A 144,179-nucleotide genomic window follows, 5' to 3' on the forward strand; every position below is an offset into this window, starting at 1 on the left:
GTCTATAAAAAATGACAGGCACAGGAAATTTGTTCACAGACGCAACCTTGAGCAGGTAAAAATGTTGCACTTGTGTGACATAAAATACACCCGGGGTCTTTACATTAATTTTTTTCTACCATTATTTCGGTTGTGAAACGAACATCAAAAGGCTTTTGTTTCACTAAAATAGACTATGATGTGATACAAGTGGTGTTATAATAAATATAGACAAAATAAATATAATAATAACTTTATAATATAAAATATAAACTTTATATACATATATATTTTTTAATGTTCATTGTCAATGGACTGTCTTGTCTTTATTTTCTCAGAGAAATTGCTACATCTAGTGGACAAACACAGACACTATAGGCACTAGGCCTACTGGATAATCAGACTGTTGCATTGGTACCAGGTCAGAAGGACTAAATCACGTATAAAAAACACAAGTATTTTTACACAAATAAAATATCTGTAAGCATCCAGGAAGCCACTGCATTTAAAAAACAAATATTGGACTTGAAGATCAAAAAAGGTCACATAATATTTACTTCTGTCATTAGAACTGCAGTCTTTGTACGATGCAAAAGGCCTCCAACTCTTAACCCTCTTATTGCATTCGGGTCCATTTTGACCCGGAAGAGGTACAGAAGTTTTTTTTTTTTTTTTTTTAAATTAAGCTTAATTATTTTTACTTAAAATTTTACAAAAGATGAGTTTTGTAAATGTGTTAATGCTGTCAAAATGCACATCATTATTTATTTTTCTAGACTTTTTTGACAAAAATTTAAGAGATTTAAAGAAGTAGTTCACTTTTAAAAAAAACTTTTGCTGATAATTTACTCACCCCCATGTCATCCAAGATGTCCATGTCTTTCTTTCTTCAGTCGAAAAGAAATTAAGGTTTTTGATTAAAACATTCCAGGATTTTTCTCCATTTAATGGACATCAATGGGAACCAAATGGTTCAAGGTCCAAAAGACACTTTCATTTCAAACTGCAAACTGTTCAACGGGCTTTAAACGATTCCAGACGATGATTAAGGGTCTTATCAAGCGAAACGATCGCTCGTTTAATAAAATAATAAAAAATTTAATAATAAAAAACAAGATTTGTTCATTTTGATAAACGAGTTCGAATAGGAGAGTCCCAAACGTGCATCACAGAACAGAGCAGGCCGATCATTTGTGCTTATAAAACTGAAACTTTGTTGTTGTTTTTTTTGTTTTTTTAAATGAGCGATCGTTTCGCTTGATAAGACCCTTATTCATCGTCTGGAATCGTTTAAAGCCCTTTGAACAGTTTTCAGTTTGCACTGAAACGGTCTTTTGGACCTTGAACCGTTTGATTCCCAATGAAGTCCATTATATGGAGAAAAATGCTGGAATGTTTTCATGAAAAACCTTAATTTATTTTCGACTGAAGAAAGAAAGACATGGATATCTTGGATGACATGGGGGTGAGTAAATTATTAGCAAAGTTTTTTTTTTTTTAAAGTGAACTACTAACCATTTAAACTAAATTGTTACACTTTTTGCGTTTGGGTCCATTTTGACCCGAAAGTTCCATAGAGTGACAGCTTTATACAAGAAAGTATGCTGCTGTTTTATTATGGATCAATTTGTTAGATTTGTCAACCACAAATTTTATTTATTTTGTCATTTATACGCCAAAATTTGTTTTTGCGTCCATATGCATCGTAAACCCCTTGGGTATAGGATTAGGGGTGCGGAGTGCGTGCGTATTACACGCCATGAAGTGCGTATCATATGCACGCAAAAACTGCGTATCATATGCACGCAAAAATAAATTGTGACGTATAAATAGCACGATAAATAAAATTCGTTGTATACATACGCACCTTCATGAGACATGGCTCTATTCACACACACATTTGTTTCCTTTCCCCTGGGGCTGCAGTTTGTTATGCTCGCGCAAACACACACAATAATTCTGAAATTAAAATAAAATGACAAACAAATTAAGGTCTTAATGTGTTTTAAACAAATGTTCATAGATCAAATAGTCTAAATTTGAAAAAAGGAAAGCGTTTTAGTCTACATTTCACTTTTCTGTTAACTATTGATGAACCATTGCAGCATGAAGAGCAGATTCAAACTGTTTATCTTTTTTTTATGAAAGTAAACCTTTATGCAAGTAAAATTTAAATATTTAGTTTGAGAACATTACGATGTTGTTTTGTTTGAAAAAAATAATACGTATAGGTTTCATAAATTTAGACTGTTTTGAGCAGTCATGAGTTTTACGTTTGAAATGAATTTCATAAAAAAAAATCTGATATATTTTAAAAACATTTCTCTTTTATTGCATCACCCCCTTTTGCCACAGTTCCTGAAATATTTGAAGTTTCAAAGAATGGTTATACTTTATTTTAAGGTGATGTAGCCTATAGTTACATTGCTTACATAAGAGCTGAGTAATATTAATAAGCTAGAGTTACGGTCCGGGTTAGGTTAATGGTTAGTTACTTGTAATTCTGCATAATTTACTGTTATTACTATGATAATGTTGTAATGTGTAACTACGGCACTTTAAAATAAAGTGTTTCCTAATTAATTTCTCAGCGTTTTTAATTAATAAAAACAGGGTAAATGAAGTAATAGCATGGTCAAATAAATACAAAAAAATAAAACTTTTTAAATTTTGTGCATTCACTTGTTGATGAGATGTTACTGATTATATAGTTTTAGTTTATATAAATATTTAGTTCTGACTTTTATAAGCTTATAAAGCATATGGAAAAGACTTTGTTTAATCTATAATGAATTATGTTTCATTAAAATGAGTTTTTAGGGTCAGTGAGAGGCAATTATTCAGTAAATGGTCCCTTTTCCTCCCAGGCTCATTAAATAACTTGAAGTGTTACATGAATAAATGCAATAAAAGCTTCTTTTTTAGACCTCCCTGCTCATAATCACAGTGGATTCAATGGACTGAAGAGTCAGAACAACTTGGCGTGAGGATCTTTTGAGTTTCAACCAAGATGAAGTGAAACTGTGAAATACCCTCTCGGCTCACAAGTCAGTTTTGTGCCACAGAAAGATCTGTTATCAAGCTAATGTTTGAAAAACAAAGAGATGGAAATGGACTGTGAAATGACTGCTAATTGTGACATGGGTGTACAGTAATGGGAAACACTTTGTTGGTGCCAAACAATGCCACAGTTAAGCAAGCAAAACAAGGACGAAGCCAACCAATCAAGCAATGTTTTAAAGCTCTCATACACCATTTCACACTGGTGGAGTCAAACTTGGAGGGTAAGGACAATTACTAAAGGGCCTGGTTGATGTAGATCCCGGCATTCACAATCAGTTAAGGCTCAAAGTCAAATCACGATACAAAGCCAAGGGTATTTTTAAAAGGGTAGACCAAGCGACCAGGGGACATGCTAAGACACGGTTGGTGTCTATGGAAAATAAGCAGTTGTGTTCAATCACTCCGGCTCAGGGACTTTGACTGAAGGGGGCTATTATATTGGGCTATTTTTACTGTGATACCCCACATGTAATTACACCAGTAGAAGATTATAGATTATTTCATGGAAAGTCAGCGATACAACAAAGCCAATTAATCCATCATAAATTACATGCAACATTGAATTTCTTAGAAATGCATCAGGTCGATACATTCCTTCGCAGCGCACACAGAGATTTACGAACTTCAAGAGTTGCACGGCTAACCCAGTGTTTTAGTGCGTCATGTAATGACACCGTTTAATTAACTTTCCTGGGACCACCAGCATGAAGAAAGATCCAGAGGTCAAGCAGCATTTCCACTGATTACGAGCACAGACGCTTAAAACAAGCCTCTTTTCAGCAGCTCAATTTAAAAAGCATTAGCAAATCATGCGACTTGAAGCGCGAGCTGATCTCCTAAAACAAAAAAGGTTTAATCTTAGTAGTTTTCCCTCTAAAATTTCCAATTAGCAAATGAAAAAATACACAGGCCTATTGGTGTCACTCTAAATCAGCTCAAATCAAGTGTAAAATAGGTTACATTTGCTTCTCAGAAACATTTGAATTGAGATTCATTACACAAAAATACTTTATTCTAAGGCTATGTGGTGAAATCATTCATATATCTGACTTTTTCTTTAGTGTGACTCACTATATTTTAATGCAAAACACGACATCCTAAAATGCCCATTTTGTGACACTTTAAAATCGGACAACTCAAGCCTGCAAGTCTGCGTTTCAGTTGATCATTGTGGTTTCCAAAGTAGATTAATGTAAAATAGAAATCCGGTGCATTTATAAAACCTAATGACAAGCCCTGTTGATGCGTCAAACCTACTAATGTCAGTCCGCCGGATAAACCAGAAGTGTTTCCGCAAATAATATGGTTGTATGAGATCCTCTAGACTGGCTCCACAGAGTAGCCGTCTTTGGACAGAGGACACATAGTGTAACCCATCGGTGTGGAGTATATTCCTACAGGTGCGAAGGGCAGCATGTGTCTGCTGAAAGGGAAAGACTGTCCACACAATAGAGCTGCAGTCTGGGCTTGCGTACAGAGAGGGAACGGTAGAGTGAGGCCAGGATGCAGGATGGGTTTGCTGGTCATTTTGAGCCTCTCCAGCTCTGCCTCCTGCAGTCGCTTAGCCTTCGCTCTTCGGTTCTGGAACCAGATCTTCACCTGTGTCTCGGTCAGGCTGAGAGAGGTGGAAAATTCAGCGCGTTCTGCGATGGACAGGTATTGCTTCTGGCGAAACTTCCGCTCGAGGGCCAAGAGCTGCGTAGTGGTGAAAGGGGTTCGGGGTTTACGGTTTGTCTTGTGCTTTCTCAGAGCGCATGCCGAGGGACTCGGTGGACCTGTAAAATAAGTTCATATATTAGCTTGTAAAAGACTTGGTAATAAACAGCTCTGGCAGATGACTAATGTGCTTTAACACAGGGCAAACTACAGGGTGTACCAGATCAACTCGACTGAACACGATGTCTGAATGCGTAATTTGAAAATCAGACATTAAAGCTTGTAAATAATGACTTTTTTTTTGGTCTTGGTCATATAACACTGTGAAATCGAATTAGTTAGGCTTACTGTAAAAATGGATAAGATCAATAAGATAAATAGCTTGAATGCATCAAAATGAGTTAAGCAATTTTCAACTTTTTTATGTGTTATACAAGATTTTACTTTTTTAAGTCAGTTTAATGTAAGTTTAAATGACTTAAACATCCAAGTTGATTGTACTTATAATTTTAAGGCAGCAATTTTTTTAAAAGTATGGTGTATTGACAATGTAAATAAGTAAATAAGGCATAGGTGATAAAGTACAGATTGCTATAGCCTGTAGATTCTTACAATTAAGTAAAGTACAGATTGCTAGTCTATAGATTCTTACAATTAAGTAAAGTTATCTAACAGAACAACTGTTGGATTTTACAGTCTATTGATCAATTTTTGCTGGGAACTGTTCCATTTCCTATTATATCTGTTTTTTAAATTATTTTAATGATAAAACAAAACAATTTATAATAAAGGAATGTGGTTAAACTGCTAGTCAAAAAATCACACACACACACACACACACACACACACCAGCTGATTTAAAAAAAAATGTCTCAGAAAAGTTCTGAGAATGGCTCAACTTTGTTTACGTTGTATAGCCTAGCCAATCCTAATTCCATTCACACACTATAATGCTATAACTTAGTGTCAAAATATTATTTGTCTAACCTGGTGACTTACGTGGTGATGTTGATCTGTGTTTATTGATCCACGAAGAGTCCTCTTTGACAGATTCACAACGTTTGGAGGAATATATCACGGATCGATCATCCTGATTCATTATGCATGGCATCTGACTCAGTTCCTGTGAAGTTGATTGACTCCTTCCCTTCTTCGACATGAGGGCTTCGACGCTGAACGGGAGACTTTGCGTGCGAATCAAACGCTCCGGCGGAGATGACCGTGAACCTTGGTCATCCTCATCTTCATCGGAGGACACTTTACCTTTATAATTAGCTGAAATCATTCCGCGTAAAATAGCGATATCTATATTCCACATGGAAATATGAGAACGACGCATTAACCTGTAGACTCGCTCTTAGTTGGTTAACTTTTACATGACTAATAATAACTTGACAAAAGTTACAAGACTATCCAAAGTTTGAACCAATCAGCGTCCAGTCAGAGGCAGCGTCTAAACCCCAGAGAGCCGCCTACCTAGACTTCATGGTCATCCTGAGAAGACACAGAATGAGTGTTTGTATAGGGAGATGAAGCGTGATTGCCTCATCAAGAGAGATCCTTCCTTAGCCGTTAATGATACTCGGATACAGGTTATATTTAGACCATAATGTGGTGTTTATAGTGGGAGAATATAAAAGCTAAAATTAGGCTTTACCTTTTTCTTCAAATTACTCTCGCAGCGATAATTTGTAGGATAAATCAAACTTGTCACATATAAAGTCAGCAAAATTTGGACACTTGTTTGGGAAATGTGTAAGTAAATCTATTCTACCAACACTATAATGTCCTTCGAATATGTTTTTTGAAGGAATATGGGTGAACATTTTTAAAAATCCATTTAATCTACAGCTGTATTCATGTGCCAGTTTGCAAGAACTGTTTTAAAACAATACATCTTTTAAGAATTAGGACTGACTCTAGTTGTAATAGTTTTAATATTTTATTTAAAAAAAAAACAATTTATTAAAACCTAAAGCAAAAGCAAAACCTGATAACTGTAACATTTGTGACATACGTTTGGAGGGGACCAAATGTTTCAGGCTAGCATGTAAATTACAGTAATTATATTGTTGTTGCTATTAACACCTTGTAATTAGGCTCACGGAATCCGGTTCTTTTTCACCAGGATTTAACCGTAATAGCTGAAAATTGCTACCCTCTCAAGGTGTATGGCGCCCACTCATATACGAGTCTGTCAATTTAAAGGCTATGAACTTTGTTCTGCTTTGTCACAGCTCACAAGTTAAATGCCGTGGCATGCACTGCAAATCAAATAGAAGTAACGATGATGAAAGGTTTGAAAAATTTGCATTTAACGTCAGCATCTTTGCACAATCAAATCAAAGCAAAACAAACTTAACATGCAACTCCTTTTTTTCCCCACTGCAGAAGTTGCACTCACTGTGGTAATTATTTGATTCCTAGAGAATGCAGAAGTACAAGTCAGTCCTGTCAAAACTAACACTTAAGTGTCTCCACCAAGTCTGGGCTCCTGCACCATTATTACAGCTCTCCAGAAGAGTCATACTCTGTAATCGTGACAGGTTTAATTCTGTGGCAAAGGCCTTGGCTTATGGCTTCATTAAGCTTTATGAATCACTGTGTTCGCATCACTTGTGTTCTATACTTAACTGCTTTGGGAATCATTTTAGCATTCACCTTTACATACTCCCCTCTGTAATAGCAGTGATTAGGGTGCACTCAGGGGTTAAAATCAGGCTAATTTGTGTTCTTTTAAGTCACTTACAATGTTTAACTAGAGAATTAAGTGGAAGAAAAAAGTAATTTAGACTAGCAGGAACAGCATATTGTGCTCATTAGTGGAAAAAGAGAAATGTCAAGAAGTTCACTCCTGCCAATACTGTCACATAAGATGTAATATGTACAGGGTCAACACTGGAGGGAATTGAACAGATAATCCTCGACAGGATTTGGCTGCTGTGGCCTGTGGCGCTGTAGACAAGGCAGATTGTTATACAGAGTCCGCCAAAAGGAATGATTGTTACAGAATTGCTGCATGGGAACGCACACCAGGAGGATTGGAACAACTGGTCAGACTATGATTATGATTTGATTAAAGACCTAATTACATTTTTCTGTGAAAAAGGAAAAAGAACATGCCGTCAACAATAAGCAGTCAAAATTGTTCAAACAACATGTTTTTTTTCATTTGAAAGCGACGCTCACACAGTTTGGTCTTCATTAGTTTAGTATAAGCGTGGCATGAACAAAACTGCAATGCCGAATAAATGTTAAACACAACACAAGTGTGTTAAATGTGTAGTACTGGCACTGCTCGCTTATTTACAACATGCTTTACAGTGAAATTACTTTTTTAATTGTTTGGCCCAGATTGCTTTTCAGGGTCAGTGAGCAAATGATCGTAAACAAAGTCTACTTCTATTTCAGTAACAAATCCATGTTAGAGATTGCACATACTGATATAATCACTTTACCCATCAGTTTCTTTGCTTGCTTTGGCTTGTAATTCAACAGCGGACCCCAATTGACACTGGACACAAAGCAAACTACATCATTTTAAGTATCGATTCAGATGGATTGAGAAAATACTGTCATTTCATACCAATAACGGTTAAAGGAAGTTCGGAATATTTTTCACAATTTTACACAATAAATGAACACAAAATGAATCCTGTTAGCTGTACTGATTAAACCATGTAGCCCTCAAACCGTATTCACTTTATAGCCCTTAATCCTGTAATTGTGGACAAATGTGGACACAGAGGACTCTGTGAAATTTTTATTTATTATAAATGTTATATCACTGTCTTCGATAAAGTTTTGTCTATCCATTTATGGTGTTTTTTTTATTTATTTACTTCAAAAAGTGCCATATTTTCTATGTAAATTACTTTGTATTTCAATGTAAATTAATTACTATGTAGTTTTATTTTTTTATTTTTTTAACTACATTAAAATATCATTCCAATAAGTTCTTAGAGCTAAAACCTAAAGATGAAGTGACTTTGCCGTCACCTGGCGTCTTATTTTAGAAAGCTCTAAATTACAGTTTTCCCATTCATTTCTATGGGTGCCCATTTTTGACCCAAATACAAGATTAAGGAGTTTTTTTTTCACCCACTTAACATTGTAGAATTGAGTCCAAAAAAATTGTGTGTGTTCAGGAGGCAAACTTAGGAAACGTAGCCAAGTCTTGTACCGCTTAAATCAAGGGAAGTATTTTTACAAAACTATTTTGCCCACATTTGTCCAGAATACGGTTTTAGGGTTGTACCAGACTGTTGAATTATAATTGTTTGGGAACATAATTTGCACATGATATTTACTTGCATTCATTTCATCTCCACAAATGACAATTTCTTAAAAAAAAAGTGAAATTATGTAAATATACAAACTTCCTCATTACAATTTCGCTGTTCAGTGTCTTTAAACCTCAAGTTCTTCTCATTAAGCTACAGTGAAATGTAAGCGGAGCATCATGTCCCTAGAGACGGAATATTTCATGAGGCAGACAACCCCACGTTTAGGGGTGAGCTCCACTACGGGAACATTCAGTTCATAAATGCAGCACAATATCAAAGTTGACCCCATTTTTCAGATTATAGAAAGAAAAACACCAGATGAGGCTCTTCACATGGCTAGTAAGAATGACGTTCAGCACAATTGCGCGCGGCTAGCTTTCGTTTGATAGCTCTTTCCATTAGACCCCATATGGAGAAATATGCAGTGCTGTCAGGAAGGTGGCCACTGCGCTATGACTGAACTGCTGTTAAGTGCGAGCTCACACACCAATAGAGCATGCACAGTGATCCAGGTTCTTATGAAACCCTCATAAGACACCCTCATCAGTGTAAAGCGCCTGAAGGCTTATTCCTGACACCATTATATTTCCTCAAGGCAATATGCAATTATACCTCTGTGCTAAAAGTTAAGGTGACAAAACCATTTCAGGGGAAAGTAAGACGTGATTTTGATCATTTCCCCGAGAATCATTTTGGTTTGGCTCCTGAGTATTAGATTTTGAGGAATTTTTCTCGGCTGTCACACAAGCAACTGCACTCTGTGGTTGCCCCTAGGACTTTTTTACAGCATGTTTTATAATTCAAGAGGTAAAGGCCATTTTAGTGCTCTCTGTCACATAGTGAATTAAAAGCCATAAAGCACTGGTTAATGAGATAGACATCAGCCATGGTCAGTGGTTCACATCCATTTTATGAAGCCTTATTGTCTGTGCTGTATTATTCGCAATCAGGAATTTGGTCATGTTAAGCTTGGCCTCAACAAAGCACAGACAAGACCACATCGCAGGAATTACATGTCCTGCGTCTCTGAGTGCAATACAAATTTACAGGTACACTCCAGCACCAGTCAACTGTTATTGGTGGTAATAACGCTGTTCGAGCAGCATCTACAAAGTGCCTATGCTTTCACAATATCTCCTCCCATGTGCCTCAAACAAAGAGCCTGCTAATTCCAGCTATTCACAGGGCGACATTTCATTAATTATGGATGCTGTCGTTAAAAGGAAATAAGCTGTGAGGCAAAGGATGTGCAAATGTATCTAGTATTAGGTGTGTGTGGCGGTGTAAAAGCGAGTTATTGTCTTTGAGCTGCTTTGTGTGCATCCTACCACATCAAGCCTGCGCAAAGTTGAGAGTAAAGACCGAGGAGTAAAGAGATTTGTCTACTGGAGCTCATTTATGACATAATGTGTCATTAAACGTTAAAAGTGGGGGGAAAAAAGAAGACCAAAAGATTTATTGTGATGAAAAGGAAAAACTGTACTGTTTTGAAGTTCAATGAGCCCTTTGAAGAAGCTAAATTCAAAAGGAGACTAAAGCATACTAATCTGCTGCCCAGGCAAAATTAGACATAAATATAAACTGAATAAAACAGTTGTAATTGTCAAACAGCGTTTGGAAATTGTGTACATTGACGCAGTGTGGTCCAATATCACCATCCCATCCTGCGAGAGATAATTTGTGTTTTCCCTGCTTATCCGCACATCATTACAAAAAATGACATTAAGTGAGCCCTGCTTGTGGCTAAGGACTCATAAACAGTGCTAAAGAGAAGGTGTGGCTCCAGTTGTTTTGCATGTTTCAACACATGAACTTAAATGAACCTGGTGGTGAAAATAATTACAGCTTAATTCAGTGTTGGAATCCATATCAAATGTTGAAGGCCCCAATGTCACGCAGCTCATTGTTCTGGGCTTTCTCATTTAACACTTTATGGCAGTTTGATTCATATTTATTCAATTGATTCATCGTGAGAAATTCAATTCTAAGAACCAAACAGAAAGTAATGTGAAATGCATGCTGGTTATTGTGAGAGATCTAAACATCCCTGAACTATTCCTTTTCTTACCCGAGTTCTATCATTTATCCCTAATCCACAACAAACATTTACAGTAGTTGCATTTAACCTGCATTTAATCTTAGAGATCTACCCACTGCCATTTAGCTGATGCTCAAGGAAAACACATAATCATCACAGGCGCCCAGGAAAGGGGCCTAAACTATATGCATCATTGTCTGTAATCAAGCCTTGGGTTTATTGCCCCATTATACAGACTTGACTTGACAACTCGATTAGTATATCTCAATTTAAATATCTACGGTCATGTTCTCGACAATAGCTTCTCTGATGACTTTTTCCACAAACCCGCAACCTGCAGAAGCAGGTTAAGATGTAGATGTGGAGCTCTTTTTACACTGGAAATGTAATGCAATTTTATTGTGGGTAAAACATTTACTGATGATTGGTTTCACTAAATTATAAGTCTAAAATAACTTTTGTTGTGTTTAAAGCTGCTGTTGGTAACTTTTGAAAATTGTGTTTGTTAAAAATGTCATTATGTCCTGACAGTAGAATGAGACAGATAATCTGTAAAAAAATAAATAAAAATCAAGCTCCTCCCAATGGTCCTATTGTCATTTGCAGAAATACACCGCTCCCGGTCAGAAACAACCAATCAGAGCCAGGAGGAATGCCTTAGCAGTGTCAATCACGCTCATGTATGTGCTGATGTACCTCTCTCTTGCACAGCGAGTGCCGTCGTTCAAACTCAAGATTGCCAGCGTGCCGCAGCTGTGCTAATGGTGGAGAACCAACCTAAACTGCTAATTTCTCGAGTGGCACCTGCTCATAAAACAAAGACGGGTAAAAGCATAAAGGAGGAGCGACGACAGCGAAGATCGAGAGAGTAACAGGCCTGATTTCATGTTCTGATTTGTGTGCCAGCACAGTCGTCCATGAGGGGCTGCTGGCTTATTCTTTCACTTTGTATTTGTTTATTTATTTATTATTAACTTGTTGAACGTTCGTTGGTTCCGCCTCTTTCTTCCCATAACAACTGAACAATGTTACAAAAGTAGCGAACCTTATCTAGCATTAGGCCTACATTTCGCTAGAATAGTTATAAACTGTTACATTAGTTACCGTTATATTATCTTACTAGCTATTTATAACTTATAGAAATGGTGCAACATTATAAAGTTAAACTACATGTATTGCAAATACGTAATGATATGAGGACCAAGTTTGTAGTCAAAGTATGAGCAGACCTAAGTCAATGGGCTATATGCACGCATAAATTCCGCATTTGACGCAAGGATGCTCGTCCATTTCCGGTTGTGGAGATTAAAGCGGAGGAAAACCGAGGAAAACTGGATTATGGCAGAGTCTTCAAAATTTACTGTCCTCCAGTCTTTGAAATGAAACGTACATACGTTTAGATGTAATTTTATATATAGTTATATTTATTTAATATAATTTTAAAAAGAAGCATAAACACAACGAGGGGTGTCTGTTTTATCTGTTTTTGTGACTAACGTTTCTTTAGTATAACCATGGACTGGAGTATAAAATTGAATATAAATTCTCGGTATTGCATTGGACTCTACGATCGGCGGAAGTTATCGAGCATCCCTAATGCTTCACTGGAAATACCGCCGTGCATAGAGCCCATGTTAAGCATATTGTTAAAATTCCATCCCTACTAGTAGAGTTTGGGTACTCAAACTTGGACTTGAGTCCAATTTTGAATAAACTCGGACTTGTAACGCCTTCAGATGAATTTGTACTCGGACTTGACACAGACTCTGACATTTTAGGCCCTGTCCATACTACTGCATTTCCGTTTAAAAACGGAGACCTTTTGCTACGTTTGCGCCTGACTCCAGACTAAAACGGGAAAAACGAAGACCTAAAACGGAGAGGTTTAGAAACGCTGCAGGTACACTCTGTTTTGCGTTTTGACTCTCCAGAGTTTGTTTTAGTGAAGATGGAACAAAACGGAGGACTTTAGAAACGATGACGCAAAAGGCTGACGCTCGGCTCTATAGGCTTGTTTGAGATGAGCAAAATCTGCGCAGAATCAATCACCGGTTATCAGCGCGAGATGCATGCCGGTTAGAAATGTGTCCGAGAGCGCACCGCCTGGCTCTAATGTCATGCCGACGTATGTCAAAAAACTCTCGCGAGCGCAAGGCGCACCTGTCGGATTCTGCAGTCGCACGCAGTTGCTCTCCACCGACTGCGCTGATCAGAAGCATGATGGGAAACGACTTGCTGACGACACAGCTTAAAGCTCATTGGTTTAAACAACAGTGATGAAGGTAAATTCGATATTCTATTATATATAAATATTTTTTTTTTTTTTTTCAAATTGAAACTGATATATATTGTGAGTCTCTTAAACGGGTTAAAAATAAGAAAGCTATGTCAGTAACTCAAATACTAGGCTTACTCTAAAATGTTCAAGTGAAAATTAGGAAAATATCTCTCATTTTATAGATGATGAAGTGTTTGTAAGTCTGTCTATTTAAGCTAAGCTTATTTTGATTTAATAATTTTTTATTATTAATTTTATTCTGATGTTTATTTATTTGTCTCTGTATAATAGGCCTATTTGTTTCACGAATTGTGGCACTTGTAGGTATGTTTGTAACTTGCATTCTAATAAAAATAAAATAAAAGAACAACAGTGAATTGTTCTCTTTTAAAATGTTTGATTTTAAAACTGATATCATGTTTTATGTGTATACATATGGGTGAATAAACTCTCTGACAGTGCCATATGGGTTATATGTCATTTTTGTTAAAACAATATATAAAACACGTCTGTATTTAAGAAAAAATTAATGATAAACATACAGTATTCGGAATGTAATTAAATAACAAGTACTTTGGGTGTCTTGTTCATTATATTTATTTTTATATAAACGCAACAGAACTTAAATCACATCCAGTTTATTAGCAACACGTGCACAAGCGTGAATCCCGTTAATCTCGCGATATCCGCCTTTGATTTTTATCTCACAGGTGTCTGATTCACTGCGAGAACTGTAATGGTTGTGAGGAAAAATCCTCCAGCTCCGGCACATTCTTTGCTTTTCCAGCATCTTCTGCATATTTGACTCCTTATTAGCAGTGACAGTGAGATCAATCTATTCACACTGGTGACAAGTGAGGGACTCATACACAATCATTAAAACCCTGCAAATATTTAGTGATGTTCAAGAAGGAAACATCCGTTAAGGATGGAACTAGATGTAAATTGGTGTAAATTGTTCAAAAATTAATTAATTAGTTTAGTCCTGTCCTTCAGAGGCTAAAAAAGATATCAGCAAGTAAAACAAAATAATAAAAATTTAAACATCACCATCATCTTGCTCAAAAGTGTACCCCTGGCTCTTAATGCATCATGTTGCATTCTTGAGCATTAAATACCTTTTTCTCTTTGCTCCTCAATATATTTTTCACTGTGTGAGTACATGTGGAGTGAGAGCGGAATAGCTTGTCGGACGTAGCAACAGTAACTAAGAGGCCGGATCTTTGTGAAAGGTCAATTTCAAATAATTTAAATCTTTGTGGACTCAACCGGACTCGACTCGGGCTCGGATGTTAAGGACTCGAACTCAAGTCCGACTCGGCCCTCTTTGGACTCGGACTTGGACTCGATTGTTAAGGACTTGGACTCGAGTCGGACACGACGGACCCAACACTACCTACTAGTGAATGTGCCGTAACTGTTTATCCTTCATTGGTGGCCCTGCTTACTAGCCAGCGCGTTCACAGTGGGAGGAGCTGTGGAAGGAGGAGCTGTAGCACGGCAGAGAGCAAGGGGGTGGGACCTTTAAGTGTCCTTGTTCAAATTTTCAGGTTAAGTCAATGTTTTCTTAAAACTCCCTACTGTAGCTTTAACCCCCAGTAAAAACATTATGAAAGTTTTTTTTCAACTAAAGACTTGACGTGCAATAATGCTGTCACTATAAGGCTTAACAAACATTCACACTACAGCAAGGCAACAAACAAGTGGGGAGTGAAACAATGTTTTAGTGATTAACAAAGACATTTAAGGTTAATTTACAAACCTATATGTACATTACTGGCATGAATGAACACTGTGTTAACAAAAACACATTAGAAGGTCATTCTCTTATAAATAAATATTTAAAAACAAACAACAGCTAGTAAATATAATTATAATTCAAAGTGTGGAGGTGGGAGCCTCACTGCAGTTTATGTAGCTGCTATTAATTTAGGAAATATCACCATCTAGTGGTCATCTGTAGGTCATACTCATTTCCTCTTCTTCAATATATTAGCTCTGATAATTTAGATTTAAAACTTTTATAACTTATTAGGCAATATAACTATTTATGAAAAATCATATGAAAAGGTGGACAAATAAAAGCTCATCCTATTGCCCTCTAGTCTCACTAACAAATGATTTTTCCATGTGAACAGCATTCTTTTCTCTTTAAAATTGCATGTAGTACCATCTGAAATTAAAACCAGATGAAAATCAGCTGTAAATCATACTTGACACTCAAGAATGTTGACATGTTGACAACACAAACAAGGTCTAAAACTTTCATTTTGTATATACAAAGGATTTTAGAAACCATCAGGCTCTTTTAAATGCCATTAACAGTTTACCTTAAAGGGTTAGTTCACCCAAAAATAAAAATTCTGTCAGTAAAACTCACCCTCATGTTTTTCCAACCACGTAAGACCTTCGTTCATCTTTCATCACAAATGAAGATATTTTTGATTAAATCTAAGAGCTTTCGCACTCCTCCATTGGCTCCTATGTTATTGAAACTTGCCGGCCCAGAAGGTTATTAAAGACATCGTTAAAAATAGTCCAAGTGACTCCAGTGGCTCGACCTTAAGTTTATCAAGTGTCGAGAATACTTTTTGTGCGCAAAAAACAAACAAAAATAGCGACTTTATTCAACTACTCATTTTCTTCTGTGTGGGCCTCGTAGTGTAACAGTGCAGCACTTCTGTGTTGTTCGTAGGCTCACTATTGGCCAGCATCACACGCATCACATACATGACCAGCGTCGGCCAATAGTTGAAAAGTAATAAAAACGAAAGTCTTACGGGGTTGGAACTTGGAACAATGTAAAGGTGAATAATTACTAACCGAATTTTCTTTTTTTGGGTGAACTATCCCTTTAAGTAAAAAATTATGTCATTATTAATTCTCCTTAATGTTCTTCACACAGCTCTTTCTCAACCTAATTCAGTTTTTCCTAACACTAAAGAAAGCTTATATAGCCTTAGCCTAATGCAGTCACAGTGCAGACTCAAGCGGTGTCCCAATTCAGAGGCTGCATCTTTCGAAGGTTTCCAAATGCATCCTTCATTTCCTGTGCAATGCAGGATACAACAGATGGATCCTTCGTGGCCTTGCCTACCCCAGAATTTATTGTGCCCCAGTGACGACAGGATTTTTTAATTTTTTTTTTTTTGGAGAAATTGCCAAATTACACTTTTAAACACAAGTATTGGGTTTAAGCTTATTCAAATATCTGATACAAAATGTAAAAAAAGAAAAAAAAAACTTAAAAGCTGTTCAAATACTGACATATCTTACTAAGATGCAATTATATTGATACACTTTATTACAGAAATGGACATAGTGAACACATATTTAGACAGTTTGTGAACCTTGTTTTGTTTTCAGACAGTTTAATATAACTTTCAAAAAAAGTCTAGTACAAATGCTGCGTTCAAGTCATCTCGTATAGATCGTAATTACGCACCACAGCACTTGAACGGCACCACAATGTCGTAAATACCAGTGGGGAGCTGGGGATTTTCTTTAAGCCCCGATCTGTACGAGTTGGGGGGCGTGTCAGTGAGAAACATGGGGGAATAATGGATGCAACATCTGTAGTTGACGATAAATTTTAATTGAATTTCAAAGTTTACTCATTGACTTGTAAGGCTTTTTCATTTATAAAGCAAACTCTCTGCACAAAATATGATATCATTGTAATATAAAAATTATACTTAATGATAGAGTTTACAATGGCTTCATAAGCTAATAAAAAACATAAAAAGAAAAACACATCTGATGCGCATTCTTTGTTCTTCGTTTTTTTTATTAGCAAGTTAACTTGCTGTATTTTCGTGTAATTCATTAAAAGAAAGTACACCGCCATTTTGCTTCGATGAAACTGACTTGAACCCACCTCACGTCGTAAACACGACTTCCCACCTCGTACGTACGAACTTCCCAAGAGGACTTGAACGCAGCAAAACATTACTGCCACTTATCACAGTCAAAGTTGCTAGAGGACAAGAACAATCCTCAGACCATCCCATTTAACAGCACTTGGTCTGACCTTCCGGCCTTCACACGCATGGTCAATATGAACTGTCGTTCATGAAGATTCTTTTGAAACAATTCTTCTTTCCCAAAAATCATATCAGTATGGGTATCATGAGGGTGAGTAAATAAGCTGTGTCCAAATTCAGAGGCTGGATCCTTTGAAGGCCACAACGGTAAGACCAATCGTTGTTAAATGGGACGGTCTAGTCTTAGCAACTTGTGACAGCTGCCGATAGTAACGTTTGTACGGGACTCTTTTGCTACATTAAACTGTCTGAAAACAAATCGTATTCACAAAATGGCTCACCATGGTCAATTTCTGCATAAAATAGTTTAAACTATCATTTCACAGGAAACTAAAGATGCAGTTGAAGGAGCCTTCGAACTGGGACGTCTATAGAGAGCTATAGAGAGACAGCACTTTAAACTTAGGAACTATTGTTATCCCTTTAAATGCAGACAATGGGCAAACCTCATTTGCTTCGGCTCTGCTGCAAGGTGAGTAACCGCTCTCTGATGACCCTGTTCTCCTCCAACATTTTCTTGATTGTGCTCAATACATCCTGTTTTGTTTGGGACTGACATAGAAAACAACACCACCACATTGTCAAAAATATTAAAATAAAATGCTATAAAATTATGAAAATATACCAAACCCACCATATTTGCTGCTTGAGGATCAGGATCTCTTGCTGGGAATCCAAAAGTATCAGACGAGGGCCCTTTTCACACACACACACACACACACACACACACACACACACACACACACACACAGAGAGAGAGAGAGAGAGAGAGAGAGAGAGAGAAAGAGAGAACACGCAACTGTATTCATTCTGCTACAGAGTGATATCAAAACTGTGCGTTTTATAAATGACTGCTTGAGTGGTCCACACGCACCTCCACGAGGGTCACGTTTAGCGCGCTGTGATTTCCCGCCTTCTGGTGCCCTCAGATTAACTGTAGATTTCTTATACGTCCTTATATTCGAGTAAAACCTCAAAAGTTGGTTTGTTTTCATCTTTCTTGTGAAACATGGCGTTATTTCTGGACTTTTGAAGTGGAGCGAGGGTGAGGGAGTAGTCTCTTGAGTCAACCTGTTCCAATTTCTACTCAGTTTATGGTGTTTGCTATTTTCACCTGTAAATCCCGGTTTCTTGAAAATTTGTGGCGACTGAGAGCTGAAGCTCGGTGTGTAGAGTAATTTACAGTAAGTTGCCATTGTTAACGACGAAACCACACTTTACGAACTAATAAATAACCGAGCGTAATGTGAAACTCGAGTTCATCAACAGTCACTTCAGGTTTGAAATGGAGGGAGGCTCAATCACAAGCGCTGTGTAAAGCAGCACAATGTGCTCTTAAAGGAACAGTTACAGAAGAGTTCATTAAAAAAATAAATAATAATAATAATAATAAAATAAAAATCACATCTTGTTTTGTGTTCCAAGCCCGTATTCCTTAGTCATTTTAATACAATTCAATTAAAATAGCTTATTTTGTGTTTTGAGGACCAACCAAACTTGTGCATGATCGAATCGATTTAAAATATTAAGCCGCGCTTTCAAATAAAATATGGCGCCTATGACAACATGCGGACGAATAAATTATGACAAAATGTTTTCCATTACACTCACCACTGTTGGCCTTGAGATGCACAGTAAATGCTTCAGATGACTGTTCCAGTATTGCCTGCCTTAGAAAAAAAAAGTAAGTAAGTAATATATAATAGCTACGTAAAGTTAGAAATTGTCTGAGATGAATGGATGCCTAAACAAGTATATAAATCCATATTATAATCAATACCATAGTGGATTTCCATTTATAAACAGTCTACTTGTTGTGTGGTATTGATTGAAGACCCGCCAGATGGCGCTGTTTGTGGGCTTCTGCTGCAGTGATCATGTGTGGGCGGCCTCTGAATCAGACTGTGTGTGTGTGTGTGTACCGTGTTCAGACCTAAAAAAATAATGTACACTAGTAGATGATTTGCATATAATAATATGAATTGCAGCATGAAATCTAATTAATGAGAATAGTCCATACAGTTTAGATGTTCTTCTGAGCATTAATCATGATGATGAGGCATGCCCTAGCTCTCACCAGCTCCATTAATACACCTTCAAGATGTTGTAAAAACAGTAATAAATCTTAATAACTCCATAAAAGTTCTCACGCTGACATGCTCCTTGTAATCATAATACTGTCTTTTAGGCAACACGCGCTGTATCAGACAAGCTAAAAATAGATTTGTTTGACCCCATTCGGAGTCAGTAGTGTGCCAGAAGCTTTCTGCATTTCCTCTCTGTTAAAATAACTAACACTTTGATTTGATGTACAGTTGGTTGACTTAAATTAAACACAACCTGAATTACAGAGGCAACTTCCAAAGGTTTCATTGATAACTTTCATGCATGGTTAAGACAAGACAGTCGGCATTTCCTGCAATCAAGTTTATTCATTCAACATTTCACATTACAAATACTTTAAGCATTCTGTTATAAATATTTAACCGCAAATAATCAAGACTCAACTACCAAAGCACATGTATGTCTAAATGATACTTTTTTTCTTTACATAACTCCATGTGGATGTAAAATATAAAAATTAAAACTTTTAAATGACATAGCAAAAAAATTGTTCCTCTTATAAAAATCTATTGATAAATACACCTTCCCATACAGTTATAAACTATGTAAATTTAAATAAGCAGTTACATAGACAATTTTCTGATATTTTTTTCTTATCCTTCTGTAGGCATGAAGCACAATATAGTGATTATTAAAACTAGAAAATCTAATAAGTGTACTGATCAAAAACTATAATCAAAATGACAATTATTACATTCCAATTAAAAATATATCAGTAAATGGTTGAAACATTATTCACTTAGTATTTACATTGTCACAGTAGCATGAACTCAAGTAGGAAAATATGTGAATACGTAAAAGTAAAAACACCTATAATTTCAGTGGTATTTTTTTTTTTTTTACTGTATAAATCAGAGAATAATAAAGGTTATAACAGCTGAAGGAGAGTTTGTGAGGTGATGCATGTTGAAAGTGGTGGATTCGCACATAAGTAGTTATATTAGAAATACAAGGTAAAGGTCTCTGGGAAAACGTATTGCACAGATTTCACTGTCAATATTCTGAAAGTGTATTCAAGTAAGCCCTGAATCAATTTATGACTAAATCACCCTCTTGTATGCTTCATTTTGTCAACAAGTAAAAACGGAGTATGCACGGTTTGTTTAGGTACATAACTCAGAGTGGTTTCCCCCGGGAAAAGGTTGAAAAAAAAAACCCACTATTAAAGAAAAAGAAAATAATTAAACCTTAACTTCTTAAATTTAGCTCATGCATACCTAATGAATAAATTAACCTTGCTGCCTCTCAGAATTATACATAACAGTAAACATTGATATTTCAATATGGAACATTCATCATTGTGATACACATTGCATCCTAATATTTCTCTAATTTACATGGTTAATTATTTTCTTTTTTACAGCCAATAATGAGGGCGGTATCATCATTCTCATAACCGATAGAGGGCAGGTACTAGATAGGTATATATTTATACATGTACCACACATTTTAAGGAATTTGTGTCATGCTAGATTCAATATTTACTTTGTCCATTAAGATAGAAAAGAACACTGTTTGCATTTTGCAAATATTAGATATTAGTTTGAACAATACAGTCACCTAAATATATATTTATATATGTGTGTGTGTGTGTGACAATCTAGGGATTTTATAACCTAAACAAAATTATATTAGCTTTTTTCTTTTCCTGCATCATAACCAGATCTCATAGTAACAAAAAGTACAAAATCTATATTCAACAAGTGAAAAAAAAAAAAAAGTTATCACAAAAGGACTTTCCATTTGTGGAAAAAAGTGACTTGAAAAACAATATTTAGAAAAGTAGTGCATAATGGTTTTACGTCCATGACAAAATAATCAGCTATAAAACACAGTACAAAAATCAGCAGACCATGTAAAAAATAATATTTGTTTTTTCAAATTCTTTGAAATGTGCTCAGCTACTGCAATGCTCAGTTTGAACACCAATTAACCCATGGCAAAACCCATGCAGTAAAACACTATCAATGCAAAACATGGTAATTCCTCATTAGCAAATACTACAACATTGAGTTAGCTTTTAGCACAAAATCCCTGACAAATGAGCCTAAGTTACTGCCATAACCATTACAAGAATCATAAACACTTAAGTGAGTAATTCATTATTTTCTTAAATCCATTAAACCAATTATGCATTTTAAGCTTTCTAGTCATTGTATCATAGACAGTAGGACATCTCTAAGGCTCATCTTTGGTTTGCCTGACCAAAAACCTGTGCATCAAGCACAACAAACTGAATTATCATCGCATCTCTGCTGTTCTTAGTTGTTGCCCTTTAGCCTTATGCTTGATTTGATTAAGTAATAGGTAACGTGGATGTAGTTTAATAGTAATCTTTACAGAATGGGTTACTCTAAAGGATTTTAATAACTACAACATCTTTTTCTTTTTTTTTCTTTTTTGGCTAAATCACAAAGATTTGCCTTACACATGAGAACCAGTCCATATAATCCATTTCAGAATAGGTTGCGGCCTCTTGTTAGTTGTTACTGTGCATTTGAAAGGAGTAACTATGATTCCACATTTGCCATGCAACCTGTTAAGATTAGTCAGTGAAATAGCAAACCTCAACATTAAATCATTAGTCATATAAATGAGGCTTGAACCCTTACATTGTTAGCCTCTGTGTGTTTAGCCTTCAACAGATTCAAGCGAAAATGTGACCCATTACAAACAGAAGATGACGCTCCAAGAGAATAAAGATAGAAGAGTAATTCAAGTCAGGCTAAACAACTATATATATAGATATATATATATATTTCTTTTTTAAATCTAATGCATTCAAGTCTTCATGCGCACCAATGTAGCTTTTCAACAAAAAAAAAAATCAGGATTACACCATTTTCTTTTAGCATTCTCTTCTGCAAAAAAAAAATAATAATAATTAAAAACTTAAGAATAAATACAATTTTAGACTTAAAAAAGAACTCGAAATAAAAAGGACTTAGCAAAATGAAAAGTGCATGTATACGAATAGCACAGCCTTGGCCTCCCAGATCAGTTCCAGCGGAAGGAGATGTGGCGAGGCCGGTCTCCTCCCTCCTTCACTAGAGGCTTGTGAAACTCCCGTCCGGCACGCGAGTGAATGGCTGCCCAGCAGTATTCACAGTAGTACTGAAGACAAGTGACATTAGCGCAGAAGAACGGAGCAAACTTGCCTCCACAACGCGTGCCCTGACACTCATCACACAGCTGGTCATCCAGTACATATGGCTTCACTTCCACCTGGGAAAGGTAGACACTTTTAGCTCAGCACATGTCATGGCAGGCTGGCCTTGACCATGAAGAACAAAAGAATTAGGATAATAAGCCATTTAAACAAACAAGGCAAAGAGCCCGACATTATTGTAGTATGCAGTAGATCAGATCTCCATTTTCTTTTAGAGGCTTATTTTCATTACGAAGCTTAAATGTGTTTATTTAAAAAATAAACAGTCATTTGACTGGCTAAAGAACTAAGGGCCAGATTTACCAACAGCTTGCGCCAGCGCAAACCCTCTTTTGGCTTAAAAAAAAAAAAATACTGTCAGAATTTACTAAAGACACGCAGTGAAAAATTTGCTCTGAAAAGGCATGGGCACAGTTATACTTATTGCATATTTCCTTTTCAGGCTCAAAATTTATGCGAGGACAGTATTTAAATAAATCATGCAAGGTGATTTACTAAGGTTTGCGCTTGTCAAATTACTGACTTACTGGTGTTTGCACCATTATTAAATGTAAAGAGTTTTCTCTCTTAAAAACTGTTTAGCGTATACCGCTAGTTCTGGGGGCTAGTTTAAAAATCGCTAGTTTATACCACTAACAAGGCTCAAAATAGCCCCACAGTAACATAATGAGGGTCCCTACATGCAAACTGAAGCATTGAGAACTTTGTAAGTGTACAGACCTTTTAATAAGTAGATACTTTAAAGGGATACTCCACTTTTTTTTTTGGAAATATGCTCATTTTACAACTCCCCCAGAGTTAAACTGCTGAGTTTTACCTTTTTTGAATCCATTCAGCCGATCTCCGGTTCTGGCGGTACCACTTTTAGCATAGCTTAGCATACATCATTGAAGTGGACAAGACCATTAGCATTTCTCCCAAAAATATTACCAAAGTGTTTCAATATTTTTCCTTTAAAACTTGAACTTTTTTCATTTAAAACTTGACTCTTCTGTAGTTACATCGTGCACTAAGACAGGGGTTTTCAAACTTTGTGCGTGTGTGGACCACTATTTGTAATCAAGAATTTTCACGGACCACCTCATAATACACATATTATGATATTACATATTATATTTAGGTTCATTTGAACAACAGGCTTATTTCCATAGCAATGGAGTATCAAATCTATACAGTAATAAGTATACAGTAAGTTTTAGGGGATTATTAACGTTAATCTTCAGAGTTCTACAAGTCCTCAAAAAGTAGGCTTGAGTTTGTCCACTTAACAGCACATCCGCAAAACATTTCAGAAACACGAGATCAAGAAACTAACGTTAACTGGAAATTAAAATAATAACAGGCCTTATTCATTCCATTTATAAACATTTCGTTTTATAAAAGGCCTAAACTGCCTATAAAAAAACATCCTATGCATGTGCTTTGATAATGAAAACATATTTGCTTCTGCCCTATAACATTACACATTTAAAGAAAACACAGTAGGCCTAACGTTATTCCAGGTTAAAAATAAAGTTGTCAATAAAAGCCATTGGAGTCTATTTGCCAGCCCGATATGAACGTAATATCCTCCTTTGTCACCCTCCACATCTTTCCCTTCCTCTTTGTATCGTCTGTCTAATATAGACATACATTAAAAACAAACAACTAAATAAATGCTCACCTAACCTGTTGCTATCCACCGATCCGGTGTTGTGGTTCTGACGACAAGGAGCTTGAACGTCAAGGCCGAGCGCCACTAGCCTATTTTAGTAATCACACAATAGCTTGACAATTTAATTTACATTTTATATAAATATAGGCCTACATATTCTTTTTACTTTTTTTTAATGGGAATTTCTTGTTAAAATATTTTAGATTTTATTTTGCCTTTTCACGGACCACCTGCAGTACCCTCACGGACCACTAGTGGTCCGCAGACCACAGTTTGGGAATTGCTGCACTAAGACTAAGACACACGGAAAATGTAAAGTTGCGATTTTCTAGGCTGATATGACTAGGAACTATACTCTCATTCCTGCGTAATAATCAGGAAACTTCACTGCCGTACCATGAGTGCAGCAGGCGCGATGACTACACAAACTTAGTCCCGGTCACGTTGGAAGCTGGGCACTATTTTCAGGCGCTGCGTAATAACATTACGCAGTTTCCTGTTTATTACGCAGGAATGAGAGTATAGTTCCTAGTCATATCAGCCTAGAAAATCACAACTTTACATTTTCCGTCGGTCTTAGTGCAGATGTAACTACAGAAGAGTCAAGCTTTAAATAGGAAAAATATCGAAACACTGGTAATTTTTTTGGGAGAAATGCTAATGGTCTTGTCCACTTCAATAATGTATGCTAAGCTATGCTAAAAGTGGTACCGCCAGAACCGGAGATCGGCTGAATGGATTAAAAAAAGGTAAAACAACAGTTTAACTCTGGGGAAGTTGTAAAATGAGCCAATTTCCAAAAAAAGTGGAGTATCCCTTTTAAGACAGTTTACTTCGTGTATACAGACAGGAGCCATCTTAAAAAATAGTCTCGATAAGTCAAACCACGAACGTCGTGCTGAGTGAGCTGAACTGTATGAAGTTCAACGAACTTCTGAACGGCGTTTGGGGATCGTCTATTTTCTAAGATGGCTCCCGTCTGTATACACGAAGTGAACTGTTTTTATAAGTGTACAGACCGTTTAATAAGTAGATACTTTATAAAGTCTGTACACTTCTGAAGCACTTTGACTCGGCGCAGTAATATCATCACTAGTGAAAAGTCCTCTCCCCTCTCACTCTCCAGAGTGATGATATTACTGCGTCGAATCCATAGATAAATATGCGCCGAGTCGAAGTGCTCCCAAACACTTGCTGTGGTGTTCCACCATAGAATTTAGTGAACCAATTTACACACTTAGAAAAGCGCAACGTCTTATTTTGTTTTACCGTACTAGGTTGAGTTACACTGCACAAGTAACTGTATTTAAATAGGGGAAACGTGGAGGTGTTTGGTCACTTCTCTGCTTGACCCTTATTGAATGAACTGGGCTAGTTAAGTGATGCACGCACTGAGACGAGAGAGGTATGCATCAACTCGTCTTAGTTAAGGGAATAACAGTTTAATATGAAAAACGGTGGAGTATCCCTTTAAATGTCAACCATTTTGCGCTCTCTACAAAAAAAAAAAAAATGACTGCCGGCCTGCAGGTGAAGAGCCCTGCCCTACATGGCACTGACATTTGATATATGGAAGAGCTAAAGAACGAGCTTGACTGTATCACTTTACATATACATTATCTAAAGCTCCATCCCCCACTCACCCGTTTATCGATCTCTCCGTGTTGCAGTTGCACAAAGCGAGCGCTGATAGCAGCAATGTAGCTCTGTTGATTGGAGAAGGCCACCCGTCCAGCTCCTTTAGGATACTTCAGCTCAGGGTCAGTGTCAATGCCAGCATAACACACCCCACCGTACAGTCGGTCCATTATCATTGCGAGCTCCACTGTCATGGAGTAAACCATCAATTTAAAAATAATTTAAAAAAGGACTAATAATGCAATCAAGTCTGAGTAATGGCTCGTTTCCACTGAGTGGTACGGTACAGTAATTTCGGTTCGGTACGCAATTATTTGCGTTTCCACTGTCAAAAGTTGTGAATGGTACCAAAAAGCCGAACCGTACCGTACCACTTTTTGGGTACCCTTCCGTTGGGGTACCTAGCACAATGAAAGGGTACTAAAAGGTGGAGCTAGACTCACTGCAGAACGGTGATTGGTGGACAGAGTATCGTCACTCGCGCATGCTACAAGGGCATTAGAAGCATACAGTTGAAATATAATACTACTGTTATTGTGTCACGAAATGTAGTTTTAAGAGTTTTTCAGGCGAGAACGTAGTTTTTTAAAGCTGAAATCTGTGGTTTATTTATAGATTTATGATAATTTGACTGAGATCCGTTCCAATCAATCAATCACCTTGAACAGCCTTTCCTCGGCTAGTCGTTCTGATGTTTGCCGCTGACTCGGACGTCAGATATAGTTCGTCTTGTATAAACCTAACAGGTGATCTTTGGTCTCGTGAATCTATAATTCGTTCCCTGGCCAATAGTTTTGGCAGAAGGCTACGTGAAGTTTCATATCTTTGAGCGCTGAATTATATTTGACTGACTGAATTGTTTCTTGATGTTATTTAAGCTTTACTGTATATCTTTTTGTACCTTTTACTTATACTTTTATAATGGCTATTATTGATAAAACTAAAATTCGACAAAAAGAGAAAGATTTGTCATTTTATTACAATATCATCTGTAATGTTGTTTATTGCAACATTTGTACCAATGCGATATCCTATGCAATACATTACATATCGCCGGGAATGTGTTTAATATTTTTAAATTTAAACGAAAAGAGGCAGGGTTGTTTTATATTTAGTTTTGTTATAAATATACGTTACAGGCTACATGCAGTGAATATAATCAATAGGCTATGCATTGCCTGAACCACATTTGTGTGCTTTAGAATGTTTACAAAGTATTGAAATAAAATCGAAAAGAAGCAGAGTGGTGTTTTATAACATTTTTCGTTTTATTGTTGCCTAAAATGAACATACAGAGATAACCGGAGTCGCAGAGTCCGAGCGAGCTGAGTGCCGTGTTCAAGAACGCGCTGTTCCATTAACAAAATTACTGGACTCGCGTCCTCAGGATCATTCTCCTGAGTCTGACTTTGCGTTGGCTTCTTGGAAACGCCTAATGCCAGCGCTTGTTTCTAGTGACAAACATGCCGAGAAGCAAGAACAAGATCTGCTTTCTGTCATCCGTCGTTGTTTACTATGTCGCTTTCTTCGCCTCGAAAATGACGTCGATCGCTTCTTTCCAGCATACCACGCCCATCAAGTAAGGGTACTGTTGGCGGTGGAAACGCAAGCCTGATCATGGTGTACCCGACCCGACCCGTACCGTACCCCTCAGTAGAAACGAGCCATTAGAGTAAAACCTGTTCTAGATGATTCTAACAACACACTGTAAATAATCTACAAAACCCTTATTGTATTTACTGTGATGACTATTACTGTGATGACACTGATAATTTATGGGATCATCTGAAAACCAAACAAACCGGCTCGTAGAGGTCGTGGAACTCCCCCGACAAAGATAGTTTTCCTGGGGTCAAGGGGCTGAGAGCCATCCATCACAAAGTCACTGTCGTTCAAATTCCAGGGTCGTATCTGGACCTAATGATACACAATGAACATGACAGAATCATTGACTTGTCATTTGCAATACGGCGTTTCTACGAAATTCCACTGGTATAGTTAACAGTGCTGAGCAGGTTACAACATTCAGGTTTATAATTAACTTTAAAATGCTCTGCTAATTTCTCATGACTTGCATACGAGCTTAAGAACAAAACCACACAGGAACAGCAGACATACAGCCTTCTCATGAGTTCGCCTGCCCATCCAGTCCTGATGGCTAATGGTAAACAAACTTGGCTTGCGGTCTTCAAAGGAAGCTCGAACCCGAGGCTCGAGCTCTGAGCTAAACCTCCAATAATGATACTATGTAGAAGAATGAGAGAAATAGAGGAGGAGAAGGGATGCCGGAAGAATTGTTGTTAGAAAGGCACAATGACGGCTGCTTACGTTTGCTTGTAATGATGATTGACAGGACTGAATGATTAGGCTCCTCATGAACCTACATTAGGAAATTCATTTAATATCTTACTGGTTTGTCTTTGATCGTAGGGCTAGAGACACAGAGATAGAGCTTCCCATCCTCTTCCATACAGGCGTCAATCAGTGCTTGGACTGAGCTCTCGTCTTGAAACAGGAGGAAAGCATAACCTGGAAGACAACAGGTTCACTGATGGCATGCATGCAAGAAGCAACTAGCACTTTCAGTAACCTTGACCTGCAACCTTTGCTATCCATCTTAAAGAAGTAGTTCATTTTTGTGTAATTTACTCACCCCCATGTCATCCAAGATGTCCATGTCTTTCTTTCTTCAGTCGAAAAGAAATTAAAATTTCTCCATATAATGGACTTCAGTGGGAACCAAACAGTTCAAGGTCCAAAAGACAGTTTCATTGCGAACTGTTCAAAGGGCTTTAAATGATTCCAGACGATGAATAAGGGACAATGATATCAAGCGAAACGATCACTCATTTAATAAATAAATAACAAAGTTTAAGTTTTATAAGCTCAAATGCTCGCCTTGCTCTGTTCTGTGATACGCGTTCGTGACTCCTGTTCGAACTCGTTTATCAAAATGAACGAATCTTTATCTGAGTCATTTGGTTTATTCAACAAACGAAACGAACTAATTGACTCGGAAAAAGATTTGTTCATTTTGATGAAAGAGTTCGAACAGGAGAGTCACGAAAAACCATCGTAGTACAGAGCAAGGCGACCATTTGAACTTATAAAACGTTCTTATAAAAATCTTATAATTTTTTTTTTTTTAAATGAGCGATCGTTTCGTTTGATAAGACCCTTATTCCTCGTCTGGAATTGTTTAAAGCCCTTTGAACAGTTTGCAGCTTGCACTGAAACTGTCTTTTGGACCTTGAACAGTTTGGTTCACACTGAAGTCCATTATATGGAGAAAAATCCTGGAATGTTCTCATCAAAAACCTTAATTTCTTTTCGACTGAAGAAAGAAAGACATCGACATCTTGGATGACATGGGGGTGAGTAAATTATCAGCACAAGGTTTTTGAAAAGTGAACTACTCCTTTAAGCTTGGCTTTAAGCTTGACCCAAAAATGAAAATGTCGTCATTAATGACTCACATGTTGTCCCAAGCCCGTAAGACCTCTGTTCATCTTCGGAACACAGTTTAAGATATTTTAAATTTAGTCCGAGAGATATCTGTCCCTCCATTGAAAATACGTGTAGGGTTTACTGTCCTTGTCCAGAAAGTAAATAAAGACAAAGTAGTCCATGACATCAGTGGGTTAGTTAGAATGTTTTGAAGCATCGAAAATACATTTTGGTCCAAAAATAACAAAAACTACGACTTTATTCAGCATTGTATTGTCTTCCGATTCTGTTGTCGACAGAACCGTGAGATTTCACGTAGTGATATTGCGCAAAGCTTCTGTGTTGCACGTCACATGTAGGCTCGGTCATGTGTGATGCGTGTGACGTACAACCTAAAAGCTTAGCTAAATGCGTAGTTTCATTACGTGAAATCTCAAGGCCAACAGAGAAGGAAATGAATAGTTGAATAAAGTCGATATTTTTGTTCGTTTTTGCACACAAAAAGTATTCTCGTCGCTTGATAAACTTAAGATTGAGCCACTGTAGTCACTCGGACTATTTTAGCAATGTCTTTAATAACATTCTGGGCCGGGCCAGTTTAGGTCCCTTAAGAAGTCTATGGAGGAGTGATCCAGCTCTCAGATTTAATCAAAAATATCTTTGTGTTCCGAAGATGAACGAAAGTCTTATTGGAAAGTCTAACAACATGAGGGAGAGTAATTACTGACAGAATTTTCATTTTTGGGTGAACTAACCCTTTAAACAAAGGTTTGCATCTAAGCTCCCTCGTAGAATTACAGAATTAATCGGCTAAAATGAGAGAAGCTGATCTCTGCATGACTCAGTCTTAAATGCTTAAATGTAGAGTTCTTGCACTCTGAAACTAACCTTTCGGTGGAAAATAAGATTTGCTTTCTGCTTTGTGTGGCCAGTCCACAAACAAATGTCCAAAGCGTCGGAAACTGGCAGTGATTTCATCTGAAATTGTATACATGACATGTTAGATGTGCTCATTTTACTAAAACCTGGAGAGCGACCCTTCTTATCCCTTAGTACCTTCATCTATGTCTGGAGGTAGACCACCAACAAAGACCTTGCGGGAATAACGCTCAATGCGTTCACCGTTCTGGTGTGGGAAACTGTGCGGTGAGCCCAGTCCACTCAGACTCTGATCAGACCTCTCATCCTCTCCGTAACTCCGCTCATCCTCCATGGGAAACAACGATGAGTGACCTGTCACACAAGAGTCCCAAAAGCAATTTAGTGGAACTAATTATGAAGCCACCTAACAAACCTTTATAAGTTTATAAAAGCTGCTGTAGCAATTAACAGAGTTCCTACTCAGTTTGGAAAAGTATAGAAGAAAAAAAAATGGCACATGGAAAAATATTTGTTTCCCTTTTTCAGTTTTCTGAAATATAAAATTACGTATTTTTAGAAAATAAATGTATAACACAAGCAGTATAATTTCATGGCAAAAGTTTAATGGCTGTTTAATGAATTCAAGCCGGACATTTTGATTGAGCAAATTTTTTTGGCTTTACCATGAGCAAGTCTCTTTTGAATTTTGAATTTCACAAGTGAATGCGCATGTGCCATTTGAACCAGCAACAGATAAAGGGGCAAAATTTAAATAAGAATATACTATGCTGTTTGGTTATTCAACATCAAACCATGATTACAATATCAAACTGATGTAGCAGTGTTGGGTTTCTCCATATTTATATGGATTTCTGCATTTTCCGACCAAAAAAAGTGTGACCTACGTGAATTAAAAATCACGAAGAGACCTTAAACAATTACTAAATAAATGTAAAATGTATTTCATGCACAGATTGCTTCTGACAGTGCTGCATGCTGGGTTTAAAGTGCCAAATGGGATTTAAAAACAAACGGTAACTGCTCGGTAACTGAATTTTGACAATGCATGGTTGTGAGAATGTGTTATTTCTGAGTGTGATCATCAAATCTCAAAGGTTGTAATGTAAATATATGCGCTATATGTTTCAGAGCAAAGCCAAAGCGCAGAACTGTGTTCATTTCCAGTTTCAATTTAAAGTAAATACCCTGCGAGTGCTGTGTGTTTGAGTAATTAAGAATTTGCATTTGGCAACACATGCGCAAACCATCAATCCAAATTCGTAATGTCAACAAAGCTTTAAGGTCTCCCTGCGGGTTTCCTCCAAAATAAAAACTCAATGGTTTAACAAACGAAAAAAAAATTATGACAACCATAAATGTTACTATTGTAATTTTACTGTTGTTTTGTAAAATAAAATAAACAAATGGTCATCCCAATTAATAAAAAACTACTACAAATAATAATAATTACAACAACAACAACAATTCAATTAAAATGTTTAAAACAGTCTATTATAATATTGTTTTGTTACTATGATTATTACCAAATATTTGATTTAAATTTTATAGTAGTTTAATTTTGCAACAGTAAGATATTTGTTTAGGATTCTAATCAAATATATGACGCTGATAATAATAATAATGATGTATAATACCATTATTTTAAATATAGTCAAAGTTGGGAAATTTGAGTATGAAAAGAATGGAATCTAGAAATGGAAAATGTGTAGGAAGCCTGAATTAACATCCATCTTCATTTGAATACAATGAGATGACAGTTTCTAAACAACAGAGCACAGAAATCTTGACTGGCAACCAACACAATTTAACACAAAGGCTGCATGCTGTAACTTGAAATTAAATGACATCAACCAACAGACAAAATTTATATACGCTTCCTCTAAGATCTTTACCTCGTCGCCTCCCGTAATTCCTTGCTGCATGTGAAATAAGACAGAATAAACTTGAGCAAAGACATTGCACTCAGATGCTATCGGTCTAAAACACTGTTGATAAAAATGGAAGATGTGTATTAAATGCACACAATAGCACATACAGTTAGTAGACATAAGTGCACAGGTATTGGAATTAAGCAAACACTGAACTATCATTTGGTTTAACACACTCATGCTTTTCAAATATATAATTCATTAAATCCTATATTTGTTAGAATTATTAATGTTACACTTCACCTCAATATTTTATTTTTTTTAAAACAAGTACCATTGTGAATAAAACAATGGTCTTCATCTTTTGGTCAGTCTAGCTTCTCCTTCAGAGGGGCTACACTATGGAATTCTCTCCCAATTGGACTCAAACTGCAGAGGAATATTAACATCTTTACCAGAGACCTTAAACAGTGGCTGAAATTGGGCCAAAGTTGTTCCCATGTGTAAATGATCTTTGTCTTGTTTTATAATGCGTTTTTATCTGTAGTAAAAGCCCCTATGGACAGGTGTTGAAAATTAGCACATGTGCTATTACACTTTAAACAATGCATCTGGTTCGTCCAATGTTATTGCTATGTCCATATTAAATAAAATAAAAATAAATAAAAAATAAACCAGTTCTGTGCAAAAACTACATATTAAACTCTCCAGTGTTTGTCCTAGGTAAGCCTTCAAGATCCGGAAGGGATCTCCATGTCCCTTCATTCAATATATTCTGTGGCTGTGCTTTCTGAAACACTCATCCTATGGCAACAATAAATCACAAATCCCTAACAGATTCCAAAACTAAACTTAGAACTGGGTTGTGTATGTGGGTTACTTGAACGCAGGAAAATGTTAGTATGGGGGACAGTTTATATTTGTCATATCGGTTATGACAAGAATGGAAATAACATGAGTTATATATTTTTGACTTTAGTTTGGGAATAAAAACGGGGAGTTTTGGAGAAATCAAGCGTTGTAATACAGCAGATGAGAAAAAAAGATCAAAAGGTGCATTAAAAAAAAAACAGCATGCATGATGCTGCAAATATAAGCATCAAAGCCAAGTAAACTAAGGCTATATTTGGTTATTTTGAGAAATAATATATAAAATACATTTAAATTCATAATCATGCATTTGAATATGCTATATTACGTGTTTGCAATGAATAACACTGAATCATAAACGTATAAATTGTCTGGCCTAAAAATTCCACATGATTAATCATCAAATTTAGTGATTTTTACTTGGAAAAGATCAACACACAAACACTCATGCGAGGCAGGATCTGTAACGGCACGGCAGCGAGTAAAGTACCTTTCAAGGAATCCTGCTCGGCTCTCATGATGTCGATCAGAGAGTTCTCTAGAGAGTGCATGCTGAAACCATCAAAGGACCGACTGCGCTCCTGCAAAAAAAACGACAAGGGAGATGTGATTAGGCCCCGTCATTCGGTCTGAAAAGTAATAAATGGATTTTATAAAATAATGCAGAGGAAGTTCTATTTAAGTGAAATCAACAGTTTCTGAAACGCATCCCGCTGGCACATTCACATAATTTTGTTTTGAAAAATGCAGATATATCTCATGCCACCCATGCAAACATGCAGCTAAGGCCCACATTAACACACAGAGACTGACACAGTTGGGCATTTGATGTGTACACCAATAGTGCCATTAGATAAAGAATACATTCCTAAGGCTATAGAGCAAGAAAATAAGTAATTCTCTGTGTACCAAGTCTGGTTGCTTGCAAAAGAACCCATGTTGTTTCCCATGGCGTCTGTAGTCACCTGATTCAGCCTGGATTGACTACAAACACTTATTTTGATGAAATGCACTATAACCCTTGGGTGTTTTAGCACAACAATCCTGTGCTCACCAACAGGAAAAGCCTTACAAACAATACAAGGTTTGTTCTTGGTATTAGGCTGCAAACTGAGCAGGGAGGACACACTGAGCATGTGAAACAGTGAGTTTTCACAGTTCCTGTGGTTGGAACAACAACATACAGTACAGACTCACTGCTAACAGGTCAATCATAAAAAAAAATATCAATTTTGTTCTAAAACAAGTAGAATTCAAATCATCTGTTGGTCTTCCAGTTACTAAATCTATGACAGATATGAAAAGAATAGCCAAATAGAATAGAAACCCTGATAATTGTCTTGACATAAGTGGATTAATGAGTGTCAGAGTTTCCAGTTCCCCTCATGTTGCCTGTGCTGTGTGCCATCCCCTGATCTTGACTCACTCAACCATGTCTTTTTATATCGTTGACAATCACAGCTTGCAGAAGTGGAGCGACAGCGCTGCATTGCTCATGTGAGCTTTGATCCATCGCATTTATCTTACAAACAGGCCACATGACTGCTTTGTCACTATCAGATTAGATTAACCCAAAGGGAGCAAATGCAGAAAGAAAAAAAAATGTAATCCTCGATACACGCATCTTTGCATGTGCTTACACCATATCACCATAAATCAACAAAAGCTAAAAATTAAGAGAGACTGGGCTTTGGTTACCTGAAATGGAAAGAGGCTATCGTTGCGATTTATGGTATCCTCCATCCAGGGTTTAGTGTTGAAGCCGGAATTGTTGCGGGGATACTTTTGAGTTGGTGTCTGGTTATTTGGGAAAGACTTCTTTAAAGGCGAAATCGAATTGAGGGGATTGACCCCTCCATTCAGGCCTCTTCGATACTCCCGTCCCTGAGAGCTTCCCCAGCCTCCGTACCCTCCACCGGGGCTCCATGAAGTTGAAGATGGAGTGGAAGAAGGGCTCTGATAGCTTCCCCAAGGTGATGGGGGCTTGCTCAGGTTATTCCCTAAATGGGGCAACTGGTTGAAAGCAGCACTGCGGTGGGAAAAGGGAGGCGGATGGGGGCTGGGTGAGGACCTGCGGTGCTGATTATGAGGGTGCTGGAAGTGGGGATGATGAGATGGATGGTGCTGAGATAGAGGCCCTATCTGGTGGGAGAAATTCCCCCCGAAACCTGTATTGGTGTGATGAGAGAAACTCTGAAATAGCAGCGGAGGAGGAGCATTGTTAGTAGTAGCGGCCTGGTTGAAAAAGCCAACCTCTTCAATCAAGGTGGAGGGGTTAGGCGGCATAGCAGTGGACCAGCTGCTGAAGCCAGTGAGGGACGAGGAAGAGGAGCTACTGGACTGTGCTAAAGTACCAATACCGGACGTCTCATGATAGTCAAAGCCTGATAACACAGGAGACTCGAGCCGCAGCGCCTCTTTTCCGTTAGCATTCTCCATGGTCCCTTTCTCCAGCTGATTCTCCTCCGGCATGGCGTTGTCCAAATCTGATATTATTCCTGGTGCTTCTTGGTGACCTGGTGGAGAGAGTGCTTGCTTGTCTTGTCCATCCTGACTTTCCAGTTGCGGCTGCGAAGCCTTGGACGTCTCAGACTCCAAAATATCATCTTGCATGTTAGAGTGGGTCGTCACAGCTGGGAAAAGCCAAGCGGATCCAACACTTCCACCATTGGTAGTAGTGTTGTTGTTGTTGCTGATGAAAGCTGGAGGGCTTGGAGGAGCGGTCTGGTGGTGGACCGTATGCTGCAGGTGTGGATGTATTCTTACTGGAAAAACTGATTTGTTAGCAGCGTTGTTTTTAACCAGAAAGCCGTAATCCCCCATTTATGTAGCTTAATCGAGTAAATCTTCACTTGTGCGTAATTCCCTCAGTTTCTCTTAATACCCTTGTGTGAGAGAGAGAGAGAGAGATGACTTTTTTTTTTTTTGAATACTAAACAGCTAATGAATCATGCATCCAACCATTATACAATACATTCAAATATGCAGTTTCTATTACTGTTTTACACTAACGACCTTTGCCGCCATTCACAGACACGCACAGTAGGCTACTGATCTATCATGGTTTTAATGATGGAATGGAATTTAATCTTAAATGAAATCAAGAGTAAGAGACAATGCAGCGAGAAACGCCATGGGGAGTGCATCGTTGATTTAATCGACATTTCTTAATCTAAGCCAAACGGGGTCGCCTTTAAACACATCACGACATGTCATCATGACACAAGGCCACCTTATCTAATAAATCCACACGCCCGCTAATGGAGGATTTTCACGTAACGTTACGCATTTAAGCAATGTCATCGCAAATGTTTCAAGATAATGCAAATGACCTACCGGCGTTCTTCCTTATTTCAGCAATGACCTCCTCTCGCTCAGCCATTTAAATACAGGAAAATGTTGATGACGTTTCAGTCTATGTGCTATAGACCGGGGCAGTGTCCCCCACAGTCCAAATTTTACCTTACAAATACTCGAATTTACATTGACGCGTCGATTAAATCCCACGGATGTGATGCCAAACGCTACTCGGCGAATTTCTAGTACATTTGCTTCATAAGCAACGCTAAATTACTTCAGATCCCGCACTGCAAACGACAACGTTCGTGTTCTGGTTTCTTAATGACACCGTGCATCGCAGTCGGCGTTATAATAAAGACAGCGGTTAAAAACGTCCACGCGTCTTCGTCGGGCAACCATTTACACTCGACACATTTTGGCTGTTTTTGCTAAGGATTTTTTTTTTCAGAATCTACACTGAGAAAGATACAGGTTTTCTTACGTTTCCAAGTTGCAAGGACGTGCTGCAGATGACCATGGTTTGTGAGTGTTGCAAACAACCGACCAATCCAGTTGAACTTCCGTCTTTAACCCCGCCCTTGTATAGCAGAATCTCCGCCCTGGTTTGAGTAAACGCGCAATTTGATTGGACCCGAGAATCCCAACCACACCTCTTTCTCAACCAGTTACCTTCTATCACCGAAAGCAGGATGACAGTACCTGCCCTGAATGTAAATACCCCATAGAACCGGCTTTGAAATGTTTAAATATTTGCTGTCTAGACAGTGTTTAAGGTCTATAAATGAAAGAATAGCTTCTATAATTATGTGTTGTCACATTGTCTGAATATCAAAACCAGTTGAGAGAGAAATATGAGATGTTTATATAAACGTTATCATTTTCTTGGTCTGGAAAATGTCAAGCATGCCTCGGGCATGCTTGACCAGATGAATAATTTATTTTTTTTCTTATCAGATTTGAAGGAGAAATATTGGACGAGGGAAGATAGATTCCTGCCTCGTTTTTATTCACATTCATTCAGTTCTGCACACTGCTTTTGCTAATGGGCAGACACAGTCTATATCTTTTTAATGATTGGGTTTAGAGGCTCAAGGATGCCTTCAGTAGGCCAGTTCTAGTGCTCACTGCAGCCTGCAATCCCATTAAAGTAAGCTGCTACTATTTTCAGCCTCTAATCGAGTTTTAGCGCTTGACTATTCATGCCTGGACCAGATCAAATTCAATCCATTTCTCTGCAGCAGCAAATAAATAAAAATTGGATGAATCTGTCTCAAGTAGGCTAATTCATTTTTTTGTGTAAGCTTTATGTCAAGTTTAGTGTTTGTACAGTTTATATGTCTGCACACCGACAGGATTTATGTGAGGAGAACTGAACTGACACCTTTGGAGTGTGAAACGGGGATAGATCAAATCAACGTTTTGAGCGTTGTCTAAATTTAAACATGTTAACTTAAATAAAAAAAAGAACCAGACGCAGAGATTGAGACTTTCTATATGATTTAGGCTACTTTAAGTACGAATAAATTACCTTAACATTTACGGAATTTAGCCTACATTCTCTAATAAATAGCACATGCAGATATTTTGATGAAATATATAATTGTATATGTTCTCCAAAAATAGAGCAATTACAATGCAACAAATCTGAGAATATAATAGGCCCTAACACTTCCCTAATCACACTGCATATTAAAAAAATAAATAAAAATTGCTGCCAATTAACTACAAACAACTTGAATGTTGAAGTCATTTGAACATTAATCTGACTCCAAATCAAATTAGTTGAATCTTGTATAACTAGAAAATCTTATTATGATGAGTCAAAGCAATGTAAAAACATATGTTGTCATATCTTGATCCTATTTTTTACAGTGACAAATTAATCGGCCGTGTTTAAAATGCACCCATCATTGACATCACTCACTTCTGTTTCCCAGAAAACAGGCAGAGCTGGGACCTGAATAACCATTTGTGGTCTTTGCTTTCATCAGTCTGTCTGCGGGTCTGTCACAAGATACTGTGCACAAGGGCATCTTGCAGAAGGACAAGAGCGAGGGGGCTGCTCAGAGGATTGAAAACCCAGCTATGTTCACCATAGCTCACAATGTTGTTCTGTCTGCCACATCTGCGTCGTAGTTGCTTGATAGACTTCGCCCCAGGTGATGCAATCAGTTTGGTGTTATTTCGCTGTTCAATGATTCAAGAAGAGGATATAGGTCCTTAGTTCTAGCTTTAACGCAAATTATAAATATTTGCAAGCTTGATGTGGCATTAAAAACTACCAAGATACATTCCCTTCAGCTGCTATTGTAATGTTGCATATCTCAACGCTTGCCGGCGTGGATGTTTCTGAAATAAAGCAATTAATTCAATCTCTCCATGGCAACAGTATGACTGACAATGGTTTGAAATAGGCTGCAGCAAATAGCACACTGTATGTAGCCCTCAAGGTTAAAGATGTGAAGGGCATGATTTCACGAATCAAGAATGCTTAAAACGCAAGCCTTTGGAAAGCAAAAAAAATGATCTGTGCTTGGTAGAAGAGAGTAAGTTGCATCATTAGGGTAGTCTGACTAAATCAGAGTCTTGTCAGCTCTTCAACCCAAATTCCAAAGTTCCCATCGACAGATCCCATCCTCAGCAGATCTTTGCCACATTTTCGGCCCATGATGGTTAAACAGTGAGCCATGTTAGAAGAGGGATTGAGGTACACTTACTGCAGTGTCATAAACCATGTGCAAACACTGCAACAGCTGGGAAAGGACCCCTCCCTCTTGTTCCTCCAATGTTACACTGACAAAACACACACACACGTGCACACTCACGTATTCACACACACTCCTCCCTTTCCATCTTTCCTGATGCGAGGCTTTAAGCTAAGCCCATGTCAGCGCATGCAGAGGGGGGACAGCTGGGAAGATGACCATGCAATTCAGCAGCATACAGCCAGTCTGCCTCTCTCTCTCTCTCTCTCTCTGACCTTCCTCAGTTTCTCACATTGATTCCCCTGCGGTCCTTTTTCAGGTTCTCGGTTTCAATGCAAATCTTCAAGCTCTTTTCCTCAGGCCTCTGTCTCTCTCACCGGTTCTTTTTCAAACTGTCCTTTATCTGCGTTAAAGGGGTGAAGCTTTAGTGTTGGTGTGCATTGACTGCTAGCGGTATGTGGCACATGCCCAGGCCATGTGACTAAGGGCTTTGGCCATGTGAGAACTTCTGCTTTGGCCTGGCAGCGGAGAGGAGAGTCACAGTGCAAGAGGATAAACAATAACACACATAGACACTCACACACACCAAGCGCAATGCAACAAGACAGGAGTACAATGACACTTTTGTTCTTGCACTGAATAGGCTATCCACGTCACGAGTCATGCACAGAGCAACAAAGCTCTGCGCAAGACAAAATCTTTAAATTGATATGCTTTGTATGAGTCCACCATATATTGTATTTACTGGAATGCACAGGTCATGATAGATTCATTTGGTTTTACTGTTGGTTATCTTTCAGCTCATGAATCATTGAAAATATGTCTTTCCAAAAAATCTCTTGCTGTGACTGAATATCCTCAAAGCCTCATTTGCATTTGTGTCAAATTAAATGTACTGTAGCATCTCCAAGTTTACAGATCCCTTGAACACTATCAGATTCTCTGCACTCAAATGATAGAGCAAATCAGATAATTCGATCAGAAAATGATAGACAGCATTTATGGGACTTGTCTTGTGGCCATAAAAAATCAATTTAGAACTTGGATGGGTCAGCGTAGAATTTATTGAGCACCGATTCGCTTGAGAGCATGCAACCTTTTTTAAACTAATGTAATGAAACAATTTGTTATCTAAATGTTGGCTTCCCATTGGTTGGTTCATTATGAAACTAACATTCCTTTCCAAAATAAATACTTAATTGTTTACTTGTATGCAATACAAATAAATAGCTAATTATATCAAAGCTACCTGGAGCACTTCACTGTCCCTGTTGAATCCGAGCACTCATTTCCTCTAGTCTAGATGGTCTAATCAATGGAGACGGGCCATTTCTCTATTCTTTACACCTGAGTGGGTTTCCCAGACCCCAGGCTCAAAGCTAACACAGCAGTATTGTACATCTAAGTTCACGTTAAGCCAGGGCAGAGTATTAAACCTTGCAGAGAGCGTATGTTGAGTCAAAGTTAGATGAGACATCATGTTGAAAAAGCGATAATCCATCTGTCTGTGTGAATGTTTTATGGAAGTAAAAAAGGAAAGTGAGAGATGTGTTGTACTGTTTCAGCCTGCCTCCGAAAGTGCTGATATTGTCTAATTTCATTCAAGAGGAAAGCAATGATTTCTGTGAGTGTTAGCCACACACCTAAGCCCGAGGCTCCCAAACTGGCTTGCATTCCCATGGTTTTCCTGTCTTGCTTCGACTAGAGTGTGCTTGTGGCCTCCTTTTACTTTTAGTAAGAAGTAACTGCGAGAAACTTGAGTTTGAATACATGCACACTCGGCACATTTTGGGTTGAAAGGTAACATGCACATGATACTGATATGATATATGTTTTTTTTTAAAACATGAAATATGGCAGCATTTTCTGAACTCAGATTTGCCGTTTTATCAATCAAAAGTCATTATAGTTTTTTTTAACATTATAATGTTTATTATTTTTCATTCATTGATGCACATAGTTTTCTTGGCTGACTACTAAATGCAGACTAAAGGAGCATAAGCCAGACAGCGTGTGCTGTATTATCAGGGTTGAGTGCGCGAACACAACAGAAATAGCTCAACGGAAGCACTGCTGTCTGCTTGCTTTAGTCTACAGATTACACCTGCAGGAGCACTCGTGTGGTGTGAGAACTGATTACACACGCGCTAATGGACTGCATATAGTGCAGAATTATGGCACATGTATGGCCATGTAGATTTATGACTGCAAACAAAAAAACAACAATTGCAAATCAAGATCCTATAAACCTGGACTTCAAACTCAGATTTGAGTCTATGGCCCAAGAAATGTCTACTATTTTGCATGAGTGTTTGTGCATAATCTATTGTGTTTAAGTGGTTGGCTTGGTCAAAGGTCTTGAATTGATCTTGTCAAGAACTGGTTTTGCCAAGAACCTGGCAAGGTCTGGGCTGGGATATTTAATAATGAAAGGGTGGGAATTCTGCATGCACAAAATTAAAATAAATAGTAAGTAAGCACAAACAATTAGCTTGCGTATTTCTGAACCTTTGACCCTCAGATCCGAGAACAATGGGATTTCAGCTGCTGTCAGCTTTATCTCTAAACCACCTTCATTATTCATCAGACTTTCGTAATCACTTATTCATGGCCCACATAGATCCTGGGAGCTTTAATTTCTCTCTCTGAAAGGCCTTTGATTTATAACGTGTGTCCTTACCTCTGTTTGTTTTACTTAAAGAAAACTATGTTTCGCTGTGTCAGGATGTTTGTTTTCATACACTCCTTATTCATGTGGGATCTTATGTTGAGATCTTCTGTAAATAGTAGAGTGCAGATGACAAACGTCAAATCCTCTTTCATAAAAATATTGTCACAACAACACTAGAATATATGAATATAACAAATAACAAACTAGGAGTAGGGAATTTAAGATAATTAAGGAAAATTTATAGGAAAATGTTGAGTTGATAACATATTTACCCTTAACCGCATACCTCGGGTCTTCATTGTCCCGAGACATAATTCACTAACCCTCCTGTCACGTTGGTTTGGGTTTTGGTTTGTTCATGTTTCATATCTTTTATTTTGTAATTTAGCCTAGTCATGATTTCCTGGTTTGTCATGTGATTCCTTTCCCTCATGTGATCTTGTCACGTGCTTCCCTAGTTTCATGTGTCATGTTCTGATTGGTTCCCTTGTCTATGTGTCATGTTCTCATTAGTTCCTTGTTGATTATTCACAGGTATATATTGTTCAGTAATTAGTCTTAGTGCATTAACAGCCCTCATGTTTTGTAATGTTAAATTCATGTTTATTTTCACTAGTGATGGGAAGTTTGGATCATTTAATTTAGTAGCTCAAACAGTACAGTGTAGGTGCTTGCAATGCCAAGGTCATGGGTTCGATTCCCATGGAAAGCCAGAACTGATAAAAATGTAAATGTGTACCTTGAAATGCAATGTTAGTCACTTTGGATAAAAGCGTCTTCCATTATGCATGAAAGTAAATGTAGAATGAACCTAGCACTTCGCCTCCATCAAGGTAACCATCCTATGTCTTAAGCTTTGCTATGTGCCTGGCCACGTCATGGCCACTACAGCATAATTTCCCAACTTAATTTTTGGGGGGGTATAATACTCCTGGCCACAGAGGCTGGTCCTATGCTGACTGTGGCCAACATGCCAATGTGGTCCCTGCCACTGCCGTCTGCGCTGCCTGTAATGGAAGTCGCCATCTGGTGTGTGTGGGCCACATGCACTCTTCCCGAGGTGGTGGCGAAAGCTACAGCTCCTCCTGAGGCAGCAGCGATGGCTGATAAACTCTGCCGCCCTATTCCACCACTGCACCACGGCCCAAGTCTGCCATTACCCCATGACCCGCCACTGCTCAAACGTTCATGCCTGCCACTGCTCTACTGTACATGCCCGCCACTTCTCCACCGCCCAGGCCCGCCACTGCTCCACTGTCCAGACCTGCAACTGCTCCCTCGTCCAGGCCTGCTACTGCTCCACCTTCCAGGCCCACCACTGCTCCACCTTCCAGGCCCACCACTGCTCCATTGTCCAGGCCCACCACTGCTCTACTGTCCAGACCTGCAACTACTCCACCGTTCAGGCCTGCCACTGCTACACCTTCCAGGCCCGCCACTGCTCTACTGTCCAGACCTGCAACTACTCCACCGTCCAGGCCTGCAACTACTCCACCGCCCAGACCTGCAACTACTCCACCGTTCAGGCCTGCCGCTGCTCCACCTTCCAGGCCCGCCACTGCTCTACAGTCCAGACCTGCAACTACTCCACCGTCCAGGCCTGCAACTACTCCACCGTCCAGGCTTGCCAGGTCCTATGCTGACTGTGGCCAACATGCCAATGTGGTCCCTGCCACTGCCGTCTGCGCTGCCTGTAATGGAAGTCGCCATCTGGTGTGTGTGGGCCACATGCACTCTTCCCGAGGTGGTGGCGAAAGCTACAGCTCCTCCTGAGGCAGCAGCGACCGCTGATAAACTCTGCCGCCCTATTCCACCACTGCACCACGGCCCAAGTCTGCCATTACCCCATGACCCGCCACTGCTCAAACGTTCATGCCTGCCACTGCTCTACTGTACATGCCCGCCACTTCTCCACCGTCCAGACCTGCAACTGCTCCCTCGTCCAGGCCCGCCACTACTCCATCGTCCAGGCCTGCTACTGCTCCACTGTCCAGGCTTGCTACTGCTCCACCTTCCAGGCCCACCACTGCTCCACCTTCCAGGTCCGCCACTGCTCCATTGTCCAGGCCCACCACTGCTCTACTGTCCAGACCTGCAACTACTCCACCGTCCAGGCCTGCAACTACTCCACCGTCCAGACCTGCAACTACTCCACCGTTCAGGCCTGCCGCTGCTCCACCTTCCAGGCCCGCCACTGCTCCACTGTCCAGACCTGCAACTACTCCACCGTTCAGGCCTGCCACTGCTCTACTGTCCAGACCTGCAACTACTCCACCTTCCAGGCCCACCACTGCTCTACTGTCCAGACCTGCAACTACTCCACCGTTCAGGCCTGCCACTGCTCCACCTTCCAGGCCTGCAACTACTCCACCGTCCAGACCTGCAACTACTCCACCGTTCAGGCCTGCCACTGCTCCACCTTCCAGGCCTGCAACTACTCCACCGTCCAGGCCTGCAACTACTCCACCGTCCAGGCCTGCAACTACTCCACCGTCCAGGCCTGCAACTACTCCACCGTCCAGGCCTGCAACTACTCCACCGTCCAGACCTGCAACTACTCCACCGTTCAGGCCTGCAACTACTCCACCGTTCAGGCCTGCAACTACTCCACCGTCCAGGCCTGCAACTACTCCACCGTTCAGGCCTGCCACTGCTCCACCGTCCAGGCCTGCAACTACTCCACCGTTCAGGCCTGCAACTACTCCACCGTCCAGGCCTGCAACTACTCCACCGTTCAGGCCTGCCACTGCTCCACCGTTCAGGCCTGCAACTACTCCACCGTTCAGGCCTGCCACTGCTCCACCTTCCAGGCCTGCAATTACTCCACCATTCAGGCCCGCCACTGCTCTACTGTCCAGAACTGCAACTACTCCACCGTCCAGGCCTGCTACTGCTCCACTGTCCAGGCTTGCTACTGCTTCACCGTCCAGGCCCACCACTGCTCTATGATCCTGTTTCAGTTCCCCTTCACAGGCCTGACCCTGCAGGTGTGTAACAGTCTAAGCATTTATTTTTTCCTGCACAGCAATAATTGAATCTTTGATGACTAAATAAGTGCAATTCACCTTTATTTCACAAGGTGGCAATGTCTGAAATACAATGATGAAGTGACGTCTCACTCAGTGCCACAGCAGACAGAAAACAAAACAATAGGAAGTATCATCAGCTAAAATTGAATCGGTTCAGCGATTTACTGCAGAGCAAGAACTGAACACGATCAAGTATTGTCACTGCTGTCACTTGATGGTGGACCTGGTGAAGAAGCTGCCAGCAATCAAAATATTGATGAAAACTGATGCTGAATGTACTGGAAAATGAGTTCTGACAAGGACAGTGATGATGGTATAAACCATCTGCTCAAACTGATCCCTTGGACGATACAAAACGTTAACAAAATATGGTATCTAATATCAGGAGAGTTTTGTATTATAGAGTAGTATACCCTAACCCTTATTCTATTTACCCGGACCCCTTATTCTACTAACCTTAACCTAACAGTCTTCTACAGTCAACTAATTCTCCAATGAGAGGCATGAAGTTGTAAGGTTATAGTTGTATACTGTGTAATATGGACTTTTAATATAAAGTATAACCATTTTTTTTTTTCAAATAAAAGACAAAGAGAAAAAAAAATAGAAACTTGTATGGCAAGATGTACAGTTTGCTTGGAAACCCTGGCATGTTTATTTTTGTTAACCTGGTCTGCTATCTTCAAGCTCAGTCACATACACATGTAGAATAATGAATTATATTGTATTTAGAATGACACAGATGTTTAACCTGAAGCATAAATGAAGATATATTTTGAGCAAATCAGGGCAACCATAAGCTTCTCTTGCAGGGAACATCTGTACTCTAAAATAGTAGGCTATCCCCTGTGAATAGCTTTACACAGACGTACACTAGGGAGAGCTGTGCTTTGGAAAGCATGTTTTATTTCACAACTTCTGAAAGCACAGTTACTCTGGAGAAATGGACTTAACAGTTTAAGATGGACCAGTATCACTTCATTTATTTGGGTAGAAAACGCTCAAATAATAAAACAGTTAATACCCATGTCTCTCTAAAACACATCAACTAGGAATATACCTGAATTTATCGTTTTCAGACAAATCACAACCACATTTCATTTTAAAATGTATACAATCTCACAACCTGTATCAGAACTGTGAATCTGTCATGCCTGATGGGACTGTGGCTGCCATAGCAACAGTGTCCAATCGTATCAGGAATAGCGACTGGAGACCAAGACTGATAACCAACCATGCAGCACACAAGCCCTCCCTGCAGCCTCAGCATCTGTCACTTTCCTGTTCACCTTACACTGCTAAGAAATACTCTTGTACAAATAGCCGCTAATGAATAGTGCTCGACTCATGGAAACAACATCAACATTTATTTCCATCAAGAGGTGCTTCAGTTTTTGGTCGAGATCTTGTATTGACAATGCAAGAGTCCAGCACTCTGTAAAGTCTCCTCCAGCACATCCCAAATACATTAACTGAATTAGAGGTGCCAATTCATGAAAATGTGAAAATGATTCTTCATGCTTTCTCTAATTATTAAAAAAATGCCATTATGTTATACGAAAAAGTTAATAATTGTATTTTATTAAGAAAATATTTTGGTTTGACTTTTTTTTTTTTATTATTATTAGATCAGATAGCATTTTAAGCTGTTACATGGTGATGTTATAATGTGCCCCTCACGTGTTACAATGTACCCCACCTATGGGGCATGTTGTCACTTTTCACTTCCATTCTTTCAGGGTAAATCAAGAAAAGTGTATACAGATACACTGTATTAATAAAACAAAACCACATAATTGTTCTAGACATGTGGGAAATTAATGTGGGGAAAAAAATACTCTAAAGCCTAAGTAGACAAATTGACAAAGTCAAAAAGTGTTACATAGTGCCTCGCTCTCTAAGGCTATTAATGTTATAGGCTATATGATATAATATATATTAAATAATAACATTACAATATTTTTTTTCATAAAAGTAATATAAAATATGTCTTAAAAGAGGCTCACAGATTTAATAAATGTTTTGATGTAAATGTAAATTCATGATCAGGCTACGACATGAAACAATGCGTCATATCTGAATCACTGTTAAAACTGCAACACAAAAGGCTTTTTCACACTGTAGGCTATTGTGAGTAATGATGTTCAATATAGCATGTCTAATATATGCAGCTCATTTACATTCTCTCTCTCTGACACTTGTTTAGAGATAATATCAGGGGAAGTTAGCCTTAGTAACTGTAAAAAAAAAAAAAAGAAAAAAAAAAGAAAAAGAAAAAAACTCTTGCAGGTCGTGGGAAATGGCGAAAAAATGTGTACTGAAGTTAAATTGCACACTGTTGCTAATTTTTCTGAGCAGAATATCAGCAGGAAAGCACTTATGTAGAGTCTTGAAGGCTGAAGGCTATTATCATTAATACTTAAAACTCGAACGATTCAGCAGCTGCACAAAAATACAATGCTTTCCCGACTGAGATTATTTTAGGTAGGCCCTAGCCTAATTTAAGAGATAGCTCAGCTGGTATAAAAGACACTGCATAATCTATGAAACACAATTGTGCCTAAACACACAATCAATGAACTATCATTTCATAATAAACCCGAAGCTCAAAAGGCTTAGATTACTAACATAACATACCATACGCCATTTCCTGAGATCTGTCCGATTCTATTGAATTTCCAATAGCACACTACCATACTACATTTACGATTTGAAGTAAGACAGCATCCTCTAGTGGTACACAATATTATTACATTGTGGGATTTTGACAGTCTTTATAAAAAAAATAATAAAAAACTATGAAAGTCATTTGAATCATCATTTAGTCCTTTTAAAAATATTGTTGGGGCAACTCAAAATGGAAATAGTTGGCTAATAAAAGCATCAAATTTTGTGATATATGCAGAATGCCTGAAGTAAACTGTTTTATCCAAGGGTATGGATTTGTACCAAGTAAATGTACTATGATTTGTTTCAAAGGTTTTGCAAAGTGAGTTTGCAATAAAAGCTCAAATTATGATGAAGATTCATTTAATAATAATAATAATAAAAATTTATGTTTGTAGTGTAGCTTCACTCTAAAAAATGCTGGGTTGATTTAACCCAATTTTGGGTAAAATATGGACAAACCCAGCCATTGGGTTACATTTTTAAATTCAATTTTTTAACCCAATGGCTGGGTATGTCCATATTTTACCCAAAATTGGGTTAAAACAACCCAGCATTTTTTAGAGTGTTCAAGCATACTCCACAATATATATATTTGTTTGACTAAAATAAATTGACAGGAAATAAGCTTTTTTATTGCTCTTCTAAAATAATCTTGCTAATTAAGAAGCTTTTTTTTAAGAAGTTTTTTTAAGAAGTTTATTTTAAAGTATACTTTATAGTAAGTAGTAATAATGTACTTGTAATAGTATACGTAAGTGCACTTCAATACTATTTGAGACTAAATTATCCCACTTTTTTTGTCAAAGTCTACGTCTAGAGCAGATTCAAAACAGACGGAGTAGATCGAGCTCAACTCCCCCAAAGTTTCCCAGTCCTATCCATAGACAGTAAAACAAATGAACAGAGAGCGAACCCATTGATTTAAAGAAGACAGCAAGAAGACTGAAGACTGATTGTACTTCCTGTCTGATGTCTGAACGACTGTGCAGGCCCAAACTGAGCGTGACGACAGTCTGACAGTTAAAAATCTTCTAGTAGCTGTGCCAAACAAATCTGAATCACCTAACTCCTCAAAAACATTGAAATATTTCGTCCCGTTGCCTTTATGGACTCTCTATTTATGGGTTTACACCATGGTTTCCACCTTGACTTTATGCCTCCATGTCCCCGATTGCCTCACAGACAGTAAAAGATTGCCAACGAGCTTCTCCTCCTGTCTATACGGTAATGCATCTATTGTGCAACAGAGAATCGCGTGGTTATGACGCAATCTTTAGCCTATTTTTACAAAAACGGCTACGGGGCAGTAACGTAAGATACAAAGTAATGGAGCATTTTATACATTGTTGTGTTTCTTTAGAAATAAATAATGGACAAATGAAGTCTTTGGACGCCTCAGATGTAAAGTTATTCGCTGTCGAAGTGACACCAAAATGAATGGGAGTCAATGGGATGCTAACAGCAGGTGAAGTTCTGCTACAATGGCAGCCCCCGCAAGGGTTCAACTTCCGGCTGATGGATTACCTCCTTGGTCCAATCCCTATCCGCAGTCTTTTTGGTGTAGACGATTCAGGGCTGAGCATGCGCATTCTTTTATGTACGAATGGCTCGGGCGGAGGCCGTGGCTGGGAGCTTCGAGCAGACGGCTGTTTTGGGCGACCTGTTGCGAAGCTAGAGTGCTTTGGTAAGAAGTGCTTCATAGCCTGTTACGTCTTCTGAACCTCAGCGAATCTATCTGCGAAATCTTTGACGTATGATTCAAAGAGGCCAGCTGGAGAGATGGGCGTTATAGCGCCCCCATTTTAGTGTTCGGCATCTCAGATAACGTCAGCCGTAGGTGTCTCTCAGCAACGGTGAGAGAAGCCATATTCCACCGAATGGCCTGTGCAGTGGATTTCGCGGCACGAAGAGCCAGGTCCGTAGCACTCCTCATATCGAGCACGCTGATAGCTTCCGGTCCTTCCTCATCCAGTTTTCGGAGAAAGTCGGCTTGGAAGATCTGCAGTACGGCCATCGAGTGTAATGTTGATATGTAATGCCCAGCGGCAGTGTAAGTGTGTAGTGTGGCAAGCTTTAGAAAGTAGCACCGTCCAAAAGGTTAGAAGGTTAGCTCACTGTCCAGCAGAGGGCGGGCAAAGATGGGCCGCTACAGCTTCTTCTACTGGAGGAAGAGAGTGGTATCTTCTGTCTTTATCACCGTCCACCTCTGAGAATGCTGCTGGGACAGAGGATCACACTCTGGCTGGGAAGGGGGCGTTCCAAGACTTCACGACTTCTTCGTGAAGCTCAGAAGGAAAAGGCCCCTAGAAGGCAGTGAAACGCGGTCCCTTTGCAGGAAACATCCAGAGTCCGTTGTGCGCGGGCCCTGCCCACTCAAGGCTGAGACTCGCCACGGTCAGCTCGGATTCGATACCGCCCCGTTTTCCTGACGACTCAACGGCAGAGAGGGGGGGAGGTCCACAGAGCTCGCCCAATTCTCACTGTCCGACGCCAGGATAGAGCAGCTGGCCTCCTCTACAGATGCAGCTATCTCGTCGTCACTAATGGAGGAAGCGACGGCGGACGGTGGCTGCTGTCCGTCGGTGAGCAACTCGTGTGAAGCTGGCGAGCGAACCGGCGAGCTTTCACAGGCTGGAGAAGGCGAGGGGACCGGCGCAGCACTATAGCGGATGGAAGTGTCCTCAGAGTCACCATGGGCAATAGCTCACAATGATGGCAGCAATGATGAAATTGTGGTCCCCGTCGCTGAGTGTGGCTCAGGATGAGCCACAGGAACGAGGGATCTTTAAAAAGACACACACTCGGCAGAGTAAAAGGATATAACCACCGATCGTGACTCTCCTGTTCAAACTCTTTCTTAAAAATGAACGAATCTTTTCCTGAGTCGTTTGGTTTATTCAACGAACGAAAGGAACAAATTGACTCAGAAAAAGATTTGTTCATTTTGATGAACGAGTTCGAACAGGAGAGTCACGAACGTGCATCGCAGTACAGACCATTTGAGCTTATAAAACTTCAACTTTGTTATTTTTTTTTTTTAAATGAGCGATCGTTTCGCTTGATACGACCCTTATTCATCGTCTGGAATCATTTAAAGCCCTTTGAACAGTTTGCAGTTTGCACTGAAAGTGTCTTTTGGACCTTGAAACGTTTGGTTCCCACTGAAGTCCATTATATGGAGAAAAATGCTGGAATGTTTTCATCAAAAACCTTAATTTCTTTTCGACTGAAGAAAAAATGACATAACAGAAAAAAAAATATTTTAGTCATGTTGTTTGTTTATCAAAAGATGAACAAAAAATGAGAGGCAGTGGCTCAGTGCTTCATGTAGATTGTCTACAAACCGGAAGGCTGGTGGTTCAATCCCCGGTTCTGACCAAGTGTCGAGGTGTCCATGAGCAAGACACCTGACCCCAGCTGCTCCCGACGAGTTGGGTGGCGCCTTGCATGGCTAACACCGCTGTCAGTGTGTGAATGAGTGTGTGAATGAATGGGTGAATGTGAGGCAAAATGTAAAGTGCTTTGGTGGCCATTGGGTCTGTGCAAGCGCTATATAAATGCAGTCCATTTATCTCAGTAGTGTCACTAAAACCACACTATGATCGTTTTAGTGTGTGTTCTGTTATACAAGCCAGTATGAAGACAGTTGGAAAAATGAGTTGGCACAGTGTAAGTTTTATGAATTGCCAGTAAACCATGCAGTAAACCACTCCTGTGCAGACTGATTGATTGTATGTGTGTTTGTGTATGTGTGGTTTTGTGCCATCGTCTGCTCAAGCTGGAGCAACTGTGTGTGAACGTAGAGGATCGTGTTGCCGTTTATGTCATATCCAATAAATGTGGGTTTGCACAATAATGACCTCATCATCTTCTGTTTGCAGTTCCCAATGCCACAAAGACCACGCAGGAGGCGTACAATGGCAAAGTCCACCTGACCTATCCGACAGTAATTGCCCCCGTTATAATGTACTGCTGTAGACCTAGTCCAGACAGGCCATTTACCATGCTTTACTTGTTTCCATGCAATTTGAGTTAACCAAGAAATGAGGTAACGGCATTGCTAATGGGGGTAAATGATGAGCATTGTAAGTAGGCTTGTCTAGAAGGTCTGATTACCACATTTGACTATAGATTATTCATAAGGAGACAAAAGAAGGCTTGGAGAGAGCACTGGACTTTGAGCACGTCTCTGTTTTGGGTCCCGAACTGCCCTGCAGTGCCACACAGGGCATTGTTAACCACAACCCACTCTGTGTGTGTGGACGTTAAGTCCTTGGCACTTTTATTTGAGTTCCTGTCCAAAGTTCTAGTGCTGTGGGTGACGCCAGCCTCTCCTCGGTCACACGGGTGTTCATGAGTTGCTCATTTACCCTCTTTGTGAAAAATTATACTGGACTGATAACATCAAGACTTGACTTGGTGGGGTTTAGCCTGCATTATAAACTTATTCTCGAGTAGTTGGACAAAAAATTTGTTAAAATAGCAGTAAACATGAAAAATCATGAAAAAATGGTAGATACCTCAGTTTGTTTTCATGCCAAAAGTTCAAAAGATAGAATCCATTCAATTATTTTGGAAAAAAAAAGGTCTGAAAAGTTTGAAATATCAAGAAAAAAATAGTAAATTCACCATTTGTGACGTGGCAGCTAGCTATAACTTACATGCGTGTTCTTTGTATGTGTTTCTTAGAGGTTCAATTCATATCAAAATCTGCCAAACTTCCCATGCTACTTCTGAATAGGATCTCTACTTCAGAAAATAATGGTTCATATCACTCAAAACACGAATGGAAATGCAGGCGCCCTTATATGGGCAGTAATGGAGTCTGATTGTGCCCTAGTGAAAAAGTTTGGTACTGCGCTCAAACAAAATCTTACTGAAAGCTCATTTTTTGAGATATCAACCTAAAATTTGAAACACAACTTGTTCAGATTTTTGGCTTTGATCTTTCTGACATTTTAGAGTAGCCCAGGTTTTGAAAATATATATTTTATGTAAAATATGAATAATTAATATTTTTACATTGTACATTTCCATAAACTCAAACTTCTATAACTTTTTTTCTGTTTCACTTTCTTAATTTATTTCACTTCTACAAAAATCTGCCAAATGTCTTCTTTAAAACAAGACCAATCATATGTCTATATTCCAAAGCATTCTTGAATTACAACCATTTAAGTTCGAAATGTGCATTTTCATGTCTATTCAAAAAAGGGGGGGTGACAGTTAACAGGTTAATGTATCAACTCAAGAAATACTTTTGCTTTAACTGTTTAATATACATTATTCAGATGAATTCCATTGTTTGGGGGCATCTCCTGCTTCTCACAAAATGTGTTTTGATTTTGGAGAATGAAATAATTCATTTTCATTTTAATATATATATATATATATATATATATTGAACACAAAGCTAGATAGATAGATAGACAGATGACAGACACGAACTCTGACCTGCCCTTTGCCTATTCTCATCTGACTTTTTATGTCACGCAATTCTGACTTTATAAGAAAAAGTCAAAAAGAGTTACAAGAATTGGGAGAAAAAAGTCAGAATTGCGAGATATCAACCTGAAATTGTGAGAAAAGAGACTTTGTGAGACTTTATATCATGCAATTGTGAGTTTATATCTCGCAATTTTGAATTTATATCATGCAATTACAAGTTTATATCAAGCAATTCTGATCTTTTCTAGCAATTATTTTTTCTTACCAATTAAGAGTTTATATTATGCAATTCTGACTTTATGACTCACAACTGCGAGTTAGTATTGTCTATTTTGATTATTGATACATAAAAGACCAAAACAAACTCAAGGTGGTGATGACGTCAGTAACCCGCGACCACATGCAGAATCATTCTTTAACTGTAAAAATGAAACATTTCTTTAACTTAATGAAATCCTCAAAAACATGCAGTTTAGTCAAATAAGTTTTCCAAATATCTCCTCTCTAAAAAATGATTCACTGCAGACCCAGAGCCCTTGTGGACACACAACCTGTGCCCATGCACCGCAGACCTGGTGCCAGAGCTGATAACCACAGCTTGCTTCCTTCAGCTCTGTCCGCCTCTACCTTCTGCCTTCCCTTGGTTCTAGGTCTCACCAACTCTGCCCCAGTCCACACGCACCCTGGCTCCAGCTCTGCTGCCTGTCAAAGAAACATTCCTGTCCCAAAATGTAGTCCTTACCCAATCCCTACCCCTATAACCTAACCCTTCCCATAACTTTTCCCTAAAATCAGAGGGTAATGAAAGGTGAATAACACTGATGTTTAAGTATCTCACCCTGGTTCTAAGCTTAAACTTGACACAAACTGTAAACTTGTCCCTCAAATCTGATTGGTTGATTAGAAAGTTGATCCAGGATCAACAAAGATGTTGATCCAGGAACATGTGATACTTGGTGAAATCAGGTTCACAAAATGTAGTAATGACCTTAAGAAATTAAACGAGGTAATGGCTCTAAGTATACACTTGGTAAATTATTCCAATCTGAAGGAGCTTTAAATTTGAATGGCCGACGACCTTCTTTATTCATTTTAGGAACGGGAAAATATAATTGATCGGTGTGCGTTAAATTATGTGAAGAGCAAAATGGAATTAGATATTGTTTTAGATACAAAGGATAATTTAAAGTAATGATATTTAAAAATAAACTGAAACCAGTGAAAATGCCTTCTTGACATTAAAGATGGCCAATTTAATAATTCAAACATTTGGCAATGGTGCATTTTATTTGGACACCTAAGTACAAATCTACTTATTATAAACAACATTAAGAGGATGAAGATTTGTTACGGAGTTGTTTTGGTAAATAGTCAAGGATTGGAAGTATTGACTGGGTAATAATTATTTTTCTAACCTGACGGGTAAAGCAATTAATAGAGAAATAAAGTATTAAGTCAATATGATATTTTCTTAATAACCAAGTCAATATGTGACCTAAATGACAATTGAGAATCAAGCAGAAGACCTAAATATTTAAACACATCAACTTTTAACACTGCGGTTCCATCTAAAAAATTAAATAAGTAGTCAGTTTGTGGCGAGATTTGTTTTGTGTTAAACAACATATAATAAGACTTCTTTTTATTTATCAAAAGTTTGTTATAGGAAAACCAATTTTGAACTACGTCAAAGTCAGACTGAATTGATCGCTGAATATAAGAAATATCTGAGCTAGAGAAGTAAATAACTGTATCATCCGCATATAACTGAATTTGACAATTAGAACCAACTTGAGGAAGATTATTTTATAAAAATAGAAATTATAGAATTAAATCATTTTAATTGGGTCTGCAGTGAATCATTTTTAGAGAGGAGATATTAATTAATTGCATCATGCATGTTTTGCACCTAAGCAATTTAAAGGTAATTGAAGTGACTGTGATTGAAGGAATTGTTATTTATGAATTTGTCAGGCAGTGGAACAGGCAACTGAAAAGGCAACAGAAGACAGACCTGGAGATGGGGAAGTGTGGCTGACATACACATAAATACACACTTACAAAAGATATATAGACCAAAAGTATAAAAAATAAATAAAATAAAGATATATAAACCAAAACTTACTGTTGTGTAATTCTGTTTTTTTCCGAATGTTTTGAAATGTTTTGTTTGATGTTTTGGCAACATATTTAACTTTCATGGCAATAAAGCCCCGGTAACACTTTACAATAAGGTTCATTAGTTAACATTAGTAAATGCATTAACTAACATGAACTAATGATGAGCAATGCATTAGTTACAGTGTTTATTAATCTTTGTTAATGTTAGTTAATATAAATACAGCTGTTCATTCTGCGTTCATGTTAGTTCACAGTCCATTAACTAATGTTAACTAATACAACCTTTGATTTTAATAACATATTAGTAAATGTTGGAATTAATATTAACTAAGATTAATAAATGCTGAAGAAGTATTGTTCACATATTGTACATGTTAACTAATGTAGTTAACTAATGTTAACTAATGAACCTTATTGTAAAGTGTTACCAAAGCCCCTTTGAATTTACAGCCCATTCTCACCCCCAAGGTGTCACTTAACTGACTCAGTTAGATGACGCCCTAGGATCGCGTGTACCCTACCCCCACCCCACACCTAAACCTAACCGCGTCCTCGAACAGACGCTTTCCTTTAGCGTCAGTTAGATGACGCCGTAGGATCGCGTCATGTAAGTGACGCTAAAGGGCGCCTAAAACGTCAAATATTGAAGCATGGTCAAAGGTGACGCCTTGGGGTGAGAATGCGTTGGAATTTAATTCAATTGGATTTCTCTTTATGTTTTATGAACACATAACATTTATTATGCCTGAATAACGTACATGGCTTATTCTGCAGACCAAGAACTAGTTCATAAACTTTGCAAGTCACAGTAAAATAAGTCCACTGCAGACCGACAGTAACAACATATACCATTCTTCACCTAGATTAAAAGGCTAACTTCTGTGACATTCAAAACCGTTTCTAATTTGAGCATCTTCTGGAACACAGCTTAAAATTGTTTAAAATTCAATTATAAGTCTTTACCTTGGCCATAACAAAAGATGCCATTTGTAAGAGACATCATATTTGTGACTGTATTTCAAAATATGAATTGCACCCTACTAGACATTGAGAATGTCTTGCATATGATTTATTTTATTATTTAAACACTTGATGGTATTCAAGATGCTGCAAAGGATCCTGTTACTGGGAATAGACTAAAAATGGACCAAAAAAAGAACATTCTAGATCCCTTAAAGGTTCTACAAAGTTCCTAATGTTAATAAATGTTACTTTAACATTCTAGGTTCTAGTTCCCCTAAATGTTCCTGTATTGTTATACTAAAGGTTCTGCAAATGTTCGGTAAACATGATGGAAAGACCTTGATAGGACAAAAAACATAATATTCTAAGTTGGTCCCTAAAAGTTCTGCAGGACGTTCTCAGAATGTTTTGGAAACATTGGATTTATGAATTAAATATGGTCTTCTAAACGTTCCCAGAACGTCCTGAATGTTCCCTGAAGGTCCTCCAAATAACGTCCCCAAACCCTTTACAGTAAATCTTGTCCTCTAAACATTCCCAGAACATCCTGAATGTTCCCTGAAGGTCAGACAGACAGACAGACAGACAGACAGACAGATAGATAGATAGATAGATACATTTAGACATATATTTTTCTTTAAGTGAGAAAACAGATTGTAATGTTGTGTGGTGACTGATTGTGCCAAAACAACCAGTATTAAGCATCCTAAATTCATTTGGCTAATAATAAACACTGAGGCTGACAGTAAGCAAGTGTGAGGTGAGTGTTGTGGAGTCACCTCAGTTTTGGGGTAGCACGTCCAGTACAGTAAAGTGTTGACCTCGCAGGGAGCCACAGGGGAGCTAGTGTCCCTGGATCCAGCACTTCTCCCTAATGCAGCCTGACAGCATGAGAGCAGGGCTTGTGCTCCCAGTGCCGAACTTTCTAATTGCCACTGCAACAGAAGGGGCAGCACAGAGTGCGTCTGTGTTCCCAGCAGGTCAGGCATGCTGGAGACGCTCTGTCGAAGACAGAACCATCACTCAGGTGGTGCAGGCCAGGCCTAGGCCGCATTCAACGGCCCCACATAGAGCACAGCATTCATCAACTCTTGGCTTCTGTGGAGGAGGAGTAAGAGGAGGAGACCCAATGTAACGCCTGTACGTCGAAAGCCAGAATGCACCAAACAGACTTTTGAGTGTACTGAGGTTGCAAGTGCAACCACAGTGTTCTTAATCATTGAAGAAAGTGCGTTTAACACTTTCTTCAGTGCTTAGATTGTGAGAGCAATAGGGCATCAGAGGCACGTGCCCTGTCAGATTGGACCAAGTGGATTTTTAAATACATCTTCCAAATCAAATGTTTAAATATTTGACAATTAAGCATGAGTATTGTATAGGTAAAAAGTGTTTATTTAATACTCTGTGGCAGAAATCACACGTTCACATTTCTAAATTTATAACTCAAGTCGAGTCCACAGATTTGCTCAATTTATCATTTGCTCAATTTGTCAATTTATCAGATTTGCTCAATTTACGTATTCTCTCCCTCGTGTCACAACAAATTCACTTTTTAACCTTTCAAATAAAGAAAATACAGAGATACTTGTGAACAAAAAGCATGGGAAAAAAAACTAAAATATAGACTGAAATTTCTACAAGGAATATAGAATCATAATTAATCAACTTGAAACAATTAGCTGTTAACATTTTAATTTGTGGTAAAGAATTTCGGTTTAAAGTTACTGTTTAATACTTATTTTAAAAGAAAATAATATGAACACTGTTGTGTAAGTACTACTAAAAAAAGTCTAAGCGCTGTTAAAAAATACATGGTAACACTTTATAATAACTGCACGCAATTAATCATTTGTTAAGCATGAGTAAACAGTTCATTCATCATTTATAAAGCATTAATAGACATTAATAAGCAGTTTATAAATACAGCTACAAATGCTAATCTATAATGCGTTTAATAATTGTATTTTCATACTTTGTTAATGATCAATTAATAATTTGTAAATTAAGTATAGCATTATTTACAAACCAGTTGTCAGTCATTCATAAGATCACTTAGAAAGTGTAAGTAAATGTAGTAAATGCAGGTAGTAATAAAGCATTTAGTGGTCAGTTAACTATGTTTGTAAGCTCATAAAGTGAGGACTATTCATGCCTTGTAAAGCATTTATAAAGGAGATTTAAAGGTGCATCAATCTTCTAAACAGTCAAATGTAACAAACACAACACCGTGATACAGAACATAGAAATATTTAACAGCCTTTAAATCTCCTTTATAAATGCTTTACAAGGCATGCCCTCGAACATAGTTAACTGACCACTACTAAATGCTTTATAACTACCCGAATTAACCCATAATTACAGCATAAATACATGTTAATAAAGCATTTATTAACACACTGAGTAACCATCACTATATGTCTGAATAATAAGATGTATGAATGTACATTTAAATAGTTTATTAATCATTTACTTACACGTTCTAAGTAATCTCATGAACCGCTGAAAACTTACATAACTGGTTTATAACAATGCAATTCTTCATTTAGAAACGATTAATTGATCATTAACAAAGGATGAAAATGCAATTATTAAACAAATTATATTAAACAAAGAAAGCATTTATAGCTGTATTTATAAACTGCTTATTAATGTCTATTAATGCTTTATTAATAATGAATTAACTGTTTACTCATGTTTAACTAATGATTATTTGCGTGTAGTTATTATAAAGTGTTATCAAATACAGTGGTAAGTGATAATATTGTCTCAGGGCAGAGAACAGAGACATATCCTTAGGCAAAAAAAAAAAAAAAAAACCTAATTATTCTCTGGTGAAAAAAAAAAAGTATTGTGAAGACTATTTTGATGTGCGTATACATTGTAACTTATATAAATTGACAAACTGGACTTCACTGAACTTGAAGAGGAAATATCATATGAAGAGTTCAGATGCAAAAGCCTCTAAATGCCATTTGAAATTTTGTTCATTAATGATGATTTTTTATCAAACTTGTATATTTAAGTTCAGTAATTTCACTTAAATGGCAATTAATAGGTAATTATCATTGCCATTTAAGTGAAATTAGTGAACTTAAATATACAAGTTTGATAAAAATCATCATTCTAGAAGAAAATTTCAAATGGCATTTAGAGGCTTTTGCATCTGAACTCTTCATATGTTAATCTTTATTTTAAAAGCTTCACGGGGTAAATTACCATTGTATATCTAGTTTATTGACTTATTGTACTAGTAATTATAATACTAGATCAACAGCCAAACTTTTACTTAAAATTCCAAATTTCCATACAGAGTTAGGTAGATCAGCCTTTTCTAATTATGCTCCTTATGTATGAAATGAACAACAGGCAGTGTTGGGAGTAACGCATTACAAAAGTAATACATTACAGTAACATATTTCTTTTTGCTGTAACGCAGTAGTGTAAGGCATTACTAATCAATTTTCAGTAATATTTTACTCGTTACATGTTCAGTGAGGCTTGTATTACAGTGTATTGTCTGCTTTTACTTCTTAAAGGCAACAGACTATGTGAAAGTTTTAAAGCAGTCTTTTAGTGCCAGTTCAGAGCGGTCGCGTCTGTAACATTGTTTTTTCCTCATAAATGCGAACACGAAAACTAAAATAAAATGAATATTTTAAGTTCTATGGAGACTGGAGAGCCAACCCTTCCTAATTCGATTTGCGCAGTGTAATTCACATAATTACAAAAAATGTATTTTGCCTCCTATTTTTTGTCACACATGAATGTGTGTCTTTTCCCTAATATTAAAAATAAAACATAGACTGATATTTGTCTAATGTCTTGAGTCCTTTAAGGAAGTAGCCTATATACGTTTCAATACATGTATTTTCTGAGAATTTTTATTTCACGTTGACTGCAAATGTCATGTCCATAATGCTGGACTTCCCCAATTTTAAATAATTTATCCTCAACTAGTTTTGTGGTGTAGGTCTACGTATTTTATAATGTTAACTTCAAATAATACTAATAGCCTAATTTAAAGATAAGGCAGCATTGGATATGGACGTAAGGAGAATAACGCTGGAGTTGGAAGAGGTGTGTCGCGATTCTGTAGGTTCGTGGATTTGAGTCGTGTGGCGAATCGCGATTTCGGTTTCATATTGCATATCGTTACAGCCCAAAAGTTAAGTTCTACTTAGTTATTTTGGCCAAAGTAACTCAAAAGTAATACATGAGTAATGTAACGCATTACAATTCTGAGACAGTAATATTGTAAGGTAATGAATTACTTTTAAATAACAGTAACAAGTAATACCTAATGTATTACAGTTTGGAAGTAACTTGCACAACACTGACAACAGGGTATATCAAATATGAAATGTCTACCATCTTTAGCTTCATTTAAAAGCCTTTTAAAGTCTGTTTTTATTGAACGGTGTAAATGTTTTAACAGTTGATTAGGATTAATTTTGCCTTTCAGATATGTGATATCTTGTTTTTTTTAATTATTATTATTTACGTTGTGTCTTATTACTTTGTATTCTTGTTTGTGCTAATCTTGACCAGGACTCCCTGGTAGAAGAGATATTGTATCTCAATGGGACCTTCCTGGTAAAATAAAATAAAAAACATAAAAATAAAATTAAATTTTAAGATATAAGGTACAAACTACTGTGATAGACTGGTCATCCCACATCCCTGTGACCCTAGGACAAGCGGTTTGGAGAATGAATGGACGGACCATAGAGGTATACTGAGGGTAATTTGTATACTATGTAAACATAGTTGTTTTGGGCCCCGTAGTTGGTGGTTTCCCCCCTGATTTGAGGCATTGGGTGGTCTGTAATTTTTGTTTTACTGTTAAAGTGGTTCACCACCTGAAAAAGATTGAGAACCACTGCACTTCACTGCAGAACACATCCATGTGTGTTTTTGTGTCATAGTGATCTTTATGTTCCAGGACAGAAGGGAACAGAGTGCGCTGGGCCCATGGCAAAAGGTGTCCTCCAAATCCTCCAAGTTATGAAATCCTCTGCTTCTGCCAGGGTGTAAAATCTCTCCCGTCGACAGACGGACAACGCATTCCTCTGGCCTGAGCTGCGTGCCACCCCAGTGTTTGGAGGAGAGGCATGCGTTTTTGCACATACATGCCTCATTTCTGTGAGTGGCCACTGAACACGTACACCTACTTAAGGGCCGTTTCGCTTCCAGAGGCAGAGCACAGACTTCACTGCTGCGAGTGGAGAATCAGGCTTGGCTATGTGAAATATGCCCAGCAGGGACAAGGATTGATTGCTGCAGGCTGAAGGGTGTTGGATCCTCACCTTTCTGCCATACGCAACATTCTCTACTGCCAAGTGAGTGAAATGCCAGCCTGACAGCGCTGATCCCGTACTGGCCTCAGAGTGACCAGTTGTTCATTCGCTAACTAGGTCATACACACTGACATAATGTTTAATTACACTGCCAAACTTAAATGATTTACATCACAGAGATAAAGTTCAGTAGAGATGGCAATAAGTAGAGAATTTCAAGAAAACGATCTGTTCAATTTTGATAAAGACAAAAAGAAAAGAAAAAAACATACAACGCAGCATGGAAAATGTCTTGCATTCAAAGTCATCTACAATTTGTCACAGGAACTTTTTTACCCCAGATCTGTCGCTGTCTGTGTTTCCATCGCGGGCTAAAGTACCATGAAGATTAGGCAAATTCATTTTGATTTGGTCAATGATTTGGTCGTCTAAAAGCTCAATAAAGCCTCGACTTTGAAAAAGTTTTTCCTCACGAGCAGGGACTTTCTGAGGGGGACATTTTTACCCTGAACCTCATTTAGACCTTAAAGAGCAAATTCAACAGGTTGAATTTATTTCTCAATTAATACTTTAAATTGTCTGCAGAGGTCTTTTAAAAACACGTAGAAATTATTAATGAAATCTCATTTGATGTAGAGATTTTGATGAAAATGCACTAGGCTCTCCTTGCCTTTCCCGCTAACAACGCGTCATACTGTATGACGTAGGCCGAGGCAAATAAAAGAGCTCGCGGTCCGCTTTCTCATTGTTGGGTGTTGTAGTTAGAGCAGTAGTGAGAGACAGAGAGTTTTAGAGAGGCCATAATGGTAAATTATTGTGTTTGTGCTGGTTGCATGAATTCCAGCCTGTCAGGACATCGTGTCCATAATTTTCCTTCTAGGAAAAACAAGGCTTTTCAGTCTTGGGTGCGTTTTGTGCAGGTGAAAAGAGCAGACTTCACTGTCGCGTCTGTTACCACCATAGATTACCACACACTCGGTCGTTTGTGGCGCACATTTAACTCGCTTTAAATGGTATCACTAATTGCAGTTGAAAAGCAAACCGAGCCAAACCAAGCCGAGTCATACCACGCAGTGTAAAAGCGAAGCGAGCCGAACCGTACCGAGCGCCGACCAAGCTGTGCCATGCAGTGGAAAAGCGACTAGACTGTTGTTATTGTAGCTTAGGTATTGTCATTGTTTATTTGTTGTTATGGCATGGTCATTAGTCAATGTAGATAGTGCTAACCAGCTTGCATGGACTGTATAATTACTGTCAGCGTACAATATGAGAAGACAAAACGTTGCTGGCTTAAATTAAGACAATCTAAATGGATGTTTAATCAAGAACAAGGTCGAACGTATGTTTGCTAAAGCAGATTTGTTACAAAACACCAAGGTACTATAGCCATACAGTAGATGAACTAGCCACGGTGCTAGCTAACTTACATTAACTCACCAAGTCACTTGCCCTATTCGCCACTGGTTTTCTTTACACCACAACTCTAACGTTACTTATCTCCTCTGCCTATTGTTCCTCCCCCGATCTCCCCCTGGCTTCTATCTCGCTTAGGAGGCTCATAATTATAGGCCCGTGGACCATCATAGGCATCTTCGTCAACATTGGAGAACTCAGTTTCTTCATTCGCATCCATTGTAAATTGAACTTGAACAGACTCCCTCGCCGATCGTCACTTCCGGTTAGTGCTTCATTGTTATTTTCTCACATTTTTTCTCAAAATATCGTTAATGGCTAAATATATATTACTCCAGTTCAGAAAATCTAGTTGTTTATCATCAACATACTTTATGCTATATAGACCATTTCACAAGATGTAAACAACACTGGTCCAGAAGCACTTCCTGTTTGAGTTTTTTAACACTACATAAAAGCTGGGATAAAATACAACCAACAGAACATGTAAAACTGAATCAAAAAGTTAAATAAACATCTTTAAGATGTTTTCTTTATTTCACATGTATTTCAACTTTTTGATTCAGTTTTACATGTTCTGTTAGTTGTATTTTATCCCAGCTTTTATGTAGTGTTAAAAAACTGAAACAGGAAGTGTTTCTGGAGCAGTGTTGTTTACATCTTGCAAAATGGTCTATAGGGGTGTCCAACTCCAACCTGCATGTTGCTCTTTAATCCCTGCGGTCAAAACACACCGAGTACCACCCCAAAGTCCATAGTTCCTAGGGGAAAGTTCCTGCGGTGGAAACACGGCTTAAGTTGTTCGATGTTTTCTAGTGCAATAATTGAACAAAGGCCTGACCCCAGCTAATAAATGTTTATGCTACACTCTAAAAATTGCCATTGGGTCACATTTTTTAATTACATTTTTAACCCAACGTTATTTGGGTTTGTCCATATTCAGTGTTGTGCAAGTTACTTCCAAACTGTAATACATTAGGTATTACTTGTTACTGTTATTTAAAAGTAATTCATTACCTTACAATATTACTGTCTCAGAATTGTAATGCGTTACATTACTCATGTATTACTTTTGAGTTACTTTCGCCAAAATAACTAAGTAGAACTTAACTTTTGGGCTGTAACGATATGCAATATGAAACCGAAATCGCGATTCGCCACACGACTCAAATCCACGAACCTACAGAATCGCGACACACCTCTTCCAACTCCAGCGTTATTCTCCTTACGTCCAGATCCAATGCTGCCTTATCTTTAAATTAGGCTATTAGTATTATTTGAAGTTAACATTATAAAATACGTAGACCTACACCACAAAACTAGTTGAGGATAAATTATTTAAAATTGGGGAAGTCCAGCATTATGGACATGACATTTGCAGTCAACGTGAAATAAAAATTCTCAGAAAATACATGTATTGAAACGTATATAGGCTACTTCCTTAAAGGACTCAAGACATTAGACAAATATCAGTCTATGTTTTATTTTTAATATTAGGGAAAAGACACACATTCATGTGTGACAAAAAATAGGAGGCAAAATACATTTTTTGTAATTCTGTGAATTACACTGCGCAAATCGAATTAGGAAGGGTTGGCTCTCCAGTCTCCATAGAACTTAAAATATTCATTTTATTTTAGTTTTCGTGTTCGCATTTATGAGGAAAAAACAATGTTACAGACGCGACCGCTCTGAACTGGCACTAAAAGACTGCTTTAAAACTTTCACATAGTCTGTTGCCTTTAAGAAGTAAAAGCAGACAATACACTGTAATACAAGCCTCACTGAACATGTAACGAGTAAAATATTACTGAAAATTGATTAGTAATGCCTTACACTACTGCGTTACAGCAAAAAGAAATATGTTACTGTAATGTATTACTTTTGTAATGCGTTACTCCCAACACTGTCCATATTTGACCCAAAGTTGGGTTAAAACAACCCAGCATTTTTAGAGTACAAACAATGCTGGTTTGTTTGAACCCAAATTTGGGTAAATTATGGACAAACCAAATGTTGGGTTAAAAAGGTAATTTCAAATGTAATTTTTTTAAGTGCATTTTTAACCCAACATTTGGGTTTGTCCATATTTGACCCAAATTTGAGTTGAAACGGTAACACTTTACAATAAGGTTCGTTAGTTAACATCAGTTAACTGCATTAGTTAATATGAACTAATAATGAATAGCACATATACAGCATTTGTTAATCTTTGTTAATGTTATTTTCAACATTTACTAATACTTGATTAAAATCTTGTTAACATTAGTTAATGCACTTTGAACTAACATGAACAAACAATGAACAGCTGTATTTTCATGAACTAACATTAACAAAGATGAACAAATGCCGTAACAAATGTATTGCTCATGGTTAGTGCATGTTAGTAAATACATTAACTAATGTTAACTAATGAACCTTATTGTAAAGTGTTACCGTTGAAACAAACCAGCATTTTTCATTTTTTCAGACATCTTTTTTTCACATTTAATTAAATATTTATATTTTTTACCTATTTTTAAATATATATATATATATATATATATATATATATATTAAATGGATTTATGTATATTTAATTTGGCGGTGGTGGGGGGGGGGGGGGGCAAAACATTTTTAATGCAATGCAATACAATGATGATTGAGAGATGAACAGATAAACGTTCATCAAAAGCCTCTTGTATCACATTTGATAGTAGCATTTTAACTTGCTTTTTCTAAATAATTATTGTAGAGACAGTCCGCTGAGAGGCTAAGTAGTGGGAATGAATCCATGACGCAATCCATTTCGATGCAAATAACACAGGAGGTTTTATTTAGAATGTTGAAAAGAAAATCAATATATTGAATGAAGACGGTAAGGTAGAAAACGAAAAATAATCAGCAATGAAATTAAATGAAACAGTACCGTCCCAACTACTCTCCCCCTTTCTTTTATGCCATGCACAGGAAAATTAAGAGGGAAATACACACCTATACCCAAGTGATGTGTCAAGTTACTTTAGTCCAGAAAGTATTCATCCTGAAATATTACTTACAATATAAACCTATTCTTACGTTTACTTTATAAAAATCAGTAAACATTTCACATAGAAAAGACATGTGCATACCACATTTTTACAATTATGCCAAAAGGCCATTTTACTTGCTAAAATGTATAAACTATGTAGTAGATTCTGTACAACAGGGTTTTCCAGCAAAGTTGTTGATAATTTACAGGCATATTAAATATAATTCAGTAGGATTTCTAGGATTATATAATATCATTTAAAACATGTTTTTAATATATTTCACACACAAAAAAACCTGTTTAAACATACAAAAAGTAAACAAAATTGCTAATGAATCTGCTAAGAAAAACTCGGATTTGCCATTGGAGCTAGAAGCGCAGTATTTGCTAAACTCTTGGGAGGTCTCTGCGGTGTGTGGTGTTCCAGCTGAGTGAGTTCTTATCCATGATTCTGTGATGCAGCAATTAAGAAGGTCAAAGGTCATGACCAAAGTGACAGAGAGGTCATTGTGTGTGAGGAGAAGGCGCTAATCAGTTCCTCTCTGCTCTGTATGTGAGATCATGGCGTTATATGTGAAAACACAGTTCACGGACAATAGGCTTAATTAGGGGACAACAGAGCAGAGAGCAGTATATGCACATACTCTCCGCTTAGGATTCGGCACAAAACCATTGTACGGAAGAGACTGGAAAAAACACAGCAAGCAAAAAGATGACAAAAGACAAATGAACAAGCAAAAATGAGGACCCTAAGACACAGTGTCCTAGTTGATAATGATGTGTAAAAACCTTGGGCTTGAGAATGGGGGGTTTGTGCAATGGCACAAAGCAAGCACATGGACCGGTGGAGGAAGTTGGAGAGGAGAGAGAGTGAGTTGTGGTAAACCTCACTGTTTGGTGTGAGAGAGCATGGGAAATGCGTGGGACCAAACACGGTCATGGTAAGTGGTTCTGGCCTGTCACTTTGGGGCTCATCCAAATCTGACACAGAATGGGAACCAAAGTCTAGCAGAGTACTTTCCGATCGACCTGAACAGCCACTCATCTACTCCGCTAGCCTAAAGCAAAGACAGGCCTTGACATTTATGGCTTTTCATCTCATAATTCATAGGCATTAATGTTTCCCAAAAATGTTTGAAATGGAGCATGGCTTCCTGTATCCCATCTGATTCCCACCCTCCGAGGTAACTCACACCACCCACCGCCGTAGACAATAAAATGTCTTCCCCTAGGCAGAGGAAGCACTCTGCTGTAATGATCGCTTACAGCTCAAGTCGAACCTTGACTGAGATCATTTTTAAGATTTAATGTTGAAGGTGGCAATGGCATGTTCGAAGTTCAGTCTAAAGAAATGCCAGAAGGAATGAACATTTCTGTTTTCTTTTTAAAAGGGACCAAGATGGGCGCTGACAGGTTTGACACACCTGGAAAAATGTATCTTGATTAAAATAAATGGTCCCTTTTGAACATTCTGTTGAATATAAGTAACTTTGCAACTACATGTCAACCAACTCTCATTAGAGTATTAGTAGACTGTCTTCTTAATATCTGCTAATTCTTTATTGTGATGCTCCTCCAAAAGATACTCTACTGACTATAAGTAACTTTGCACAACAACTTATTCTAACCTAATGAGTGTAAGTAGTAAGTATGTAGGTACAACGTTACTTATAGTCAACAGAATGTATTAAAGGGACCATCAAAATTAACTGAAACCGGTAACACTTTACAATATGGGTGCACTAATAAATTCACTAATTAATTCATGCTTAACTAATGCACAGATAATCATGAGTTAATGTATAACTAATGAAGAACTAAACCATTAATTAATGATTACTGCATCAGCAACTTATAAAGAGTCTATATGATTAATAGATTAAGTAATACATGAATTGCTATTAATTCAATGTGTCATTGTGTATTAATTCCTTAGTAACATATTTCATTAACTAATAGTGTAAATGAATGTGTTAATTACCACAATTAGTCAAAGCTATGCACTTCAACTTCCAGTTGTCTGCTTTAATTAATCATTAGCTAATGATTTGCAAAGGTATCATTATGTTATGACTTTACTTGTTGGGACACATCATTATTAACTAGTCATTTAGTAATTGTAGTAATTTTCAGATGAATTTGCACTAACAATGAAGTAATTAATCATGTATTAATGCATATTAGTGTACCTGTCATATTATCTGGAAGTTAAAATACAAGGCTTTGGCTCATTCTGGTAATTAACATATTAGTTAACACACTATTAGTTAAAAATGAGTTATTATGGTATGAATCCACAATTACATATTTAATTAATAACAATTAATGTATGAACTAATACATTAACCTTACAGACTCTTAATTAGCTCCTAATGTGGTAATCATTAATGAATAGAAATCATTAGTTACACGTCAATTCAGTATTATTAGCTTATTAGAGCACACGTATTGTAAAGTGTTACCGTGAAACCAAATTAATTCATTATAACTCAAACATTGATCCAGTGTAACGATAACACTAAATGCCTATGATATATTATTGTCAATGAATGATTTATACTATCCAGTCCACAGGACAATGAAAGCTTGTATGTGAATTAGACAAAGAGTGTGTGACTAGGGAAACGGTTTAAATGTAGCCACCAGGGGGCAAAATTATTTCACTTACAATTAACCACTACGTTTTGAGCCTTCTCAATCTATCCAGTGTCAATGTTCTGTCATTTGCAGTGTACTTTGCCTTTTGAACATACAAGGAAAATGCATTTTAAATGCCTTGACAGATGACCAAAAAGTTCTACCTAATAACAAGATGCATCCCAAAACATAACTGGTTGTACTAAAAGCTAGAGCTGACCACCAAAACCAAGCAAGGAATTTCCATCAAAAGAGTTTCTCTCAACATTAAATCAAAAACAACATTTCAACGCTTTTAGTGCACTCAACAAAAAGTGGACTGACATTCAATACCATTATAGTTTGCTAGTCAGGCCTCAAAACAGAAGAGTTAAGCGGAGTTGAAAAGTAATACTACTTTTCATTCATTTACTCCATCGACTGTAGCTATTTCGAATTCCTCTCACCCATTGAAGTATTTTGTTATCCTATGTGATAATGACACTGAGGATTACTGGTGGTGAAGCCAAACCATTAGGAATCAAACTGGTTGCAATGAGTTATGGCAAGCCATTAACAAAACATGAAGTGCTTTCTGGAGTGGATGAACAAAGTATAAATAGATCTCTCGGAGCACAACAACCGAATGCTTCATCAGAAATGTTTGGCATTACATCACTGCCTGTGCGAGAGAGACTCTGGAGTTACCCGACGCTCTCTGAGCCAGCTATTATGGTTTGTACTAATGTTCTGGTTTTAAAATCCAAACATTCTCAAAGCTGTTATTTGCTCTCCCTTTTTCCTTTTACTCAGAAATTCTGTCTCTCTTTCAGCAAAGTGCCTCTGTCTTTGGTGAGGAGAGACAGATTTCACAAGGCCTGCTACTGTGTTTAGGGCTCGTGGGACTGTTTTGTGGCAGAAATCAGGGTAATGTTCCTCGTGTCGTGTGTGGCTGGACACACGTACTCGCATGTGGGAGAACCGGGAGTGTACATAAAATGATATTTATGGAAATATTACATCTTGTCTGGCTTTAGGACGGACTGTCAAGTTGATGTGGAGTAAAAAAACAACAACCTAAATTTAGTGAAATACAGTGAAGACCGTAATGGATCATGTAAGGCTTGATTCTTTTCATCTGTTTGATATGGATTGTTTATTTGATTGTTTTCCAAAAAATTAGACATGATGATACAAAACTGATAAAAAAAAACATAAAATGTGTCGGACAATTCTTGAAACAAAGTCAGAAAGAGTAACATTCCACTGAGAATTAATATACAGCTGTGATTGTTAACACATTGGCACATCTGACAACTGTAGCAAAAAAAGACCATCTGATTAAGCTCTAAATAATGCTTTGATCCCAGCCCTTGCACTCAAGTGCCCAGACTTCAAATGAAATGAGTGTTTCTTATGCATGGTATTGACACATATTAAAGCTGAGATTTTATGTTCTCATTATCACACACACGCACATGCTTAGACACTCAGTCATGAGCCCTACCATCACTGCATCTCATCATCTGATTCAATAAACTCACCTGATAGACAAGCATCGGTTAAATGCAATGTCATAATCCTAAACAATATTTACTTTCCTACTTATCTGTCATTAAAAATATGAAAGACACAATAAATAAACACAGAAATTCTTTGCATGTGAAGTGAAGGAACTAAACCAAATGTTAAAAATATTTGACAAATTATGCATGCCAAAGTGTCCATTTCCTTTAGGAAATTAGCGAGCAAAAAAAAAAAATTTGGTTGAAATATCTCTGTACTGTATTATCAAGTAGTTACAACACGACTTAATATTTGTGTTTATGTTGGTTGCAAACACTGTAATTTACCCTCTATGGACTAATTGTGAGAATACAGCCAGAAAAAAATTAATTACTTTATTTTTTACATAATATTTAAGGCTAAATTCTTTTTTTTTTTATTTTTTTTTTTACCTTTGACCTTTTTTAGGATGCCGCCATTTATAACTGACTTTGTCCTATATTATTTTAAATTAATTTTGGCAAATTGTCTGAAACTTAACATACATTCAAAGCACTGAAAATGCCTTAAAATTCTCACTAAATATTTAGTTTGAAACTTACATATCAAAATGTCAAAAATGTGACACAAATTGTGATGCAGCTTCGCTGCCAGGAAAGTAGTGAAACCAGGTCTGTGTTTTAAAAAATACAAAATCTTTAACATTGTTTCATTGTTTGAATTCCACATTAATGATTGTAGTACACATGAAAATCAACACAACTCTTATTTTTCAGTGTACCCACACTTGTGTACCTCGCACATGTACTGTAACTGGATTTTGACCTGTTTAGTTATCATTTTTGGAGCACTGGCTTGTCAGTGTTTACATGCAGCCAATAACCCGTTCAAAACCAGGATATTAGCAATAACCCGGTCGTAAACGGCCATGTAAACACCGGCAAAAACCTGAATACGCTCATATCCCGGATTTTAAAAACCGGGGGCCAGTTGTTCAAAGGTAAACTGATCGGATTTTGGTTATCGGATTGGATCAAATCTTGAAAATGGGTTGTTCAAAAGGGAAAGAAGGAATATGAAATCAGATTAGATCAGGGAATCCAATTTTAATCTGGATCAAACCTTCAGTTTGTGTTGTTCAAAACTTGTCAGTGGGATTTGGATAACTTTGATCCAAAAAAACTGGATTTCAGGAAGAAAATGTAGTAAAACTTTAAAATTGGTCAAATAATACATTCGTATCATTTAGTGTATATACGTTTATTGATATTTTGCACTTGACTTGTGTAACCGTTGTAACAGTGATAAAGTAGACATAGACTGACAATTAAGCTATTCAGTATAGTAAAGTAAAAATAAAATAAAAATTATCTTGTCCCCATTTGTGTTTGGTCTCAAAATAAGAAACACTTACAGTGCCCCCATGTTGGCTCTTCTACCTGTTCTTTACAGTACATAGCTGGTAGCCCACATTGTGATATGTTGTCCCATTTACAGCACTAGTAATCCGGATTTGGTCATCTTGAAAACTGTGTATGTTGCTTTGAAAAACTGGCATAAAAGTAAGACGTATTACCTGATCCTGGATAGGAAAAAAATGGGATTTCAAAATCCGAATCATTTTGATCCAGATTAAATGTTTTGAACAACTGGCCCTGGGATATTATGCCTGGGGTACCCCTTTTCTAACCCGAATTTTTGGTCATGTAAACACGTATCGGCATATCCCCAGCCATATAGCATATAGCGCATGTTCTATTCGCAAGGAATCTTGGTCTTTTGAGTAGAGAAACTTCTCGGCGCAGACAAAAATCCGCGTGCGGTATACCGGAAGTAAACATATGGCGAGACCACCAGGCTAGACACAGCACAGGAGCGAGCTAAGTAACATTACCAGCATCAAAGCGCAAACAAAGGCGAACGCTATCTGCCCCAAACTATTCATTATCCGCGTGCTGCTGTTGTTGTCTTTGGATACAGGAAGAAAAATCGGAAATGACGCATATTGCGTCTTAAGGTTGTTCCTATGTCTAGACCAAGGGGGTAATCCATCAGCCGGAAGTTGAAGCTGCCTCCGGGGGCCGCCATTGTAGCGGGCTATCACCTGCTGTTAGCATCACATTGACTCCCATTCATTTTGCCGTCACTTTGTCAGCGAATAACTTTACATCTGAGGCGTCCAAAGACTCCATTTGTCCATTAATTATTTCTAAAGAAACATGACAACGTATAATAGGCTCCATTACTTTGTATGTTACGTTATGGCCCCGTAAAACCTGTTCTTGTAAAAATAGGCTAAAAATTGCGTCATAACCACTCGACTGTCCGTCGAGCAGTAGAAGTTACCGTATTGACAGGAGGAGAAGCTCGCACAGCCTCGCAGGCAATCTTTTACGGTCTAAACTCACCCCATGGCATAAATAGAAGCAAAATGACAAAATAATTAATCAGAATACTTACCAAAAGTTGCTCCAGGTCGCGCTTCGCCGTCTCTGTGCACGATTAAAATTTGTCTTTGCGCAGCTACTAAAAGATTTACAACTGTCAGTCAGTTTGCTCACGTGACATCTACGTCGTCAAGCTCAGTTTGAGCCTGCGCAGAACGCTTGGCTATCAGGAAGTGAGTGCCCATGTTGAGCTTCAACTCTCTCCGTTGAAATCAACCGGGTCGCTGTGTCCATTTCTTTTCAACGCATTCTCACCCCAAGGCGTCACCTTTGACCATGCTTCAATATTTGACGTTTTAGGCGCCCTTTAGCGTCACTTACATGACGCGATCCTACGGCGTCATCTAACTGACGCTAAAGGAAAGCGTCTGTTAGAGGACGCGGTTAGGTTTAGGTGTGGGGTGGGGGTAGGGTACACGCGATCCTAGAGCGTCATCTTACTGACGCTAAAGGGCACCTAAAGCGTCAGATATTGAAGCATGTCCAAATGCTTCCCAAGGCGTCAGTTAGGTGACGCCTTGGGAGTGAGAATGGGCTGTTCTTTTACTGTCTATGGTCTAGATGCTAACCGCGCGTTGCCGTTTACATCGGGATATTGCAATTCCATGTATACAGGAGAAACTCTCTCAGCTCACGCATGTAAACGGGTTATTCCTAATGTTTCAGAAACCCGAAAAGTGACCTTAACCCGTCCATAACCCGAAAATTGGCTGCATGTAAACGTAGTCAGTGTAGTGAGGGCCAATAGGCAGTGGCATCTTTCCTCATCGCTGATTTTGGGATCACATCTTCCAAACTGGTAAAGCATAATGTACCAAAATGCCTGACTTTAACAACAATCTATGACTTACATTTTTCATCTCTACCTTCAGCCTCACTGCTTCTGCCCACCTTAAGCTTCAACTTCTTCCTTTCTTACTACGACCCTATTTTCTGATGCACTGCCGTCACTATCATTAATACTTTCTGGAAAAGGTTTCAAACCTGTGGGACTTACTTTCTTCTACATAACACAAAATAAAATATTTAAAGAACAGTTTTGGTTGCTCAACAACATTCCTCAAAACATCTTCTGTGTGCCACATCACATGTTTTGAAAGAGAGTAAGTATATGATGCAGAATTTGTATTTTTGCATTGCGTTTAATGCAGCCTACCTATTTAGGCCAACTAGGCCTATATTCACAATAGGCTACAGCATGGTGTTGAGTGCAGTTTAAACTATCGTTTTATAAGTAACCTTAGAACATCCTAAAACGTATTAAATATACCCAAAGTAAAAGGTGACAATTGATTTAATTTCCCATGTCATCTCAATTCTACTCTGCTATTTTTAGAGCCGGTTAAATATATGCTGGAATTTGCCTTCGCATTTCTAATGGCGAGCCAACCACATGCATGTGGGAATCAAACGTAATTCAATTCAAAGCTGAGAGAGAGAGGCCAGACATTTGAGCTGTTGTCATTCCTCGTGTGGGGGATTCAGCACCAACATTCCCGTGTGACAGGAGATAAGGAGAGGGTGTTTATGCACGGGTGACTGTAGAACCGGCAAACGTCCCAGTTAGCTCCATCCAAAACCATCTCGCCTATGCACATCTGCCTCTATACCAGCTGGAAGTTTGAAGCCTGTGTCTAATTACGTAGTTTTGAACTCGAAACATCACATCTAATTATGGCCGACGAGTCTTAAGTAGAAGAAGCCCCGATGTGAGACAGAGCTTTCCGTGACCAGAGAGCTCCAGTGCTGCACGACAGGTCCAGACCTCAGTTAGTCCCCCAGCACGAGTGGCTTGCGTGGGACGAGCAGCAGTTTATGGTTTATTCGGTTCTCCTCAAAGCACATGTGTCACGCTCAATGGAAAAAGAGCAGATAGACAGACAGACAGACACACTCACACACACACACACACACACACACATGACTGGACACTTGGCTTTGGCCAAATATAGCTTCAAACCTCAAAAAGCAAAGGCATGTAGCTAATGGAACATAAAATGGGTTTATCTATTTTGGGTCTTAACTGTTTTTTCCATATTAAACTAATCAGCTGAAAGAAAATTACCAAAGGCATAAACTCATGGAAAGATATAAAGATATACAAGATATAAAGCAGGTTGTAGTCGTTGTGACACAGGGTTCGTCTTAACCCAGTCAACCAAATTATCCATAGTTGTTTTCATGACCATGATCTAAATGTCCTTTTTGTTGGTTTGTCTATTCACAAAAGCAATCTAAAAAAAACATGTTAATAAATTGATATTTTGTCCATCTGCATGTAGTCCATATGATAGTGGAACTCAAAAGGAGTTATTTAGCAGAATGTCCTGGCTGCTCTATTTCATCCAGTGAAACGAATGTTGACAAGCTTAAAATGAATAAAAAACGACTCAAAGCTACTGTATGGCTTCATAAGCCTTGGAATATAGTTGTGTGGATTATGTTTATGATACTTTCACCAAAGGGGTAAAATAAAATAAAATCTATCCAACACATTTCACCTGAGCATATCAGTTAAAAGCACTAAGGGAATATTCAGTTTAGACAATGAAATTTGCCTATATAAAACTACAGTAACATGGTAAAATGAAGCTGTAATTAATGATGATATCAAAAGTTTATTTAGCTCTATTACAGTTTGTTGCAGTGGGCCAAACTTTATTTAAAATGTCTTACCCTCTGGGTATTTTCAGAATTCATCCTCATTCCCAGCTGCATACTAAAGCACTTCGAGACAAAAACCCAACGTTCAACAACCATAGCTTTTTAAATATAGGCGACATGACAACATCCTCATTATACAACATAACTATTTTTATTTATGAACAATAGCAGAACGGATATCTTTCTGACATCATTTTTTTAAATGTTATTTAAAGTACATAATCAAAGTACTTTGCTTGTTACATAAGTGTGTGCAAAAACATTACTATAGTAAATAAATAAGTAGATTATCTTGATTACCTAAAATGCAGGTGTAAATGGGGAGTACAACAACGTTTTGAGAATGTTCCAGAAGTAGTTGGCATTTTTCGGATAGTCGGATTGCTTTCGTAGTGTAGACCCTCGTGGTCAAATGTGTTCGAACAGCCACAAAAGCCCATAAGGTAATCAAGATCTACCCAGACAGGATTAAAATTTTGTTGGCTGGAGACCCAAGTTTGGTTTGAAGACGAAAAACGTTGACGAAAAGCCTGACTTCGTCATACTCATATTCTATTCAGAATGTGAGTCTAATACTGCTCCATAGGGTTTTAATTATGGGGCGTGTCTTAATCGAACCAGGAAAAAAAAAAACCTCTGCACTCAATTGGATAGATCAACAACCAATCAGAGCAACGCAGTAAGTGACGCATGTTGAGCGACTCATAGCTGTCAACAGAACTGAACTGCGCGCACTCTGGAAAAAGTATTTAAAAGAAAAATGAGTCTTGACGACCTTTGCCGGTGTTGCAAAAAGAATTGGATTTGCGGAGTACTTGCAAACTCTGAAATTTTTTTTGAAAGAAATAAAAAATGTGAATGTATATATGAACATTTTCTCGGTTTAGGATTAGATCTCGACAATAAAGCCAACAAATCTGCTCGCATTTGTCGACCAGGCTGCTGAAAGCGTGTTCATTTGAGTCTTCAGAGAAAAGAGACCGGGAGTTTTAGTTGTTTCTTTTATTTGGTCTTCCATGAGTGTGACTAAAGGACAAACCACAGTGACAAGGTTTTCATTGCATCCCATCTTCTTCGCGACCATCGGAACCAGATGATAAATTAAACTTTTGCCGAATCCTGTAGGAAGGACGGCAAACACATCTTGATGATCGACAAATGCCTTGATTGCAGTTCTCTGTTCGTCTTTTAAAATTAATGCGCAGTCGATTTCTTCTGAAACAGATGATAGAGGAATCTATAGATCTCAATTCTCCAGCTGCAGTCATCTTTGTTGTAAACCAGTTCAAACCAAGCGCTCTTTGATGACATGATGATTACGTAACTGCAGATCATCTGTCCATCATCGTATAAAGCCCGTTCTGGCAATTTGATTGGCCCGGCCATTTTTTGACTGATCATAATTACTCCTCAATGGATCGAGTCCAGACTAAACTTCCCGACCAAAAAAATGTTGTGGGCGGGGTTCGGGCTGGCATCCAGGCTAGAAAAACATACTAAGCACAATGTTTTCACCATTCCTGATTTCTAACACATACTCACAGCGTTCAGTGTGGTCTGCAGCTATCAGAGCAGAAACAAAAAGTGATGCTCGCATTCATAAGTGAATTGCACAAGCTTATTTTTTCCATTTGATCGAAAGAGTCTAACACAGTCTCATCCCAAGACGTCATATCATATAACTGACGTCTTGGGACGTCTTTTGACCATACGTCAATATCCGCCTTTTTAGGGTACCCTTAAACGTCGGTTATATGACGATCCTGGGACGTCATACAAGTGACGCTTTACCTTTAACATCAGTTAGGGTGACGAGGTAGGTTTAGGGGTAGGTTTAGGTCTGGGGTAGAGTTAGGATCCGAAATCGTCATCTAACGGATGTTTAAGGGTACCTTAAAAAGGCGAATATTGACGTATGGTCAAAAGACGTCCCAAGACGTCAGTTATATGACATCTTGGGATGAGACTGCAACATTTACCTGCCCATAGACCTTCCCGTCCAAGAAATAATAACAGAAGAGGTTGAAAGTGGACAAAATGGATTGATTAAAACACCAGGTGTAAACTATTTTTTGTATCCCTCGTCTACTTGTGATCCGATCAACCAAAACACATATTAATCCCAGGTCTAAACATGGCCATAGTGAGCATTGATGTTCCCTAGCTTTCATTGTGCATTATAGGACTTTTTAGGGAGAGAACATTTCATTGCACCGGTGCAATTGAGACAGCCCTTAAAATGGCCGACTCCCTGATCAGTGCCCTGACTATCGAACTAGGGAGCTGATCGAGACACACCCGAAGTTCAAATCTCAGGGAAGGGGAAGGTGGAAACTGGAAAACGATGAACGTAACTTTGATAATACTATAAACATAAACAACAAAACAAAAGTAAAGCGGCAGCCCATCACAGGCGGCACACAAACTAAAACAAAACACCAATATAAAGTCCAGGGAAGAGATTGTGTGTTGTGACATGTAACATGAATGTACATTGCCTTGGTGGTTGATCTAAGCAACCATTACAATTTTGCCCCTCTGGACCAATGCGTGCTTTCCCTTGATCAACGGCCAAAAACACTGGAGGGTGAGAAGCACTGCCAGCAACTCCAGGCAATTGATATGCCACTGTCAAGGTACTGTCCAGGAGCCCGAGGCTACATGCCCTTTGCATAGTGCGGTGATAGATCGGTGTGATGGACACACGGAGTGTGCTACTGTACCACGCCATCTCAGGAATTAGCTGTGTAGCCAGTGCTGTAGCGGTGCATCAATCCGAGTGACGTGACCACAGCTGTGGATGCCATATGCCCCAGGAGCCTCTGAAATTGTTTCAGTGGAACTGCTGTGTTCCCGTCATATTGACTGACAGTAATAATACTTAAAAATCAATCCTAAATGTAACTGGGAGCCAGTCTAAAGGCCTAAGGACTGGTGTGATGTGTTCATATTTTTTGGTTGTGCTCAGAATCCTGGCAGCAGCGTTCTGTATGAGCTGCAACTGGCTTATGATCTTTTTAGGAAGGCCAGTGAGGACTCCATTACAATAATCCACCCTGCTGGTGATGAAAGCATGCACAAGTCTTGACTGGAAACAAAGCATCTAATTCTTGCAATATTTTTCGGATTATTTGCTGATTTAGTTATTACATGACTACTGAAACTAAGTTCTGACTCTAGAGACACACCGAGATTCCTGACTTGATTTTTAGTTGTTTGACTCCTAGAGTGAAGGTATGCATGAACAGGAATGAACAACACGACAACACGAATGAACAGAGGCATATCGTTGCTAGTATATTGCAACTATTTTGTTATTTTTATGGCAATATTACCTGCCACACCAATTTATACACAATGCTAGTTCAAATTCGCCAAATGAAAGTCCTTGTCATGCGAACATTTTATCGAGTTGACTTCTTATGATGTCATCAAACCATACTTCAATTAAAAACCTCCCCTCCTCCTCTCCCCATGTGCTACCACAGCTCATTTTTCCTGCAACCTTCTGGGAACCACCTAGCCTAGAAATCTAGACGCACCCTAGCGCCATCAAAAATTATTGTGCAGCAAAGTGTTGTCTAGCAACTCTCCGTTGGCTTTCGAAGTGGAACCAAACTCTAGTCAGGCCAATCACATCGTGTATGGAGTTGGTGGGCGGGCTTAACACAATGACGGCAGAGTTGTGACGTTGTGCGCCGTGATTTCCATAGGTGATTTCCCTGATACTTGAAAACAAACAAGATGCAGCTGGCGAACAGCGGTTTTTCTATTCGGCTTTGGCCGCGACTCGGATGACTTGGAGTTAAGAGTTCTTTCATTCATTCTTAAAAAAGGAAGATGTGTTCAGAGTTTTGACGACTGGATACGGCAAAAGTTTAATATATCAACTTGCTCCACTGGAGCGAAAACCATGGGGAAAACGCATGGGACTCACTTAGCCACAGCCGTTTGTTGCTCTTGTTGGTTAGCGCTATCCTATGGCGTGCAGAGGAATACTGAAAGACAACCTTTTATCCCGCCCCCCAGATTGATGTATACCAATTGTGAGTTCCCAGACCTAACATCTTGATAGGTCTGGTTTGCCAGGCTAGGAACCACCAGAACTTCCTGTACATTTCTGAAAGTCCGAACCATGCAAAAATGCTTTCACACTAGAAACGAACCAAACCTTTGTTCAGTTTAATCCGGATTGAGACTACTTCTTTTCGTTGGACCAAATTTTATCTGTTTGGTCCGGACCATGGTCGGGTAGGTTTCACACCTGTAATTTTGATTTGGACTAAACAGAAAAGTCAGAAAATCCAAACAAAACAAGGTAGGTGAGAAAGGGCCCTTAAACATCTAAACAGAGCTATAATGTCAAAACATTGTAATTTCAATTTGCTGGTCTAAATCATTACATAAAATGCAGGTATTTTATGTAAACTGTTTTTATTATTTTTAACATACTAATTGCAAGGCAAATTCCCTTAATTGTAAACCCATACTCTGAAATGAACAATGCCGAAAAATGTAACCCACAATTATGGTTTTCAAAGTCCTGATGTGGTATTTGTGAAGCTTCTGCCAAGTCTGTTTTCATGTTCTTCTCAAGTTACTGTCTAACATGAGTCTAAAACACTCCAGTTCAGAGATAAATGCATTGAATTTGGCCTCCACAATTCATTCCTGCTTCAATATTATGTTCCAAATTTAATGATGTCCTTAATAAATCAACCACTGACGAATTATCCCTAAAATGAACTGGCCCATACTAACAGAATTCATTTACTTCCAAGAAATGCGATGCAATTGCTTTATTTTCTCCATCAAATTATCTCAGGTCATGATGCTAAAATTCCCTATACATTATGCTGAAATCCCCTATTCATTTCCCTGGAATATTCCAAACAACACATAGCTTTAAGAGACAGCAATGCTGACACACGACACCAATGGCAGTCACCCGGGCTGATCTGCTGGTCAACGTATACTGTGCGCAATGGGACTAGTAGTGACTTCTCTCAAGAAAGCTTCCTTAGTCCAAGTGTGGCAAAGGACACTGGGAGAAAGGTGTGCTTTTAATATGCATACAGTATAAATGCACACACACTAAGTAAAACATTGTGTTGGCACTTTGCATTAAATATAATACTAGCTGGCTGATAAAAATATCAACCGCAAGAGACTGAAGAAAACAGGCCCCAGCCTAAATGGATGCAAAATACACATGACATTTGAGGCATTTTTCCAAGGTTGTCACGACATTGGCACTTAGTTCAGTGGTAGTCTTAGCTTCTAAAAAACAATATCATACACAAACATCATAAGTCACAAGTCACAGATTTGTTTCAATTCATTACATGCAGCTCAAATAACATCTACTACACTTAGTGCATAACATTAAATTTAAGAAAATCTACAAAGCAGGCCAGGTCTGACCTTGGATTATAGGAATAGTTCACATAAAAATGAGAATACTGTCATAATTTCTTATTCATCAATCTAAGTGGAGTAACTCAAAAGCCAAAGGATCTGTATCCCTCCTAAAAGAATTTAATATGTCTGTGATGCCCTCTATCTTTATTTTTTTATTTTATTTTTTTCGTTTTTTTCTTCTTTTTCCAAATAATTGTTGTTTCATGTTTTAATGTTTTACTTATCAAATGTTATATTTTTCAGAAAATGTGTAAAAGAAATGTCAAGAACTTGATTTCAAACTCTGTGATTTTGAAAATTCAATTAAAAAAAAAAAATCTTGTGAGCCATGTGACTTAATGCAGCCCATTCTCACCCCCAAGGCGTCACTTAACTGACGCCTTGGGAAGCATTTGGACATGCTTCAATATCTGACGCTTTAGGCGCCCTTTAGCGTCAGTTAGATGACGCCCTAGGATCGTGTGTACCCTGCCCCCACCCCACACCTAAACCTAACCGCGTCTTCTAACAGACGCTTTCCTTTAGCGTCAGTTAGATAACGCCGTAGGATCGCGTCATTTAAGTGACGCTAAAGGGCGCCTAAAACGTCAAATATTGAAGCATGGTCAAAGGTGACGCCTTGGGGTGAGAATGCGTTGCTTAATGTTATGATGTTTTTTTATGTCACCTTATTGGATTTTTGCTCTTCATACATGGGTTGAATAATCACCCATGAATTCATCATTCAAAATATCCCTTAAGAATACTTGATAAACCACAGAGTTGTGTGGATTCATTTTTTGTTACTTTTTATGCTCCCTTATGCAGCTTGAAACAATTGGACTGCATTGGCTTTCAATGTAAGGACAAGAACAGCTGCAAACATATTTTGTGTTCTGCAGAAGAAAACATATTCGGAACAAAATCATAGAAATCACTAAATCAAAATCATTAAATCAAAATCAAAAATCAACTATTTCGGTCCTTTTTTCAATCTCGAGAAATCGATTTTACAAATACGTCACAAGATGTCTTACTCTCCAGGTTCCTGCTAAAATTTCAGCAAACGGTTGCGTATAATATCATCTGTGTGATTGGTTTACAGCGCCCGTGGGTTTGAAGTACCTGCAACCTTTCCCAGTGTACCCACAGGGCCAAGTTCCTTCACGATCGCCAAGGCTGCTCTGGATGTGTGTCAGCACAGCAAACGGGGTGGGCACGCCGCCAGTGTTGTGTTTGGCCAGATGCATTGAATGCTCTTGAGTTAACAGAACACCCACTTTTTTGAAGAGTGCTGGCAAGCATCTGCCAGGGTTGTCACACAGAGGGGTAATGATTTAGAGGCCCGAATTAGCTTTACACTGTACTTCATTTGTTTCTCCATGTTTATAGATCGTTTGCAAAGTCCCACTACTGCAGGGTCTCCGCACCCCCCGAACAGACCAACGACCCTCCCAGTCCAAACCAGCACGTTCTTTCCGGACCAGCCCAGAAACAGAACAGTGCTGTAGATTACCGTACACAGGCCATCTGTGGAAGGTACGTGATAAAATGTACAGCATTTAGGGACCCAAAAGTTGAAATTCTGTCATCATTTACTCACCCTCATGTCGTCCAAACTTGTGTAAGTTATTTTGAGAAATGTGTCCCACTTCAAAAAGGGATTTTCTCAAATCTATTTTTTGGTTTGTTTTCCAGTTCAGATATTTAAATTTCCTTAAATCTAGATATGTTTACTTGAGAAGCTTACGATTTTAAGTTTTGTTGATAACGCTTTTAGATTACAGCCCGGAAAGTACTGCGTTATTAAAGCGATTTTACAGCGTAACCTTTGGTAATTATAGTGTACCTATAATGTACTTACAATGGAAGTATAAGGGAACAATATTTTAAATTTGGGGAATAAAGGGGTAACAACCAGGAGAAATAAAAAAATATATATTTATACTGTAAGTATTATAGAACTAAAGCCTGGCTCACACTACAGGAGTTTTAAAATCCTAACCGATTTTGAAATCTGGTTGCAGCTCACACTTATAAGGGGTACTTATTCTACTGTTATGATACAACAATCTCACATTTGAGAGCAATTTAGCAAGAACATACCATTTTGAAATAAAGGTGAGATATAGGCTTTATCAAAATTCACTTAACAAGACACTTAACTCCTAGTTGCTCCAGAGGTGTGCGACCTCTGACTTATATAGCAATTGTAAGTCGCTTTGGTTAAAAGCATCAGCTAAATAAATAAATGTAAATGTAAATATAGGGGAAAGATTTGTTTCATGTAGGTGCTTGTTGTTACCCTCTTGTTCCATGTAGTTACTGGGTAAGTACAATAAAAATGCATACACAATCTTATATCACTGACTCTGAAACCTTTATTTATTATACAAGCACCACTTACCCTGTAACCACATGAAACCAGATTTATTTCCGAGTTTATTTTTTTAAAAATGCAGTAGTCTTAGCTTTTCTTCCCTTGAAACACTTTAGCCCAAACTTAAACATCTGCACTTTTGCTTATCAATTTTTTTTATTTTATATTTATTTTTTATAAATGCATAGATGTACCCTGTCATTTTTAAAAATGCTACAAAAAGGTATGCAGTGTATGTTCTTGCTAAATTGCTCCCAAATGTAAGATTGTTGTATCATAATAGTAGAATAAGTATACCCCTTCTATAACTCTTACAGTGTAAATAATTTTTATTTCTCCTGGTTGTCACCCCTTTATTCCCCAAACTTAAAATATTGTTCCCTTATACTTACACGTAAGTACTTTATACGTACACTATAACTACAGAAAGTTACACTGTAAATTCCTCTTAATTACACAGTACTTTACGGGCTGTAATCTGAAGTGTTACCGTTTTGTTTTCTTGAAAAATGCATCAAAATTAAGTGAGTTTCTTCTTAAAACAATTAGAAATGGGTCAGGAAAATATACTTAAATGTATCTTGGTTTTAGGAATATTTAGTATTGGAAATCAAATATTTCTTTTTTGCAGTGCAGTGGTTTTGTGTTCATACAGTGGGGCTACAATGTTGACTGACTGTAAATGTAAAAAAAGAAATGTAAAAAGGCTGACTTTAACTCTAGATCAAATGAATGAAAGCACACCAAATACATACTCCATCCATAATTATTTATCTGACAGTTATTATATCTAACATAAAAAAACACTTGGGATTAATATTCAGTAGAAGTACAATATAAATGAACAAATATTTAATTCCAGACTTTTGTGAAATTTTCACCAACGTGAAAATAAGGGATCCATTTCCTAATCTGGCGCTACCTCAGGTAACCCCTTTCCTCTCGCCCTCACCTCAAATGCTATACTGGAGACTGACATAAAAGTCAGACTCAGATTTCCTCCTCAGCACTTGACAAAGTTCATTTTAGGTGAGATCTTTTAATGATTTCGCACTGATCTGCATAAGCCAGCGGGATCGGGCTCTCTGCAGGGTTCCTGAGTTCCAGCGACTGTTTCTCAATCTCCACTTGAGGCGAATCATTAGATATTAAACAAATCCTCTGTGCTCCCAGCTCTTTTAAATTTCTAATGAAAATGAAACTTTGTCGCGCAGTGCACTTGCTGTGTTGGTTGCGTAATATGAGATAAGGAGATTGTTGTTGCATGGGAATGCACAGTGAGAACACTATTAGACTCCATGTGCATACTTGACATTGAAAAGTTAGCAATAATAACTTAATAACAGTAATAGATAAAGTGTTAGATGTTGTTGGCAGCAGGTGTGTTATTATCGCTCAGTGCTATTTTCATACATTATCATGTCTGTTGTGCATGTAGTTTTTACAGTAGATTTAAAGGGATAATTCACCCAAAATAGAAACTAATCTCTCAAGTTGTTCCAAACCTACGTGAGTGAACACAAAAGAAGATATTATGAAGAATGCTGGTAATCAAACAGTTGACGTTAACCCTTGGCTTCAAAATATATGGCATTCAAAAAGGTACCGCCAATATTTTTCAAAATATCTCCTTTTTGTGTTCACCAGAAGAAAGAATCTTATATAGGAACAACATGTAGGTAAATGATGACAGAATTATAATTGAACTATATCAGTGAAATATCCCTTTAACAGAGTTTCATGGAATGCAATCAAACGTACTGAGCACTATTGAAAATAAACATAGAGGCTTTAGTAATAGTATTAGTAATGTTAGTAGAAGTAGAAGGAGTAGTAGCAAAAGTAGTAGTTGTAGCAGTATAAATAGCAGCAGTGGTTGTTGTGGTTATGCTGTTGTTAGTGGTCACAGGGCTATGGCCACTGGTACCAGACCAATGTGGTGAGCTGAAACACAGTACAAGAATTTGAGGCTTAAATGTGGGCGAGATGCAGCAAAAACGAAGTATTTTGAAGCTGTTCTTGGCAACCATATGCCAACGAGCACCTTTACGGCCACTGATGAATTATTGTTTTTTCCATGACAGCCAGATTTACCAGACATCAACAACCCATGAGCTTAGAGTTACATCACATAAAACTGAGTCACTGGATAGGTTTAGTGCTGGAACGAAGTTTCTGCTCTCTAGTTACAAACATCTTTATTTTAACTGCAAATTCTTCATAATCTCAGTAATTCCTTCATTTTAGTTTCACGCTCTCCTTACCTCTGATCCTTTGATTTGAGATAGTTCGGATAATGAATGCTACCCAGAAAATGCCTGCTTTGTCCTCCACTTATCCACTCATTCAAATGCTTACATCTTGGCCTGGATATGCAGACGGTATGCGGAGTTGGGCTCCTCTTTGCCACTATCTTCTGGCACTTACTCCCTCGTGACTGAACGTGAGCCATCGAAGCCTCTACTTTGCTGCACATAAGCTGATTTCTGGAGCCTTGGGCCAGTCCTGCGGTTGGCAAAAGTAAGCCATTAATATCAACTTTGGTCTCAACGTAAAGTGAAAAATGTAGCCTGTCTATGTATGCAAAAACCTGATGGAATGAAAAGACTCACCACGAAAGGATTACACTTGGCCTAACATCCTTAAATGCCATTCATGCAAAAACATTTTGACAGCAAAAACCAAATTCCACAAGGATTTGGTTTCTACTCCTCTCCATTGTCACTCCCAGGTTTTTAAACACTCTTTCACTGCCCTGTAGTCGAGCCTCTGGAGAGCAGAAGAAGTGGCGGTTGACAGCAAAACTAGAGCAAAGAAGTGTTTCAACAACTTAACTTAATCATATTCTAATACAATATGTGCAGCCTATATGGTAAGTATCTTATCCTTTTTACTTCTCTAAACCAACTGGTTCCAACAAAATATCATATTTTCTGCAGTTATTGTTATTAATGTAAACTAGACCTACAGTACATTAAACTAATGTACAGTGTAGTTTCATTTTAAAGAGCAGCTACTTTTCTAAAAGTTTTTTCAATGATGATAATGCAATTAGTGCTGTTCCAAACCACAGAGTCAGCTTGTTGTCTTACTGCCTACAGCTACTATAGAGCTGCACGGTTAATCAGGATCGTGATCTCGGTTCAAACAACCATGCAATCTCATTTCTAAATAACTATCTGATAATTAGCCTGTGTCTATTAAATCTTTGACAAAATCACAGTGGAACATTCACATCTGCATTTGCAGTTATAGGAGTTATCATCATTTAGGGATAGTTCAATGAAACAGCTTCTCAAACAATCTTTTCAACAACACAGTAGGCCTATCACTATTTCTTTGTTACAAATATTATCACATGATTTCCATTATACGAGAGTAGATGTCAAAACTTCATGCAGATTTGTACTCTGCTTTCAGCAAGATTAGCACAAACTAAGACGTGGCTTTACAGTAAACTATGCTTCTCCATCCATTTACGCTTCTTTGCATATGGTGGTGTGACTCCTCCTCTGTCCAGCGTTAACGTCTGCAGTGTACTTGCCGCGTCAGCACACACAATGGCTTCAACTGCATATGGTCTCCCCAGTGGACCAGCACCACAACCATCTGGATTGAGCCGAGTAGGGGACATCTCTAGGGTCTTCAAGTAGGCGCCTTCCGTCCTCAGTGTTTCGTCGACTAGCCCACAACACCTCAAGAGGGCTCGACGGTGACTCTGGCGTCCCAGAGTCACCCCCCTCCGTCCCCCACTCAACTCAGCCAAGCTTACTGACCTCTACATGTGACTGAGGCTGAGGTTGCTCCTTCCTTGTAGTTCACATGTGAACTAACCACAATCACACAATCTCTCCGCAACCCAACCATCCACGCCAACCCGTTTGACTAAGGCTGTCGAGCCACACTGTTGCGTTAAAGCAGTTTCAGTGGCAACGATTCCGTATGGCATACTACCTACCACAAGAACGTAATGACTGTAATTACTATGCAACCCATACAAATAAACCAAAAGACTCATCAAGTTTTTCAAGAATTATACAAAACCCGTAGCGTGGCGGCCTGTACACAGCCAGCTAGAATCTTTCTGTCTCAACCACAGCCAGTTGCTGCTCCTCTTTGCTGCTTCAGATAAGTTCTTTACTGTGCAACATAACTTTTGGTCACTGAGTCCCATGTCTCTGAAGAACCGGGTTGTAGAGTGTGCCACAAATCCTCGACAACCCACTTCCACTGGATAAACCTGGACTCTCCATTCTCGCTGTTCTGCTTCAGTGGCTTGATGAGAATACCGCAGTTTCTTCCTCTCATATGCCTCATCTATCGCATCCTCCCATGGCACTGTTAACTCTATCAGTTGAACAATGAGTGCTGATCCAGACCACAAAACAATATCTGGTCGTAGGTTACAAATGGCAATCTCTGGTGGAAAAGTAAGCTGTTGATCAAGATAGGCCAGCATCTTCCAGTCCCTAGCAACTTCTAGTTGTCTTGGGCGAGAACTGGTTTTAACACCTTTTCTTGGGGGTTGATCACCTGGGCGGAGGGATGTTGTCTTCTGCGTGTAATGTTTTGCAAGAACAGGCGGCAACTTATTGGTCATAATATCCTTGCCTTCCAATGCTAAAGCCAAACATCACAGTACTTGGTCATGGGGCCAAGTTAACCAACCTTGGCTAAGAGCCACCTTACATCCTGTCAGAATGTGTCTTAATGTGACAGGTGATGAACACAAAGGACAAGAGTGATCCTCTCCTACCCAGAGGTTTAGGTTCTGCGGTGATGGGAGAACATCATATGTTGACCTGATAAGGAAACTGGTCCTACTCTTTTCCACTGACCAAGGTCTTGCCAGCCCATCTTGAATTGTTCCACACTCTCCCATCTCATCCACTCTCCCTACTTAGCCTGCCTTGTGCCATTTAGGAGATAAACTGAGCCCAAAACCCCCTCTCCCATGCTGTACCTGTCCCACGATATCCCCAATTTAAAGGGCAGCCTTTACCTCTACTACAGATTTCTTTGCTGACCACTTTTTACAAGTTTTTAACACAGGTGCTGCCTCCCTTACACATTTGTCATGTGACTCTACTAAGGTCATTTCCAGTCTGACCATTGTGCACTTAAACTCATCGGTCATTCACTATAAAGTCCCACTCTGCTGAGGAAGCATGGACCTCCCAACCATTTCCTGATGTATGAACTTATTAGTGCTTCCAGCTAATCCAATGTTGTCAAAGAAACCTTGTACACAGTCAGTGGCCACAGCAACCTCGGCAGTAGACCAAACTGAAAGCACCAGAGTTTTAGTTTGCCTGGTAGAGCGCAGCTGTTTATGCTCTTCAACCCTTCCACTGCTTGTCGTCTAACTTCTCCCACTCGAACTGTGTCCCTTAGATCCCCATCGTACCATCTCCTAAGTCTCTTCACTGGCTTCTCAGAAACTGTTGGTATTGCCTCACCATTAATGAAGAATGTTTTATCTACTACCTTTCCTTTAACTATCAAGATGCTCCTTGATTTAGAGGGCTTAAATTGCATTTGTGCCCATTCAATATTCCCTGTTAACTTCCCCAATAACCGATTAGTGTAGGCTACTGTTGTTGTCATGGTTGTCATGCCATCCATGTATGCTCTGATTGCTGGTAGTCACATCCCAGAAGCCAAGAGCTCTCCTCCTACCACCCATCTTGATGCCTTATTTGACCACTTCCATTGCCATGGTAAAAGCCAGTGGAGAAATGGTGCATCCTGACATTATTCCAACCTCTAAGCATTGCCATGTAGTGCGGAATTTTGGAGTTGAGAAACTAAATTGCAAATCTCCAAAATAGGCTTTCACTAAATTTGTTCTTGACATTGGTACTCTGAAAAAATCAAATGCTGCCCAAAAAAAGCTCATGTGGCACTGAACCATATGCATTAGCCAAATCCAGGAACACCACATAGAGCTCCTTCCTCTCCTTTTTAGCTGACTGAATTTGTTGCCAGACTGATTTGTTCAAAACATTCTGAGAACCCTAGAATGCCCGCTTTTAGAACCGAAGTGTCAATGAAGCCATTCTTTAATAGGTAGGTGGACAATCTCTGGGCAATAATGCTGAAGAAAATCTTACCTTCAACGTTTAGTAGTGAAAAAGGAGGAAACTGACTGATGCTTGTAGCATCTTTTTCTTTAGGTATAAAGACTCCAGCTGCTCTGCGCCATGCTCTAGGTACGACCTGTTTTTCCCATGCCACTTTTATCAATTTATCAACTCCTGAAGCACTCTTATACACTCTGCATGGAACTCCATTAGGCCCTGGATATGATGAAGCCCTTGCCTTTCTCACAGCCTGCTCTACCTCTTTCCACTTAGGTGCACAGACCTCCATTCGGTATTCTGGTGGATTGATAGGTGGGATGTCTGGTGGAATGGGCTTTATGCCCAGCTGCACTACTTCCTGAACTTCAGCCAGCTCCTTGTTTCCTGTCTGCCATTATTGATAAAATTGATTAATTCAGGTGTGCTTGACCTCAGTAGTCATGGCAACAATAATCAGACACACCTGAATTAATCAATTTGGCCAATAATGGCAGACAGGAAACAAGGAGCTGGCTGAAGTTCAGGAAGTAGTGCAGCTGGGCATAAAGCCAATTGACATAGGCTCATGTCTTTTTGCATCTGTATGCGTTTCCTCCAAATATCTCTCTAGCTCAACCCTAGATACTTTTAAATTGCCATTCTTCTCACTGGTGAATAACTTCTTCACAAATTTGAATGGGTCTTTTTAAAGAAATTAGCCCTCGCATGTTCCTTCTTTTTGTCGCTCAGCTCTGCGTAATATTGCCAGCTTATATTTTATGCCCTTTTGTAAGAGATTGAGTCCCTCCTTCTGATTTTGTTCTGCTCTTTTCCATTGCTTCCTCAGATGTCTCCTTGAAAATAGAAAGCATGTGGTTCCGAAATCAGCTAAATATTTATGACTGTGTCAGTCATTGAATCATTCATTCAGACGTTGTGGTTTCAGATTCAGATTAATTAAAACATTTTAAATAGACTGCAGAAATTAACATTTTTGTTTTTGTTTAGTTCTGTCAGGTCCATCAAGTCAAGAACACACACATGGCAATAAATGATTATGAAATTGTATTGAATAAAATGCAATTCAAGTTGATAATTAAAATTTGGCAGTATGGCTCTGTTCAGGGAGTCCTCTGAGCTTCCATGAGCACCATGAAATAGCAGAGAGTCAGGACAGCAGCACCATTAGGGAATGCTCACACATTTTAATACTGGGAGAGCAGAACTGTTTTCCCCCCCCATTTGAACAGAGCAGCAACAATGACAGAAAAGCAAATGCCACATTAAACATGATAAGGAGGAGCTGGGGAGGTGGTGGGTTGCAGAGAGCGAGGAGCGACCAGTTAGGACCGAACTGAATCTGCTTAAATAGGGTGCCCTGATTTGAGCGGTCATTAGCAGCGAAGGGAGATACACAGCAGATGCGCTAATGCAGCTCAGCTGAGCAGATCACTGATGAAACCGTGTTGACGGCCAATAGCGTTTGCAGCATCTTGACAACCAAGGCAGCATTTTAACCATCATTTAACCTCATAATTAGTCATTTGGACACTCAGGCAGCAACTCATACAAATTAATTACAATAGACCAGTTTACGTTTCTATCACCTCATTCAGCATCTTAGATTTCTCTTCACTGAGCACATCACATAGCATTATGGGATTGAAATTAGTGGGATTTAAATGGAAAAAAGTTTCTGTCACGAAAATGAGAAAGTTCTGGAGCAGAGTTACTGTGTTTATGGAAATAAATGTGATTTATCTTTGGTTTGATAGGTAGTACAACACACTTAGAATTTATGTGATCAGCCATCATCTCCTCAGTCACCTAGGAGAACCATTAATTAATACATCAAAACTATATAAATACTTGATCCAATGTGCAAAAATACACATCTTTGCTAAAGAATCAAAGATGAGACCGTTAGATCAAGGTTTGTTGACCATTCGGCTGAGTTTATTTTTATTAGTGTTTTCATTTGGCCATTTTCAACCAAATCCGGAATTTTCTTCTCAAAATTAGGTTAAATTCTAACTCAGCACTCAAAAAGGTGATTATGTGATTATATTATGTGTGGTTATATTACATGTCAGCCCGTTCTCATCCTTTAACGTCATATAGAACACTATATGCAAAAACGGCGCTATACTACGCACATGGAACCCTTTATCGGTAATATAACACGCGAACCCAAGACGTTATAAATCCTTTAGCGTGAATATGACACGCAGACCCTACCGCACACCTAATTAGCCCTCACAGCGCGTGTTATATTAACGATAACGGGTGCCATGTGCGTAGTATAGCGCCGTTTTGTCATATAGCGTTCTATATGACGTTAAAGGATGAGAATGCGTTGTACATGTTATTATGGCTTAGTGGTGAAGAGTAGGAGTACCTCAAACTATGGTTGGAGCAGGACAGGGTGTCACAAGAGACTGGAGACAATCAGCAGCCGTGACACGCACAAAACTTCAATGAACCAGAGATGTAAGCGTGACTAAAAATACCAAGAGGAAAATAGAACTATTTATAACTTAGCCGTGAGAGAAAGGAGTGAATTACTGCAACAATGAGCCAATAGACACACACACACATGCACTTGGACCTTGAAGCGACTATGGTACAGAAATTGGTACCAGCTGTCTAGCCTGCAAATATGTTGCTGTGGAAAGGCAAAAGTGTCCAAATGTGAGGAATTAATCATTTACTCATAAAATCTGGCCACTTAATTTAAGAAACCTCAGGCACTCCATGTATTTGCTTCCATTTATGTGTGGTGGTGGTTCTGGCTCTTCTCTTTCTGCATCCACTTTGCAGTTTTGTGCAGAGGTGGAGATGTGAGAGCTGTACCACTTGAATTCCAGGTGGTTTAGCTGCAAGTGACACGAGCTGCAACCAGAGGATGATGTCTTTGAGTTCACTTAACAAAATATTGTATTTGGGATGTTCTGGTCGGTTATTAAAGATTAGTTCACCCCAAAATTGAAATTCTGTCTTTAATTAATTACTCACCCTCATGTGGTTCCAAACCCGTAAGACTTTTGTTGATGTTTTGAACACAAATGAAGATCTTTTTAATGAAATCTGAGTTTTCTGCCCCTCCTTTGACAACTAAGCAAGTTCCACTTTCAATCCCCAGAGAGGTAGAAAAGACATCAATCCATGTCACTCCACCTCAATTGAAGCAACGAAGGTGCTTTGCTTTGCTCGTGCTGCTTCATTAAATTGAAGTTAAACCACTGGAGTCACTTGGATTATTTAAATTACGTCTTTACTATCTTTCTTGGGCTTGAAAGGGACATTTGCATTGCTGTCAGTGAAGGGACAGAATTCTCTATTAGATTTCATTAAAAAGATCTTTATTTGTGTTCCGAAGATGGACAAAAGTCTTACATGTTCAAACATCATGAGGGTGAGTAATTAATGACAGAATTTTAATTTATGGCCAAAATATCCTTTTAAACTGCATGCAAATGATCTTTTAATCCCACCAAATAATGGTGATGGATAATACAAACCATTAATAATTGTGGAAACGTTAGCAAGAAAGTATGATTTATACTATATATGTACTAAAACTGCATTTCAGAAAAAATATGGTTAACATTGTTCATTTTTGTAAAGTACCAGACATATGGATGAGAGTTCTGTAAAAAACATAAGGCTGACCTAAAACAAAATGCATTCAATGTGCACATTTTCCAGTGTCCTTCAATTACAGCAAAACTTATTAAAACCTATGTTTGAATTCAAAGAAAACATTTAAAGTGTCACTAAGTACAGTATTCGACTGAATGCCTTCCTTTATAGTCTGAATTATAACGACTCACAGTGACTCAATGGATTCTGGTCCCGAGAGTCAAACTCTACAAATGAGTCAGAAATGATAAAATGAGAGATTGTCTCCTGAGTAATATGCAGAGTTCACCGATGCCTTTCATGTCACAGCCTCTGGGTTGGATGACTTGTCATATCAAAATACTTCACTCACTGAGATGGCAAGAATAAGTGCTGAAGGCTAATTGTACATGAATGACAATTCAGTATATCGTAAGTCATTCTGAGTTGGCCTATTTGGACCAGAGATGAGTACGTTTGGTACTCAACTGATGCCGGTATGCAAGAACCTGGCGGCCAGTGCACTTAAATCAAGTGACTTACTCCCAAACATTCCTGGAAAAGCAGGCCGAACTTCGAAGAAGAACGTGTCACACGTCTCTATTTAACATGATCTCAACGCTAACTCTGGTGACTCAGTGCTTTCACTCTCTCATATACGCACACATGCAAACACAACATAGCATCTGTGCTCCTTTGATTTATGGGTCTAGAGCCTCTCTGCAGCCTGTGAGAGGACTCTGTTGACATGACTGTTTCATAAGGCAATAAAATATCATTCAGAATCACTGGGCTCTTGTATAACTTGAAAAGCCACATCTGTGGACCGTTGATCTCTCATATGAGACCGTGGGGAATAGGTTCAAATACTACAGGCTGCACAGACACCCAAAACTTACATCTGAGAAATCTGCCCTTTCCAATTAAACCATCTGTTACTCAAACACAGCTGAGGTTTGAAAGCAGCTCTGCAAAAAATTAAACGTCTGGGTCTAGTGTTCGGAGAAGGAAAATGACACACAACACCAGTATGTCATTGTAGTATTCTTGTAAATAGCCACTGATGTTGATCATTTTCAAATGCACTGATTTGATCCAAAAAAAATAAAAAATCAAGGTGCTGCACAATATGCATTAAGTCTATTTAGCCAATATCAATAAAAACGCATATTACCGTTCAAAGGTTTGGTGTAGAAAGTTCTATACTTTTATTTGCAATAAACATTTCTTATTATTAATGTTGAAAGCAGGTGTGCTTAATATTTTGGTGGAAACTGATTTTTTTTTTCAGAAACTTTCAGTGAATAGAAAGTACAAAAGAACAGCATTTATTTGAAATATAAATAAATGTAAAAGTCTTTACAGTCACTTTGATCAACTTAATGCATCCTCAGCTTTCCAGGAATCATATTTTTTGGCTACTTTAATGTAATTAATATGATTGAAATCTGGTGCCTTATAAATCTTGTTTTACTGCTTTCCAGCAAAGCAGAAAGGTAATTAGTTGGTTCCTATAACTGCCATGATAAGCATTACTATGCAACAGCACTCAACAACTACATTGAAGCTAGATACAAATAAAAAACACCCCAATAAAACAAGTATGCAGGTATGTAGCACTTAGCATTGTGGCGTCATATTTCCTCCAGCCAAACTACAGAACATGGAAACTTGTCCTACCGAGAACCCTTCAGGAACAATGCATGAATGCACAAGCTCGATCTGTGCTCTATCTGAACTTTAAAGGTGTCCGTTAAGCCTTAAATTTCTTCCAGAATCAGTCAGCATGGATACTGTGTAACTCACCATAAGCTTTTGATATAGTCAAATCACATTGTTTGGACTAAATGCCACCAAGACTCACTTGGGTGTTGCGTGCAGATTTTGAAGGTAACCTGCATTCATGGTGTGAGGAGATAATTTGTTGCAGCTCTTGTAAGTGAATGAAACAATCACCCAAAATCACCCAAGCTATAAAGTGAAGGGAGGAAAAACAGTGACCGTAATGAGAAGCAAGTCAGAAGACAATCTTGGTCAAAACTGAGGTCTGTTCACTATCACACTCAACGCCATCACAGCCCCCTCATTTTACACACCACCAGTGTAGGTCAGATGCTTTTGCCCACACCACCGTTCTCCAGCCAACTTGAACCCCAACAACTGTCTTCTCTGAGCCAGCTTTACCACAACAGGAATGTAGGAGCAGCAAATAGCTGTAGGGGAAGAGATGACAGATGGCCATCCTGAAGATAATAATTACCACATTTCTCACTGCTATGCATATCTCTGACGTGTCCCCTTCCACAGCACAATGGACACCCACAGGAAGAGACAACAAAACAAGAAATATAATAATGTTTTTTTGTTGTTGTTGTTTTTTTTTTTTTACAAAGGGATTTACTTGAGTTAAGGATGATAACTATAATAATAATGACAAAGATTTATTTAAAAAAAAAAAAACGATACATTGTAAATTGAAAATAGCAGCATCCACACCACAGCTATAATGACAAAGGATCTTGTTGGAATCACTTCCAGAACAATTTTTTTTTCCAGATGATGAATGAAAAACAACAACTTCCAGTGAGTCCGAATCCGTCCTGCTTTAAAGACCTTGAGCTTTAGTTAATACACGTAGATAGTATAGTTATCTTTATGGTTATCGTTCTTGGTGTGATCATTCTTGGTGTGAACAGGCCTTTTAGTGTTACCTAGTAGTTAGGTCAGTTTGAATCAGTTATACATTTGACTCAAATAAAACTAGGTAATTTAGATGCTACAATATGAAACACATTTAAGATACATGGCAAAAAAAAATTGCAGCATAAAATAGGTTTGGGAAACCATTTAAAAAAAAAACAAAAAAAACGTGCAAGTGAACAGTGTAGCTTTAACAGTACAAATTACTCACATGAGGCGGACCTTTTTAGTGAATCAAACTCGTTCAGCTTACAAAAATCTGCGATTTAAGGATAGGCAATTGCGTAGAGGCCAACAGCAATAGCAATTTAGCTTTGAAAGAGCATCTCTAAAGCCAAACCTCCTCCAGAACACATGAACACACACAGCAGAGTCTGCAAAGCGCTGCTTTGCACAACGTTAAATTACCTCATATCTAAAACCAAATAGCATTACAATAATAATGAACTTAAACAACTTACTGTTACATATGTGTCCTGTGTTTCCCCCATTCTTTGTGTTTTGGTTTAGTCCTGGCACAGTTTTCCCGCTCCTCTTTAGTATTCAGTTCATTCACCTGTGTTTAGTTAATTTGCCCCAGCTGTGTCTTGTTTCCCTTTTTATTCCTCTGTGTATTTAAGTTCCTCTCTTGTCAGTGTTCAGGGTCATCACACCTTATTCCAGTAGATGGCAGTAATGCACATAGATTGCAAACTGCCTATAAAAATCACTGAAGAAGAAGAAGAAGAAGAAGAAGAAGAAGAAGAAGAGGAAGAAGAAGAAGAAGAGGAAGAGGAAGAAGAAGAAGAAGAAGAAGAAGAAGAAGAAGAAGAAGAAGAAGAATAAGAAGAAGAAGAAGTTTTCAGGGGAGGTTCACGTTTATGAAAAGTGTGTGAATCCCCGCTGCCCATTTTACTGCCTGTCTCAGTTTGAGTTTAGTAAATATTTGTATTGTCTCTTGTCAGTGTTCAGGATCATCACACCTTATTCCAGTAGATGGCGGTAATGCACATAGATTGCAAACTGCCTATAAAAATCACTGAAGAAGAAGAAGAAGTTTTCAGGGGAGGTTCACGTTTATGTGTGTGTGTACCCGCTGCCCATTTTACTGCCTGTCTCAGTTTGAGTTTAGTAAATATTTGTATTGGAGCATTTTGAAACAGTCTCTCCTTCAATCTGCACCACTCCGTAACAGAAGAACCAAACAAACAAAAAATGGATGAAGCGGGGCTAATCTTGTGTTCTATTTACCAGAATGGCTGTAAAGATAGAATCTTACATAGATTAATTGAATAAGTACAGCTATCAAACCTCCCTTACCGATCAGCAGTTGGTGGATCTATTTTGGGATGGTTTAGATCTACACTTCTATTCATGGATCCCACCCGGAAATCCCAGTGAGACCATTGAGCGGAATCTGGAGGCCGTATTAAGATGGTTTGGCTCCCCGTTCATGGTCAGTAGCGTTGATTCGCCGCTGCCATCAGGTCTGTCTATGGGTGTCAAGGGCTGATGTCCAGCCAGGCAGATCCACCGCTAAAGGTCGCAAGAACCACCAAGAGGCCCGCCCAGCCGGGGTTTCGTCCCACAGAGACTTCTTCACCGCTGATCTTGTCCAGCCCAGAGACTTCTTCACTGCTGGTCCCGTCCATCTCAGAGACTTCTTCACCGCTGGTCCCGTCTAGCCCAGAGACTTCTTCTCCAGTGGTCCTGTCCAGCCCTACAGAGCCTTCTCTGCTGGTTCCGCCCTATAGAGCATTCTCTGCTGGTCCCGTTCAGCCCAGAGCATTCACCGCCGGTTCCAACCAGCCCAGAGCCTTCACCGCTAGTTTTGTCCAGCCCCGCCGAGCCAGACCTTCTTGTCATGCCTGTCGAGCCAGAGCTTCACGTCACGCCTGACGGGCCTTATCCGCTGGTCCCGTACAAGTCCTGAGCCTTCTCCGCTGGTCCCGTCCAGTCCCGGGCCTTCTCAGCTGGTCCTGTCCAGCTCCGAGCCTGTTCCTGAGCCTGTCACTCTCTCCAATAAAATTGAAAAAGGGGATATAGGACCCACCATGGCCGCCCGAGGGGTCGTCTGTGCCATGGCCACCCGAAGGTTCCTCTCCACCTTGGCCACCCAAAGGGGCATCTTGTGTGCCCTCTGCACTACCTGATCCGTCCTGGCCCCCTGCGCTACCTGATCCGCCCTGGCCCCCAGGCTCAAAGAATAGTGCCCCGCGAACTTGTCGAGTGCTCAATCCGCAAAGAGTCGGCACCTTCACAAAGAAAAACCCCACCCCAGTAGGAGAGGAGGACGAGACAATGATGCCAGTGGCAAAAGATTTCCAGAGCCTCACATTCGGGCGCAGACAGGTGATATAGCCTTCCGCAAGGTAGCATGGTTCCCGGAAGGAGATCGATACTGCAATCATACGGACGATGAGGACGCAGAGATGTGGCCTGGGAATGGCTGAAAACTGCAGATCGAGGTATTCCTCCGGCACTCCAGACAAATCACCAGGCTCACCCTGAGACACAGAGACAGAGGAAACAGCAGGAACAGAGGATACCAAACAATTAACATGACAAACAAGATTCCAAGAAAGAATTGTGCCATTGTCCCAGTTAATCTGCGAGTTAAGTTGGGTTAGCCATGGATGACCTAAAACAATCGGAGTAAAAGAGGACTGAAAATAAAAAAAAGAAATTGTCTCTTGATGATTCCCTGAGACTGTGAGACTCACTGGGATGGTGACATGGTAAACAGTAGAAAGCACCCTGCTGTCCAGAGCAAAGACAGTAGTAGTGTCCTCTAAGTCTACTAGAGTGATGTCATGTTTATGAGCCCATCTCTCGTCGATGAAATTCCCCTCTGCTCCAGAGTCGATTAGTGCCAATCAAGAAACGGAAGAACTGGCCCATCGAAGAACAGCAGGAAAGGTGGTATGAGTCCTTGGCGGTGAGGAGAGAACGGTTGCACTCACTAGTACTCCCCTGTGTACTGGCAAGCTCTGGCTTTAAACTGACACAAAGAGGCAAAGTGGCCAGCTGCCCCACAGTAAAGACAGAGGCGATTCTGAATTCGTCGCTGTCACTCAGTAGGAGAGAGGTGAATGCCATCCAGCTGCATTGGTTCTGGCTCTGGTCTGGGAACAGGTGAATCAACGGCTGAAGGCGGGATCTCTTGCTGCCTAGACTCACCGCTGTTGCTCAAAGCACTTGCCCAGGCAAATAGCTAGTTCCACTAACTGATCCAACTGAGCAGGCAGTTCACAAGCATTAATCTCCTCCTTGAACAACTCGTAGCAACCACAGCATTGAGCCTGTGCCTACCAAGCGGTCGTTCCCCAATCGTGTGCACGCCCAGTCAGCAAAGGGACCACATAGGCAATCCGAGTGCGATCTCCCGCATAAGTCTGAGGCTTAAACACCACCTCACATTGGGTTTAAAATGATCTACATTCAGTGGGCTCACCCGCATAGCAAGGAGGATTATTTATTCTCGGTTCGGGGGAACGAAGACGATTCTGTGAGGACGACGACTCTTGATGAAGATGAAGAAGTCAGGCAGATGTTTTGGTGACATCTGGTTGTCACCAAAACAAGGGTATGTGGGTTGTGAACTGCCAACAACTGTCTGGCTATCAACCAATGCTGAAAAGGATGAAGGTGTAAAAGTGAAAAGGCCTAACTGAATGGCCTATGAGGCTGCTGTGAGAAGGCCCGCTAGCCGTAAGAAGTGGAGATAAGGTAGCTTGCACCGAACCTGGAACCTCGCTATGGCTCCTAGTACAGCTTGCCTCCTGGTTACTGTGAGGTTAGCCCTCATTATTCAGGAGTCCAGATGCAATCCCAGAAAACATATTGGCTGGCATAAAGTAAGGCAGCTTTTCCCTAGATTTGCCCTCAGTCCTAAAGCAGTAACATACTCCAGTAGGCACTGTGTATTGTTGGCTACTTGCTGAGGTGATTTGGCACAAAATAGCCAATTGTCCAGGTAAGGGAGAATTGTCCAGGTTCCCGTTGTAGAAGTTCCAGTGCTACTTGCATACACCTTGTGAATACACAGGGAGAGAGGGAGAGGCCAAATGGTAGGACTCAATATTGGTATATCCTGCCCTGGAATGTGAATCGAAGAAATCCTCTGTGGTGAGGAGCAATGGGGATATGGAAGTATGCATCCTTCAGATCCACAGAGGTAAACCACATGCTGGGTTCGACTGCTTGTAGGACATCCCTGACACACAGCATGCAGAAAAGAAGGTGTTTGAGACTCCTGTTCAAGCATTTTCACAATAGCATATATTTGTTTTCCTAATCAGTTGTTGGGAAAGTTACATTGAACTATGGCGTGCTATTGTAGTAGTTGCAATTGTAATGTGTGATGTACTGCATAATTTATACTGCTTCTGTCTATACTATTCATGCCCCAACAACTGCTTTTGTTGAAGTAAAATGTACTGAATTATTGTGAAATAAATAAATAAATAAATAAATAAAAATAAATAAAAAAACATCTGAGGTCCACGATTGGCCTGGAACTTTCATCCTTCTTGCGAATTAGTAAGTACTTAAAATCCTTGAGAATAAAATCCTCAAGAGCTTCTTGAGCAGCTGAACCAAAAATCTGCCCAGCCACCAGTGGTAGTAGGCGAAGATTGCTATGGCAAGCCTCCAGAAGTCTAAACTGTGCTAGCCAAACCTGTCGCCTAGCCTGTGTAGTAAACCCAAGAGCCTTCCCGCTAGAGAAAGTGATCGAACCCAAGGCTTGTAAGAAAACCTCAAGTAACTCTGATGTGGTATTATCTGGTGGGTTAGTACTTAAAGCAGAATGAAGTGCTAACAGAAGATGAGCCATGGAGTTCCCCACACAACTCAAGCAGTATTATACATTCTAACCAACAGATCATCTGTGCATCTACTAGCAGTAGACACTACCAGTGAAGAAATGCATGGCTCAACTGGAGGCATGCACCAAGGCCTGTTTCGTCAGCTTCAGCCATTGCCGCCAATGTACGAGCCACACGATCAGGTCTGGATAAAGGAGCTGACAGAAACGCAGAAGAAACAACATCTGTGAAGTCAGGACAACTTGGCATTAGGAAATCCTCTTGCTGGGAAACTGAGCAACGCAAGGCCTGGTAGTGGAGGAGGTGGATCCAAATTCAGCTTAGGGAGTGCCATCTTGTCTTGCAGAGAGAAAACCACTGAAGAAGGAGCATCCTGAAGGCCAGAACCATTGTTCCTATGGGGACATAGAACTGGGAACGTGAGGGTATCTTCTCCTCCATTTGAGTATAATAATCCTGTTCCTCCCGGTCTAAGGAGTCAGAGGCCGCAATAGATAAAGTGTCTGGTTCTCTCCTGGATGCCAGCTCATACCTGGGCAAGAGAGGAGCTAAAACACCCACCCCTGTAATTAAACTTTAATACCCTGAACTGCGTTCGCAAGCTCAGCTACTTGCTGGGTCAATGTACTTGACTCCGCGGAGGTTCGCATCCTCTTTGAAGGCCTTCCAGCCCCACTGGCCACACACTTGCTACTCACATGCGACGCTACCCCAGCTGATGGAGCAGAATTATTAAACTCAGGATCTAATTCAGCCAGTCAATGTTGTCTCATCTCCAAGGACATCCAACCACATTCAGGACATGGGTCTACTAAAGCCTCTCAGAGGTGATCAATGCCTAGGCAACATAAGATCCATTGGAGCGGAGCAGAGGGAGCATGAAGCTGCCATAACTTCCAGACCAGCATTTGAAAAACCCCTGGTCAGCCAATGGGTTTATAAAAAAAGGCATTGCAGTTGCCACGATAAGCCTTATCAATGCATCACTCTGGTTAACCAATGAGCATAACAAAGTAGTCGTTTCAGACAATAAACAATACTACATGTCATCTGATAGAACCCTGGTTAACCACTGAGTTCACGTGAGTACTCACCTCAACACTGCTGGTAGCGATTGGTTCCAAACAAACCCTGGACAACCAGTGGGTATATGGTCCAATGCACGCCGGTAATCCAATTAACTAACAAAATATTTTTTCCCAAAACACAACTGTAGCGGGGAGCAGTTGCTCACCAAAAACGCTGTGCATGTCCAAGCGAGATCTCTTCGCAAGAATGACCGTGACATGAACGGAGTGGATATAGCTTCCGACACGTCATCAGTCAGGGTTACAGGTTACAAATCAATGCAATATTCTTGATATGGTTCGTGAGACGCAACTCCTTCCGCCATCTTTGACCATCTCTGGCGGTCTGTTACAGTGAAATAGACCAAACCCAGCTTATGACAAATTCTTAGTAATATGATAGAAAATCTCATCACTTGACAATGAAATTGCATTCCCCCCCCCAAAATATTTATTTTATAAAAGTACAAAAAGAATCAATAAATGGGCTATATGCACGCATAAGTTCCGCATTTGATGTAAGGATGCTCGTCCATTTCCGGTTGTGTAGATTAAAGAGGAGGAAAACCGGAGAAAACGGGATTATGGCAGAGTCTTCAATATTTACTGTCCTCCCGTCTTTGAAACGAAACGTACATACGTTTAGATGTAATTTTATATATAGTTATGTTTATTTAATATAATTTTAAAAAGAAGCATAAACACAACGAGGGGTGTCTGTTTTATCTGTTTTTGTGACTAACGTTTCATTAGTATAACCATGGAGTATAAAATTCAATATAAATTCTCGGTATTGCATTGGACTCTATGATCGGCGGAAGTTATCGAGCATCCTTAATCCTTCACCGGAAATAACGCCGTGCATAGAGCCCATTGTTACAACCAAAAAGGTTAAGAGCAATTGAAAGCATTAAAGGCTTTGCAATGTCCATTGCTAAATAAGTCTTTACATGGCTTGAATAAGCGTTTCACAAGGCCATGTCGCTGTGAGAATGTGTTATCCAGTGATCCACTCATGGCAGGTTAAGACCTCCAATGTAAGCTTTCCTCAGGAAGCGATGATAGATGGTGAACTTTCACCTCTAGGTCAGGAAGCTAAGTGACTCTGGCATGTCAGTACTTGCTCTACTTGATTCATGTAGTATCTGCTATCAGAGTTGTCCTTCATCAAGCCTTCTCTTTTAGAAAGATGTGTCATGTTCATAGTAGTGGGAATAACTACTGTGAAAGAGGCGTCTGTCTTGATTTTTCATTTTAACTATTATGAATAAACCACATAGAAGATTCCACACATGGACAACTTTTGCTCCAACTGGTATATTCTGTGATCAGTGAAGACTGGACATGGCTGTACAATGAGGGGGGAAGGGGGAAGAAGACAGTGTCAGAAGCATCTTGTATGCCATAATTATGAGGTATCTTTTGGAATTCCTCTGGAGGCTCACTTCTCTTGGATCTTTATACCTGTCACAAAGTCCAAGCTGTCTGCCTTCGGAACAATTCAAAATGTGCCAACAGACAAAGGGAGAAAAGAAAAACAAAAGTCCAGGAGATCAAGATTATAGAGTCAGTTTCCTCAAGCCTCTGTAAACAGTATCGCCACCATTGAAGTAAAGATGTCATGGTTTTTATAGGGCTGTTATATTATTAGGGTGTCTTGTGATGCATTTCTGAATCAGGTTGGAAATGAATGACCTATTATTACAGAACCAGTCTGAACCCTTATCAGGACATTTCATCCGTCACAAATTGGCACATTTTATACATTCCCGTCCATTATGAAATATGAAAAGTCTATGTGGAAAACATTTTTGAAAACCTTCGAGTCAGAAAGCTGATGTGAAATGTAACGATTGTGCCAGCATAGGAGAGAAGCAGGACAAGTAGGGTAATATGCACTTTTCACACAGTATTTTTTCCAGCTTTTGTGTAATAATAGGACTTTATTAAATCTAAATGTGTTAAATATGTGATACATTTCATTGGAAACGTCAGCGGCACAGTGAAATTGGCTTAAAATAAGTCATGATTTACTATTTCACAGAATTTATTGCTAAACTTCAATACGCCATGTTTCAGTAGTTTTCTTTGGTTGCAGGCCTGGTTTTACACAATATTCAAATGATAAAGCCAGGCAAATGTAAAACTATTTTTTAACAAGGAGGCAAACAAGGGTATGTTTGTTCTGAGATTGAAGAAAAAAATCTTAAAGTCAGGTTTTGAATTTCTGGCCTGGAATTACAAAATGTTATTTCACAGAGACAAAAATAGACCTAAACAGATACAGATACTGAATATCACTTACCGTGATTAGAATAAAATTGTAAGATGAATATTTAATCTTTATTTGCCTGTCTATATGCTCAAAGTATGCAACTGACAATGTACTTTCACATACATTTCCCATTGTCTGTTGCTACTTACAGTTAAAGGGACAGTTCTTCCCAAAATGAAAATTCTGTCATCATTTACTCACCCTCATACTGTTCCAAACTTGCATGACTTTCTTTCTTCTTTGGAAGATAAAAAAAATAGATATATTTTGAACAACATTCATATACCATTTAGGTTACTATTAATCCCTGTTGTACAAAAAACACCCAGACATTTCTTAACTCTTTTCCCACCATTAACAAGTTTTTCCCGCAATCTATGTTTTCACTGTTACATGAAAATAGAAGTTGCTTACGCACAAGTAAAGCTAACATGATCACCAATCATTCAACAGCATGTAAATCAAAACTGTCTAATGTTACAGCGTAAAATGTTGAACCCACAAAGAGGTACAGTATATGAATGTGCAAGCTTTGGGCGTGTTGATGGACTCGATTTACTAAATCAATGTTTTGATCTACGAAATCTTTGTCAAAAACCAGATTTTCTCATTGACAATATCTTTTTTTCCTGTTCCACAGAAGAAAGTAAGTCATACAGATTTGGAACATCATGAGGGAAAGTAAATTATGACAGAATTTTAATTTATGGGTGAACTATACCTTTAATTCCTGGGGGGGATTATAGAAAAAAAAACACATTTATCCTTTTATTGTTAACATTTTCCCATCTTCATCTAACAGTAATCTACCTGTTGGTGAGGTATAGGTACAACTAAGCCATTGTTTACTCAAAGTGTGCTATTAGATAAGTGTGCATAAACCCTCCGAACAGAGATGGCAAATCAATCATTGATGTTTACAGAAGAATTGTGAGAGGGGGAAGGTATGGGTGAGAGTGCAGCTGCTCAACAAAAGGCCTGTAAGCTGATTGAGCACCCTGTTAAGCCTGCTCCCCAAGGAACCAGGCGGGAAGTCAAGAAAAGTGGGTGTCCACTGCTACCCTTCCTCTGCCTCAGGCAGGGTCAGAAAGACCCCCTCCTTCAGGCTTCATATGATCGCATGCTCCCAATCACATGGGCAATGGCTGCAGATGAGGCATTCATCTGTCTGCATACACACACTCAAATGAGCAAACACATGACCCACACCATTGCCAGTATAGTCAAGGAAATTGTAGGGTGCAATTATTTCTTCAAACCACCTCTGGAATAATCTCTTTAGTGTTTTATGAAACTGCAAATCAATAATATCTCTCGAAATAGTTTTAACTTGTTAGTATGACAATGGTAACGTATTTGTTATGCATGCTGCTGCAGAGCAATATGGATTTCTACCACCAACAGACACGCTTCTGTGAGCAATTATGCTGCTGCATGAATAGGCATGCATAAATCCCGTAGCAGACCTAGGCAGGTGGAGCTGGGGGAGGTGGAGGGTTTCAGATTAACTTTGATAGGGCACTGAACCAGGCTATTTTAAATGTTGAGCAAGCAATCTCTATTGGCTGCAGGACCTGCAGAGTCCAATCAGCTTGTGCTTGTACTGTGTATAAATGATGTGATGAGGTGTTATCCACCTTACTTTTAACATAAGAGTGGACACAGCCATTTGTAATGTGTGAGGCTTCCTGTTTCATTTGCTTTTCTGAGAAAATAAGTCAGAATTATGGCTATATATCATGCAATTCTGACAATTGACAATTATCTTAGAATTGGGAGTTATGAAGTCAGAATTGTGAAATAAACGCGCAATTGCCAGAAAAAAGGTCAGATTTGCACAAATATAAACTTAAAGGAGTTCACTTTTGAAAAAAACTTTTGCTGATAATTTACTCACCCCAATGTCATCCAAGATGTCCATGTCTTTCTTTCTTCAGTCGAAAAGAAATTAAGGTTTTTGATGAAAACATTCCAGCATTTTTCTCCATATAATGGACTTCAATGGGACCCAAACGGTTCAAGGTCAAAAAGACAGTTTCAGTACAAACTGTTCAAAGGGCTTTAAACGATTCCAGACGATGAATAAGGGTCTTATCAAGCGAAACGATCGCTCATTTAATAAATAAATAACAAATTTTAAGTTTTAAAAGCTAAAATTGTCGCCTTGCTCTGTTCTGTGATGCGCGTTCGTGACTCTACTGTTCGAACTCGTTCATCAAAATGAACAAATTTTTTGTTTGACTTTTTTCAGAATTCTGAGATATCTCAGTTATAAAGTCAGAATTTCGAGATGTAAACTTGCATGTGTAACATATAAGAGATATAAACTCGCAATTCAACCTTTTTTCTTTTTATTTAAAGGAGTAGTTCACTTTTGAAAAAAACATTTGCTGATAATTTACTCACCCCCATGTCATGCAAGATGTCCATGTCATTCTTTTTTCAGTCGAAAAGGAATTTAGGATTTTGATGAAAACATTCCAGCATTTTTCTCCATATAATGCCCAAATTGTGAGATAAAAAGACTTGGTTATCTTTTAAATTGTTTTACCAAGCTAACCAACCAAGATAATGTTGCTGCTGTTGCTGCAGACCGAGTTTGACTTGCTTCTGCAAAATGCTCTAAGTTACATAGAATTAAACCTTCAATTTTGAAATAGTCTTTTTTTAAAGTACTCTAATCTTGTTTTTATCTACAACTTTGAAAAAAAAAATCATTGTTTACAGTGTAGCGGTTAATCAAAATCTGAAGTCTTGCGGAAGTAGCTTATATTCGGTTCCAAAAATAAGGTGGATAAGAAGGCTGTAGTGATTTGTAAACCATGTTTGGTAAAATGAAAAGACTTTTACCACGTAAACCTGTTAAGTATTCAAACATTCATTCCTATTGGGATTCATCTGCCGGCAAATGTGAACAAAGCTGGTCTAAAAAAAACAAAGAGATAGAGTGAAAAACGCTTCAGTCTTACATGCCCTTTCCTGAGCATTGCCAATTATTTCCCCATCCAACGACTGACAGCAGTGAATGTGGGTCACGAGGCACACAATCTTCTCTTGATTGACAACTAGTAAATACAGCAATGAGGAAAGGTTTTAATGATCCTCCGAGATCTCAGACCAACCACAATGTGCTATTCATCTCTAATGAGGAGAGAGTGTGTCACAGTGTGTTGGTTTGTTGTCTTTGGACCTCCACGATGATACATTTCGTATCCTTTAAGGGGCAGTGTGTTGTGGGATCAAATCTACAAAACCCACTGATTTCCAAGTCTTGCCTTACATAACAAAGGCCCTTCCGTAATTCATGAAAACACTGACCCGAATCGCCCCGTCTCATTTTCCAGGTTGCCATTGTTTCCGGTCGCATCGTTGTCCCACCTCCCACACCGAGAGCGTGTCCGTCCTGGAGCGTTCCAAAACGGATGACATCAACCCCTCTCCTGATCGACAGTGCAAGCGAGGTAAAGGGTCACATGGCAGCATCACTGAGTCTATTGTGCTGCAGTGGGAAAGCCACACGGACTGTAATGAGCTGGAGGGCTTGGCTGTAATCTGCCAACACTGCTGCAATATAAATCACAGCATAAAAAACACTCTATAATAGCACATTGTTCGAGGCCAGTAAAAGCTTGGGTCCAAGGCACTATTTTCACGTTTGGAATGAAAGTGCATTTTTGGCGCATTGTACCGGGCTTGTAAAAAAAACGCTCTTTTCACGAGTCAGGTGAGTTTACACAGCAAGAGTATGCTTTCATGTTGCAAAGACATAGTGAGTCTTTCCAGCATAGTGAGAGCTTTATGACCTGCTGATGCACACATATCTTTTTCTCCACCGTCACGGTTCCTGGAAGAAGCTTGAACATTCCTGGTCTCCTTCGCGCTGAGCACCCTTCTCTGCTTCCAGCTCACTAGGCATCCTGGGCCCTCTCCATTTCACCTGGGATCATCACTCCGAGCCCCCTGGAATGCGGGATTAATGGCCCGCTACGTTCAAGATATCTGAGATGACACGTTCTCTTATCAGTAACACTCATTCATCATGATGTGAGTGTGGTCAGAAGCACATTATGAAGTCGATTGTAGAGATCGCTTATTAAAAAAAAGTCACCACCGAATTAGAAGACGGAGCCTTTAATTTAGCAGATGTAGCACGAGTCCAAAATGACGAGGGGCCGATGGGATTAGCAAGCTAAGCAAAACAGAAATTGATGCATTTCAATATGATAGCTCACATTTTAACAGACCGTCACTGCCAAGAGGGAATTAATAAGCACTCTTGCTGACAGCCTCATGCAATCTGTGCGCAAGGCTGGCATTTTCCAGCAACACAGTGAGCGAACGCAAGACATAAATTACAGCATGATTAAAGACCCTCCTGAGAGATGTTTATGTATTTTATGCATGGTTATGGTCAGCTTCATCCCCGTTTATGCGGATGTGATTGCCTTTAATTATTGAGAGCCATCTGATAATGCCAGATGACTGCACCTCTTCTTTTAAATTATGATGTAGACGTCACGTTGATACGGCATTAAAATAAATATAGGTTATCTTTTAGTTCGGTAATAGCACATTTCAGGCTGCCACGGTGCGCTCGCTCTCCCATATGAGACACGCTTTTGGGCATCTCAAAAGTACAAAATATACGGGTAAACCTTTTCGGCGGTCCAGTCGTCTGTGGTGACACGCGTCATTACGGGGTTGCGGTCTGAGTGCAAGCGCTGATTGGTGGATACCGAGGGTGTGCGCGCATCATGCGCTGGCTTTCTTACAGACCCCGAATCCCTAATTCAGTCCATGCTACGAGGGAGGCAGTGGCGGCTGCTGCTCTTTCAAAGAGGGGAAGCTCATTTTATGAAAAACTTGACTGTCTGATGTGGGGATGGTGAAAGGAGCTAAGTCTCAGGTGCAGATTTGAAGGGCTTTATTTTAATAATAAAACAAAATACAAACAAAAGGACTGCATACACAAGAATAAATAGGTAGAAAACAAGGCAGGTAACGACAAGTGGGAAGGACAGGTGGGGCAAATTGATAATCAGACATGACAAAAAAACAAGCCTATGGTCAGTAAAACAAATCACAAGCAATTGTGCTCACACAAAATGAGACATGAAGAACAATGAGAACACACTTAATACATAAGCCACTTGTTCACAAAGAACATGATGACACACAGCTGATGTAAAACACAAGCTGTACGCTACACAGAACAAGACATAAAAGCACGAGGCCGAAGTAAACACGAACCGCGTGCTAAGTGGACTGAGAGAACACGAAACCGCACGCTCACACAAGACATGAAGTTATTTATGAGAACGAGCGTAAGCTGTGCGTTCACAACAGAAAGCAAATGCGGAGTATGAATGGCTGAATCCCGACAAAAAAAACGAAACCAAACTAGACGGACATCTGTCGTGGCGAAAAGTGATGGTCCGCCGAAAATTGATGGTCGGCCGCGGGAGCGCGCGCACTGCCTGATGTAGGCTATCGCCCATTCTCTTTACGAATACAATTGTGTTTAAGTGGATCAAACAGACATAACGTGCAAAGAAACATCAGTTTATGTCTGTGGTAATAGCACTCACCCAGTATATTTTATCTATTAAAATACCTGTAAAGGGCCGATAATAACCATGAGAACTAGCCTATTGCGCCTGCCAAAAAGCGATTGAAGACTCTACTTATAAAAAAAAGTGATTGAAGACTTCTACTTACTCTTGATTGAAAGGTTATTTCTGCCCTGAAATTAGTTGATTCAACAGAATGGCACCTGTTGAAACACCACGCCCGCACATTAGTAGCCTGGATGCCAGCCCGAAGTCCGCCCCCACAACATTTTTTGGTCGGGAAGTTCGTTCTGGACTCGATCCGTTTGAGGAGTAATTATGATCAGGCAAAAAACGTTCGGGCCAATCAAATTGCCAGGGCGGGCTTTAAACGATGATGGACAGGTGATCTTCAGGGACGCAATCGTCACGTTATCAAAGAGCGCTTAACTGGTTTCCCTCAAAGATGACTGCAGCTGGAGAATTGAGATGTATAGATTCCGCTGTCGCGTCTGTTGTAAAATAAATCGACAGCGCATTAATTTTAATAGACGAACAGAAAACTGCAATCAAGGCATTTGTCGATCGGAAAGATATTTTTGCCGTCCTTTCTACATGATTCTGCAAAAGTGTAACTTATCAGCTGGCTCTGACGGTGGGACGTAATGAAAAGCCTGTGGTCGTTGTGGTTTCTCATTTGGTGGCACTCATGGAGAAGTAAGTAAAGAAGCAACACTCGTTATTTAACTTCTAAAATAAGTAAGTTCTGTAGTTGGCAACTGTATGCAAAGTAGTTGACTTACTGCGTTTCTCTGATTGGTTGTAGGTTTACCGACTATCCAATTGAGTGCAGAGGTTTTTTTCCTGGTTCGGTTAGGACACGCCTCATAATCAAAGCCCTATGGAGCAGTATCAGACTCATATTCCGACAAGAATATGAGTATGACGAAGTCAGGCTAGCACATTAAGGCACTTGACATCGACGGACGGAGGAAATGTGGGAATTAGGTTAAACAGTGAAATGTATGATGAAAATTGGCTAGCAAATGCACTGCGACGCTACGGGAATGCGAAGGAAATTGAGTCAGCCGACCTGCTATGCTAGTCTACTGTAACGCTATATGGTCTGTAAAAAAAAGTAGGCTAGGCTTTATGATTCTGAACGAACTCGACTTCTAAATGATCGTGTTCTAATGCATTTTAGTCAATAAAATATTTCCACAATAGTACAAATTTGATTTTTTTTACATTATCGGGGAAGCTGAGCTGGAGGTAGGCCTATATATGGAATCGCCACTGGTAGGCAAGCTAAACCACCGCACCAAACAGGTAAAGCACACCGAGTCTCTCCTAAATGCCAAACAGGGCATGTTGTATATGGGCACCTCTTGAAGCCACAAAATAATTCGCTCTTTCATTTTTCCTGGAAAGCAAAGCTTAGAGAACTGAAATACCAGATTTTAATTTACTGGCGTTATGTTGTTTATAATCTTGCCAACAGTATTTGAAGTGCTTAATAGGCTATAAAAACTTCGACAGTCTAACCATGTTTTATTATCCCCTCACCACGAGAGCATGTTGACCAAATATTTATCTACAGCTTCATTGCTGTTCATCTATTTTTCGCCTAAGGGTGGCCGCACAAGAAACCGTTTTAATTCTCAGTAGGCTATGACAAACCATTGAAACATGCAATGCTTAAAACATTTTTTATGTTATTACTTATTTATTGCATAAATGAATTCCTTTGATATGCTATAGTCATTAGGGACTAGTAATTATTGCACTTTTTGGCCTGAGATCTTTAATTTTAATATTATAAGGCACCCATTCTAATCATAGCTATATTAAAAGTGAAGTAACGAGAGAAGAAATAGTAAGTCTCATAATCATTTGCTGGTTTATTGTTGCTTATATATACTGTATATATGGCTGTTAACAAGAGGTAAAAACTAAATACTCTTCGATTTCTCACACAAACCGCTCGTTTCGTGCCTTAGGCCATCAATGTGTACTTACTTTTACAAGTCATTAAATCATGTTTAATTTGGACTTCTCTGTGCATGCTCTTTGAGGTGGACCCCCTAGACCTGCATTATATGACTGACAGACAAGAACAGTTTGACCAAAAAATGTCAAAATTGAAAATGCTGTGGAACAAAGACACCTACATCTTGGATGCCCTTGAGGTAAGCTAAAACATATCAAAAATGTATTTCAAAGTGAACTTTACCTTTAAGTCATTTCAACTTAAATTACAAACTGACTAAAAATTTGTTGAATCTTGTATTACTTATTACGTATTAGTTTAAGTTTAAAGTTGCTTAACTTGTTTTAATGAGTTAAAGCAATGTAAAAATATGTCATAACTTATTGATCACATACAGGCTATATAAACAATCTCAACACAACATAACATAACCTATGAAAAAAAAGGAAACCAGCATGACATAAAAAGCATCTTGCAATGGTAGGTAGGCCTATCTAATAAATAGGTAATGGTGAAATTTAAATAAATAGGCTACTATTGGAATACGTAACTAATTAAAAGATGAGTATTAGTGCACTCTTAAAATGGATGTGTTAAAAACAACACAACCTGTGTTATATCTTAACACATCTGTGTGTTTAGTTAAGGACAACACATTTTGTGTTACTTTTAACTCAACCAGTGTGTTATTGTTCTTAACACGGAGTGTGATTTCACTAAGTTTGCACTTTGAATTAGATTAAAATGTAGCAACTGACAAAATATTGTGTGTAAATAAGTTTTATTTACACTGGTGCACTCTTATAAAATGATTTTGTAAATAACACAACCTGTAAAAAGAGATGTTAAAAATGACACATGCTGTGTAGATTTTAACACATATAGTGTGTGTGCTTAGGGACAACACATTTTGTGTAGATTTTAACACATGCTGTGTAGATTTTAACACATATAGTGTGTGTGCTCAGGGACAACACATTTTGTGTAGATTTTAACACATGTTGTGTAGATTTTAACACGTTTTGTAGATTTTAACACATTTAGTGTGTTTGCTCAAGGACAACACATGTTGTGTCAAATTTAACACACAACCTGTGTTGTTTCTTTACACATCTCTGTGTTTATAAGGATTACACATTTTGTGTTACATTTAACACAACTAATGTGTTACACAGCAGCAGTGTGTTGTTGAAACCTTTTACACACTAATGTGTTATAGTAACACAACTTGTGTCAGATACGCGTCACATGTGACTGTAGTCGGAGAGTATTTGCCAGAGTTACTTCCCGTGTGCTTACAAAAGTGTTTGGATGAACATTGACACGTATTGGTAACTTGTGTTTATGTAGTCCAGTGATGTCTAATAGAGTTTGTTTGAACATTTGGATGTTTTAAACATCATTAATCTATATAGACAAGCTCTTATTGAGAATTAACAGAGATTTGATGTTTCATTTCAGTTTTATTTCAAGTCACCATAATCGTGATTAATGGCTCCTTTATTTGGGCTCTTGACCCTTTACTCTTGTTTTAGTGTTTCTCTGGATGCTGTAAATGTATTTTAATAAAATACATCTGTTATGGTGATAGAAAATATGATCAGATGGTTCTTGATGATGTCATAATCAGCAAGTTATGATCAAGTTTCTGAGTATATGGATGGTGTGCTTTATTTTAATGATTTATTGTTAGTTCTGAAAGTTTTGTGAATCTACATCCAGCAATCAAAAAGTGCAGAATGACAAAAAAAGTTTAAAGCTACAGCAGAAACCAGTCAAACACAGATATCAAGAATCAGCGTATGTATCTCAATAATGGTGACAAACGAAAAATTTCAGGCCGCAATGCATGCTGGTACTTATGGATGAGCTTTATAGAGACATGAAGCTTTGCCACCATTGTTGAGAGTCATATGCTGATTCTTGATGTCTGTATTTGACTAGTTTCTGCTGCAGCTTTAAACTTTCTCTAAACATATATTTTTTTAAGAATTATAGCATGAGGTAGCATACACCATAATATCATGTAAAAACTGAGTATCTGTAATCAAATATAAGTGATCAAATATACGTTATCTCTTAAACATTAAACTTCTCTTGCTATGTTAAAAAAACATCATGTTGAAAACTGATCATTTAATGATCTTTTTCCTCAAGATAATTTCAACTGTTTCAGATGTGCAATAAAAATACACAGAAACAGCAAACAGAGAAACGAATGATAAAGAGTGAAGGGTCAAGAGCCCAAATAAAGCTGCCACTAATCACGATTCTGGTGACATCAAAACAAACATTCAATGAATCGTCAACACAAAACCTGGTAATTCTCAATAAGTGTTTCTGTAGACGTCTGACAGAAATAAATTGTTTGTTATAATAAATTAGTTATCAATAACAAGTGAAATCAGCATTTGAAAAAACATTGAAACCGAGGCATGATGTGATTGGCTGCCAAAAACACTCATTAATCTGAAGTTTTTTTATGAATTAAGATTTTATTTATTTATTGTAATGTATTGTTTCATTTATTTTAGAGCTTGTTATGGGATACCATAGAAAATATACTACCTCTAGTTAGGTTCATAAACACAAACTTCCCTCCACCCATTAAAATTCTATCCAGTTACATTTTAACACACATTGTGTGTTAAAACTACACAACTTGTGTCAAAATACCATCAACACATGATGTGTGTTGTTTTTTAACACATCTCTTTTTAGAGTGTGACATAAAATTGCCATATTCACAGTTTCTCGGTAGTCCCACATCCATGAGGATGGCCTGCATCTGATTTAAGGCATGTTTCTCATTTGCAATAAATTTGCATGACGTGTGGATCCGATTAGAGTATTGCCGAAAACCAAAGTCACCAAAGAGTAAATCAAGATTGATGTGTTCTGTGTAGGCTAATTCTCAAAATGTTATAATGAGAAGAGTAGGTGATTTATTGCTAGCGAAAACATTCATTGCTACAAGAACTTCATTGCAATCATTACAAAACGAGGCTCAATTACTAAGCCTTCATTCAATTGTGTCTACATGCTGTTTATGTGTGTGTCAGACTCTGATATGCACACATGTCTATATGCCTTTTGTGTTGCTTTGTCTAAGTATGGCAGCTGCCTAGAGGGGGTGGTTTGAATGATGCAATCCCTGCCATCCATTAGCAAATTTGTCCCATTTTCTGGACTGTGTGGATTTGGCACATTGTGACTATATAATTAGCTCTGTCGACTGAGTTTTCAAAAACTGCAATGTAAAAAGTCACATTATCATTATGTCCTTTTTTTCATGTTCATCTGCTGGGTCACCAATTATACCAGCAATAAGAACAGAATGTGTCAACACTGTCAATGTCCCGGGTTTGGGAAATATCTTACTCCTAAGATCACCTGCACATTGTCGTATAATGTTTACTTATTCCAAATGTTTGAATTTATTGTAACACACTGTATTATGTTACAATATGTTAACACACATAATATGCAATAGTTTGAAACAGGCTTAATTTATTCTATTATAATACCTGATACTCTATCCAAATAATTTATAAAGAATCGAAATAGCCTACAAACTCTTAATCTTAAATATTAAATTGCAATCATCTATAGCCAAAGCAATAAACACTATTTTTATTTCAGTTGTAGGCTATCATATTCATTCCATGCTAACGAATAGTATTAGTGTGCATAGAAATACCATTTTATACCCTGTCCTATCATAGACACTGTACACTTTATTCGATTTATTAGAAATTTATGGATTGTAAATGCAACATTCTCTGAAGACTCGCAGGCTCTTGTCCGTGCAACACAGTCTGATGCCCCATGAGCACTTGTAGAGTAAATACCAACCCACTCTTACACATTTTACAAGCTTAGTTTATGGCAAGTAGAGACAAATTTCGCCAGACACACCCCTAAAACTTGGACGTGGTGGTCTGCGTCTCTGATTGGTCGGGAAGCACGACTGACAACACCTGCTTAACTCCTTCATCCAAATTGACACCCGGACTCTAGGAAATATATCCAGCATCCATCCCGTTTCCACTCTCACACGGTCGCTCTGTCACGTCGACCAGTATCCACACCAGATCCCAGGCTGGCAGCCTGTCGTTATTCATCGAGAAAACTGAGCGTAGAAATGTTGATCAAATGTACACTAGCCTTGCTACTTGTCTCCGTCTTGGGGGAAGTGGTGGGAACGGATAATGTTGATGTTCACGAGAGTCACCCCGAGAAACCGGCCAGTCAGAAGGGACGCCTCTCCTTACAAAATACAGGTAAGAGAATTAATGCAAGTGTTGTGAAGCTGTGATCCCAGCCCGAAGTGAGTCTTGTGTGTGCGGGCACGTGCGAGCTGCGCGCGGTCAGAAACCGGCCAATGCACATCTTATCACTCGCTGCTCTACGTGTTCCGATTACGCAGGAAGACGAGATATCGTCAATCCCTAGCACACGTAGAGAAATCCAATACCTTCGTAAACTATTAATAGCATGGCACAAGGTATGCAAAGATATTCGGTGACATGTCAGGTTCGCGTGGCGTGTGTGTCTTATTTTCGAGCGCACAGTGGATTAGTGTTTGGCTGCGACATCCTCTGCTTGTGTTATTATTAAGTGGCGATTCAAAGTGATCTCTATATAGAGCATCAAATAGCCTATAGACGTGCCCAACTTGTGTTGCATTGCGCTGACAAGCAAGTTAAACCTGTAATGTGGATCTGAGTGATGCAATGGCTTTACGTGTTGCATTAGAGGTGGGTCACACTTAAGTTAACCTTTCTCACGGCAACAGGGCGATTCAATCCCATCCCATCCATAACCTACGTTACTATGAAATAAGGCTGTCAAATCAGGGATCAGATGTTGACAACTTTCGCATAGGATTGACTGATTCAGAGTAGGTTAGTCTAATTACGCGCAAGATCCATTTTCATTCCCAACACAAGCTAGCAAAATCAGAGTGTGATGTTTCACTCAATGTTTGGCAGTCAGATTGGCACAAATCATGTGATGTTAGAGAAAGACAAATAATCAGTCTGGATTTCAATTTTATCATCCAAGTTGCTTTGCTCAAAGCATGAGTGGCCTTTGTGAGATTTTTAGAAATACATTTTAAAATAATGCAATTTTTATTTTTTTACTTTTCATGAACTGTTTTGCCTTTAGCTTTGGGCTTATACTGACACAATGGGGTTTCAGTTAGTTTTACAAGTTGAATTAACTATTTTCCTTGCATTAGAGTAAATGATTTTGTTGCGTATTACAGCACAGAATTTCTTCATTATAAAATAAAAGTACTTAAATTCCCAATATAGCCTACAAAATGTTTGTATTACCATCTGGTTGCTGTTGTACAACTAAAATGTTTAATAAATATAGTTTAATACAGGACAAACAGGCAGCTTTTCTCTTACTGTTGTTCTGTAATAGGACATGACTAACGGACACATCTCAAACTATAATTGTATAAAAACTGCTGATCTGATCATAAAGTCATGAAAATACTACTGAATGTTTGTTTTTGTGAGTTGATCTGATCTATCATCAATTGATCTACATAGATAGCATTCACAGATTTCTCACTCTCTAAATCAGCAAGTGAAGTGTTGTGCCTCAGATTAGCAAAATCACTTTCCTGAATATTAGTAGTTATTGGTGAATCAGAACTGCCTTTATCAGTTCCGATTAAAAGTCAAAAGACGCTTAATGCTGCCCTTTAAATGTGCGTTGCAGATATAATTGGAATTGGTGAGAGAGTGTGACTTGTTCATTTTCATATTTCCATGTCTCTATTTCCTAAAAACTCAGTAGTCATTTTTAATCTCCTCAGCAAGGTAAAAGCAATCTCGTCCTGCCCTATATACGGTTAACCTTGCTTTCCCACATCTCAGGCAGTTACTGCAAGATGCCTCCCAGTTTGATGGACTTTAATAGCATACCTTAATTACCACAGCGCTCTCTCTGCTAAATTTGTCCCCTAAATACAGTCCTTCAATTTTCACAGCAGAAACAAAGCCCGAAAATAGGCCTCAGCGCTCATGTGTGTGCATGATGGTAAAAGGTTGTCAAGGATATTTCTAAAGCAATTTTATTTCTTACATAAATATAGACCTGTTGTAGAGATAATCGAGAAAATAGAGTTCTAATCTGCTTTTCATTTATATAAATTCTTTATTTAGCTCTTAATGACATGCTCTCCCTTTCTAATCTCTACAGCTGAGATCCAGCACTGTCTTGTGAGCGCAGGAGACGTTGGCTGCGGTGTGTTCGAATGTTTCGAGAACAACTCCTGTGAAATTCGGGGCCTCCAGGAAATCTGCATGACCTTCCTGCACAATGCTGGAAAGTTCGACTCGCAGGTAATGTCCTTCGGGGGGGTTCATGCCCCCTCAGTCTAGAGGTCTTCTCGGGTCCTAAAATCTGTACCCGACACGAATCACTTCTTACCCAAACCCAACGTGCATACATTTTTTTTAAAGAAAAACCTCGAGTCCATTGCGCGTAGAAGAGCGGCTTTAGAGAAAACTTAGAAATAGTGAGATAATACCATTGTCATAAGCCCTGTTTACACCTGGTATTTAAGCAGCACTATGCAGTTTTATTACCTTAAAGGGTTAGTTCACCCAAAAATGAAAATTCTGTCAGTATTTACTCACCCTCATGTTGTTTCAACCCCGTAAGACCTTCGTTCATCTTCGGAACACAAATTAAGATATTTAAGATATTAAGATCGCTCCTGCATACAGTCCATAGGCTTCTTGAGGGACTGGCTCTTGCTGTCCCCGAAAAGACATCGTTAAAATAGTCCAAGTGACTACAGGGGCTCAATCTTAAGTTTATCAAACGACGAGAACACTTTTGTGCGCAAAAAAACAACAAAAATAACGACTTTATTTCAACTATTCACTTCCTTCTCCATGAGCCTGTAAGTCAGTTAACGTAGTGTGATTGCGTAGAGCTACGTCACACGTAGGCTCACTATTGGCCGACGCTGGTCATGTGTGTGTGATGCGTGTGACGTACAATAACAGAAGCTTACGCTATTAAACTAGTAACCTGACTCGCGCAGAGGGAGAAATAAACGAATAGTTGAAATAAAGTCGTTATTTTTGTTGTTGTTTTGCGCACAAAAATGTTCTCGTCGTTTGATAAACTTAAGATTGAGCCCCTGTAGTCACTTGAACTATTTTAACGATGTCTTTAATGACTTTTCGAGGACAGCAAGAGCCAGTCCCTCAAGAAGCCTATGGACTGTATGCAGGAGCGATCTTAATATCTTAAATATCTTAATTTGTGTTCCGAAGATGAACGAAGGTCTTACGGGGTTGGAACAACATGAGGGTGAGTGAATACTGACAGAATTTTCATTTTTGGGTGAACTAACCCTTTAACTGAATAGCTTCAGAGTTATTGCAATGGTTATTGCAATATGACTATTTTCAGGTTGAATGGTGGGCGTCTTGCCCCCCTGTTGCCTGTGAACGGAAAAAACACACTTGCAACTTTGAGCCTTGGGCCGCCGGCCGCAGTATCAGGAAGTGTCGCGTGATATCAGGTCTCGCGATGTAACGAATTGCTTTACGGCAAGGAAGATCTGCTAAAATAAACATCAAACAGAAATAACCTGGCAGCATATACATGCGGTGTTTGAGGCGCATACAATACAGACTGCCGACAGTTCAACAGGGCGCAGCTCTTAAAGGGGCCACACCTTATTTCCACTCGTTACGGCTTCTATCCTACTGAACAGGTACCGGTATACAGGGGGAGGGGATCAGCCCGTGAGTGCAGAGACATCTCTGCGTGAGTGCTTTTTACGACAGTAAAAGTACTCCACGGCGACTCTAGGGGTCACCATTTGACAAAAACGGAAATCTTGCAAAGTGCTGCTTTAAGATGCGTTTTGGTCGATCGGATCACAAGCGGACCAGGGAGACACATTCCCGCCTCTTTTGTCTACTTTTAACCTCTTCTGTCCTGATTTCTTCGAGGGGAGGGTCTATGGGCGACGTATGCTGACAAAGTATAAATCCCGTCTGGCTTGCACGCTTCCCGTAATGTTTACTCGTCAGGTCAGTCACACATTCGACCATATAATCGTTTACAATACGATAGCAAGCCATTCAAATGTGTTTTCGACTTCTGCCGTCACAAACTTCCTTGTATCTAATAACGTCAACGTGCCAGCGGGCTTTAGCATATCATTAACAGTTAACTAGCAGGGGAGTCTCGAGAGATGGCAGGATATCCCGAGATATATATTTTTTTTTGTTGATATGAAAAATCTGGTAGATTTAGCAATATTGCGGGTTTATGCAGTATTTTATGATGTTATGATGAACTATATGCCTTTCTCCACTGACAATTTGAGTTGTTCATTCTTCAAAGCGTTTCTGATGATTTTTAGAAGGCAGACTGAGATGGCGAATGGGAACATAGTTTGTGTAACATTAGCAACATTATTACCCGTTTAATAACATAGTCAAGCAAAATTACCATTATGTGTCTGACGTTGTAAAGAGCAATACCATTGTGCAGCGTTTACCTCAGTAAGTGAAGTGGAGGCAGGGCTAATTAGCATATTCATAGACCCTGGTATATTAAAGCGTGTAGAGATACATTCAAGCTATTTTAAAGCATGAAGAATTTTTTACAGAAAAAAAAAAACGGTTAAATATGTAATTTTGGTGATCGAAGATGAGTTTTAAGGGATAAAATTATTGACTACAGGGAGACTTTAAAGGAGTTGTATGCAAGAAATTCATTTCAATTAATCATAATTGTTCCCTGATATATCACAGACATTAAGAAATCATGTTCATTTCAAATACTTATCAGTGACAACAGTAGTCCGACTAGGATATTGTCATATAAAAAGTGAAGTCGCAGCCCTTGACTGATGTTGCTGTTGTGTTTTGTTCTGATGCGTCACCCTCCACCGATCTACCAATCACAGAGTCAGAAGTGTTGCTGCTTTCGGGTTGCCAGCTCTTCTCTAGTTACCACAGCTGCAGATACAAACGTGTTCGAAATCGGATAAAACAATTCTAACGTTACTAAACCCAAAAAACTCGAAATACTTTGTTTTAAAGTCTGAAATTAGTCATTAAAAGAAAAAAACTCACTGTGTAGGACTCGTCACTTGCCATTGGAAGCTCCTTGTAGCAGCCTACATTCCTGTGGGAACCTGCAGCATATCTGGCAACCTCAAGTCATGGGGGAAGGGGGGGATACACCCTAATTTTAAAAAGTAATTGCAGTACCAGTTTTGGCCACAATCTTGCACACAGTTCCTTTTAATAATACAATTTTGTTAAATACCGAGAAAAGAATTCAAGTCTTCTCGGTTCCATTCGGAAAAACACATTTATTCTAAATTTATTAGAGACCACCAATACCAAACCCGACCCATATCTGAGGCACTCATCGAAGTTTTGGACCCAACCCCGCTCAGGTCTCGGGTCGCACCTCGGGTTTTCAGATCCAAGTGGACCCGTGAAGACCTCTACCTCAGACGCATCCAGACGATGACCCTGGATGGCACTGCCTTTTAATATGGCTCGTGTTTCACAAGGTGATGGTGGATTTGAAGCAGAGGGTTTCAAACCTGTAATACGCTCTCAAGATGTGTGTCTGTACAGAGACTTGCCCTATTAGAACAGAGAAAGAAATGCTGTTTATGACTTCAGATCTGATAAGACTTTGTCTTAAATGCTCACAGGGCAAGTCCTTCATCAAGGATGCTTTAAGGTGCATGGCTCACGGTTTAAGGCACAAGTTCAGCTGCATCAGTCGAAAATGCCTGGCCATAAAGGAGATGGTCTTCCAGCTTCAACGGGAATGCTACGTGAAACACAACCTCTGCTCAGCTGCTAAAGACAATGTCAATGTCATGGTGGAGATGATACATTTCCAAGACCTATTTCCCAAAGGGTAGGTATCACGCTCAGCTTATCAGTTTTCCGTATCTCCCTACTCTTTTGAACATACTATATGCATTCCTGTTTGTGTGCTTCAGTATTGTTGTTTGAGGTTTGCGACTCGGTCACAATCAACGATTTTATTCTATTTTGTTAATGTCTTTTACAGTGTAATCCTCATGCATTATTTTAAAATTACTTCGAATCATATAGTAAAATTGGCACATATTTTCTGTATTATAAGAAATACATTTTTGTTTTATAGTACAATAATTCATATATACTGTGGAACACAAAAGTAATTGTGATTAGATCGAGGGAGCTTGTTTATTAAAGGAGTTCACTTTTAAAAAACTTTTGCTGATAATTTACTCACCCCCAATGTCATCCAAGATGTGCATGTCTTTCTTTCTTCAGTCGAAAAGAAATTAAGGTTTTTGATGAAAACATTCCAGGATTTTCTCCATATAATGGACTTTACTGGTAACGGTTCAAGGTCCAAAAGAAGTTTCAGTGCAAACTGCAAACTTTTCAAAGGGCTTTAAACGATTCCAGACGATGAATAAGAGTCTTATCAAGCGAAACGATCGCTCATTAAAAAAAAAAAAAAATAACAAAGTTTTATAGCTCATATGGTCGCCTTGCTCTGTTCTGTGATGCGTGTTCGTGACTCTCCTGTTTGAACTCGTTTATCAAAATAAACTAATCTTTTTCCAAGTCATTTAGTTAATTTTGTTCGTTAAATGAACCAAATGACACGGAAAAAAATTCGCTCATTTTGATAAACGAGTTCGAACAGGAGAGTCACGAACACGCATCACAGAGCAAAGTGACCATTTGAGCTTATAAAACTTAAACTTTGTTATTTATTTATTAAATGAGCGATCGTTTCGCTTGATAAGACCCTTATTTATCGCCTGGAATCGTTTAAAGCCCTTTGAACAGTTTGCAGTTTGCACTGAAACTGTCTTTTGGACCTTGAACCGTTTGGTTCCCATTGAAGTCCATTATATGGAGAAAAATGCTGGAATGTTTTCATCAAAAACCTTCATTTCTTTTCGACTGAAGAAAGAAAGACATGGACATCTTGGATGACATGGGGGTGAGTAAATTATCAGCAAAAGTTTTTTTAAAAAAAGTGAACTACTCCTTTAAATAAATGCTGTTTTATAACATCAAATTCAATGTGTTATTTTCGGTTAGCGCTCTGTCTCCAGGCAATTAATGTATTTTTCCATTTAAAAACACTTGCATAAAGTTCTGTAAATGCACAAAGTTTGTCCTGAGGGCCTCGAGGAGCAGCTGTTAAACATGCTCATGAAAAGTCGGTTTGTCCTGTCCAAAAAGAATGGTGACATGACCTGTCATTGCAGTGTCTTGCACCTTTTTTTCCAGAACTGGCCTATAATGAACACAACAGCGTTAAAAACTCGAGACCTTTCCGTAAACTTATTTTAAAGTAAAGGCGTCACTTTTTTTTTTTTTTTACCATGACTGACCGCTATCATCCTGCTTTCTTAGGCCGTACGTTGACCTGGTGAACATCTTGCTCAGCTGTGGAGAGGAGGTGAAGGAGGCCATTACCCGGAGCGTGCGTCTGCAGTGCGAGCAGAACTGGGGCGCTCTGTGCGACAGCCTGAGCTTCTGTTCGTCTATCACCGCCGCTCCAGCGCCAGGCGTCCTTGAGCGACGTCCAGCGGTTTCCTCTCATTCAGAGGGGGAGCACCACAAGGGCGCTCGACAAGGAGACCGGGACAAACCCGGCAAGGTCGGGTTCAGTTCCCACACGAGAAGTCGGAGTCAAGGCCCACGGCGCGCCAATTTAGATGCGGCCGTTGCCGAGCAGGAAGACTCTAAAATCAGTGACATTCGGAGGTGAAATAGCAGGATCACCTAAATTGACCATGACACCCCAATCCCCAACTTAACAGACTCAGCAGACCTCCTAATTCAACCCATTCACCCTCACAGTCATTCCAGCACTCCCAAACTGTACATTTTGCAAGGGTAAATGTGGTGCAGATTTTTTGATACTTCAGATTATATTGCAGATTGTTCATTTTGTATAACTCTGTGCTTTAGTTTTACTTTAGTTCTAATACAGCATCTCTTATTCGCAAATCGTATCCTCCTTCAGATTCAATCACTTTGATTTATTTATTTCATGCTTTATGCAGTGTTTGAATACATGTACATATAAATCTATGTATATCTATATTTATATAAACATGTCTAAATATAGCCTCCATATTCGGTAACGATATACTATATGTAATATAGCGCAAAGAATGCTCGCTGTTGTATTAGTTACATTATTGCACCAATTTACGCATCTGACTGTAGATATGTAAGATATGTTTGTTTGTTTCAGAAATGTATGTGTAATTGTTATTTGAGATACTTGATTAAATACAAGCTGTACAGGATTGAAGTCCAGGTCTAGCACATACACCGCTATGTGCTTTTTAGAAGGAAGTCATTTCGAAAAAAAAAAAAAAAAAAGCTTATTGTGCCTTGAGATTATTACCCCAAAATAAACTGTGGAACCCAAGCAGATGCATTACGGTTGAATGCCCTAATATAACAGCCCCTTATATACAGTAGTGTACAGCATTGTATTCAGATTCGTCTCAAACAAGTGCCCTGATGGTATCGTTTAAGTCTAATATGTGTGCTGCATTTATAGGCTTTGCCCAAACAGATTAGTTCAACACAGAACGACTTCAGCGTACGGTGTCTCGTGGAAAGCAGGCCTGTCTGTGTTCTGGCCAAATCCACAGCCAGCCACTGGTGTTCCCAAACAAAAAATAGCAATTTTTCTCCCAGAGCCACTGAGAAGAGCCAGAAGCTGGAACTGTATTCGGCTGGCCTTAGACCCAGGAACTAGGTTAAGTCTACACAAGAAGCTCAGGGTATTAACTGACAATAATATTGAAATGGGCAGATTATTGTTTACTATAGCAGCGAAAGAATTGTTTTGGGCCCTTGCCACGTGATTGGTTAACACGATGATTGGAGATGATTGTTGGTTTAAGAATAAGCAACGGCTTGAATAGCAGACTAAATATTACAAGTTACTTTGACCAATCAAATTTTTAATGCGCTCAGGTATTTCAGTGAACATGATGGTAAAATGTGATCAACCTTGGGTCTAGCCCTGGAAAACATTTTCAAAATGTTATAATGAAAACAATCTATGTACAACAGTTACAAGGAATGTTGGATTCCATATCACTACAGATAGCATGTTTTAATTGTTTTAGAAAAATAAATGCTAAAGCTCATTTCTTACTCGGATGTGTCCTCGATTATTATTATTATTATTATTATTATTCGCTTTAAGTATTATTTTATTTGTTTTTATTATAAGAGGTCATGAATGGGAAATACATTTATATTAATTTATATATTTAGTGGTATATTTAGGCATTCCATTAGCATTACATAAGATAATTGTAGCTAACGTCAGTCTATGTTTAAAGAAATAGTTCAATTTTAGAAAAACTTCTGCTGATTATATACTCACCCCCATATCATCCAAGATGTCCTTGTCTTTCTTTCTTCAGTCGAAAAGTGATTAAGGTTTTTGATGAAAACATTCTAGCATTTTTTTCCATATAATGGACTTCAATGGGAACCAAATGGTTTAAGGTCCAAAAGACACTTTCAGTACAAACTGCAAACTGTTCAAAGGGCTTTAAACAATTCCAGACGATGAATAAGGTTCATTAAGTGAAACGATCGCTCATTTAAAAAAAAAAATAATAACAAAGTTTAAGTTTTATAAGCTCAAATGGTTGCCATGCTCTGTTCTGTGATGCATGTTCGTGACTCTCCTGATTAAACTCGATCATCAAAATGTCAGAGAGTCAACTCGTTCATTTTGTTCGTTGAATGAACCAAATGACACGAAAAAATATTCGTTCAAAGATTTGCACTGAAACTGTCTTTTGGACCTTGAACCGTTTGGTTCCCACTGAAGTCCATTATATGGAGAAAAATCCTGGAATGTTTTCATCAAAAACCTTCATTTCTTTTCGACTGAAGAAAGAATAACATGGACATCTTGGATGACATGGGGGTGAGTAAATTATCAGCAATTTCTTTATTATTTTTTTTTAAAGTGAACTACTCCTTTTAAAGGAATAATGTGTCAATATATATATATATATATATATATATATATATTCATGCATATATATACAGTATATATATATATACACACACACATAAACATCCATTAATCATCTACAGCATCCATATACACAGCTTTATGTGTGATTTAAATACAATTATATTTAATGCAATATATAATTACAATATAAGCTATAATATATAGATATATATATATATATATATATATATATATATATATATATATATATATATATAATATTTTGTGGTTGAGAGCCTGCATGACATATGGGTGGATGGGTGGACAGGTTAATTTGACCGCTTTGTGCACCATTCAATTACTTACGCTATATTTACGATGATATAGTTTTATGTATAGATAAATAGTTAGTAATAATGCATATTTCAGCTGTAATAAACAACAAATTGTCAAGTCAAGCACAATCTGTCCCCTGACTTCCACAGACTTCCACACAGACATTAATCACAGTAAAGCTCAATCCAAACAGCCCTGAGTTTCTAAGAATCTGGTTTCTGTAAGGGGAAAAGTCGCATTGATGTTGGTCAGGCCCATGTTGTCTGAAGCCAGGCCTGATCTGAAGAGCGTTCCTCTTGACTGGCACATAAAGCTGTCAGGGCGTGTGGCACAGGGTTGGCGCCAGGCTGAGCTGCAGCTGCACTTCCATCACCAGCCTCCTGCAGAAGCACTCAGCTCATCGCAGCAGAACGCTGGAATGAGACCACCGCACCGTAAACAAGCTCTCCTGCACTCTGGTTCAGGCTCTCCTGTCATAGGGCTGTGGATCTATAAACAGGCTTTATGAGCCTCTGGTGGCTGCGGCCTAGCAGCAGGCGAACTGGTTCTCAGGCTGGGGAGCTGCAGCTAATATATGACAGGCCAACACCACAACAAAGTGGCCATTCTGAACGCTGATGAGCTGAAGGTGTGGGTGATCTGGTCAAGCGGTCAAAGACGTGTAGTCAGACTCCCAAAAGATCCCTGGAGCCCAGTTTTCAGAGATGATGCAGGGTAAACCAACAGACTCGTCATGAGGGAGACTTCATAAAGTCATGTCAGAAAGTGTGTTTCTTTTAAAAACAACAAAAAAAGAAAGAAAAAACACCAGGCCTCAGTTAAGCATAGCCAGTAGCCACACATCAAGATTTGCTCTCAGAGGCTAAACTACATTGCATTCATGATGTCTCAAACTTGCACTGCAGCAAGGAGGAAGAGGCAGAGTAGTAGACTAGATAGCACAATAGACTCCATTTGTTTATGAACAACTGGGACTAAAAAGCAACAAAAATAAATGTAATTTAATAATTTTATTAGAATTATATTCTGTGTGTCTTTGCATCAATGTGACAAATCACTGTCAGTTCTTCTCTTGGATGGCCGCTGTCCTCAATGTAAAGTACTGCGTGTCTGCCCTCTAGCGGTCATTTGTATACAATGCCTGTGGAATGCCAAGATAGTTAAACTTGGGTAGGGTAAAGCAATTAAAATAAAAAAAGGGGTTGAGCGTAAAAAAATAGGATTTTTTTTTACGCCCAACCCCTTTTTATATTTTAAATCCCCTTCTAATAATTCTGTTCATATTCTGTTTCTTGCCAATCACTTTTACTGAACAACATAGATTCAGGAAAACCACATTTGCCTGCCTTTAGTTTCCTTAAACTGAACACATTTGTAGCAAAATGTGGCACGATATAACCTAATATAGCTACACAATTATTATTATTTTTTTAAATCGGTAACATAACAGAAAAAGTGCCGCTTACTGGACATTATATCCAGTAATTTTACGGTCAGTTTTACTCTAACCCTAAAAAACAACGCAATGAAGTTCAAAACACAGGTAAACCGGAAACCTCCATTAAATTAATACAGTTTAAAGTACATTAAAGTATATTAAAGACAATTATATATTTTTTATGGAATATTGCAGTTTTTTTTATATAAATGGTTTATTTTGGTATATAAATGGTTTTATTTTTATATAATGGTTTAAATTTTTTTTTTTTATGTAATTGCCATAATCTTTCCCCTCACTTCTCATGTGTCAATCACATGAGATCACAGCAGGGGCGTGTCCTCCAAGGAGCTAGAGAGACAGCGCCTCTTTCAAAAAATTGGATGAGGATATAATCCATATAACAAAAAAAGGACAATGCAAATATTTCAAAATGTGAAATATTGTTTAAATACGTGTTTTTCTAAAGTAACACTGTCCGGCAGCGACACCTTCAGATAAAGTTACAGCAGGAATCTGCTTCTCTCGAAGCATGCTGTGGGTTTAGTGGGGGTAATTGAGAATGAATGGTGGAAAGTCACTTGAAAGAAGGCAATGCCCCCTTCTTGCTATAATTAGATATGATTCGTTGTGATTGGATATGATTGGCAAATGCGAAAAATCCACATCTTGTTTTGCTGTTAATGGGAAATACTAATTAAAAAGTAACTAACCCACCTAAGGGGCATTGTTTTCAACTAAAAGCTTTATGCGAAATTCATAAATTGTCTCTGGGCAAACCACAACACACAATTCACCTTTGGCTAAGCCACGCCCTAGAATGTAGATTGACCAATCACATCGCAGCCAAGAAGAGCTCCCACAGAGGTCCGACACTTTTTTCACAGCGCTCCATTGACTTTCAACAGAGGCGTCTCATATTTTTGGTCTGGGCAGGCTATTACCGTCATAGTTTTATCCAAAATATGGTTAAACGTTGTGCCTCGGGCATTTGTAACACATACCACAAATGCCTCGGGCATTTGTAACACATAACACATGTTTCCCAGAGAGGTTGGAGGGGGGTGTCCGTTTTTTCCCTTCCCAAAACCGAAGTAAAATCCAAGTGTCATCTTTGGATTAAACTGTGTGGATGTCCTCAGTCAGCTAAACCCCGCAAAGATCAACAAGCACATGTTTTTTTTACTTCTAACCCTACTGTGAGTGTCAAGTTATAGTTAGACCGTTTTATAATGTTTTAGGTTATGATGTCTGTTCTCATACAACCGGCTGAATATGCTAGCACACGCTGCTAACAACGTTATATTTGTGTAGTCCGTTTGCTTTGTAATAACAATTATAGAAGTGAATAGAGACCTACCCAGCTTTGCATGAACAGTGTTGCTCCCTGATATTGTTAGTCCCAGCCTCCGTCTCGATAGTAGGATAACGTTGTGGTGGTTCATCTTTACCTCCATTTTGGATGCCTTGTTGTTTCTTGCGTTTCACCTGTGTGTCTTGAATATAGCCTTCGAACGCATATTGCAGTTGCCCTTTGCCTACTTCTATCGGACACTTAAAAGTTTGATAACATTTCAACAGGAAGAGCTGTTACAGCATTAGCCACGCAGAGCGCAGATGAAGTTTGACGGATGTAGCAACAGTCACTAAGGGGGCGGGGCTTACCCAAAGGTGAATAGGGAAGAAAGTAGCCTACTATCAACGTCCGTTTCATGGCGACTTTAACCTTCTCCCTGAGCTGTAATTGCCTTGTATGTGATCTTTAATAAATATATTTGCTAAATCCTAAACTGCAAAATTAACATTTGTTTAAATATGTTTTATAGAGTGTTTTTTGACCGTTGACTGTGTAGGCCTTCATGAATAAAACAATGACATTGCTATGTTAAAATCTGCCACCAGGAGGCGGGAGAGGCGCATTAAGCAAAACTAAAGGACAGAAAGTGTCTTGAGGTATAGCCTACACAATATATGTTTAATTTTTATTTTTGATAATATGTAACAAATTATATTGTAAAATAAAATTGTATAAATATATAATATAAAGAATATGTTTATTTGGTCTCCATCTAAAAGGAATTGTGCCTGGGAGACAGTCACTTGTCCACGAGTCTTTCACATCCAGTGAGAATCCATGATCTCAGCAGCCGGAAGGACTGTGAAATCATACGGGCCGGAACCAGCTGCAAAAGCCCCTTTTAATTATGATTAATATAGTTACAAAGCCGTTTTGAAATGTGAGCATATGAGCATGTTTCAGTGTGACTGTGAGCCAGTAGTCAAAACTATGCTGAGCCATCCAAAGCAGAGCAGGTCATCTGACTCCCTGAGGGACCAATCATGTTACTGTCTGCCCCAACTAATCCACTGCCAAAGCCTTGAACATGAGTTCATAAAGAAAATTGTTATTGCCCGAGAAATGGAAGACAAATGATGTGATGACAAAACGCACAGCTTTACAATAACGTAATGATTTTCTTCCTCTCTTCTTCATATATTTCATATTTTATATCTAAGCAGGCCTAAGTATCGGTCAAAAGTTGGAAAATATTAGGCCTACTGTTTTTTTTTTTTTTATGTTTTTGAAAGTATATATCTTAATCACACCATGGCTGCATTATCTGATCTAAATGCAGTAAAACTGTAATACAATGAAATGTTATTTCAATTTAAATGAACTGGTTTCTATTGTAATATATTATAAAATGTCATTTATTTTTTTGTGATGCAAAGCTGAATTTTTACTACATTATTACTCCAGACTTGAGTCACCTTTTTCAGGATTCTTTGATGAATAAAGTTCAAAAGAACAGCATTAATTTGAAAAATGACTTTTTGTAACCTTTAAAAATTTAAATATATAAATAGCCTATTATATATATATATATTATTATTATATATTATATATATATATATATATATATATATATATATATATATAATTTAATGTGTATTTGCTGAATAACAAACTTGGCAGTGCATCATGATTTCCACAAAAAAAGAGCAAAAACCGATTTTTAACTTCTTTATAATAATAAAGAAATGATCTTAGAATGATTTCTGACGGATCATGTGACTGAAGACTGGAGTAATGATGCTGAAAATTCAGCTTTGACATTACAAGAATAAATTACATTTTAAAATATTTTTAAACAGAAACCACTTTATTTAAATTGCAATACAATTCCACAGTATTACTGTTTTACTGAAGTTTTGATCAATCAAATGCAGCCTTGATTAAAACCTTAATGTTTTGTTTTGCGACTTTGAATCGTTTCTATTTATTTCAATTTATACTGGACTGAATTATAAATGTGCACTTGAGGTCAAATACAAAATGCATGAAAATAAAATATAATTTAATTTGTGGGCAATCCCCACAAATGCAAAGACATCCGCAGTGAAATGAAATGTCACTTTAAAATTTCTTTCCGTCATGTGAAATCTCTGTCCATGCCTATTAATAATAATCAGATTAATAATTTGACATGTGATTAATTTGATGACGCAAAACTGCTGGATAAACTCACGAACAAACAATGGATACAACTAGGGAAAAGTAAAGCATGCACTTGAAATCGTTAAAATATAAAAGTATTGCAGTTAAATATACAAAAAAAGTAGCCTATATTAAACCAAAGATTAACGAAATTTTAAATGTTACATAATAAAATATTAATTTAACACAATAAGACATTGTTTCAAACAAACGTCACAATCAAGGAAACATTTGTGATTGTTTAATTCTTAAAAAAAGTTATTGACTCTCTTCTTTCTAACAGTGTGAAGAACATTTTAATAATCGAAATGTTTTTTTTTTTCATAATGAAGAACATTTTGTGCATTTGAAAGATTCTATGGATTTTAAAGGTTCTCCGTGCCAATAAAAGCTTTATTTTTAAGCATGCAGATCAAATAGCCGAGCCCGATCTCATGAAAGTTCGTATCTAGCACGAATGTCATTTCTCGTGCCATTAATACGCCAAAAATAGTTTTGCCTCCCCCCTAAACCTAGCCAAGGGGTACTTTTCAGTGCGTAGCATATGCACGCAAAAACCATTTTTGGCGTAAAAATGCCACGAGAAATGATGACATTCGTGGTATAGATACGCACTTTCATGTGTTGAATAGCCTTGAAGAACGCAACTGCCTCTTCGTCAAAATGTGTTGAATAAAGACTATTAAAAATCCCCAGAGGTCTTATGGCATTAGCTTCCTTCAGGAGGTGTTAAATTTGGAAGTGATTGACAGGGATGAAGAGGTCTGTGGTTTCATCACTGCAGCAGACTCATTTAGATAACATCCATCTCACCCTTCTGCCCCATCATTTCCTAAACAGGTCGCCCTACAGGAAGTTTTCAAGAACGTTATCCAACTCTTTATCTGCTCCAAATGCGCTGTTGAAAGACAAACCTTCAGATGCAGTCGCTTTGTGGGAGTTTGTGCCTCTTCTTCCCTTGACCGTGTAGTCTGTCATAATATTTAACAGACATACATCAAACAAGACGAATTATTCAAGCAACCCCTGTCTCAGAAAAAAAATGTCGTGGTAAACTTTCGAAAACATTTGCTAGTTTTCAGCTTCATCCGTCATGAGGAGTAGTCACTAACTGCAGCAGAGGAGATGCCTGATAAATCATCGTGATGTAAAGCAGTTTCCATAAGCTGCAGAGTCAGTTTACTTTATTTCACCAATTATTGCAGGGATGGATAAGGGAGTGTTGATTCGCTCATAGAGAAAAGTGCTTGCGTCCATTTATCAGAAACGCCTGTCTGAGACTCAGACAAAGATTTTCTGCAAAACTATAAACATGAAGCTCTATAGTGCAGACACGGGCACCATTTAACCGTTAGAGATCAAATAAACGATAATACTGTCTGTCTCCTCTGCACACAAGCACAACTCATGGCTAATATCCAGAGGAACGGCATAGCCTCCCCTTCTGATGTTGCCAAAAACCTGGATTATTGTTCGTTTTGAAGCGCAATTACATATTTAATGCCTATTAGAGGATCTTGTAGGCCTAATCATTTTTTGTTGTGTGAAGAATTACTCAAACTCAATTACAGGCTAATAAATTACAGAAACGTGATAGGATAGTGAAACGTGTTGATAAATAAAAAAGTAGGCATACAAGAAATAAAAAATACTAACATTAAAAGGTTATTTTAAGGTGTCATACAGTGTAATTATATTTTTAGGAATGAGTGATATTAATTAGCCTATAACATATAGGCTACTGTAAAATATATATATATATTTTCATGATTTGTAATTACAACATCTTTTTGTCAAAACAACTTAATTTATGTGGTTCGGATAACGTAATATTTTGAGTTTAATTGTATTAACTAAATTGTCAATTAAAAAATTGTAAATTGTATTAACTAAATTGTTTAATTGTATTAACTAAATTTCCATTTCAATTAACTTAAAATTTTAAGACAACCAGGTTAGGTTACATAAACCAACAATATTTTTTTACAGTGTACTTGGATTCGGATTTACTTTAGGGTTAGTCGCATGAAATTATGCATAATTTATTGTTATTAACTTGGTAAGCATGTGTAACAACACTGTAAAATAAAGTTAACATTAAAATAAAAGGTAACACTGTATTTAAGGTGACGTATTACACTAATAACTAGCTAAATGATGCATAATGCAACCAGCTCGAAACCAAACCCCAATTCTAAACCTAACTATATGTAGTTAATTATTACACTAAATGCATAATTTCACAGTAACACGCTACCTTAAAAAAACGTGAACCGATTTTGATATCTAAAACAGGCCTAACTAAGAATAATATATAATATTATTTAATTAATAGCTAATTAATGAATATCAATTCATTTAATTTGATATTAAAAACACATTAATTAATGAATCAGTTAATCAGATGTACAAATCAGACCAGCTTTACACTTGCACATGTAAAGTGTTAGCAAACCACAGATGGATCAATTTCATACCAATTTCTGCCACACAGGTCTATATTTTCTATGAATGGACATGTGTTGCTCTTCTGCTGCATGCGGCTGTTCGGCGTGGGTGGGTTTCTGGTTTGTTGTCATCTGTTATCACGTCTTGATAACAAACCCAGTGGCACCAGAATCTTTCAGTGGTAGACAGTTGGGTTTGTCATTGCAGGTTTCAGGTTCCAGCAATGGCAGTGTCTGATCCCTTGGAGAAAACTCCTCTCCGGCCTGTTGTTTCCTCTGGATCAAGTAATTAAGAAGAAAACAAACAAACTGAGAGCGCAGTCTTGAAGGCAAACGGTCTATTTGCCACCTCATATGTAGCTAGCACTATAATTAAAAAGGATGACTTAAATTCATCTTTAGAACTGACAAACTCCACTTTGCCACCATGAAAAAGCATCGACGTGAATATTAAAAACAGGTAACACAAGTGATCAGTAATAACATTAAAAAAACTAAATGTTAACTAAAAAGACAACAGCAATGCAGTTTGTTTGTTAAAATTGTTTCATGCACATACTTGTGTGGAGGTCTTACAAGTCATTTTAATATTATGCGTCATCGACCAATCAAAAGCTGTGAAATGCCGTACGCTCAGCTGACCCCGCCCTCTGCCTAACTACAGTAGCCTATGCCGTCATTTAGAGTTACCTTACACCCCGAAAGTGTGTTATGAGGGGTCTACTAGAAAGATGAACGTGCTAAGACCTCTAAACACAACAGATTAACCCTATTCATTAAACGACTAAGCACCCTTGATAAATGCCAACCGGGCTGCCCAAGAGGACCATCACTCCATGGCAATGTTTTCCAGCCAAATTACTTCCACTCCTTTCTCAGTGCGGGACATATTGAACCTGGAGCAGAATCAGGAGGACATGGTCTCTCTGGACATGTCTCAACGGCTGGACAGTGCTCTCCTTCCGACCTCATCCTGCATGCTGTCCACTTTCAAACAGGAGCAGTTCATGGAAATGCCATCCGGAGCCTCTCTCTTCAGCGAAGACCTGCATGACGACAAAGGCAACAAGAACTTCGGCACTGCTGCCTTTTATGGGAAGACTTTCTTAGAGATGGACTATGTTAAAGACGCAAAGACGGATGACACGTTTGAAGACAAAGAGAAAAAAGGTGGGTAGTCTGACATTTATTGGAAACTTTGTGTTTCCTGTTTATATAAAATCGCAAATGGAAAAAAAATAGGCTATCAAACAATGTTTTCTACAGACCTTGAATTGTTTAAACATTTGCGCGCTTCCCAAAGAGTGTCCACGTCTCAATCAATTAACCTAATAGGCTAATTAATTAGTAAGCCATACATCACAATGTTTATTGTGATTTTTAATTATTTTGATTCGGCTTTAGAAAATGAATAATCATTTTTAACCTGAAAAGTTCGTGATTAAATTGACTACGTCTAGGTTAAATAAATAAAAATAAGCCTGCCATAAAGTGCACAAAATCCTAACTTTGAAAATGTATAAGTGTTAAAATAGCCTAAGTTTTATTTTTGTTTTTTAATCCAAGAGGTTCAAAGGCTACAGCCTGGGGTGAAAATGTCACTATTTGTCAATATTATTATTAATAATAATACTAATACTAATAAACAAGTGGCCAATAAACGATTAATTGAAAAAAAGTTGCTTCCTTAAATTTTTAGGTCCAATCAACTTGGATGTTTAAGTCATTTTCAACTTAAATTACATTAAATTGACTTAAAAAAATTAGTTGAATCTTGTAACTTAAAAAGTTGCTTAACTTAGCCTATTTTGATGAGTTAAATCAATGTAAAAATGTTGTCATAACTTCTTGATCATATAATATTTCACAGTATATTGAAAGAAAGATGTTATAATGATACATTTATGTCCCACTAAATTCTATCAATTAAATAAACTCTGATTAATTATCGCCTATTTTCAGACATCAGCTGCTCCCAGGAAGATCCGAGTGAAGACCTGAAGCTGGATGATGCGGATCGACCCAAACAGAGGAAGAGGAGGAAGCCTCGTGTTCTCTTCTCTCAAGCGCAGGTGTACGAGCTGGAGCGACGCTTCAAACAGCAGAAGTACCTCTCTGCACCTGAGAGAGATCATTTAGCCAACGTGCTCAAGCTCACCTCCACACAGGTGAAGATCTGGTTCCAGAACAGACGCTATAAGTGCAAGAGGCAGCGTCAGGATCAGACCCTGGAGATGGTTGGCATCGCCCCGCCGAGGCGCATCTCGGTGCCGGTGCTGGTTCGGGATGGGAAACCGTGCCTGGGAGACACGTCAACGTATAACACCTCGTATAATGTGGGGATCAATCATTTCACCTACAACACATACCCGGCGTTTAGTAATTTTCCGAGTCCGGGCAACACGAACTACTCATGTAACTATCCATCGAGCATGTCCAGCATCCCGCCCTCGCAGTCAAACAGCAGCTACATGAACTTTGGAGTTGGGGATCTGAATAACGTCCAGGCTTCTTTCCAGTCCAGCAACGGGGTTCCCTCACTACACGGCATCCGAGCGTGGTGAAGAAAAAAAAACAAAAAACGACATTACCTGCATGTCATTTCTATGGACATTTACACTATTTTCATAATCGATGATTATTTGAATAGACCGAATCCTGGCCAAGAAGGTTTTGCCAGATACAAGAAACTTTTATTGGCTTTAATATTTCCCGTATAGGCTACTTTTAAAAAACTGTCTGAATAATTTGCCTGCACTTGAGTTAAATGATGAGAGAATAGCCGCACAAGGAATATATTATAGCCTAATTTTATACTAATTTTCACCAGATTGTAGCCTATGGGAGGCCTGTAAAGCTCGTACGAAGTTCTTTCTTTCTTTCTTTCTTTCTTTCTTTCTTTCTTTCTTTCTTTCTTTCTTTCTTTCTTTCTTTCTTTCTTTCTTTCTTTCTTTCTTTCTTTCTTTCTTTCTTTCTTTCTTTCTTTCTTTCTTTCTTTCTTTCAAATTTGACGTGGATACATCAGTGTTAGACTGCAACCAATTTATCAAAGGACATCAAAGAACAAGCCTATTATTATAAGCATTTTTTTCTTTTGTGTATATAGCCATAAAGTAGCCTACCGCACTAATACGACTCGAATTAAGGTTTTGTTATTATTGCCTGTGTAAGTTTGATATGTAATCTTTTCGAAAGAACATAATAAAGGCTTTTCAATAATGTATGCAATTGGTTTGTGTAGAATAACAATGAAAATATTAACACAACGGCAATACTAATAATAATTAACATTTTTGTAATTAATTAATAAATTCGTTTTTACGAATTACGTTCAAGCACTTTAGTGTTGTTATTATTATTATAAGAATTATTACTATTAATCTAGATTTTAAAAAAAAGATGTATAGGTCTTATGTTTATATAGGCTAAAATAGATTTCTCAATTATGTGACGTTTTTATAATGTATAATTTGGTAAACAAAATTAAGTTAGACAAATACATTTTCACTATTTTAACTTATTCTTTACTATACAACTTATCAATATAAATCAAAATATGGTGGATTCAGATTTATTGGGACACTTCATTGAGATTACATGGGGAAAAGTGTCCATATCAACCTGAATTCCAACCAATTTTTAAATAATAATAATAATAATATTTAAGGACCAATGTTTCCCATGTGTTTCAGTGAGGACATGAACCAGTACTTTGTCAGTATATTTTGACAAACTAACAAGATTAATAAATACTCTCACAAATGTTTTGTTCATTGTTAGTTCATGTTAGTTTACACATTCACTAATGTTAACTAATGACCTTAAAGTGTTACTCTATATCTTAATTTTATCTTATATCACTTTTAGACAAAAAGTTTAGAAAACTTTTCGGTGGTTCTCATCATGTGATTATTTTTGAAAGTAGTTTTAATTAATTATATTCATTTTAATTCATTGTTTATTTTGATTAATTTGTATGAATTAAGCAGCAAACATACATTATCACAAGAATAGCAATCATTTAAAACATTCCTCCTTTTATAGAACCTTTTCTATTTCAATTTATTAACATCAATTTATTTGAGTCAAGAACCCTAACCCATTGAAACTTTTTTTAAAGAGATACTCCACCCAAAAATGAAAATATCATCATTTCCTCACCCTCAAGTTGTTGCAAACCTGTATGAGTTTCGTTTTTATGATGAACACAAAGGAAGATATTTTGAAGAACAATTGGAACTTTAGCACCATTGCCTTCATAGTATTTTTTTTCTACTATGGAAGTCAATGGTGCCAAACAACTGTTTGGTTTCAAACCTTCTTCAAAATATCTTACATTGTGTTCAGCAGAAGAAAGAAACTCATACAGGTTTGCAACAACTTGAGGGTGAATAAACGATGACAAAAATGTAATTTCCCAACCACAAAAATGGTTTTGTTATGGCAACACATATAGATTTTTTTTCAACAGATTGCGTTAATACAAATTAGTTGACAATTTTCAAGTAGTTGAGATTGATTTTATCATCAGAAACTCAAAATATTATGTTATCTGAACCACCTAAATTATTTAAGTTGATTTGACAAAAGAAAAAAAAAATATTTTACAGTGTAGTGCTTTTCAAAGCAGCTTTACAGAAAATCCATAAGTGATCTGTCATCAGAGCTGTCTAGAAACATATAATCACAAAGTTAGCTAAAATTGTATTAATTTAAACAATAATTTAAGGCAGAAACAACAAGCTCATTGAAGTAATGAATATATTTACAACTTTTTTTATAAATTATACAAGATTCAACTTTTTAAGTCAGTTTATTGTAATTGAAGTTGAAATGACTTAAACAACTAAGTTGATTGTACTTAAAAATTTAAGTCACCGCATCTTTTATTCTTTTTTTCTGTGCTTTAATTTTGTTTTTAATTTAGTTTATGTGTGTGTGTGTGTACTATTTTTGTAAAGGCTGGTGTCACCCTTGATTGACAACACAAAAGTACTCTGCTTAGTGTGCAGAATGGCACAATTTGCTTGACATAGAGAGGTAAGGGCGCATGTGCATGCAAAGACTTGGGAGATCAGATCCACATTTGCTGCCACTTCAAATGATTAATAGATTGTCCTTGGGCATCTCTGGCCTCTCCACACAAGTAAACACAATTCCCCCTCTCGACCACATCCAGCTGAGCCAGCATAACAGATGAAATATGATAGAATGTGTGCTGTGGATGACTGTCAATTCAAGTCAAATATGGGGCCACTGCGAGGTAAAGAGAAAGGTCACACAGTTACAATAGTGGCCCACTCTTCAGAGGCGTTGAAAAGAACAAGTCAGATAACATGAACGCACATCTCTAAAAATAACAGACCTTGTCCTCCGGCCACAATGGAAGGAGAATGACAGAGAGAGGGAGAGAGAGCATGCGAGAAAGAGACCAGGGATAGAATAATCAGCTTTTCCGGGTCTTATCGGAGGAAAGACAGGGTTGCATGCCTCTTTATCAGCGGAGCTCTGATTATGGCCATTGCTTTTCTGAGCTTTTCCCCCCCTGCGATCCTCCAGTTCTGTCCTGCCAGCATAACAGCTGCTGGTTCATCGCTGACCAGGATGTGAGTTTAACTCAACTAAATTGCCTGTCATACCGTAGGTGTCCATGTGACAGCCTCCAGCGTCTAGCATGGGTTCAGATGGAGGCATGAAACTAAAAAACTGAGGGCGAGTGGCAACACCAGATGTGTTGCCGTAAATGAACCCTTATTTAAAAATAAATAAAAACTGGTGTAGTTTATATACATAGGCCTATATATAAAATAAGTCTTAAATTAGGTTTATGCAACACTGTTATATATATATACATTAGACTGTTCTGCACACTCCTGAAATACTTCACCAATTTTAAAAAGTGATTGATTCAAAGCTTTGCGTCCAATACAAAGTCGAGGAATTATTTCTTTTACCTCAAACTTCTCTCACAATACCTTCTTCTTTAAGTCATATAAATGTCTTGTAGCCTAAATGTCATTGTCCCTCTGGGGAGAGCTGAAATGAAAAAGCTCTTTAAGATTTATTAATTAAAGCTATCTTAATTAATAACTTTATTCTTTAATTAGAGTTAATCAAAAAGCTCATTAAGAATAAATGGCAAGAGATGTGGACACAGAAAGGAAAGGGAATACATTTGTATGATGTAAATAAGTATATTCTTAAACAATTTAAAGCATTTTTGCAGCTATTTTGTATTCCATAATCGCCACATGAGCAGGAATCCCCAAAAAGTAGACTTTAATTCACTGATGTTGAATTCTGAACAGGATATGAATGGTTTCTATCATAGATATCTACATAAAGGCTAAATGTCTTAAGGCGGAGTTTCTATCGTCATCACTGGCGGCCATCTTGTCACAGGTAAGCTGATGTAAGATGAGTGGTCAACATGAACACGAATACTCTTATCTTGTTGAAATCTTGACGGATTTACAAACGGTTTGGTTTCTTACAAACGTTATTAATGAGGCTATAATTATCTGGATGATTATTTATTTATACACTTATTATTCATAAGTATGCTGTGTCATAACTACATCTCTGACGTTTATAACAAACCAAACCGCATGAAAATCGGTAGAAAATTGAGCAAGTTATGGTCATTTAAATAGTGCATGTACCATTAACACAATGTTACGAGTGAGCGAGCTGCCTGAATTGCTTCCAATTGAATTGCTATCAATTCTGATGAGTAAACAGATTTTATTTTTTAAATATTTTAATAGAAATTATTTGATTTTCGTTTATCTACTTTATAGTTCAGCTGCTGCCGCTGTTGTCCCCAGTTTCAGGATCTTTTGAGCAGTAAATATTCAAGTACAATAATGATAACTCTTGATCTAAATTTTGTTCCACCAACAAACAGTTTGAGATCCTGCTCTGAGGATCATTATTTCCCCAAGCAAGTGCAAATCGACCAATGGCATTGGGTATAACCATGGAGGTAAAGCTGATACTGCCACTTTCGGTTTCGTAATTGAAAAAAATCATTCTTTGTTCTTCATCATAAGCATGCATCCAAAACCGGCTAATTGTGAATATTCATATTCCCAGCAGTTCTTAAGAACATATTTTACAGGGTGACCTTTCTTGCATCCTTTCACTAATATACAATAACAGCCCATTCTCACCCCCAAGGCGTCACCTAACTGACGCCTTGGGAAGCATTTCACCATGCTTCAATATATGACGCTTTAGGCGCCCTTTAGCGTCAGTTAGATGACACCCTAGGATTGCGTGTAACCCTACCCCTAACCTACCCCAGACCTAAACCTACGCACGTCATGTAACTGACGCTAAAGGGCGCCTAAAGCGTCGAATATTGAAGCATGGTGAAAAGGTGACGCCTTGGGGTGAGAATGTGTTGACAATAAACTAATTTCAGTTGTTGCCACATGATTACCAAAGGCATTTCTCCCACCTGTAATGCTCTCTTCCTGACCCTTTTGATTGCTTCCGCATTGGTCAAGCCATCTGAGACTTTTACATTTTTTTTACTTTTTCTGCCTCTTTCCTCGCCTGGCAACCACTGTGCCAAGCACTATTTATGGGCCCCTCGATATCTGCAACACATCAGATTCACTTTGTTTCTTCATTTTCTGTAATTGTATTCACCTCTGCATTTTGCACAGCTTTGATTACCTTTACAAACTGCAGCCACATGCCCCAAAGAGGAAGGATGTACGGATGGACAATGAAAGTACAAACCCAATAAATATTGTATTAGGGAGTTTGTTTTTCCTCATTAAACTGCCTCATCATTGAAAGACTGTTCACTGTTCACTTTTAACAGATTAAAAGTGTAACAGATTTTAGCCGTTTAACACTTCTCTCTATATCCTCAACTGATACATCTGTGGGAACTCTTTTAATGACTGCCACTCTTTTTTGGTGTTATTGTCTTATACAGAATATCCATAATTTCCCATATTGTACAACCTTAGTGTTTCTTATTTTAACTACAGCTTCCTTCAGTGCTTCAGTGCAGTCCTTTGCAACATTTTTCTGGAAACATGGAGGCTTCTGCCAGGTGTGTTGCGCTGGGATCTACAAACAATCCAATTTGGATGCACTGCCCAACTCCAATGGGGTTCATCCCACTGTTATGAAAAGTGCCCTAGATGCTTTTATTCTACAGCAGGAAGGGGGCGATAGAGGAGGTTTATCCTTCTGAGTTGAACCGTCGCTATTTCCTCATTCCGAAGAAGGGCAGGGGTCAGCGCCCCATATTGGAACTACGTCATCTGAATTTTTCCCTCTATAAAGGAAATTTCAAGATGCTGACATTAAAAACTATCCTGGCCTCAGATCTGAGCAAGGGACTGGTTTGTTACCATGGACCTGAAGGACGCCTGTTTCAACATCCAGGTAATTCCACGGTACAGGGGGTTCCTCAGGTTCGCCTTTTGGGGGAAAGGTGTGCCAATATCTAGCTTGGCCCCTGCTTGTGTTTCCAGTCTCTGTGCATGCTTGGCCCATTTCAGGCTTGTCCTTCACATTGCAGTGGACACATCACAGACTTAAGGGGCTCATGGCAGCAGTCTTACCTGTGCTGCCTTTGGGTCTGCTTTATCTGAGGCCATTCCTGTTGTGGACGAAGCTCAGGGGCATTCACCCTTCTTGGTCAGTCTTCCGTCTGCTGAGAGAATTGCACAGTGGCTTTCCTGTTCTCTTTTTCTCTTTTTGCTTCAAGGGGTCAAGATGGGCATGGTTCGCCGCCGTCAGGTTATGACGATGGACGTCTCCCTGACTAGTTGTGGTGTGGTCTTCGAGAGCAAACAGGTCTGTGGTGTTTGGACGGACGAGCTTCTTTCTTGGCATATAAACGAGCCGACTCTCTTGCACTGGATCACTTCTCTGATGGTTTTTCATGTTATTATCAGGATGGAAAACATGCCAGTGGTGTACCCCATTAATCGTCAGGAAGGTTTGCAGTCGTACACCCTGAAGAAAGCAGTTCACATTCCAGGAGCCTTGAACCTCAGCGCATTCCCTTCCGACACAGTAACTCAGGTCGGGGGAATGGACGCTGAACCTCCAAACGGTAGCTCTTTGCGTCGCAAGACTCAACTCTGTGTCCCCTATGGATCTCCCTGACTCATCCGACATCTCTGGGGATAGATGCCTTTGCTCATCCATGGACGGATTTGAGACTATTATGCATTCCCTCTGGTCAAGTTTATCCCTGCCGTCCTTTGCAGGGTGAGGGAAAGCAAAATTGGTCTTCTATTTGTAGTGCCGTTCTGGCCATCCCAGACTGAGGAGGCACCCGAGCCATCAGCCAGTGAATTAGCGTGATTCTATTTGGGTTCAGATTCAGAAAAAAGACTGAATGCAATGTTGAATGCAAATTCAGACCGAATGCAATGCGAATGAACTTTTGTTTGATCCTGAGACTTCCACATATTGACATTTAGACTAAGTACTTCTACTATTGATTGCTACCAAGATATGAAGAGAGTTAAAACCAGAATGATAAAAAGTGTTTATGAAAAAATCTTAAAGGCACACCTCAGACGTTGTGACCTAAAGAGTTGACGCATATGAGTTATTTTAAATGATTCCTCAGGCCAATATACAACGCTTGACAGTGCTCTAGGCAGGCCTGCCCAATGCTATCAATGCTCCGAGCGGGGCTGCCCTCTTGAAATACCGCCTATGTAAGTTTGGAGAAGGCGCACCATCTTAGGCCAGGTCATGGAACCTGGAGAATGCCTGGAGAACGTATCGCTTTACAACCGTCATGTGACCACAGGCTCTTATATACTCTGATATACACAGGTTCTGGAGCTAAGGCTTTTGCTACTATTTTTCCGCCTGCTCGACTCCTGCCATGGCTGTGGCAAGGAAAAAGTTTAAAACTGCTCTTGAGCAGGCAAAACAGAGAAAACGTGAGAGGGATTGTGCTCGAGGAAAAACAAGAGTCGATCTTGGAAAGGAGTTTGCTCGTTGGCGCAGGTTGAAAGAAGAAGCTGGATTTAAAACTGACTGGACTGGTAAGTTAGCTCTTTGCTCCTAGTATAGAGTCGTATAACAGCTTCAAAGGGGTATCAGGAGTGAGTGCAGAGACGCTCTGCGTGAGTGGTATTGCGACAGTAACGTTTAATGCAAGTACTCCACAGCGACTCTAGGGGTCGCTGTTTAACAAAAACGGAATTCCTGTATAGTGTGCCTTTAAGTCATTGTTTGGTTTGGTTTGGTTTATTTTGTGTTTAAACACACACCACATGCTTTTGTGGAAGTCCATAGTGACTTGAACTCGTTTCATGAATATATGTATGACATTGTCAAGAATGTTGACATTTATCCATACATTTTTTCTTCAAAATATAGGCTACAAGGCTGTAGCAAAAAAATAGAACAAAAGCGAGGAAAAAAAAACAGCTTAAATGTAAATTCCTGTGAATTTAGAGGCCCATCTGGCCAAGCAATGTGCATAACACTTTCATCCTCCAGGGCTCTCACAGCAAGCTGAAACACACCTCCTCCTCCATCCTGAGTTCCAGAAGGGCCTGATGCTTAGTCTGATGTAGACCTTAGAAACTGCATAGCAACACCCTAGTAACCACTTACTTAGCAAAACTTAAACAAACACCCAGAACAACAGTCACACAGAACGCCCCAGCAACCACAAAAGCTAAAATCAAAACAGCTTTTTAACTACTTTCTCAAACCAATTAAGTTTGCCTTGACAAACATTTAATCTGGTTTGTTTAGTTATCCTGTGAGGACAAAATAGATAAGGATGTTAATCTAAAACACACTTTACTTCTTTACTTTTTTTTCCTATTGTGATGCATGTAGACATGTGTAAAATAGTTACTACCGTAAGATATGGAGTTGTCTTTTGAGTCTTGAGTTAACAGTCTGAATTTTGTGAGCAAAAAAAATATATATTTTACAGAGAAGTAGGCTAATATTGAATTTGTTTTTTAAATTTTTTTTGCATATCACATGTCTGAACTTTCATCGCAAGCATTCTAAAATATTCCCAAGTTTTTTTAAACTGACCTTCGCAAAACTTAAACAAACAAACAAACAAACAAACAAACAAAACAGGGGAGTATTCCAGGAAGCAAGATTAATTTACCGTCACACATAGCCTATCCTGAACTATCGATTGTTTACTCGGAACAAACAAACAAAACAAAAAACAGTTATGTTGTCTTGTCAATACAATAACAGTTTTTTTCCGTGTTGATAAAAGATTGGGCAAGAATCAATGAACTGAAATATAAACTAGGCTACCGTGACCAAACGGCATTTCTTGTTATTTAGTGCCCCCTGCAGTTGGAAATTGAGCAAAAAAGAAATGTAGAAATTATGTTAACTGCACACAGTAAAGTGCTGCATTAATTTTAACGGAACAACGTGTGCGGTTCACATGAGAAAAAAAATCATAATAAAAAGCATTCAGTTAAAAAAGAATTATAATTTGCATGCCACGTGACATGGCCAAATTATTAAAGAGAAGATAGGTGGGATCTGGTGCATTCATTGCAAGGGTGTTTGTTTTGGAAGTGAGGAGTGTCAGAAGTTGTCCACCTTCAGAGTTTGTCTGATTGTTCAGCTCAGTGAATATTTTTGTGCTGGAGAGTTCAGAGCAAGAAACACATGGAGAACAACAGATAGGAAATGATTCAGAATCTCTACAGCAGGTGAGCTTTCTTT

General features: G+C 38.5%; 5 protein-coding genes and 2 long non-coding RNA genes across 13 annotated transcripts; 4 read left to right on the forward strand and 3 right to left on the reverse strand.

Moving 5' to 3' along the window:
* Nucleotides 1–3,194: 3,194 nt before the first annotated feature.
* On the reverse strand, nt 3,195–6,249 carry msx2a (muscle segment homeobox 2a). Its single transcript, XM_039648640.2, has 2 exons — nt 5,698–6,249; nt 3,195–4,817 (listed from the first exon to the last, which is right to left on the reverse strand). The coding sequence occupies exons 1-2, from the start codon at nt 6,035–6,037 to the stop codon at nt 4,363–4,365; spliced, it is 795 nt and encodes a 264-aa protein (XP_039504574.2). The 5' UTR covers nt 6,038–6,249; the 3' UTR covers nt 3,195–4,362.
* Nucleotides 6,250–15,004: 8,755 nt separating this feature from the next.
* Nucleotides 15,005–18,660, reverse strand: LOC120461107 (uncharacterized). Its single transcript, XM_039649233.2, has 4 exons — nt 18,218–18,660; nt 17,978–18,039; nt 17,790–17,895; nt 15,005–15,473 (listed from the first exon to the last, which is right to left on the reverse strand). The coding sequence occupies exons 1-3, from the start codon at nt 18,537–18,539 to the stop codon at nt 17,791–17,793; spliced, it is 489 nt and encodes a 162-aa protein (XP_039505167.2). The 5' UTR covers nt 18,540–18,660; the 3' UTR covers nt 15,005–15,473; nt 17,790.
* Nucleotides 18,661–19,755: 1,095 nt separating this feature from the next.
* Nucleotides 19,756–85,343, reverse strand: cpeb4a (cytoplasmic polyadenylation element binding protein 4a). 6 transcript variants are annotated; one of them, XM_089134796.1, is made up of 13 exons: nt 85,248–85,343; nt 84,900–85,140; nt 36,777–36,894; nt 34,694–35,880; nt 33,486–33,576; nt 32,150–32,173; nt 30,432–30,608; nt 30,264–30,353; nt 28,339–28,457; nt 28,047–28,172; nt 27,731–27,845; nt 25,934–26,115; nt 19,756–22,692 (listed from the first exon to the last, which is right to left on the reverse strand). In XM_089134796.1, the coding sequence occupies exons 4-13, from the start codon at nt 35,816–35,818 to the stop codon at nt 22,465–22,467; spliced, it is 2,277 nt and encodes a 758-aa protein (XP_088990922.1). In that variant the 5' UTR covers nt 35,819–35,880; nt 36,777–36,894; nt 84,900–85,140; nt 85,248–85,343; the 3' UTR covers nt 19,756–22,464. The 6 variants fall into 6 exon arrangements, with proteins under 6 accessions (XP_088990922.1, XP_088990923.1, XP_088990925.1 ...); XM_089134797.1 differs by lacking the exons at nt 84,900–85,140; nt 85,248–85,343 and adding an exon at nt 56,682–56,700; XM_089134799.1 differs by lacking the exons at nt 32,150–32,173; nt 85,248–85,343 and having other exon boundaries at nt 84,900–85,055.
* LOC148977537 (uncharacterized) lies at nt 68,798–81,773 on the forward strand. Its single transcript, XR_016169790.1, has 3 exons — nt 68,798–68,973; nt 69,072–69,355; nt 81,648–81,773. It is a non-coding gene; the product is annotated as an uncharacterized LOC148977537 (long non-coding RNA).
* A 42-nt stretch (nt 85,344–85,385) lies between the features above and the next one.
* On the forward strand, nt 85,386–110,906 carry LOC148977538 (uncharacterized). Of its 2 annotated transcripts, none has more exons than XR_016169663.1 (3): nt 85,386–85,507; nt 106,513–107,212; nt 110,793–110,906. It is a non-coding gene; the product is annotated as an uncharacterized LOC148977538 (long non-coding RNA). The 2 variants fall into 2 exon arrangements; XR_016169664.1 differs by having other exon boundaries at nt 106,513–106,629.
* Nucleotides 110,907–114,709: 3,803 nt separating this feature from the next.
* Nucleotides 114,710–123,924, forward strand: stc2a (stanniocalcin 2a). Its single transcript, XM_039648477.2, has 4 exons — nt 114,710–114,990; nt 116,930–117,072; nt 120,435–120,646; nt 122,155–123,924. Exons 1-4 carry the CDS (start codon nt 114,852–114,854, stop codon nt 122,510–122,512), a joined length of 852 nt encoding a protein of 283 aa, XP_039504411.1. The 5' UTR covers nt 114,710–114,851; the 3' UTR covers nt 122,513–123,924.
* Nucleotides 123,925–133,184: 9,260 nt separating this feature from the next.
* On the forward strand, nt 133,185–135,331 carry nkx2-5 (NK2 homeobox 5). The gene is made up of 2 exons (XM_039649234.2): nt 133,185–133,637; nt 134,430–135,331. The coding sequence occupies exons 1-2, from the start codon at nt 133,304–133,306 to the stop codon at nt 135,029–135,031; spliced, it is 936 nt and encodes a 311-aa protein (XP_039505168.1). The 5' UTR covers nt 133,185–133,303; the 3' UTR covers nt 135,032–135,331.
* The last annotated feature ends 8,848 nt before the right edge of the window (nt 135,332–144,179 follow it).

Source organism: Pimephales promelas, chromosome 9, assembly GCF_988280905.1.
Source record: "Pimephales promelas chromosome 9, fPimPro1.hap1.1, whole genome shotgun sequence".
Classification (NCBI taxonomy): domain Eukaryota; kingdom Metazoa; phylum Chordata; class Actinopteri; order Cypriniformes; family Leuciscidae; genus Pimephales; species Pimephales promelas.

Coding starts and splice junctions, on each gene's coding strand:
- cpeb4a (XM_089134796.1), bottom strand. CDS start 35,818: ATGGGGGATTACGGCTTTCTGGTTAAAAACAACGCTGCTAACAAATCA. Junction 30,354..30,431: donor ACCTCCAGACATAGATGAAG/GTACTAAGGGAT, acceptor ATACAATTTCAG/ATGAAATCACTGCCAGTTTC. Junction 26,116..27,730: donor TCCACGACCTCTACGAGCCG/GTTTGTTTGGTT, acceptor ACTCCATGACAG/TGGAGCTCGCAATGATAATG.
- nkx2-5 (XM_039649234.2), top strand. CDS start 133,304: ATGGCAATGTTTTCCAGCCAAATTACTTCCACTCCTTTCTCAGTGCGG. Junction 133,638..134,429: donor TGAAGACAAAGAGAAAAAAG/GTGGGTAGTCTG, acceptor GCCTATTTTCAG/ACATCAGCTGCTCCCAGGAA.
- stc2a (XM_039648477.2), top strand. CDS start 114,852: ATGTTGATCAAATGTACACTAGCCTTGCTACTTGTCTCCGTCTTGGGG. Junction 117,073..120,434: donor CTGGAAAGTTCGACTCGCAG/GTAATGTCCTTC, acceptor AAATGCTCACAG/GGCAAGTCCTTCATCAAGGA. Junction 120,647..122,154: donor CAAGACCTATTTCCCAAAGG/GTAGGTATCACG, acceptor CTGCTTTCTTAG/GCCGTACGTTGACCTGGTGA.
- msx2a (XM_039648640.2), bottom strand. CDS start 6,037: ATGCGTCGTTCTCATATTTCCATGTGGAATATAGATATCGCTATTTTA. Junction 4,818..5,697: donor ACACAGATCAACATCACCAC/GTAAGTCACCAG, acceptor CTTATTTTACAG/GTCCACCGAGTCCCTCGGCA.
- LOC120461107 (XM_039649233.2), bottom strand. CDS start 18,539: ATGGCAACTTACTGTAAATTACTCTACACACCGAGCTTCAGCTCTCAG. Junction 18,040..18,217: donor TAAACGTGACCCTCGTGGAG/GTGCGTGTGGAC, acceptor GTGTGTGAAAAG/GGCCCTCGTCTGATACTTTT. Junction 17,896..17,977: donor ATCCTCAAGCAGCAAATATG/GTGGGTTTGGTA, acceptor TTTCTATGTCAG/TCCCAAACAAAACAGGATGT.